Raw genomic sequence first — 127,422 nt, 5'->3', positions numbered from 1 at the left:
TGACCCATGGGCCGCTCAAATGAAAAAAAGAAAGAAAGAAAAACCTTTTAGGCCAGGGTGAGTTCAGACAAGGCTCAAGGGGACAAGTTCAATAGGACCATTCTTCAGAGAGCTTGGAGACTTGTATGTACCTCCTTAAACAGGAAACTAGCAGACTTCTTGTCCTCCCCTTTCAATCCTACTTGGCCCCTCCTTTCAGAAGCCCGATTTACACAGTATCACACATGGTCCCCAAATGTTGTTCTTTAGTTTCCCTGGTAGTATGGGGTGGGGGCTCCCAGCACAGAGATGCCAGTACTCCTGAGCAGGCTAGTTTGCCCCAACACTTCAGGGAGGGCATCTGTCCTTCCCCAAGCACTTGGAGAATACAGCCTTGTTCTGGTTTGAAGCTGTGGTAGGAGCAGGATGAGAAAGTGCCCTCCCAATGGGGAGCCTCCCCTCACTCAGGCCTCTATTTTTAGTGCTTCCCCAGGCTCTAGCAGGAGAAATCCTTTAGTCATCAGGGTGTTTATTTTCCGGCTGCTTCCGACGTCGGGAAAAGCAGAATGTTGAGACTGGAGAGATCCAGGGCTGCTGTAAAAGACTTCTCAGGAACGGGCCTGAGAACACAGCCTTCAGACCACTGGGTCCCAGCTCACGGGAAAACAAAACAGGATGGGCCCGGGACAGCTAAGCCCTCAGGAGTTTCCAACCTGCCTTAACCTTGGAGGCTATCCAAGCTTAGAGAGCCCTCTGGCCCAGCTCTATTTGAAGACTGTTTCTCAAAACAACAACTGTCCAGAAGAAATTCTTTCCTAGAATCCCCCTCCCCACCCTCTCCTAGGTCTGGCTGGTGAGCCTCCCGCCAACCACAACCCTAGCCAATCTCAAACCTGAGGCGGGCCTTCCAGAGCTAGGATTGGTTGGCTGGGCCTCCTAGACCTGGAATGTTGAGTCTTTAACAAAGGAATGAGGAAGGAAGGTGAGTCACCTGGGGAAGACTTTAAAGGACTAGCTAGGAGGAAAAGGAAGAGGGAAGCGCTCCAGGGAGGTGGGGGCCCTGGACGCTGACGGCTGACTGGACAGATCACATGAGACCTGAGTAGGGGGCAGTAACACAAGGGGGAGAAAATTCAGAGTCTGAAAACGTCTTGGAAGAGAAGAGAAAAGGTAACTATCGTGAGGTCTTGATTTCCACAGAGGACTGAAAAGGGCCAAGGTAATGTTGGATGGAGGTTGGATGAAAACTGGATTTCTTGAAAGTGACTCTGAATTCTTTTCTTCTGGCCCCTGGACTTCCCATCCCAGAATCCTCTGGGTGGCAAATGACTGTCTCACGTTTCCTCTCCCATCTCTGACTGTGCACCTATCTCTTATGAATTAATTTGTTGTTTGTTAGCGTGCCATAGTGCATGCTTAGAGGTCAGGGGACAATTCTGTGAAGTTAATCTCTCCTTCCAACTTTCCATGAGTTTTGGGCTGAAACTCAAGTTTGCCAGGCTTGGTTGGCAATCGCTTTACTGGCCAAGCCATCTCGCCGGCTTCTACCCATCTGTTCTAAAGAAAAGTCACCTTCCAGCCCAAAGCTACTGTAAAATCCCCCCCCCCCCCGTGGGCCCTTGGGGCACTTAGATGCCCACAAGTCCTGAAAATAATACCGTGTAAACTCACCTGCTGTGCTGTCTTCCCAAGGCTCTTTGGCAAACAAAACTTAACCCTCCTTTATCCGCTCCTTCTCAGGCTTCTCCAATACACCTGTGCTTGGTGTCTTTTCCCGCAGGTCCCCATCTCTCTCAACACCCCTCTTCCACCTGGCAGTCCTTCCTCAACCTAGGGAAAGTGCTCTTGCCTCCCCTTCTAGTCTGATGAGCGGCTTGCCAGGCCCTCCTCTCACCTTCCTTCCCCTGCGCCATCTGGGTAGCTCTCAATCCCCACCTCCACACGCAGCGCAGCCACCGAACTCATCCTTCTTCCTCCAGTTTTTGAGTGATTCCAGCAAAGAGCCCCCTACCCAACCTCTCCCCGCATCTGTCACCAAGCTTGCAAACCGGACCCTCAGCAGGTGGGCGTATATATTCTCTGCGCGACGCTGGGACTCTGCACTCTGTGCCTGTCTCCTCAGGACGCGCTAGCTTGCTGGTTTGGGTTTCTAAGGTACTTTTCCTTACCAGCTCCTGAGTTCCTGCAGGAATGCAGAGCTTTGCAGAGCTGGCGTGGAGCGCGCTTAGCAAATGTATACAATACACAGCTGTGTGAGTTAGGATTGTGCAAACTCTACTGATCACCTCATTTCTGCATTGATAATAGTGGTAGCCAAACACAGGGTCCAGTCTGGGGTCCTACGACTCCACTTCGGGGCAGAGTTGGGGTGAGGAATAGATACCCGAATCCGCCGGAGTCAAGCCCGTGTGGCACAGTAGCGCCCTACGCTGCCAGGGACCAGACTTGGGGACACGAGCAGAAGCCCCTGGAGCTGAGAGGGAGAGGTGCCAGAGCGGGTCCCAGGTCCGTGTACCCCCACAGGAGCTCCCTGCCCCCCCCCCCCGCCGGCTGGGCAGGATGTGGTGGCAGCTGCAGTTGGGTGGGCAGGATGTGGGGGTGGGGGCAGACGAACGCAGCCCGACAGCAGTTTCCCCCCACCCCACCTCCTGCCTCCACCCCCTCCGGGTCACGTGCTCTCAGCTTGGGCACCGAGGGACTAGTTCCCATTTTTCGCGGAAGGACATCTCAAACCCATCGCCATGGACTTAAGTTGTATCACGCCGTTTTCTGGACCCCCCTCTCCAGCCTAGAACAGAAAGTTTGCCCAGTACACATTTCTGGAAAGCGTGGATTAACTCGGAAGAGGCCCCTTTAAATGCAAATGGTCTCCCTCTTGCTCTGCTCCCCCTCCTCCCCAACCCCCATCCCAACTTCTCTCCTCGTGCCCAAACTCCACCAGCTGCTATTGACGTCAATCGTGCGTCAGCATCTCCAGCCCAACCAGACAGCACGTGGGGGAAAGAAGGCAATCTTAAAGGGCCAGTCGCTCAGGGCCTTTTAGGTTACCGGAGATGGAAAAGCTAAGTGGAATGTTGGAAACTGTTGGAGCGGGAAGAAATGCAGGGGAGACTTTCAGACTTTCAGAAGGACTGCTTAAGGCCGGCGAAGTGGCTCAGCGGATCCGGGTACTTCTTTCTGTGCAAGCCTGAGAATCACCTCCCCAAAGTTATCCTCTGACCTTCACAGCATTTTCTCCCCCGCACACATAATGTAATGTATTAATAAATTTTTTTGTTGTTTTTTTGTTTGTTTGTTTGTTTTTGAGACAGATTTTTTTTTTGTAGCTTTGGAGCCTGTCCTGGAACTAACTCTTGTAGACTAGGCTTACCTCGAACTCACAGAGATCTGCCTACCTCTACCTCCCGAGTACTGCCACCACTGCCCAGCTAATAAATATTTTTTAAAAAGACTTCTCAGAGTAGGAGAGTATATTCTCTTTTTCTGTTTTCCTCTTTTTTAAATTTTACTTCCTATTGTGTGTGTGGTATGCACCAGTGTGGAGGTCAGAGGACAACTCGCAACAGTTGGTTCTTCTACCTTGTGGTTCCTGGAATTCAGTGCTTTGGGACCCCAAGCTGAGCCCACTTTAATTCTCCCTCCCCTCCTCTCCTACCCCTTAGGACTTGAACCTAGGGGTCCCACACATTCTGCTGTTGAGCTACATGCCCCAGCTCAAGAAAGTGAACCCTAAAGCAAGCTTTTTCTTTAGATTCCCCCCAGAGGTTTGGGTTTGTTTATCTGGGAAAGAAACCCAGGAGCTGCAGAGGCAGGCTGAGTCTAAAGGCAAATGAGGCTTGGCTTTTAAGAACCCTGAGTTGCCAGACAGATCTATGAGTTCAAAGCCGCCCTGTTTTACAGAGCAAGTTCCAAGACAGCCAAGGCTACAGACAGAAACCCTGTCTTGAAATACTAGAAAGAGAAAGAGAGGAAAGAAAACGAACAAAACAAAACAAAAGCAAACCAAAGGAAACCCCCAGAAGCCTGAGTTCTAGTTGGGTGGAAGCACTGGGGGTGATGATCTCTGTGAGCTCCAGTTTAGTCTACTGACAGAGCCACGCAGTGCAACCCTGTCCAGTATGGGCCGGGATAAAACAAACAAACAACGACAGTCTTCTCCCTCACCCTGCTCAGTGTATCTGTGTATCTGTTCACAAAGTGCTATGCTCCATCTAAAGCAAAGAACTGAGTAGACACTCAGTTAAGTATTTGTAGAATGGGATAATTGATGCCTTGCGCCCCATGCCGACTCCCCCTTTTCCATAGGCTCTCCTATTTTCCCATGCACACAGAACACATTCAGGTACCAGGTGATCTTGCTTTTGGAATGCATACAGTTTTTATTGAGCTCTTTGGACCTTAGAGTCATTTGCAGAGGAACCTAGGTCCCAGCTCTGGTTCTCCTATTTATTAGTTGGCTGACCTTGGGCAGTGTTACTTGGTGGGAGCATTAAATGGGGCAATTTCATTGGAAGCTTTTTGCTTGTTTGTTTGACAGCATCTCACTGTGGAGCCCTGACTGGCCTGGGACTCACAAGAATTCCCCTGCCTACATGGGAAGTAGAAAAAGACAAGATCTCCTGAGTGGGTTGGGAGCATGGAGACCATGGGAGAGGGTAGAAGGTGAGGGGAGAGGAAGGGAGGGGAGCAGAGAAAAATATATAGCTCAATAAAAACAATTTTGAAAATAAAGTGTATCATTGGTGTGTGCACATGTGCTCCAGTGCAGTCCCCAAGCCCTCGGTGAAGTTCACGGATCACACTTAGCTTGTGGCAAACACTCAGGGGTAGTGCAGAGTATTGTGGGGTGCCTGTCTTTTTTAGGACAGACTCTCACTGGGTGGCACTCTCTGGCCCTAAACTGTTGACCCCCCTGCCTTGAGTACTGGGCTTGAAAGCCTGACTAGACATGGGCTCTGAAATGACCCTCTTCCCAACTAAACTGTGAGCTTCTTGAGAATAAGGTGATAAATTTTATTTCTAGCACCAAATGCAATATGGAGCTTGTAGCTGGTGCTTTAAAAAATGTTTGCTGAGAGCGAGCAAGGTGGCTCACGGGTAAAGGCACCCGCTGTCAAACCTGGGAAAGTTCCCAGGCTCTACAGGATGGAAAGAAAGAATTGGTACCTGAAAATTACCTTCTGGCCTTCACAAGAGTGCTGATGGGGTCTGGAGAGATGGCTCAGCGGTTAAGAGCATCGCCTGCTCTTCCAAAGGTCCTGAGTTCAATTCCTATCAACCTCATGGAGGCTCACGACCATCTGTAATGGGGTCTGGTGCCCTCTTCTGGCCTGCAGGCATACACACAGACAGAATATTGTATACATGATAAATAAATGTTAAAAAAAAAGAGTGCTGATGTGTGAGAACGTACACACACACACAACTGTGATGAATTATTTTAACATTTGTTGAGGGCTGGAGAGATGATGGCTCAATGCTCCTGAAGAAGACTCAAGTCCAGCTTCTAGCACGTACGTCACAACGGCTTGTAGCTCCAGTTCCAGGGGATTGAATGCCAGCTCCTCAGGCACCCATACACATAAATATATAAAAGTAAAAGTAGATCATGGGGCTGGAGAGATGTTAGAAGACACTTGCTGTACCAGGCGGCTGCGCACGCCTTTAACCCTAACACTCAGGAGGCAGAGGCAGCTAGGTCTCTGAGTCTGAGTTCAGCCTGGTCTACAGAGTGAGTCCCCAGGATATTCAGGGCTGCAGGGAGAAACCCTGTCTTGAAAGGAAAGAAAGAAAGAAAGAAAGAAAGAAAAGAAGAAGAAGAAAAACCCTGCTCTTGCAGTGACATTCAGTCACTGTGGTGGTTTGAATAAAAATGGTCCCATGGGTTCATATGTTTGGTCCCCAGTAAGTGGAACTGTTTGGGAAGAATTAGGAAGTGAGACCTTGTTGAAGTAGAGGATGTGTTTCACTGGGGGTAGACTTTGAGGTTTCAAAACCCCAGGCCCATCCCCCCACCACTTCTTTCTGTCTCCACCTTATGGGTCTGGATGTAAACTCTCACCTACCGCTCCTGCACGTGCCTGCTGCCACACTCCCTACCATGATTATGATCGACTCACCCTCTAAAACTGTAAGCAAACCCCAGTTAAGTGCTTTCTTCTAGTAAGTTGCCTTGGCCATTGTGGTTCATCACAACAATGAAGTGACACCACATCCCAGTGACACCACATCCCAGTGACACCACATCCCAGCGACACCACATCCCAGTGACACCACATCCCAGTGACACCACATCCCAGCGACATCACATCCTAGTGACATCAACTCCCAGTGACATCACCTCCCAGTGACACCACATTCCAGTGACATCACATCCCAGTGACATCACTTCTCAATGACATCACCTCCCACTGACACCACGTCCCAGCAACACCACATCCCAGTGACATCACTTCTCAGTGACACCACATCCCAGCAACACCACATCCCAGCAATACCATCTCCCAGTGACATCACATCCCACTGACACCAATCCCAGCAACAGCACATCCCAGTGACATCACATCCCAGCGACACCACATCCCAGTGACATCACCTTCCAGTAACGACACATCCAGTGACCTCACGTGGACAGCATTAAGAGTTCCAAGCTTCCTGTGCTACACAAGACACCATCTAAAACAAAACAACACAATACACGCCTGTTAAATAAGTAAAAATGACAAGGTTAGTGACTTTCATATTTCCCGATTCTGAACTGTGTTCCCACTCTGAAATTACCCAAGAGAGAGCATGGTATAATCATGGCAGGTTTTAACTCTGAGAGCTGAGTTGCCTCAGTTAGCCAAATGCTTTGAAACACGGGAGGCTGTGCCTGCTTCCTGCCGGGAGACCCACAGCCCCCAGTCTCATTCTGTGGCCCAGGATGGCCTGAATCTGCAATCCGACTTCGGCATGAGTGTAATTACAGATACTTAATGCGATGTCTAAGGCAGGAACTTTTTGGTCAGATAGTAACTCAACCTGGGTATTGTCTTCTGTGAAGCCCCACCCCTGCTCGCCCCCATCCCTACCCCAGCTGCTGTCCTTTCCTTATTTCTGCCTCCACTCCTCACCCTGACCTTCATTCCCGTGGTGAGAGAGCAGAGTCTCCTGTCACCTGATTCCAGTGTCTTGTGGTTCAAAACCACCTTGTCCTTATTCAGCCTGTCTTGCAGCTGCTTATTGATCCCCTTGTCAATTTCTGTCACCCTCTTCAAGAATGAAGGCCTGACAGACACCAGAGGGCACTTCCTGCCTGGTAACAACTGAGCCCAGGAGGCAGGGCCACCAACTTATCCTGGAAAAAGAGGCCCAAGTAAAGCTGAGACTCCTCTGGCTCAAAGCAGCCCTGATGACCCATGAAACCCAAAGAGTGAGGTGGGTTTCCCCACAGGAATCTCCAGGCAGCCTTGGTGCTGGCTCCACCCTCTGTAGCGGTTGGGTGACACCAGGAGCGCTGTGTTCCAGAAAACCCCAAAATAACCCATCTTCACTGTCCGGCTGCTATTTCTGTCCACACTGTTTAATTATTCAAACCCAAGTTAGAGAGTGAGCTATATAAAGCCCTTCTACTTGGGAACCCAGGAGAGCTGGGAGACTCTCCAGGTTGCAACAGCATCAGGCAGTGGGGTTTGGTGAGATCACTTGGCCCAGGACTAAAAGTACCTGCTGTCTACTGTCAGCTGGCTTCCTCAGCTATAAGGAAGCGATTTGCCCCAACTTACAGTTCACTCCTCCAGCCTGCTGGCCGCTAGCTGCCCCACCCTGCTGCGCGTCCCTTCAGCCTCCAGTCTTATCTCAGCTGGCTCTGTGCTAAACTCGCTGTCCAGCTTTTTTTGTTGTTTGTTTGTTGAGATGGGGTTTCTTTGTAGCTTTGGAGCCTTTGGAGCCTGTCCTGGAACTAGCTCTTGTAAACCAGGCTGGCCTTGAACTCACAGAGATCCACCTGCCTCCCTAGAGAGTGCTGAGATTAAAGGCGTGAGCCATCACCTCCCAGCAGCTTCTTTACCAGATGTGATGTAAGCAGCCAGACTTGATGCCGGACCTGAATGTGATGCAGCCCAATTCACACCTAGGCCATTTTGGACTAGCGACTTATCCAGCAAGGCTCTCCCTACAGCATCACCACTAGAGTTACTAGGGTGCTGCTGCAGGACAGGAAGGATGTGTGGTTACCAAGCAACAGAAGACACATAGGAGGGGTCCTGACACTGATGGTGAGCAAGGAGACTGGAAAGGGCTGGATGGGCTAAGTATATAGCTCTCTCCTGCCTCCCCATAGCTACAGAGTGAGGATGACCACAGCTCAACAAGCAAGGAGGAAGAAGTGTGTGAGCCTTCCCTTAGCTTGGTGACGTAGGTGCCAGCCTTAGACACTAACAGGACTGAGAGCCTGGGCTGTGCAGAGCTAGAACAGTCCTGGGTTTCAGTATAACTCAGGATGGAGTGCTTGCCTGATGAAGGTAGGGGTGAGGCGTCCTCTTTAAAAGCCAAAGCATGACTCCTCAAGAAAAGGAGGCAGAAGCTGGTGGGAGTCGGAAGCCGCTGGGTGTGGCCCCTTGGTAGTACAGCAGACACTGGTTCCCTACCAAACCTAGTTTCCCTACCACACCACTACCTTCCCTGGTTGATTTATTATTTTTCTAACTTACTTACTTAGGGTCTCTCAAGGCTGGCACTGAACTCAATGTGTCGCTGGGCATGACCTTGAATTTCTGCTTCTCCTACTTCTCAAGAGTGCTGGCTCAGTTTCTCTCCTGATGAGAGCACGCTTATTTAACAGGCCTTTACCAATCAACCTAGAATCCACTGGCCAAACTGTCTCAGTACCCCTTGAGGTACTGGGTACCTATACCTAGCGGGCTGACACCTCAACAAGGTTGCTGTGACAGTGGGCTCCTGTATGTGGCACCTGCTGGCTACTAGTCTTCTGCCGTTCACTGTGGTATGGCCCCACCTGCTGCAGCCCCTCCTGTAAGAGCAGATGGAAGTGGAAGTCCTGGTCTCACATGTCCCAGCCCTAAGCCAGGGCTGGCTGCCGAGGGGACACGAGGCAGTGAGAGAGGAAGAGTTGTGGACTAAAAGGGTCTAGGTGTTTTTTCTTTCCATTCCTGTTCACTCAGGCTTGGAGGCCTCTTGGGCAAGGAAACTTGAAGATCAGAGAGGCCAATGGGTATATTCACGTCCACGTCCACCCAGCACTGTACGGTTAGACAGTCCCTCATGCCTAGAGTCCAGCTTTCCTCAGACGGGAGCAGGAGGACTGCAGAGAGGCCAACACTAGTGAGACTCTGTGTCCCGAACAAAACAGAACTCAGAAAGTCGCAGTGGGCTGGCCATTCACTGCTGCCTGCGCCAGACAAGAGTAAAGCACACAGGGAAAACCAGCTCGGCTCTTACCATAGCCAAGGCAGAGCGCCAGCCTTCCATGGTCACAGTGGCACAGCAGAGATGGTGGAGAAGTGCTGGTGTGGCAAGTCTCTCTGTGCCCATCATGCCCAAATAATGAACTATGTGCCCAAATTGTGAAAGCTTGGCCTTATAGGCTTGTTCCTAACCAGTTCTTATAACGTAAATTAACCCATTTATCTATGTTCTGCCATGAGGTTCATGGCTGTCACCTCTCCTCCTGCACATCCTGCTTGCTCTGGGTCTCCATCTTTCTCTTCCTAGAGTCATTTATTTATTTATTTATTTATTGAGTCAGGGTTTCTCTGTGTAGCTCTTGCTCTCCTGGAACTCACAGAGATCTGCCCGCCTCTGTGATGTGGGATTCCCCTCTGTATGTTGTGAATATGTTTTATTACCAATGGTTAATAAAGAAGTTGCCTCCTGAGTGCTGTGATTAAAGACATGCGCCAACACTGCCCAGCCCCAGAATCCTTTCTGTCCCTAGGATTCCCACCTATACCTCCTGTCTAGGTATTGACCAGTCAGCTTTTTTTTTAAAAAATATTTATTTATTTATTATGCATACAATATTCTGTCTGTGTATATGTCTGCAGGCCAGAAGAGGGCACCAGACCTCATTACAGATGGTTGTGAGCCACCATGTGGTTGCTGGGAATTGAACTCAGGACCTCTGGAAGAGCAGGCAATGCTCTTAACTGATGGAGGAAGGTCATTGGCTAATAAAGGAACTGCCTTGGCCCATTTTATTGGTTAGAGGATAGGTGGGAGGAGTAGACAGGACAGAACGCTGGGAGGAAGAGGAAGTGAGGTCAGAGTCTCGACAGCTCTGCTCTTGGGAGCAGACGCCTGAGAGAGACGCCATGCCCTGCTCCTGGCTCCTGGGCAGACGCACGCTATGAAGCTCCGACCCAGGATGGACTAGGCTAGAATCTCCCCGGTAAGCGCACCTTGGGGTGCTACACACAGATGATTAGAAATGGGCTAAATTAATATGTGAGAATTAGCCTAGAAGAGAATGGGCCAAGCAGTGATTAAAAGGATACAATGTCCGTGCAATTATTTCGGGGCATAAGCTAGCCGGGCAGGCGGCTGGGGTGTTGGGGACGCAGCCCCGCCGCCGCCCTTTATTACTTCACTTAACTACTGAGCCATCTCTCCAGCCCAGCTTTTTTTATTACACCAATCACAGCAACACATCTTCACACAATGTACAAATATCCCTCAACACTGGAGCACACTTAGACCTCACAAGCACCATGGTGAAGGTATCGTCAAGAAAAAAAAAAACAGAGGGTCGGAATGTTTGCTGCTCTTCCAGAGGACTGGAGTAGTTCAGTTCCCAGGTCACATGTGGTGGTTGAATGGGAATGGCCCCCATTGGTTCATAGATTTGAGTGCATTGTCTCCAGTTGGTGGAACTGTTTGGGAAGGAATAGTTGGCCTTGGAGGAGGCATGTCACTGGGGGTGGACACCATTCCCAGTTAGCTCTCCCTGTCTGGTACTTGTGGATCAGATGTGAGCTCTCAGCTGCTGCCCCAGCACCGTGCCTGCCTGCAGCCACACCGCCTACCTGCAGCCATGGACTCACACTCTAAAACTGAAAGCTCAATAAACTTTCTCTTCTGTAAGTTTCCTTGGTCATGGTGTCTTCACAACAATAGAAAAGTAAGACATTAGGTCTGGAGAGATGGCTCAGAGGTTAAGAGCACTGGCTGCTTTTTCAGAGGTCCTGAGTTCAATTTCCAGCAACCACATGGTGGCTCACAGCCATCTGTAATGAGATGACATGTAAGCATATATACAGGCAGAACACTATACATAATAAATAAATAAACCTTAAAAAAAAAGACAAGCAAGACATCAAGTGACTCAAAATCACCTGAGACTCTAGTTCCAAAGGATCCCATGCCTTCTTCCAACTGTGGCTCAGACACACGCACACACACACAGTTTTAACATATTTTATGTCTCTATGTGGATGCTTTCATGAATGCCATGCATGTCGGTGTCCACAGAGGTCAGAGAGCATCTGATCTCCTGCCCCTGGGATTACAGGCAGTTGTCATTTATCATGTGGGTGCTGGGAACCAAACCTAAGTCTCTGCAAGAGGAGCAAGAACTCTTAACTGCTGAGCCATCCCTTGACCTCTAAATAATAAATATAAAAAGGGGGCACGCTGGTAAGGGGGCTAAGAGGTTAAGAGCACTGACTGCTCTACCAGAGGTCCTGAGTTCAAGTCCCAGCAATCACATGGTGGCTCACAACCATCTGTAATGAGATCTGGTGCCCTCTTCTGGCATGCAGCATACATGCAGGCAGAACACTGTATACATAATAAATAAATCTTTTAAAAAAAAAAGAAAGGAAGGAAGGCAGGCAGGCCAGGCTGGACAGTGGCAGTGTATGCCTTTAATACCAGCACTTGGGAGGCAGAGGCAGGCAATCTCTGTGAATTTGAGGCCAGCCTGGTCTACAGAGTGAGTTCCAGGACAGTCAAGGCTATACAGAGAAACCCTAGAAAAAGAAATGCAGAATGCTCGCGCGCGTGTGTACACACACACACACACACACACACACACTCCATTCTGGACACGTGGGGATGTCAGGATTACTCATGATTAGAAATGGACATTTTGGCCACTTTTCATGCTGGCCTTCTTGCTAGGAAGTCCCAATGTGGCACAGGGCAATATCAGGGACTTTGTGTCTTTTGTAAAGTCACTCATGGGGCTCCACTCAAGAGTCCCTATCTAACCCTAATCACTCCCCAAAGGCCCACCCCAAATACCATGGTCATATTAAATTCTGTCCTCTTTTCTGTTTTCTTTTGGGGGCTTTGAATTGAACTCAGAACCTCACATTCTCCCTATCACTGAGCTATGCCCCAAGTTCAGTGTCCACCCTCTTAATACTACACAATGGGGATTAAATTGGGACCTAGAAACCCTAGCAGGATGCAGACCAGGTCTAAACCATAGCAGTGACCAGGCCATACAGTAGCTAAGGCAGTCACGGGGGTACCAGCCTGTCTAGCTTCTAGGGTGAAGGCCAGAGCCGCTGTCTCATGCAGAAGGCATGACTTTGGGACATATAGCTAGCCATGATCTGAGCATGCCCATGAAAGCAAGCGTGTAGAAGGAAGATCTCGAAGGGTTTGCCCCAGACTGCCAGCAGTGCCACCTGTGAGGAAGGTGGTGGGGTAGGTTTTACTCTACTTCTGTATTCCTGGAGATTTCTCTGATGAGATGGTACATGTACTAGCTCATTTGTGTAAGGTGAAACAGAGAAGGGAAAGTACAAACTCTTCCAAGGGTTTGAGGGACTGGGACTGGCAGCTCAACTGGAGACTGCATGCTTAGCAAGCAGGAAGACATGTGTGCAAGCCCCAGCACATCAAAACAGAAGAATAAAAGGGTTTAATGTTTCTGGAACCAGTATTTTTGGGAAATGCTGCATAATGTGTCTGAATTTAATAAAAGCGTTTAAATAGGTTTGACTGTGATATCTTTGTTTTATATTTTTTGAGACAGGGCCTTACTATGTAGCTGGTGAGATGGCTCAGTGGGTAGCCTGGCCACCTGAGTTGCATCCCCAGAATCCACAAAGTGGAATGAAGGAACTGAAAGTCATCTTTAACCTCCAGGCAGCACCAATGGCAATCCTGCTTCTCGAGTGCTGGGGTTACAAGTGTGCGTCGCTACCTGTCTTATCTTGAAAGTGTCCTTCAGAGCACCGCTTCTCAGGCTGGTAAAGCCAGCTTGCCTGCTCTTCTTTCCTTTTTATTTCTTAAAATTTTGTCAAGCCAAAGGAAGGAAAATTCAGGTTTGTGTGTGTGTGCACGCACGTGTGACATGCACACACGTCAGGGTCTTATGCACTCCAGGCTTTGCACTTGACACGCACTCAACACAAACATGGTCTTCTGCCTTCAGAGTGCTGGGGTTACAGGTGCATACCACACCAACTGGTTTCGTGCTGTGCAGGGAATCAAACCTAGAACTTTGTGCTTTCTAGGCAGGCTTGCTACTTACTGAGCCCTAGCTCAGTCTGTTTTCTTCTAAGAGTTCTATAGTTTTTTTGTTTTTCACTTAGATTCCATGAACTACTTTAAGTGAGCTTCCCCACCCCTCAATACTAGGGAGGCTAAGGCAGAAAGATTAAAAATTCAAGGCCAAAAAAACAAGTCTCAAAAAAACCCAGTATCTGCATAGGGCATAAGACAGGGCTTAGAGCCAGGCAGTGGTGGCGCATGCCTTTAAACCCAGCACTCGGGAGGCAGAGACAGGTGAGTTTGAGGCCACGATGGTCTACAGAACAAGCTACAGAGAAACCTTGTCTCAAAAAAGCAAACAAAACAAAACAGACAATACCATTCCTTTCTAAATGTGAGTTTCCAGTTTTTCTCAGAACCACCTACTGAACCACCCACCTTTCCTCCCAGTGTTGAGGACTCAGCTGGGTCCTGGGTGTAGTAGACCACAGCACAGAGCCACTGAGTCACATCCTCAGCCCCTGGGGCTTGAATGTGGGGTATAGTCAAGGCTGGCCTGTCCTAGAATACCTTTTCTGCTTGCTAGCACTTTGTGTTTAAATTTCTGACACTCCCACCCACAGAGGCTCAGCCCCCGTGCCACGAATTGGGCCCTCGCAGTGGGCAAGGACATTGATTACGTTGAGCTTATTAGGGATTGTTACCACGTGAAGAGTGTGGCGGTGATGAGACTGATGTGTCTCCGGGATGGATCCAAGGACTGTACTGATGGAGTCCTGGGCTGACCTTTACAGCATAGCTATTGAGACATTTCTCCATGTGGTGTGTGTGGCTGAGTGCATGACTTGTGTGTGTGTGCGCGCAACAGTGGTGTGTGTGGCTGAGCGTGACTTGTGTGTGTGCGCACAGAGCAGTGGTGTATGTGGCTGAGCGTGACTTGTGTGTGCGCGCACAGAGCAGTGGTGTATGTGGCTGAGCGTGACTTGTGTGTGCGCGCACAGAGCAGTGGTGTATGTGGCTGAGCGTGACTTGTGTGTGTGCGCGCAACAGTGGTGTGTGTGGCTGAGCGTGACCTGGTATGTGTGCGCGCAGGACAACGTCAGAGCTACTTGGTGAGTGTGAGATATTTAATGACTGTGTGTGTCAAAACTAGGATTCTGGTATATGTCACTGTCACCTGAGCAAGGCAGCACTTGAAGTTTTTACTGTGACATGTCAAGGGGGAAGAGGCTTTGAGTGAGACTGAATGTGACAGCAAGACAGACACCAAGTGGAGTAGAGGCAGGAAGGCTGTGCCAGGAAAAGGCGGGGTGCCCAGTTGACGCTGTGGAGTTCAAGTGTCAGGCAGTTGTGGATTGTTCTCTCCCCCACAGGCCCCGGTAGAGTCCTGAAAGCATGGGACGGGGACTTGGATGTAGGCACGGCACAGGTGAGAGCTGTGTAAAGTGGCCATGGAGTCTGGACTGGGCTTTCCTGGCCTGGGCTCTTAGAGTAGGGCGATGGAAACAAAATCACCTGAGCATTTCTTCCCTCTCCCTGTCCCCTGGGTGATGAGAGAGAGCGAGATGCCTCATCCAGCACTGCACAAGCCTGAGCAGGCAGCAGTGGGCATGTGCCCAGGGCAGGTAAAGGCTGCCGAGGGGGGCATCCCCAAGTTCTCTGAAACTGTACCCCAGAACATGAGAGCTGTACTTCAGGAGATAACAGAGGGGTTGACAAATGTGGGCTAACAATTGGTTTTATTGGCAGAAAAATCTAGGGGGCAGAAAGGGCAAGAAGCTGGAAGGAGAGGGGTGGATAGAGAGTGCAAAGGCAGGCCTGCAGATCTATGGAGCCACCTGAAGTCAGCTCTGAGGTGACGAGCCTTGTCCTGCAGACAGCGAACAGCCGAGACAATGAGTTCTTCAGCGGGAGCCAGGAGCCTCCCTGCTCCGACGCCAAGAGAATGGAATATAAGGGAGAAGAAAATGGAATGGGCTTTAGTTTGAAGTGAGGAATGAGAAGGACTTCAGAAGTGAGAAGTGACACCATGACTAAGGGTGCACAAAGACCCCACTGACACAAGAAACAGATCATAACTGATGTGCACCTTGCTGCCATGGAGGACACCAGTAAATGCTGTACCCAAGTCCTGACGGGATGAAAGGCTAGGGGTTGTTGAGGGCACAGCACAGAGGGTCCTGGGCTGTAGCGAGAAGTAATGCCCAGGGCTTACTAAGGGGAGGCCATGGCTTTGGGGTCTGTGGGAAGGAAGGGAGACTGCTGCTAGGCAGGGCTGCAGCACAATATGGCAAGCCTTTCCAGGAAGGAGTGCAGGTTTCTAGTTCACAGGGATGGGGTCGTGTATGTGGGGAAAGCCACACGGCTGGACCTGGAAGAAAGGCCTACTTCAGCCGGGTAGAAACACCAGCATTTGCAGGCAAGGGTCGAGAACTGCGAGTCACAGGCAGTCAATAAGCTAAGAGGCCGGGCTGGGCAGCTCCACAGCCTCCATCACTTCCGAAGGAACTTCTTGTTGAGGAGGAAGATGAGAAGGTTGACATTGACTTTGGCTTTGTTAAAGAGCTTCATGACAGCCACACCCTCGTACTGCAGCTGCAGCAGGTCCTAGGAGGGAAGGAACAGGGAGGGGGTTTACGAGCTTCTGGGAGTGGTGCAGCCTATAAAGCACTTGTCATGAAGCCTTACAGCTGCCAGGAGCACTGGCCACTGAAGCAGGGTGTGGAAAGCCCACTCTATAAATGAGAAAAACAGGCGCAGTGATTTGACCAAATGCTAATCCAAGTGGAGCCAGGGCTTGAACCCAGGTTTCGTATTCACAAATAACAGAGACTTGCACTGAAGGCTGGCACCTGCAGCTCCCGTATGTGGGGGGGGGGGGCAAGAGGGCAGTGGCAGAAGCTAAGCCAGCCTGGGCTATAGAATAGGCCCTTTCTCAAAAACAAACAAAAACCAATAAATAGGTCTGGATAGATGGCTCAGCACTTACGAGCACTTGCTACTCACGCAGAAGACCTGGGTTTGACACCCAGCAGCCACATCAGGTGGCTCACAACCGCCTGTAACCCCAATTCCAGGGGATCCAACACCCAACACCCTCTTTTGGTCCCTCTGGACATCTGAATGAGTGTGCATATACGAATACAAGAATCAAAAATAGGCCGGGCGGTGGTGGCGCACGCCTTTAATCCCAGCACTCGCGAGGCAGAGGCAGAGGCAGAGGCAGGCGGATCTCTGTGAGTTCGAGACCAGCCTGGTCTACAAGAGCTAGTTCCAGGACAGGCTCCAAAACCACAGAGAAACCCTGTCTCAAAAAAAAAAAAAAAAAAAAAAAAAAAAAAAAAAAAAAAAAAAGAATCAAAAACAAGGCTGGGCATGGTAATGCAAGAATTTGTGAGACAGAGAAGGCAAAGCTCTGTATGTCTGAGGCCTGAGCTATAGAATGAAACCCTGTCTTAAAAAAAATAAGGCTAAAAAGCCGGGCAGTGTTGGCACACACCTTCAATCCCAGAGCTCAGGAGGCAAGGGCAGGAGGATCTCTGTGCACTTGAGGTCAGCCTGGTTTACAGAGTGAGTTCCAGGACAGTCAGGGCTACACAGAGAAACCCTGTCTTGAGAAAACAACAATAATAAAAGCAAATAAATAAGATTAAAACCACTGATTCACTGGATGTGGTGGCAAACCCTGTAAAGTTGGGAGGCTGAGACAGGAGGTTGTCTTGAGTTGAAGACCAGCTTGACCTTCAAAGGGAGATTCTACCTCAACAAACAAGCAAACCAACCAAATCCGGACTGGAAAGATGGCTCAGGGATGAAAGCACTTGCTGTCTAGCCGAGAGGAGCAGGCTCAGATCCTGGCACCCGTGTTGAATAAACGTCTATACCTCCTGCCGCAAGGCATCTGATGCCCTTTTCTGGACTCGGCACACACCTAGGTGTAGGCACTCATCCACACACACAGAAATCAAATATACCTTTAAAAAAATAAGGGGGCTAAGGGTGTGGCTCAGCAGAGAAGGTGCATGTGAGTGAGGGCTGAGTGTGGGTCTTCAGCACCCGTGGAGGTGTGTGCTATAACCCCGGTCCAGGGAGGCAGAGAGAGCGCCCGTGGAGGTGTGTGCCATAACCCTGGTCCAGGGAGGCAGAGAGAGCGCCCGTGGAGGTGTGTGCCATAACCCCGGTCCAGGGAGGCAGAGAGAGCGCCCGTGGAGGTGTGTGCCATAACCCCGGTCCCAGGAGCAGAGAGAGCGCTCTGGGGGTGTGTGCTATAACCCCGGTCCTGGGAGGCAGAGATAGGCAGACCCCAGAGGCTCCCTGGCTAGCCGAACCACTGAAAATGGTACAGGAAAACTCGAAATGTCAACATCTGGCCTCCACATGTGTATGTGAGTACACCCCCACATACACACGCCCCCAATGCCCCAACAACAGCAACAGAAAATAGGGCCAGATATGACAGAGTTGGCAAAGTCTTGTCAAGGACCTGAGTTGGATTCTCAGAACCCATGTAAAAGTAACAAGACTTTAAAAATACAGGATTGGGGGTGTAAGTTGGAATAGTACTTGCCTAAAATGTGTGAAGCCCTGGTACCCCATAAGTCAGGTAAGGTAGTGCATACTGTAATCCTAGCATTTGGGAGGGGGCAAAAAAATCATAATTCAAGGTCACCAAACCTTGTTGCAAATAAAAATGAAATCACTGCTTCCCTGAATATTAGCTAGGGCTGAGGTCAGCTTTTTAACCTTTTAGCCTCTGAGCCTATAAAATGGGTAAATGCTACCGAGTGACTAGGGGTTATAAAGCCGGCAGTGTCAGGAGCTGACACCTAGGGCGTCACGTATGCTAAGCGAGTACTTCACCCCGGTGAGCTATATCCCCAGCTCTTTTTAACTTTAATCTTTACTGTGTCTTTACTTTGAGACAGGGTCTCAAGATGCTGTCATGGCTGGCCTGGAGCTCCTCACCTGCCCCTGCCTCCCAGAGCTGGGATGAAAGGTGTGCACCCATCCCAGCTTTACTTTTGCTTTGAAACAAGGTCTCACTAAGTTCCCCAGGCTGGCCTCGAATGCTGTACTTCAAGTTTGGCCTTGAAATGGAAAGAAATGTTTTTTTGTTTTATATTTATTTACTTAATTTTATTTGTGTGTGTGTGTGTGTGTGTGTGTGTGTGTGTGTGTGTGCATATATGTGGTCACACTCCACAGGACATGTACCAAGGCCAAAGGACATCTTGCAGGAGTCTCTTCTCTGCCTCCCTCCACCATGTAGGTAGGCCTTAGGGATCAAGATGCAAGCATAGGAGGCTGGAGAGATGGCTCAGTGGTTAAGAGAACTGACTGCTCTTCCTGAGGACCCGGGTTCAATTCCCAGCACCCACATGGCAGCTCACAACTGTCTGAAGATCCAGTTCCAGAGCATCTGACACCTTCACACCAAAGCATATAAAATAAAGTTAAATAAACAATTAAAAAAAGATGCAAGCATAGGCATAAAAAGGTAAGTGGTATGGTGAGCTGAACCATGCCAGCCCTGGGTCTTGAACTTTTGATCTCAATCTCTTAGGTGTTTGGACTACAGACCACCTCCCACCGATCTGGGTCTACCTGTGGAAGGGTCTCACCTGGTAGTGGAGCTGAAACTGCTCCATGTCCACACCCAAGAACTTGGCGTTTACGGCAAACCTTCCCGCCTCATCTCCAGGAGTGATGTCAAAGATGACGTTCCTGAAGCTGTCAGGAAAAGGAGTCAGCATGGGACTCCTCTTTTCAGAGCCCTATCCCCACTCCCGCAGCCACTCCTTGGGGCAGTGGTGGGTGCCACTGACAGCCCAGGCTTCTTGCGCCCCATTGCTGGCGGCCTGTTCTCTATAGTCTCCCAGTTTGACTTCTGCCTGTTTAATCTTTTTTTTTTTTTTTTTCGAGACAGGGTTTCTCTGTGGTTTTGGAGCCTGTCCTGAAACTAGCTCTTGTAGACCAGGCTGGTCTCGAACTCACAGAGATCCGCCTGCCTCTGCCTTGCGAGTGCTGGGATTAAAGGCGTGCGCCACCACCGCCCGGCCTTTTTTTTTTTTTAATATTTATTTATTTATTATTATGTATACAATATTCTGTTTGTGTGTATGCCTGCAGGCCAGAAGAGGGCACCAGACCTCATTACAGATGGTTGTGAGCCACCATGTGGTTGCCAGGAATTGAACTCAGGACCTTTGTTAGAGCAGGCAATGCTCTTAACCACTGAGCCATCTCTCCAGCCCCTGCCTGTTTAATCTTTATTCACTTTCCTGGCCCTACCAAGCTGGCCTCATCTCCAGGAAGCGTTCCCAGCATCCTTACCAGAGCTATAACATGTCTGCTGCTCTCCTATCTGCCTGAAGATGCTCCATCTCCCCACCTTCTTTCAGCAAGCAACTTCCTCCTCCTTCCAACCCAGTGCCTGCTCAGAGCTTCATCCCAGCCTTGTCCCTCCCACGAGACAGAAAGGGTCTGACATTCTGCCCCCCAAAGACACATACTGAGAGACAGGGAGATCTTCAATTTCCAGCAAGACGCCCTTTTCCAGGAGCTGGGCGGCTGTGTAATGAAGACATGGCTGCTTTTTCCCCTTCCCAGAACTCCTGCTTAAAAGAAGGAGAGTTTGTCTGAAAAACTTTCAAAACTGGCTGCCAGCTCTTGGTAACTGGCAGGAAGATGCCAGGCCCTGAGGAGCCTCCCTGCTGTGGAAGGCAAGGGGGGCACGCAGTGCTGACCGGGGGTGATTCCTAGCCAGGGCTAGGGGATAGCAGGCAGAGGTGCAGGTTCTGGTGAGGGCAGGGTTCACAACACCTACTTGGCTTTGGGGGCCAGGTGGTCAAGGCAGGCCTGGATATACTGGCTGTAGTAGTCACCCTGCTCCTCATAGAAGGTGGTTTTTGCCTCGAGGCCCTTCAGTGTGGCCCGGAGTTTCAGTATCTCTGCCCTCCGCCGCTGCCGCTGCCTACGCAGGTTGCAGATGTCCTGCACGTGGGACAGGAAGCATGTCGGCAGCCTTCCTGAGGCCTAGACCACTTCACTAGCTCACTGTGAAGATGGCTAAGGAAACAGAAAGGGCCTGGGGCAGGAGTGGCTTAGGGTAGAGTGTCGGCCAAGCACGTGTGTTCCATTCCCAGCACCAGGAAAAGGCAACCCTGAGAGCTGTTTTATCTAAGAGACAATCCAAAGAACGTGCCAGGGGACAAACTCAGCGCTCCTTTCCCAGCTACCAGGGAGAAGTCTGCCTTTGGAAAGCCAGTACAGGGGCTCTACATGAGGTCACCTGTAGTCCTGGCCTAGGTTATCACCTTGGCTAGCTCATCCACCAGTCCCTGATAGCAGTCGCTGGCCCTGACCAACCCCAGGCCCTGTAGGCGGCGCAGGTTCCGCAGGACACGTCGCTGCTTATCTGCCAGTGGCAGGAGGGAGTGTGCCATCATTGAGTGATGCCGTCGAAGTGACTCTGGCTTCTGGGTGTCACAAGCCTGGCGCCAACACATCAGCCGATGATGGGCCTCTTCCTGGGAGGGGGCAGAGATGCTGAAGAGGTTCTGGGCCCTGCTCTCCTACCTCAGATCAGGACAAACCCCAGAGCTTGGGACCCTGTGCATCTAGCTTCTGGGGTGGGGCGGGGAGTGGGGAGGTGGAGAACACACAGGCCATCACACACGGTGATTCCAAATGACACATACAGGTCAAGGAGACACTGCTGCTGCCAGCCTCCCACCCCATTGAGGCGCCCTATGGGCATGAGGTTATTGGAGCTTGCCTAGCTGTTTTGGGATATGCCTGTGTGTGGCATTACCACCTTTACTCAGGGAACTCCTGGCATTGTCTTATTCCAACAGGGAGCCCACCTGGCATCTTTTCCTGCCTCCAAACCCTCCTCCACCACTCCCCAGAGCAATTCCTTTATGTGGTTCTCAACAGACCGCCCCTCAGCACTCTGCTAATCCCAGCCCTGTGCAGGGAGGAAGTGGGCTGCCTAGGCTGTCCCCTCAGCCTGTGGCCTCTGGGGGAGGAACAGGCAGTGCAAAGGGAGAGAAGAATTAAAGACTTAGCTGTGTGCTGCTATCCTGGCTACTCACCTGTTCTCTGGGAGCTGACGAGGACAGAATCTCCTTGAGGGAATCCCCAGGGTGGAACTGGATGAGGTCAGCCAGCATCTGTTTGGTACTAAAGGGAAGACAGGGTGAGGTTCAGGAGGGGTCTGACGGGGTGGCCAAAGAGCTAAGGGTAAGTGGACCGTGCCCCAGGTCTGGGCTGCTAGGGATGCCCAGGATGAAGAGTGAGCCGGTCCAGGGGAGGCGCTACCCCCTAGAACACCTTCCCTCAAACTGGCCTCCTTAGCCCAGGTATTCATCTTCTGTAGGTCCCCATGACTGATTCTCCTCTGGGTAGCTTTCTGCTTGTGTTCCCAACTCCAAGACCTTTGCTGACAGAACAGGAGCCGCTCTGGCTGTCTCGCTGACAGTGTGTGAAGGGTAGAGCTGCCTTAGGGAGATGGCGCTGCTAACTGCCCAGGTAACCAGCCCAGTGCTGTGTGGTCCTTCCTGACTGGCTTTTGCAGAAGTGTGAAGACTGAATTCCTGGCCTGGCCTGGTAAGATGGCTTTTGGTAAAGGCACTTGCTGTGCAGACGTGCTGGTCTGAGTTCCATCCCCAGAACCCATGTGAAGATGGAAATCTACAGAGCTGTCCTGATCTCCACACATGTGCCATGACATGTACTTCCCTCAATCATGCACACACACAACAATAAGAAAATCAGAGAAAGAGTCTGAGCTTTTGTCTGACCATCATTAGGGCAGGCATGACAACCTGGTCCCTCCCACCTCCCACAGGCTGTGACTTTGAGTCGTGGACTTTAGAGGAAGCTTCCACCTGAGCCCCTCCTCACCTGAAGCAGTCTGTACCCATGGTGAAATGCAAACCTAAAGAGCATTTGGTCGAGTCAGGCATGGTGACTCATGTTTGCAATCTCAGTTAAGATAGGAAGATTAACTGGAGTTTGAGGCTAGCCTGGGCTACAGAGACAATCTAGGCCACAACGGGAGATTCTGTCTCAAAAAGCAAATAAACCAAAGAGTCTGGGCAGTAGTACAATCTGCAGACACCTTCGGCTCCAGGACCCCAGTCATCCCCACACCTTCAGCTGTGACTCCAAGGAAAAGGCTGAGAGGTCGCCAAAGAAGGGCTGATTCTATTCTGAGCGAGGCAAACGTGAGGCAGGCTTCAGTGAGAGCTTTTAGAACAGGGGGGTGGGAGGGCAATAAGAAGTATGATGGCCGTCTCTGAGTGGAACCACCGTCTAGGCAGCAGGCTACAAAGCCCAGGGAGAGCCCCCACACCTACCTCAGAAGTAGGCTTTGGTTGCTGGTGTGGTCAGCATCTGCCTCCAGCCCTTCAAACTTGTTGGTGAGTGTCAGGGACACTTCGAGCCTGCTCAGATCTACCTGCCCATCTGTGGCTGTGTTCTCACCTGAGATGTGGAGAGATGAGTGGAACAGGCACACGAAGATGGGGTTACAGCACCTTTCGGGGAGCCACCCCACCCCCACCATCCCATGCCCTCAGCATCGACACCTACGGACGGGGTTACAGCACCTTTCAGGGAGCCACCCCCACTGTCCCATGACCTCAGCCTCGACACCTACGAAAGGACTTGAGTCACTACCACTGGGCCTCTGTACGATCTCAACCTGGGTGCCAGCTGGGGCTTGCAGTGTGGAGTTGTGGCATCCCACCAACACTGCCCTTCCGCTGCGTGGCACACTCCTCTTGTTCCTCTCATCCCAGAGCCCTAGAGCTAGACATCTAGACGCAGTAGGACCCAAGAGGCTCTCCCCCACATTTCTTTTTTTTTTTTTTTTTCGAGACAGGGCTTCTCTGTAGCTTTTGGTTCCTGTCCTGGAACTAGCTCTTGTAGACCAGGCTGGCCTCGAACTCACAGAGATCCGCCTGCCTCTGCCTCCCAAGTGCTGGGATTAAAGGCGTGCGCCACCACCGCCCGGCTTCCCCCACATTTCTTATATATGATTTCACTAGTCATCGTTACAGCTTGGCCTCCTGTAGCATCAATATCTGTACTGTCGATACAAGGCTGTGAGTCTGTGTTCCTCAGAGTCATAGGGAAAACAGAGGAGTCCCTATGATGAGCTGCCTGCTGACAGCCATCCAAGAAGGCACACACCCATGAGGTCAGAGATAGAAGGTGGCTCCCCAAGGTCCTCTAGGAGCTGGTGCAGGGGGTCTTGGTGATCTGGGGCCAGTTGGTCTTGGTGTTCCAGCAAGAGCTGTGGATGGTAGAAGGAAAGAGGGTGCAGAGTTGAGCCAGGCCTGGCTCTGGGGTCAGGAATCTTCCCTCCGGGGCTGACCCCTCACCCTGTGCGTGCTGATCAGCTCCCCTACAGTGATGTACACCACAGGTTTGGCCATGGCCACCATATCTGAGTACTCATCTATGGCGAAACGCTCCTCTGCCTCTGGCACCTGGCAGGCTCTGTAGATGAACTTCCTGTCCCAGAGAGAGCATGTGTCAGAGTGGGGTGGGTCTGCTGGCAGTCTCAGCCCCGCCCTGCTTTCATCTGGTTTCCCTCTGTCTCAGGGTGCCATCCAAACTAGTTTGATGGTCTCTTTCCCCTGGGAGGCTCCCATTCCCTGTGTCTCTGGGAGTTTCTTCCTCAGACTCTAGAGAGGAGTAGAATGTGAGCCGTGAGGAGTGGAAGAGGCCGGGGAGGGTGGAGGGAGGGACGGGGTGCCAGGACCCAAGACCTGAATTTGAAATGCATGTCCTCCAGGTAGCCATTCAGAACTCGAAGGTGTTGGCTCTCCCCAGAGAAGGTCTTGCCAGCAGCAGCATGCTGTAGGAGCTGGGCCACAGCACCCAGCGCATGGCGCTGTGGGGTGGCCATTGTGCTTCCCGCTGCCATGGCCACAATGTCGAAGGCATCAGGCGCTACCACAGCTGGGTTCAGGAAGCGGTAGTACAGGAGGTTCCCAACCACCTGAGTGCAGAGGAGAACCTTCTAGAAAGTCCTAGAAGCTACCCTGATAGTCACAGCTCCACATTCCACATGGTGAGCCAGACTCTGTTTATAGCATAGTTTGTCATCCTGCTTGTCTTGGGATCACTGGCCAAACTGGGCAAAGGAGAGTCTTGGAGGTGGCAGAGGAGACACGACACTTGCCTTATAGACTTCACTCTCTGTGGCACTGGGGAACTTCTTCTCCAGGGCTGTCTTCAGGACTTTGGCCATATACCGCATCCCATACCTGAGGAACAAATCAGGTGCGTGTGGCCCTTCGGATTCCGTCTCAGGACTCAGTATGAGCCTGGCTGCCTCTCTCCATCTCAGCTACACCAGGGTCCACACACATTCCCTCTACTTGCTGGTGCTCCCCGCTGGAGTGCGGCCCCTGAGCCTTTGTCCTTCCTCCTGTCTTGTGTCAATACCAGGAACAGGGCCCTGTTGGGCCCTGAATCTCTCCCCGCCTTATGCTCCTTGTTTCTGAGACAGGGTCTTGCAGTACATGCTGGCTTCAACCTCTGCCTTCCAAGTGCCTTCTGCTACAGCTCAAGAACTGTTTCTGGGGCCCTCCCACTTCCCCACAGACCACCTCTGCTTACAGTGTATCTCACCTTCCTACAGAGGCGAGTTATTCTGCCTCTTGGGTACCTGACAGTCCAGGAGGCTCTGAGGCAGTCAACTTTGCCAGCTCCCAGAGGTCCTGAGTAGCGTGTCTGGGCTGGGGCAGGGCCTGCCTGCCTACCTGCCAAAAATCTATTCTCTGCCATGTCCTTCCCGTCGGCATCCTATCCCCTGGCAGGGAAGGCTGGAGTGGTCACTCAGTCTTGCAGGGTTTTTGGGAAAGTAGCAGGGTTACTCCAGCGTGCTGAGCACCTCTGTCACTCCTGTGACGGGTTTGCTACTGCAAAGCTAGACTTGGCGAAAAGCTATTTCAGCTCCCAGCTCCAGCAGATTGATAACTCCTGTGTATTTCTCTTCTAGATGTCAGATGATCTTTCCTTATTCCTGGCTGTGAAGCCTCAGTCCTGCTCTGTAGTCTGGGGCTGCTTCCCCTTTGGCGCTCAACCACCCTCACGCTGAGAACCAAGGCCCATGGCTGGATGCTGGATCTAGATGACACACACCCATTCATAATTTATTAAACAAATTCATTTGTTTTGAGACAGGGTTTCTCTGTGTAGTCTTAGCTGTCCTGGAACTCACTCTATAGACCAGGCTGGCCTCGAACTCAGAGATCCCCCGCCTCACCTCCTGAGGGCAGGGATTAAAAGCTACACCACCACCTGGTTTTACCAAATAGTTTTCAACAAAACTCTTATTGAAGGATTTTTGTTTGCCTGTTTGTTTTGTGACAGGGTTTCATGTAGCTCAGGCTGGACTCAAACTTAGAAGAATAAGGTTTGTTTGTAATTCTGACCACTCTGTCTCTACCTCCAAGTTATTGGCCAGTTTCTAAGAAAGAAGAGAACTGGGGGCTGGAGAGATGGACCAGTAGTTAATAAGTGGCTGCTCTTCCATAGAAATTTCCATCATCCACATGGCAGCTCACAACAACCTAATTCTAGGCTCAGGGGCTCTGTTGCTCTTCTCTGGCCTCTGAGGGCACTGGGCACAAACAGTGCACAGATACACATGCACACAAAACACCATACACACTAAAGAAAAACCTTTAAAATAAAAGGGCCAAGCCAGGAGGTGGAGGCACACGCCTTTAATCCCAGCACTGGGGAAGCTGAAACAGGTGGATCTCTGTGAGTTTGAGGCCAGCTTGGACTACATAGCAAGTTCCAGGACAGCCAGGGCTATGTAGAGACCCTGACTTAAAAAATAAAAGAAGAAAGAGAGAGAGAAAGAAAGAAAGAAAGAAAGAGAGAGAAAGAGAGGAAGAAAAAAAGAAAGAGAGAGAAAAAGAAAGAGAGGAAGAAAGAAGGAAGGAAAGAATGGGAGGAAGGATTATAATCATGAGATACTTTAGCAATTTGGAATATTACCCTTTTGTGACTTTGTGGGCCAAAGAGTCCCATCTTTTCTTTACTTGTTCTCCCTGACAACACACTGGGTTTCTCTTTGACCAGTGACCCAGCTGTAGCCTCCCAGTTTGGCCCCCTGGCTGGGCTTCAACACATCTGAAGCCCTGCAGACACCCCTGCCTCCTCTTTTCCTGCCCCTTTTCTTCAGATGTCACTTGCTCTGTTCTCCCTTCCAGACTGGCCTTCCCCAGGGGAGTGGTTACACATACGGAATGTGATCCACAGATGAACTGATGGCGACGAAGAATTTATCAGTCATGGCGAGGAGATTGCGTAGGGAGATGTCTAATCGCCTCTGGACTTCAGAGTGGCTCAAAGCCTGCTCAGGGGTGACGTCATAGGGAAGACAGCTGTGGGCAGAGAGAGATGGTAAAACTGGAGTCCCTCTGTGGCCTTCCCAGACTTTCCCCACCAACTCTTCTCTAAGATACACTTTTCTACAGTGAGGCTCAAGACAGACCCATGTACCAAGAGCAAGGGCCAGAAAAAGGCAGCACTTGGGGCGGGAGGCAGGGGGTGGCTGGGGGTGACAGGGATGCCGGACCACAGCAGTGAGGATACACAGGGGGGAGGAGGAGGAGGGGGAGGCGGGAGGAGGACTGCAGCAGTGAGGATACACAGGAGAGGAGGGGGAGGAGGAGGAGGAGGACTGCAGCAGTGAGGATACACAGGGGGGAGGAGGACTGCAGCAGTGAGGATTCACAGGGGGGAGGAGGAGGACTGCAGCAGTGAGGATACACACGGGGGAGGAGGAGGACTGTAGCAGTGAGGATACACAGGGGGGAGGAGGAGGAGGACTGCAGCAGTGAGGATACACAGGGGGGAGGAGGACTGCAGCAGTGAGGATACACAGGGGGAGGAGGAGGAGGAGGACTGCAGCAGTGAGGACACACACGGGGGAGGAGGAGGACTGCAGCAGTGAGGATACACAGGGGGGAGGAGGAGGACTGTAGCAGTGAGGATACACAGGGGGGAGGAGGAGGAGGGGGAGGCGGGAGGAGGACTGCAGCAGTGAGGATACACAGGAGAAGAGGGGGAGGAGGAGGAGGACTGCAGTAGTGAGGATACACAGGGGGGAGGAGGAGGACTGCAGCAGTGAGGATACACAGGGGGAGGAGGGGGAGGAGGACTGCAGCAGTGAGGATTCACAGGGGGGAGGAGGAGGACTGCAGCAGTGAGGATACACAGGGGGAGGAGGAGGAGGAGGACTGCAGCAGTGAGGATACACAGGGGGGAGGAGGAGGAGGGGGAGGCGGGAGGAGGACTGCAGCAGTGAGGATACACAGGAGAGGAGGGGGAGGATGAAGAGGAGGATTGCAGCAGTGAGGATACACAGGGGGAGGAGGACTGCAGCAGTGAGGATTCACAGGGGGAGGAGGGGGAGGCGGGAGGAGGACTGCAGCAGTGAGGATACACAGGGGAGGAGGTGGAGGATGAGGAGGAGGATTGCAGCAGTGAGGATACACAGGGGGAGGAGGACTGCAGCAGTGAGGATTCACAGGGGAGAAGGGGGAGGCGGGAGGAGGACTGCAGCAGTGAGGATACACAGGAGAGGAGGGGGAGGAGGAGGAGGACTGCAGTAGTGAGGATACACAGGGGGAGGAGGGGGAGGAGGACTGCAGCAGTGAGGATACACAGGGGGAGGGGAGGACTGCAGCAGTGAGGATACACAGGGGGAGGAGGAGGACTGCAGCAGTGAGGATACACAGGGGGAGGAGGAGGAGGAGGACTGCAGCAGTGAGGATTCACAGGGGGAGGAGGGGGAGGCGGGAGGAGGACTGCAGCAGTGAGGATACACAGGGGAGGAGGGGGAGGATGAGGAGGAGGACTGCAGCAGTGAGGATACACAGGGGGAGGAGGACTGCAGCAGTGAGGATTCACAGGGGGAGAAGGGGGAGGCGGGAGGAGGACTGCAGCAGTGAGGATACACAGGAGAAGAGGGGGAGGAGGAGGAGGACTGCAGCAGTGAGGATACACAGGGGGGGGAGGAGGAGGAGGACTGCAGCAGTGAGGATACACAGGGGGAGGAGGAGGACTGCAGCAGTGAGGATACACAGGGGGAGGAGGAGGACTGCAGCAGTGAGGATACACAGGGGGAGGAGGAGGAGGACTGCAGCAGTGAGGATACACAGGGGGAGGAGGAGGCAGGAGGAGGAGGAGGACTGCAGCAGTGAGGATTCACAGGGGGAGGAGGAGGACTGCAGCAGTGAGGATACACAGGGGGAGGAGGGGGAGGAGGACTGCAGCAGTGAGGATTCACAGGGGGAGGAGGAGGAGGAGGACTGCAGCAGTGAGGATACACAGGGGAGGAGGAGGAGGCAGGAGGAGGAGAAGGACTGCAGCAGTGAGGATTCACAGGGGAGGAAGAGGAGGCGGGAGGAGGAGGACTACAGCAGTGAGGATTCACAGGGGGAGGAGGAGGAGGCGGGAGGAGGAGGACTACAGCAGTGAGGATTCACAGGGGGAGGAGGGGGAGGAGGATTGCAGCAGTGAGGATTCACACAAGAGAGAGGACTCAGGAGTCACAGAGCAGCTGGAAAGAGCAGGGGAAATGTTAGACTCAAAAGCAGATACCAAGGTTCTACTAGCCAATCATCCTCGACAGCTTGGGGAACAGAGAAAGCCAGGGCTTAAATCTCCTGTAGGCCTGTGTCAACTCTGCTTTAAGTCCTTTGTATGTCACCTTCAAACACATGGAGGCTTCCCTACAGATCTGCCTAGGGACCCGATCAAAGCCTGAACCCCCCTCCTGCTGGCTCACCTGCACTGCCCGGTCTGGGCCTCCATCTGGTTGATCCAGTTCTTATAGATGTGGACAGGGTCTGTGTGGATGCTGACTGACCTGTCTTCCAGCACATCCTTGACAACCTTGCCCAGGATCTCCTGCAGAGCGCTCTGTCCCCGCCCATTGCGGTAGAACCTCACCACCAGCCTCACCACTGTTGGGTTGCCTGTTACCACATCCTGAGGCTGCTCCACCTTTGACCTGTGGTACAATAGGTTATTGGCCTCATATGTTGAAGACATAGCTGTGTTTCCCTTTCCAGAGTTTTGCCTGTTCAAGTCTACTCTGTACCCTCTCTAAGGGAGGTCCCGCTGTCTGGTCACCCTGCTAGGTCAGCCCACATCCCCCCACCATCCCGCTCCAGCGCTGTCTCACATTCTTCCTATGAGTTGAAGAGAAGAATGTCTCTGACCCACCGTCTCCATCCCCACCCCTGCCCCTGCATCAGGAGAACGTACCTGACCTCCTCCTGGAGTGCAGTCTTGAACAGCTGGAGCAGAAGGTAGGCCTCCCGGCGGTTGGAAGCATAGCTGTACAGACTGAAAACCACAGCCTCCATGAACTTGGTGGTTCTGTTCTGCGGCATCTGAAAGATCAGCTTGGCCAAATACGTGGGTTGAGTCTGTGAACAACGGGAGGCAGAGGATAGATAGGCTGAGTTTGTGAACAACGGGAGGCAGAGGATAGATAGGCTGAGTCTGTGAACAACGGGAGGCAGAGGAGATGCTCTTGGGGATTTGGCGATCAGATGGGTTACAAAGGTTTGTCCTGATGTGGAGAAAGTATTGCCTTCTCAGAACACTGGCAATATTCCATACAAATGGAGAGAGCTAGGCTCTGTCTCCAGCAACAGGGCAGTAGGCAGGCCATGGAGAAAGCAAAGAAGCTCAGAAGGTGATGGAGACTTTTTGGCTTTTAAATTGTTTTGTTTTTTTCAGTGTTATGCGTGCAAGGGACGTGCCCTACCACTGCGCTGCACCTGCACAAGGCTTCTCCTTGGAGTCCCGCTCACCTGCAGCAAGTAGAAGAGGTGCTGGTAGGCTTCCAGCTTCTGCCGCTTCTCTCTGCTCAACGACTTTAATCCCTTCTGTTTGTCCAGGATCATCATGTCTGACAGCTGCTCCTTATTCTTCTTTGTCAGCTTCTTGCAGTGGGAGACTACGTCCTGGATGTTGGGGTAGGGGCAAACCCAACAGTCTGGACTGGTACCAACCATGAACACATGCGGTACAGACTCAGTGTCTGGAAGAACCAGGACTTGTGGGAGGAGAAAGCCCCACGACTGCTCCTGGCACCTCTGCTTTCACAGGGGAGTCTTCAGAGGGCTCGGGGCTGCCAGGCAGAGGGGCTGCATCTGCTTGTGCTTTTGCTACCATTCTTTCTGACTAATGTATGGGTCTTGGGGTGGAGACACCACAGCAGCAGCATCAACCTGCTACTCCTCATCTGTAATTTATAGAGTTTTCATATCTGTCTCTGCATTCTACCAGGGGACATAGCAACTCCTGATTCCAGAGAGCTAAAGAGGAAACAGACTTCCAGGTTAGCGGATCACCTACAGCCCCTGCACCAGAAGTCAGCAGTCAGCCACTCCCACCGTACCCATGGGGCTCTGCACCACACATGCCCAATGGCAGACCTCAAGGGCAGAGGACACTGGCACCGGCCAGGTGCTAACCTACACACATTCGGAAAGGACTAAATTACTAGTTGAAGAACGGTAAGGATTCCCTCTCAGGAACAGTTGGACTGGGGGAGGAGTGACCCAGGGGCCGCTCACCTGCAGGGTGATCCGGTTCTTGACTAGCAGACCAATCTTGATGTCCATGAGGTTGAGGTCCTGCTCCAGCTGCTGATTAGACCGTATCTTCCTGACCACTTCTTCCTGGAGCTTCAGCAGCTCTGCCTCCGCTGAGAAGTCCTCCTGACTCTGGTTCAAGAGGTGAGCGAACTTGCGTACCACAGAGAGGGGCGGGTGGCGTGTGTGCACTGGCAAGATGGGCGACGTGGGTGAGGCAGGCATCGCAAAGCCTCGTGGGCAGCAGCTGCCCCATATCTACCCTGGGCTCTTGCCCCACACCCATGGGCCTCTCCAGTGACTTCCCCCCAAACCAGGCCTCAGTGTTTTGTGATGCTCCCTGAAGGCACCCTTGTTTGAGGCCTTAGCCAAAGTTGGTTGCTCCAACATTGGAAATGAGACTGCGTGATTGCCCAGGTAGCCAGTGGTCTCTGTCATCTACTGCACATTTTGGAAGCTGCTTGATTGCACTTCCTGCCTAGTCAAGTAATATTGTCTCCCTTCTCAGGCCGTTGATGGAGTTGAAGATTATATGGTTGTAGTTACCTTCATCTTATGATCTAGCCAAGCCATTTCTAATATAAGACTTAGACTCCTTAGGATAAAATGATTATTAAAACATTTAGCAGGGGCTGGAGAGATGGCTCAGTGGTTAAGAGGATTGCCTGCTCTTCCAAAGGTCCTGAGTTCAATTCCCAGCAACCACATGGTGGCTCACAACCATCTGTAATGAGGTCTGGTGCCCTCTTCTGGCCTGCAGACATACACACAGACAGAATATTGTATACATAATAAATAAATAAATATTAAAAAAAAAAAACAAAACATTTAGCTTATGCTCCTTGCTTAATATTGTTTATGCTGGTTGTAATTCTAATTTTATACTTGGTATCTGTTCTTATTGTATATAGTGTTGTATTGGGTTTGGAACTCTCTTATTTAGACAAAAGGGGGAGGTGATAGAGAACCTCCTTCAGACAATGGCCTTTAAGAGGCTGGACCAGGTTGGAGCGTGACTTAGGGGACCAAAAAGCTGCAGTCCTGCCCAGCTCCCTCTCTCTTCTCCTCGCAAGCCACACCTGGATGTCAGACCCCATCTCTAATTCCTTGCTGTGATCCGTGAGTTCCCCCTTAATAAAGAAACCTTAGAATACTCTAAGAATACTCCAAGTTAGTTTGGGATTATTTGACTTGGGTTCTGCGTCATCCACCTGCTCCCCTTCCTGCTGGGCAGACCAGCTTCCTCACGCCCCTGACCTGTCAGCCATCACTTAGCCCTGCCAGCATCATGTAGCACTTGTGTGGAGGGTCTGTAGTTGGACTGGGGTACAGGTAGCTAAGGAGGTCAACTTTATAATGGAGAGGTCAGAAAAAAACAAAAACAGCCGGGAGGTGGTGGTGCAAAGTCTTTAATCCCAGCACTTGGGAAGAAGAGGCAGGCAGATCTCTGTGAGTTTGAGGCCAGCCTGGTCTACAAGAGCTAGTTCCAGGACAGGCTCCAAAGTTACAGAGAAACCCTGTCTCAAAAAAACCCAACAAAACAAACTCACCAAATAAACAAAACCCTCAAAGAAGCCTCTGGGCTAAGCTTCACAGAAACATGAGAATACACAGAATGCTCACTGAGAGAGGCAGGGTGTCTCATGGCCTTTTGCTGGTTTGGCTCTGCTCAGGCAGTATTGCTATGTAGCCCCAGCTAGCCCCGAACTCAGGATTCTCCTCTCTGCTTCTCAAGTGTTGACTTATAGGCAGGGGCCACCAGGCCTGAGTCTTTCGGTTTTCTTTTCTTTTTTTTTTCTTTTTTTTTTTTTGGTTTTTTCGAGACAAGGTTTCTCTGTGGTTTTGGAGCCTGTCCTGGAACTAGCTCTGTAGACCAGGCTGGTCTCGAACTCACAGAGATCCTCCTGCCTCTGCCTCCCGAGTGCTGGGATTACAGGCGTGCGCCACCACCGCCCGGCTCGGTTTTATTTTCATTAAATTTTAGTGTATGGGTGTTTTGCCTGCATGTGTGTCTGTGCACTATACAGAGGCCAGAAGAAGGCATCAGGTCCCTTGGGACAGACAGTTGTGGGTTCTCTTGAAGGGCAGCCAGTTCTCTTAATCATTAAGGCACTTTTCTAGCTCCAAATCTAAATGCTTTTTAAACATCTAACTGCTGTGTCCATCTTATGGCTGAGCCTCCAAAGGCAGGGAGAGGGCAGGTAACTTGCTCTAGGTTACCCAGCTGGTAATGAATGAAACAGTCAGATCTGGAGGCTGAATGAGTCCAGGCCCCGTGGCTAGAGGGAATCTCATAAGGTATCTGGGCAGATGGCCGCTGTTAAGTACTGCATGGCCAATGCTTTGAGGGGGCAATCGGGAGGGTCTTGGGAAACAGACGTGGACCCCACTCCTACAGGAGGGCAAAGAAATGACCACAGGCTGTGTGGGCCACCTGCTTTCTGGTGGGGAAGTGGAAAGGGCAGCAGGAGAGGCCAGGGAAGCCGAAAAGGCAGTGTGCCCGGAGTACCGCACAGATGGCAAGTTTGCTTTATGTAAATCTGACACAAGCCAGAGTCACCTGAGAAGGAGCCTCAACTGAGAAAATGCCTCCATCAGACTGGCCTGTAGGGTCGTCTGAGAAGGAGGCTCAATTGAGAAAATGCCTCCATTAGACTGGCTGTAGGGTCGTCTGTGGGCATTTTCTTGATTAATGACTGATGTGGAAGGGCCCCATCTGCTGTGCTCCGATCCTAGGGTATATAGGAAACCAAGCTGAGCAAGTCAGGAGCAAGCCAATAGCAGCTTTCCTCCATGGCGTCTGCTTCAGTTCCTGCCTCCAGTGGCATGGAAGAGTAAGTTGAGATAAGCCCTTTCCTCCCAAGCTCCTTTGGTTATGGTGTTTATGACAGCCATAGGAATCTAAGACAAGGTGTGGGAGGTACAGGGAAACAAAGGGAGGGGTGCCATGGCTGGACCTCAGGCAATAGGAATCACAGAGGTTAGCGAAAGAGTGACAAGAAGCAGAACTGCTCAGCTCCATGGAGCCATGGTCAGGACAATCTAGTCCAGTCAGCACCGAGGAGCATGAGCCATGGTCAGGACAATCTAGTCCAGTCAGCACCGAGGAGCATGAGCCATGGTCAGGACAATCTAGTCCAGTCAGCACCGAGGAGCATGATTGCAACCTCATGAACACCAAGATCAGCCAATGGAATTGACTTACACTCAGGGTTAGTAGATTAAAACGATTGCAGAAATCACAACGAATGACAGCATCTCTGATAGGAAGGAATCCTCAACACAGAAGCCACCAAGCTAAGTAAGTGACCGATTCTGAGGGCTGAGGAAGGAGGAAGCATTGGGAGAACATTTTCCCCAGAATTGAAGGGAAGGAAGAAAGATAAAAGGCAGGCAGAACAGGGACCTCAGGGTAACAGCAAAGGCTTTAGATGGTGGTGAGGGAGAGCACCCACGCTGATGGCCAGAGGGAGGAGGACTGTGTAATGAGAAGCACAGAAAGGAAATGGCCTCCTGCTCCAGGAATCAAGAGTGAACACGAGATGGACCAATGCGCTAATTCCCAAGCAAGGCTGAGAGTCTGGACTTGCAGGACAAGGACGAGGCTGGAAACAGAACTGTACTGGAAAGTTCTTGCTGCACACACAGAAGGACCTGCATCATGGGAAAAGCCAGGCATGAAGGCACATGCCTGTAATCTCAGTCTGGGAGGTGGAGACAGGAGGACTCTGGGGGCTTTCTGGCCATCAGGTCCAGTCAATCAGTACGCTCCAGGTTCAGTGAGACCCTGTCTCAGAAAATAAAGTAGAGAGCAATAGAGAAAGATACCTGACATTAATCTCTGGTTTCCGTGTGTGTGTGTGTGTGTGTGTGTGTGTGTGCATACATACAATAGAGAAAGATACCTGACATTAATCTCTGGTTTCCGTGTATGTGTGTGTGTGCGCGTGTATACGCATACATACAATAGAGAAAGATACCTGACATTAATCTCTGGTTTCCATGTGTGTGTGTGTATACGCATACATACAATAGAGAAAGATACCTGACATTAATCTCTGGTTTCCATGTGTGTGTGTGTGTATACGCATACATACAATAGAGAAAGATACCTGACATTAATCTCTGGTTTCCGTGTGTGTGTGTGTGTACGCATACATACAAGCATGTGTGCACATACATACACATATGTTTCATGTATGTGCGCACACACACCTCCTTAAGACTTTACATTGTGCCCAACTATGAAAAGCAGAGGGCAGGAAACTAGTGATCCTCTACTTCTTTGTTCTTTCCCTAGCAGAAAAATTACGAGGCCCGTGTGTCTATATTAGAGGCCAGGAGGTGGGAGTTTGGACCAAGGAAATGGCACAGCTGGGAGCTGGGAAGTGCCTACCACAGGGGGATGGATACATTAGGCCTGCTCAGAAAGTACCTGGTAGAGGAGTCTTGCCTGGTACTGGAAGGAGGGAACGCTACACACCTCAGACAACTTGTGATGCCCTTGCCTGCTGTGCATCCCCAAGAGGGACACCTAGGCTTGTCTGGCTCTCAGTCTCTATCTCCCCAGCATACCTAACATCCTGTAGTCATCACGGACCTTCCTGGCTCGGAAAAATGCTTGGATCTTCACGATGGAGTCAACCTACCACGGGCACAAGAGAACAGGTGACTGACCGCCCTTCTGCTCACTGGGCTCCCATCTATGAGTAAAGGCAGGTATGATGGGCAACACTCACGTTCTTCTGGAAGTATTGCAGACGCCTGAGGTACTGCCTCCGGGCTGCCCACATTCGCGCCCAGGCCTGGATCTGAGAGAAAAGACACTGCCTTCAGAGTGGCAGTCTGAGACCCACACTCAGACCCGATCGGCTCCAGGGCCACGAGGAGGCAAGAGAATGAGAAAAGTGCTCCGAGGGTCGCTCAAGAGGAAGGAGCCACCCAGACCACCATAGTTACCTTGATGATAGCATCCATGTTGGCTTTAAAATATTGCAGCCGCTCCTGGTAAGTCTTTCGTTGTCTATAACCCCGCCAATGAGCCTGCCAAGCAGAAGAGGGAACCCTAGCAAACCTCCCTGGGCTCAAGAGGCCAGGGGGACAGCTTTACCCTGGGCTCTCTAAGATGCTGTGGTGGTTTGAATGAGAATGTCTCCCATAGGCTCAAATCTCTGAATGTTTGGTTCCCAGCTGATGGACTGTTTAGAGGTGTGTTCTTGTTGGAGGTGTGCCTTTTGCGGTTTTAAAAACCTCACACCAGGTATGGTCTCACTCTCTCCACCTTGCCTTATGGATCAGATATAAGTTCTCAGTCGCTGCTTCAAAGCCCACCTATCCGCCTGCTCACCTGCCTGCCTGCCGCCATGCAGGCCTGATGATCACAGATTAACCCTCTGAACTGTAAGCAAGCCCCTAGCTTAATGCTTTTCTTTTTTCTTTTTCTTATTTATTTATTTATTTATTTAGCACACACTGTTCTGCTGGCATTCCAGAAGAGGACACCGGATCTCATTACAGATGGTTGTGAGTCACCATGTGGTTGCTGGGAATTGAACTCAGGTCCTCTAGGAAGAGCAGCCAGTGCTCTTAACCTCTGAGCCATCTCTCCAGCCCCTGCCAAATGCTTTTCTAAGTTGCCCTAGTCATGGTATCTCTTCACAGCAATAGAACAGCAACTAAGAGAGAAAGTGTGGAGAAGAGAAATTGGCCCTATTCTCAAAGACCTGCCAGCTTTATGAGAAAGACTAGAACTATGTACCCTGATACTTCCTCATAGAAACTCAAATAAAAGGCATGGACACCAGCTTTACCAGAGAATACACCATGTCCCCCAACCCACGCTTACTAGAGAATACACTATGTCCCCAGCCCCCGCTCACTAGAGAATGCACCATGCCCAACCCCCACTCACCAGAGAATACACCATGTCTCCAGCCCCCCCCCCCCCCGCTCACTAGAGAATGCACCATGTCCCCAGCCCCTGCTCACTAGAGAATGCACCATGTCCCCAGCCCCCCCCACCTGCTCACTAGAGAATGCACCATGCCCCCCAATCCCCGCTCACTAGAGAATGCACCATGTCCCCAATCCCTGCTCACTAGAGGATACACCATGTCCCCAGCCCCTGCTCACTAGAGAATACACCATGTCCCCCAATCCCTGCTCACTAGAGAATACACCATGTCCCCAGCCCCCGCTCACTAGAGAATGAACCATGTTCCCACACTGCCAGCCCTGACAAAATTCTTCTCTAAAAACATGCTTCCCGAACTGGTAAGATGACTTAGTAGGAAAGGTGCTTGTAGTCAGACCTGACATCCAGAGTTCAGTCCCCAGGATCCACATGGTGGAAAGAGAGAACTAACTCCTGTAACTTGTTCTCTGACCTCAGCGTATGTCATGACATGTGCATGTGCATGCGCGAGCGTGCATGCTCACACACACTAAACATATAAATGTAAAATAAAACACAACCAAAACATGACTCCAATCTGGATTAGTCAGCGTTGAGAACTGTGGAGATCCAGTGATGGTCAGAGCTTTCAAGAGCAAGCTGAGTCTCAGGGCATCCAGGCTGCCTCACTTCCCAAAGCCCGAGGCACTGGGCTGCAATCAGAGGAGTCTGTGACCTGGGTACTCCATTACTGAATTATGGGGTCAATGTTGACACCAGCATCTAATGGGGTGTCACCAAGGGACCCCACCATACCTAGTGACGAAAGCAATTTCCTGCTAACTCCTCATATCCAAGGTATTAACCAAGTGTCTCTATGAAGGCAAAGAATGGTGCAAGGGCTTGAGTAGGGTGCCCGGGCCTTAAACAGAGGGCAGTTAACCAGGAGGCCAACTCTAGAGCCTGCACCGTCAGTTACTCCTGCACGCTTAGCCATCTGCCAGCCCCAGCTTCATGATTCTCCCTTTGTGTCCCTCCTGTCACATCTGATGCCAGCCAAACTCCATGGCCATTCACTTGTGGGTTCCACACCCATCTCCCAACCTTGCCCTGCACACTGGGGCGGGCTCTGAAGGTAAAGTCTGCAGAGGGGGTTACACTGCCAGCACCCCTGGCTCTCCACACCACACCTGACAAGGGAAGGCGCCCTTGTTTCTAGCTCATGGAGTGCTAGTGTCCTGCCCTGGTCACTTGCAGGTCAGCCCCAGAGACGCCACAGGCCATGCATAGGACAGAACTGAATGGAATGCCCACTAGAGAGGACAACACAGCGGCTACTATTCCACATGAAGGGGATAGATGGACTCGCCGTCTGTCTAGCCCAGGGCCACCCCTCACAGCTCTGCTCCAGGGAAAGTGTTTGCATCTCACTTCAATCTTCCCCTCTTCCCCAATGCTGACGATGATGCCAATAACCGGTGCTTACTTCCTGCTCCCATTCTGCAAAAACTCTCTAGACATTGTCTTACTAAACCGCCCTTGCTACATTGGAAAGTGGTACTGACATTTGCATTGGTGGTGGGGGGGGTAAACTGAGGCACAGAAAGAAAGAAAGAAAGAAAGAGAGAAAGAAAGAAAGAATAGCGTAATTACAAGGCCACATGGTTAACAGGTTCCAGAGTTGGGCTTCTAACCACACTAGTCTGGCTCCAGAGTCCACACCTTCCTTCACTATTGCTCAGAGGTCCAAGAATCATCCCAACCCCACCCAGGGAAAGGGAAGGGGGTGGACACCCTGTATCTCCAATCTTCTCAGGCACAGGGAAAAGCCAAAGCTGCCACCTGAATCTTAATGATGGCTGGAAGCAAGGTCCTGAGGAAGTGGGAACACTCAGCAAACTTCTGTCGGACAAGGAAGCCGCGGAGGCGAGCCTGAAGTTGGATGACAAAGCCAACATTGGCCTTCCAGAGCAGTTGGCGGTCATGGGCCGCCGAGACCTTGGTGATGACTGACTGTAGAGACAGAAGGCCTTGGGTGGGTAGGAGCCTCTCCCCATGCACAATCCCCCACCAAGGCAGGAACTCTGCCTACCTGAATCTCCTCCCAGGTTAGATGGGAGGTGTTGAGGTGGCAGCTTGGAGGATGCTCCCAGGTCCCCTGGAAGGTCTGAAGATGGAAGTAGTAGGCACTGCCGTCCTTCATGTCATGTCGAACCCAGAAGGCTGTGTCCCCTGAACAGAAACTCAAGTGAGCCAGGAGGGCTCAGAGGAGGAAAAGCAGCAGAGAAGCTTAGGCCAGGGCCACTACCAGGACGTCGCTTCTTTGACACTGCTTCTTCCAGGGCCTGCTGGTAGCTGTCAGCACAGTCAGGAACGATCCCTCGGAGAGCCACATTGGGGTTCCTCAACACTCGCTCCGTCTGGGCTGCCTTGCCCTCCTTGATGGCCTGATTGATGGCAGCCACACCAAGGGCTGCTGATGGGCATCAGGAGAGAAAAGTCAATCCTCTGGAGTCCCTCCCACGAGCCCTGTCCTGTCCAGTGGGGCTGGATTCAGGAGACACACAGCTGCAATGGCTGGTGGAGGGGACGAGGTGGCCGTTAGGGAAGGGCTCCTGTGGGATGGAAGTCCTAAACTCTTGGCATTTCCTATCCAGTTGTGTGCCAGGAAATCCACCCTGTGGTCAAAGCACCCTCCTGCACGAGTTCTGTCCTGCCCTCTCAGCTTGATGGTTTCAGTCTACTTGCCAGGAATCTATATATAGCTCGGATGAAGGGATCTTAACAAAAAATGCCCCTACTGGATTGGCCTGTGGTATATCTTCCTGATTAATGATCTATGTGGAACCCACTGTGGATGTGTTACCTGTGGACAGGTGGTCCTGCGTGTATAAGAAAACAAATTGAATAAGCCACGAGGAGCAGGCCAGCAAGCAGCGCCCCCCATGCCCTCTGCTTTGGTTTCTGCCTCTAGGTTTCTATCTTGAATTCCTGCCCTGACTTCCTCCGATGATGGACTGGGATGTGGAGGACTAAGAATAAACCCCTTCCTCCCCAAGTTGCTTTCGGTCGGTCGAGCTAAGATGCTTCCCATGGCTAACGTGAGATGGGGTGGGGCCCCACTCTGCCTTCCCAGTGCCTGGTTGTTTACTTCTCTGAGCTGTGCTTGTGTCCTCATTGGCTCTGGCCACTCCCTGGCAGATCTCCTCCAGCCACAGTACAGCCCCGGGATCTCCTGTCACCTGGCAGATTGGAAAAAAAAAAAAAAAGATGAAAAAAACACAAAACCCCAAACTGGTATCTTCAGGCTCCCACAAGCCCAGCCAGGAACTAAAGTACACCGGAAGCCGGGCGGTGGTGGCACACGCCTTTAATCCCAGCACTCGGGAGGCAGAGGCAGGCGGATCTCTGTGAGTTCGAGACCAGCCTGGTCTACAGAGCTAGTTCCAGGACAGGCTCCAAAGCCACAGCGAAACCCTGTCTCGAAAAACCAAAAAAAAAAAAAAAAAAGTACACCGGAGCAGCCGGAGCAGGCTCTCTTCTCTCTGCCCTGAGGAGCCATGACTCTGGGGGGCGGGGGGGCTTGGATGGCTATACACCTGATGAAGCGGGGAAGGCTCTCTTGGCTCCCCCTCCCTGTCCTGTGGAATCATGACCCTTTGGCCCCCTAGGATGGCTGCCAGGCTCAGAAGGCTCCGCTTGGCCTCAGGGATCTCCACAGCTTTCATACCCCCAGTGTCCAGCACTTTCTGATAGCCACACCTGGGAACACTTACCCTGCAGCCCTTCCCATCCCCCTCTACCTCAGCTCACTGCCCTTAGCCCCATCCTGGTGCTGGCTGCATCTCCTGGCTGCACATTTCCAGTCACCAAAAGGTGGCAGGAAGACTGCACACCGGGCAAGGAAGCCTGAGCTTGCCATGGTCAGCTCAATGCACTCTTCTCCTCACCAGAAATGGACTCTTACAGAGTTTTTTATTGAGCACTATGTGTCGGGTGCCTACCTGCCTGCCTGTCTTTTTTTTCTTTTCTAAAAGGCCAAGCCAACCTCAGACTTACTGCAGGTGTGAGCTATCTGGTATTGTTCCTAAGACTTATCTTATGAATTAGTTTTTTTCTTTTTCTTTCGATTTTATTTATTTATTTATTTGTTTATTATGTGTACAGTATTCTTCCTGCAGGCCTCATTACAGATGGTTGTGAGCCACCATGTGGTTGCTGGGAATTGAACTCAGAACCTTTGGAAGAGCAGGCAATGCTCTTAACCGCTGAGCCATCTCTCCAGCCCCATCGATTTTATTTATTTATTATTATGTATATATTCTGCTTGCATATCTGCCTGCAGGCCAGAAGAGGGCACCAAATCTCATTATGGATGGTTGTGAGCCCCCATATGGTTGCTGGGAACTGAACTCAGGACCTCAGGATTCTCTGGAAGAACAGTCAGCACTCTTAACCACTGAGCCACCTCTCCAGCCCTTCTTTTCCTTTTCAAGACAGGGTTTCTCTGTAGCTTTGGAGCCTATCCTGGAACTAGCTCTTGTAGACAAGGCTGGCCTCGAACTCACAGAGATCCGCCTGCCTCTGCCTCCCAAGAGCTGCGATTAAAGGCGTGAGCCACCACCGCCCAGCATGAATTAGTTTTTCAAAAGGACATTATTTTTAGTTAGGTGTCTACATATGTATCCGTGTGGAGGTGTGTACATGTGAATGAATGCAAGTGCCCTGAAGAAGGTACTGGATCCCCTGTATCTGGGGTTGTGAGCCCCCTGATGTGGGTGTTGGGAACTGAACTCAGACTCTGTCCAGGCTTCATAGATCAGAACTTGCGAGGCAGACCAAGCAATACTTGGCACAAAGTGATAACTCAATGAATGCTGGCTAGTCCTGCCGTGGTACTCACTCAAGCTCAGCAACTGTGGGATAAGCTTGATGCTGTCACAGGTTTGCAGGGCCACGGCAGCGCAGGGAGGCTGGGTGACGCTGCACAGGAGCTGCAGGACGCAAGCTCATCTGGCTTGGGCCAGGTCTCAGCCTCATTCTGCTACCACAAACCTCAGCGTGTCAGTTCAAATCTCCCTGCTCCACTCTTAGCTCATTGGACCTGCACCACGAGGTGCAAGGGCAGAGGATGTAGCGTTTTACAGACAAGTACACACACCCCAGGGATACTCAGGTGGTCGCTGGGGATCAGAGTGGGGAGTCCAGGCACCTGATTCCCAGGCCTGCTCTTTTCCCACACTTTGTCATAACAATCAAATCCTGCCTGTGCCTCGCCTGTTCAGAGTCTGTATCCACCAGGCTGGTCACCACCCTGGCCAAGGCTGAGCCTCTCGCTCTAGTGTCTAACCCAGCCATCTTTTCCTAACCTTACCTTGGCTTTCTTCCTCTTGGCTGCCACGAGGAGGAGATGATACCGAGGTGCAACGTGAAGGCTGACATCTTCCAAGCCAGCCGCTGGAAGCAGCAGAGCAGACAGAGTCTTCTCAGGGTAGCCCTGATCCAGAGCCTCATTGATGAGGCTGATGGCGAGGACCTCTGAGGAAGACATCTGGATGAGCGGCAGCCCCAAACTCAAGACCACGGGAAAGACTGTCTGAGGGGCACTCACGATCCGTCTCTTCCTGAACCTGCGCATTGACCTCACACACAGCGGCCTGCAGGTCATTCCAACTCAGGAAGGCTCTGTCCGTCCCTCTTAGCTTTCGCACTTTCACCAGGGCATCAAAGTAACTAGCAGCAGAGAGGAGGAGCAGCAGCGTGAGCGTCGGTGCGAGCGGCGTGCGCACACAGCCGCGGCTGGTCTTTCCCAGGCCACCTCTTCTCCCCTTACAGACCGTTCCAAGCCCCCTGTGTGGCGCACAGAGCTCAAGCTTCAGCCCTCTTCCCTCCGGACTCTCACCCCAGACCTCAGACACTCAAGCCTTTCATGACTTATACTAAACAGGGTCTCATCTGAACTCCGCATTCCCTCGGTCTGTCTTTGTGCCTCAGCCAGTCCCTTCTGGATAAACATCTGTTGAGTCATCTCCCACTCGTTCCCTCTGCCACCAAGTCCCGTCAATTTGCTTTCAGAATACATTCGCACGCTGGCACCTTCTTCCCAGCCCTGCCGCCCTGCCCTGGCCCAGGCCCCGTGCCAGAGTCTCGGCACAGCCAGAAGAATCTTGGTAAAGCAGGCCAGAGGATTCCTTCCTTGTTGAACACCCCAGAGCTTCCTTCCACGCTTGAGGACATGGGCTCCTCTGTTAGTCCACTCCATCTGGTCACTCTGGTTTCCTGGTAGTTTTTGTTTTTAGGTTTTTCTTGAACACTGGGATGTTAACCCCAGAGCCTCAGACATGCAAGTGCTCTACCCCTGAGCTCTTTCCAAGCGTGTCCTGACGTCCTGTGAGTGCACCTAGGACACTCTCCTGTCCTGAAGAGTGGCATGGGAAGAACTCAGGCTCCTTAGGTCCTTCTCCGCATGACCCTCCTCGTCACATGACTAGGAAAGCTGCCCCCCCCCCCCCCCCGCCCCTTGGCTTGGCCCCATAGCTCCGTGCCTATCCAGTCATGACTCCTGCTTGTGTGCATGCTTGCCGCGAGCAGTGGCTTGGCCCCATAGCTCCGTGCCTATCCAGTCATGACTCCTGCTTGTGTGCATGCTTGCCGCGAGCAGGGATCTGCTTTAGTCACTGTTTTCAACACCTAGAATGGCAGTGTAGTTTCCCAAGCATTTGCTCAAAGAAATGGAAAGGAAGCGGAATGACCATGTGCTCTCCACTGGGAAGAAACACAGGAGGGGCCAAGAATGGGAATCAGACAGGCTACCGTCCAGTCAGCCACACCCATGCCATCCCCTCACTTCTGGCGTGTGGCTAGAGCCTCCCCACTCACCGCTGAGCATTTTCTTCTTCTACCTGGGCCAGGCCAGTAGCAGGGTTCACCAGACTGGACCAGAAGGCACAGGTATCTCTCGCTTCCAGAGCACGGTTAATGAGAACCACAGCTGAGAGCATCTCCACAGCCACAAAGAGCTCCTCCTGGCCCAGCTCCTAGAGAGGAGAGAGTTGAGAGGAGCTGGGGAACTGTTGGAGCCTGCCTGCCCCAAGCTCTCCAACATCCATCTCCATCCCCAAGTTCCATTCATGCCCAACATCTGGGCCACGGGCCACATTCACCCACTGACCCTGCTCATGCTCAACACCTGGGACACGGGCCACATTCACCCACTGACCCTGCTCATGCTCAACACCTGGGACACATTCATTCACCAACATTCACACTTTATATCTGGGATGTTTGCTGTGAACACAATCATCATGAAGACCATACATGGTGTCATCTTATTCCATAACAAGCCAAATGAGGTAGGTACCATTAATAATCGCATTTCCCAGCCAAACCCATAGCTAGCAATATGGGTTAAATGGAGCCGCCTGATTACAGAGCCCACACTCAACATGTGACTTCTAACTCCCGCAGTTGACATGGTGACTCTATATGAGGCTCAGGCCTTGCTATCAGAAGGGCTGTGTGGACAGGAGTGAGGTGGGGCAGCCTCACGGTTACAGCTGGACAGGCAGGTGTTCTACGTCTGCGACCCTCTCCTTACCTCTAAAGAGAACCAGCACCTACCTGACAGGGCTGCGGTCCGTGTGCACCGCCACTGGCTGCCATGATGCTCCTGGGAAGCAGCCCTGCCCATCCTAATTTCTGGCCATTCTCCTAGCTGCTTAGGACCCCCAGGACTTACCCCCTGCTGCTGCTTCTGGAGCACAGCCAGCTCCTGCTGGTACACAGCAGAGGCAAAGGGGTACACTTGGGGCAGCTGGGCTTCAGGGCACATGAGCTCCTTCACGGTGTCAGAGGCCACTTCCCTCTGGATGGCTCTGTTGATTCTCCACACGGCCTGGAGCACTGCCGGGGAGGACAGCAAGAAATCACACAGGCTGAGAGTCCCTGTTATCTCAGCTGTCCTTACCAACCAGGCTCTGCTGGGAAATGGCTTTGTAACACTTCTAGAAAGTCATTCTACTAGATTCAAAACGCAGTCCTATATGTTCCAGAGGAAAGGCGGATGGGGTGTTTAAAAGAGAGGCTCTGGTCAAACAGTGGTGGCTCACTCCTTTAATCTCAGCACTTGGGAGGCAAAGGCAGGCAGAGCTCTGTGAATTTGAGGCCAGCTGGGTCTACTTAGTTGCCAGACAGCCAGGGCTACAGGGAAATCCTGTCTTAAAAAACAGACGGGGGGTGGGGGGGGGTAGGGGGACTCTCTGAAAGGCAAAGGCAACGTGTTGGGCCCAGGAGTTGCATGGCTTAGAATGCAGCAGAACGTGGCTGTCACAGCAGCAGTGAGCACAAGATTGACAGCTGGCAGTGGTGCATAACTAAGATCAAGTAAGTCAACGGGCTCTGGGGACCAAACCTTAGTGACAGTGCAGAGAAATATAGAGCCAGCTCCGTTTACACTACAGCGGTGGAGGAAGCTAAAGGGGCCATGGCACACCAGTGTGGTTAGTTCACATGCTCTGGGGCCAGTAAGATGTCAAGAAGCACATAGCCTCTGGGGTGGGTTAAGGACACCAGGAGACCGACAGTGCCCAGCTGCGGGGGCCATGCTAGAAGCGGTCCCACCCCAGGGTGACGGCAGTGCTGAGGAGGAGAAAGCAAACGACTTCACAGAGAAGCCTTGGAGACAGCTCTGCAGAGGTTTCTGCTTGGTGGAGAAAATGTCACTCAGAGGCCCAGAGGCCAGGGCCTGGGAAGGAAGCAAGGAGGAGCTCAGCTGCACCGGGTGAAGCGGGAGCTGAAAAGGCCTCAGCTGCCAAGTCAAGTCCAGGGGATGGAACCAAGTGTGAGATAAAGAATGAAAAGAGTCGGGCTGGAGAGATGGCTCAGCAGCTAAGAACACTTGCTGCTCTTGCGAGGGGTGGTTTAGTTCCTAGTGCCCACACAGGGGTGTATACTCATCCAGAACCCAGTTCCAGGCCTCTACTTCTGACCTCCATGGGCAATGCATGCACACGGCACAAACATACATGGCAAATGCATAGACTTAAATATGTAAAAACAAAATTAAATAAATCTTTTTTGTTGTTTGTTTTTCAAGACAGGATTTCTCTGTGTATCCCTGGCTGTTCTGGAACTTACTCTGTAGACCAGGCTGGCCTTCAACTCACAGAGGTCCACATGCCTCTGCCTCCTGAGTGCTGGGATTAGAGGCAGGCACCACTACCACGCATATAAATAAAAAAAGAATGGTGGGGGGGGGGAGGAGACACTGGAGAGATGTCTCAGTGGTTAAGAGCACTGGCTGCTCTTTCAGAGGACCCAGGTCAATTCCCAGCACACATATGGCAGCTCACAACTGTCTCTAACTCCAGTTCTTGACACACTCACCCATACACATACAATAAAATTAAAAAAAAAATGTAAGAGGCATTGGGTGTGGGGCCTCACACCTGTAACAGCAGCACTCGGGGTGAGCACAGGTATGTGCGAGAGAGGCAACAGTGTCACATTGTGCTCCAGGCCAGCTTGAGCCGCACAGTAAGATCCTGTCTTAGAAAACAACAACAAACCAAGAACGGAGAGCTGAAGCTTTTCTGCTGCGAGATCAGCACAAGATCCCAGGAATGAAGTAGGGCCACACGGCAGGCAGCAGCCAGGAGCAGTCTAGGGGAGGACGCAGTTACTCAGAGATAGTGACTAAAGACCTCAAACCTGACATGGAGGCAAAACCACAAACCCGGTAGCTGACCCAGCAACTAACGGTCTTCACTCATACCTTGAATTAGTATTATAATATATATATATATTTTTTTTTTGTTTAAATTTTTTTAGGTTTCCTTTATCATCTATGTAAATTATTGTGCCTGCAGGTTGTGTGTGTACCACGTGTCTCAAGCCTGCAGAGGAGGTCAGAAAAGGCCTCGGATCTAGTTTGGATCCCCTAGAACTGGAGTGACAGATAATTGTGGGACACCATGCGGGTACTAAGAACTGAACCAGATCCTCTGCAAGAGCAACAAGTGCTCTTAACCACTGAGCCTTCTCTCCAGTCCTACATACAATGTTTTTTTAAAGGACGCTGAATTAGAAACTGTTTTCCTTACCTGAGAAATCACATTTCAGAAGCCAAAGAAATATAAACAGGCAGAAACAATATTATAGGCGAACTCCCCAGAAGGAGTCCAGTCCAGGCTGGCAGCAAATATCATTATCTTTCATTTGATGTGTCCCTCCGGGGGGTGCAGAAGGCAGAGGATATGGAGGGTAAAGACAGTAGTTTGCCTCATCCAATCCATATATCAGAAAAGGGGCAAGATACACTACCAAGAGCCAGCAGCGCCCAAGCCCCCTGGAGACAACTTACTGGCTTGCTCTCGATCACCCTTCTCGTTAGCCGTAGCCACCCCGGCCTGGATCTCCTCCTTTTCTAGAAGCCTCACCAGGCCCAGCTCCTGCAAGAGGGCAGAGGTGCAGTGGAAGAGCCCCCAGGCCATGGATGTGCACAAGGGGCTGCCAGGACTCAGTCCTGCCCTCCCTTCAGGTAAAAGGGCCTGGCCTACCCATCTCTAGTACTCTGTCTTTATTACCATTGTTTTCAGTCCAGCATACATCTAACAACAGACTAGGTGCAAGTATAAATAACATCAAACAGAAAGTCAACACATTAAGGGCTGGAGAGATGGTTCCCTGGTTAAAGTGTTTCCTATGTAAGCAAGAGGACTGGAGTTTGGATCTCCAGAACCCACACAAGTCTTGCCTATAATTCCAGCCTTAGATGCAGAGATGGGCTGGTCAAGTTGGTTAGTGAGACTGGCCATATTGGTGAGCTCTGGGCTCAATTAAGAGAGTCTGCCTCAGTGAATAAGGTAGAGGAGGAGTGGTTTTAGATGATTCTCGGCATCAGCTTTGGGCCTCTTATGCACATCCTCACACACTTCGCAAGCTCACACATTGGCCCTCCCCGAAGTGAACACACATACAGACATACACTCATACCAGAGACACATATACATGAAAAATGTGGGAGGGGTCAAAGCACTGCAAAGAAAGTTAAGTCAAGACCCCAAGTCAGCAATGAGAAGCAGGCCTGGTCCTTCCCTCTCAGTCCGAGGGACTCTAAGCAGACCAGACAGCCTGGTCCACTGTGCTTTGCGGGGTGAGTCAACCATTTAAAGGAGTCCGTGATGACATGCACACGAGGCCATTTCCCACAGAGCCTGACCTGTGACTTCTGCTCTCTGTCTGAACTCAGCTGTTCCAGGTACCAGTCAGCCAAATCTCTTCTCACCCTTTGCAGGGCCAGGACAGGGTCTTGAAGGGCCTCGAGCAAGGCCCCGGGGCTCTGTCTCTCTAGAGCATCGTCAACAACTTCCAGAGCCCCTTGGACTGAAAAATAGCACAGGTCCAGGTATGTGAAGCCCTCTTCTTACCACCCCAGCCAGACCTGGGAATCTGCCTCCTTTCTGCCTCCCAAAAGTTACCTCTCTCCTTGACCTGACACAGTGAGCTCATGAGGTCCAGCCTACATCTTCCTCTTGGTCTTCATAGCTCCTCACACCCATCTCACTGTTCCAGACCCCGAGAATACCCTGATCCTAGCAGGCAAATGTCCCCTTGTTGTGAGCCTTCAGGTTGCCCCTCTGTCCACCATCTTCCCTATCCCATCAATCCTCACACTTTCTTCTTTTCTTTCTTCCTGTTTCCTTTTATTCTGAGAAGGCCTCACAGTACGGCCCTGAGAGCCCTTGAGTGTTTCATCTTCCTGACTTAGCTTCCTGACTGCTGGAATCACAGGTGTGTGGTACTCCCAGCTACACTTCCCTCCTGAAGGACCCTAATCCAAATATCCACCCCCAGCATGGGGAGCTGAAAGACCTGTCCATTTGCCTGTCTTTGTAATTTTCCATTCCCACAGGAGCTCCCTGATATGAACCTCTTTGTTGTGGCCAGAGGAGAGGGTGTATATGCCCTGGCCAGTGATCTTTCCCTAGGGCAGGATCTGGCTCACATAAGGCCATGGAGCTTATTAAATCAGCCATCTCCAAGTGTTTTTGTTCTTTTGGTTTTTTTTTTTTTTTGAGACAGGGTTTCTCTGTAGCTTTTGGAGCTTTTCCTAAACTAGCTCTTGTAGACCAGGCTGGCCTCGAACTCACAGAGATCTGCCTGCCTCTCATCTCAAAGTTTTCCAGGTTCTCCCAGTCATCTCTTACCATTGGCAAGGTTGATGTGGCCCTGGATCTCTGCCTGGGTGAGGCAGGACTCATAGATGTCCTGTTCCTGACCATCATCCTGCAAAAGCAAGATGTAGAAAGAGATGTGGAGACAGTTCGATCATCCCCCCATCCTGTCACACGCACTTCTGTAGTAGACCAATGGCCAGGCCCAAGGACCTTAGGGGTTTTGAGGAGAACATGGGTCTTACCCTGGCAATAAGAGCTAAGCCAACCAGCCTGTGGGCTCCCCCGTCTAATCTCAGCTCAGGCTTCATGCCAGAGCCACTTCAGCCATCTAGACTCTTCCCCAGGCTTCTTGTTCAATAGACATCACTTCATTTCCTCTTCTACTTCTCTAAACTCACAGGAAGATCTTTGGAACTCAAGACAGGACAGACTGCAGTCCTAGTTCCACTGGAGACTCCCAGGTCTCTCAACTTGGCAGCTCCTATATCCCAAATGTATATCCTTACATGGTTCCTGGCATTGGCAGCCTTCTCCACCTTGGCTAGGGCCAGCAGCTCTTGGTAGACAGCTGCCAAGGGTTCCCGAATATTCTCCAGAAGAGCATTTGGATTCTTCAAGGCAGCCAGAGTGTCCTCCACCATCCCTCGCTCCACTGCATCATTGATGGCAAGAACAGCTGCATGGACTTGGAGGAAAAGAGAACAAGGTCAAGAAGCCAGAAAGGGCCCAGGGCAGCTAAGGCCCAGCCAGAGCCCAGCCAGAGCCCAGCCAGAGCCCAGCCAGAACACAGCCAGAGCCCAGCCAGAGCCCAGCCAGAGCCCAGCCAGAACACAGCCAGAGCCCAGCCAGAGCCCAGCCAGAGCCCAGCCAGAGCCCAGCCAGAACACAGCCAGAGCCCAGCCAGAGCCCAGCCAGAGCCCAGCCAGAGCCCAGCCAGAGCCCAGCCAGAGCCCAGAGCCCAGCCAGAGCCCAGAGCCCAGCCAGAGCCCAGCCAGAGCCCAGCCAGAGCCCAGCCAGAGCCCAGCCAGAGCCCAGAGCCCAGCCAGAGCCCAGCCAGAGCCCAGAGCCCAGCCAGAGCCCAGCCAGAGCCCAGCCAGAGCCCAGCCAGAGCCCAGCCAGGGCCCAGCCAGAGCCCAGCCAGAGCCCAGAGCCCAGCCAGAGCACAGCCAGAGCCCAGCCAGGGCACAGCCAGAGCCCAGCCAGAGCCCAGCCAGAGCCCAGCCAGAGCCCAGAGCCCAGCCAGAGCCCAGCCAGAGCCCAGCCAGGGCCCAGCCAGAGCCCAGCCAGAGCCCAGCCAGAGCCCAGCCAGAGCCCAGCCAGAGCCCAGCCAGGGCACAGCCAGGGCCCAGCCAGGGCCCAGCCAGGGCCCAGCCAGGGTCCATCCAAGGGCTGTGAGGCTTGTTGTCATCCCACCCCACACCCGTTCCCCACCCCGCCCCCGCCCCATGACCCCAGGTCCTACTTTAGGGCACAGCCCTACCTGCAGCCTCATCGGCTGAAAACTCATTAGCCAGGATGCCCCCGATCTTGCTGAAGGCTGGTAACTGCAGGCCATATTTGGCCAGTTCAGAGGCAATGTTGCTGAGTTCCTCGGCTGCAATAGTATCAGAGGTGTTCTTCTTTAGGCTCAGAACCCCACATCCTTACTTAGTCTATGGCTAAGAGGAAGGAGCTGGCTCACCTGTGAATTCCACTTTCCCATACAGGTCATGGATCTGAGGGGCCAATCCCAGCCGGAAGAGGAAGAGACTGGGAAGAATGGAAGACATTAGAAGATGATGGGATGTACTGATTGCTGCGCCTTGTCCACGACAGGTGTGTGAAATTACAGCGGTGAAGAGCACTTAGCATTTGCCCTCAAGTCACTCAAGCACCCAGGAATGAGCAGCCAAGACAAGAGAAGAAACAAGACGCCATAGGAGTCTGTAACTGTGATGGCTCCACAGAGAACACACTGCATGGGACCCAAGATAGCCGCGGAGGCCAGGAATGGAGGCTTGCACGTGATACTCTTGATGGTCCTGGTTCTGATTCATTCATATCCCAGTTACAAACTAAGGACTTGATCCTGCTGTGCCTTCATTTACAAGGCTCACACACAAACACATGACCATAAACACCCACGCAGACCTGAAATCTCACCCACTCCACTTGGCTGATTTGACTGCCCTCCCTCCTTTCTATGTTTATTGCTATTGACTGATTCATCTATTAATTGATCTCCCCAGAGCACTGGTTCCCAATCCGTGTGTTGTGATCCCTTCTCACGGGGGAGGGGGGGGGGGTGCCACCTAAGATGAACAAAAACCACAGATACACAGTAGCAAAATTACAGTTATAAAGTAGCAACAAAATAATTGTATGGTCAGGGGTCACCAAGACATGAGAAACTGTATTAAAGGGCCACAGCATCAGGAAGACTGAGAAGCACTGCCCTGGAGGAACCTGGCTGACTAGAGTCGGGGTGTCTCACCTGAGAGCATGAATGCAGTAGATCACCCGAGGCATATTCTTTTTGTCATAGATGTCTGTGGTCTCTGGGAGGAAGATCTAGAGGAGAAACCAGACAGTTGCTGCACATCGGGAAGGACAGCACAGAGGAGGGCAGTGCAGTAAGGCTTCCAAGCTGGCATGAGAGGGGAGGCTCAGGCTGAGCAACGCATCTCTCTCCAATCAGAGCTGTGAGCACCAACAGCCCTGGCTTCTAAGTCATTTCTATAACCATTCCCATTCAGTCCAGTGTAAAAAAGGCTTACTAAGCCAAGGCACAGCCAGTCCCACAGTTACAGAGTGTCCAGGGTTAGCTGACCACTAGATGAGCCCTCAGGGGCTACAGAATGCAGGCTGTAGTCTCCAGGAAAAACAGGCCCCAGACACTCAGCCTCCATGAGCCTGGTCCTTGACCCGAGATTTCCAGCACATACATGAAGTGCTCAGGAGTTGACCATGCTCCCAGGGAGGGCCCTGTGTAACAAGGCATGCATTGCCAAGGCCCATAGAGGCCTTTGAACTGTAGAAGCCCCTTTAAGAACTGAACCCTGAGCTCAGAACACCCTACACCACATTCAGCTTAACAAGGGCCCAAAGCCAGAGAGGTCCCAGTCACTACAACACAACATATCCCTCCATTGCTTGTCTCCCACCAAAATGTCTGTCTCTTTTGCTTTTTTTAAATTTAGATTTATTTCCTTTATGTGCACAGGTGTTTTGCCCACATGTATTTATGTGCGCCGCATGCCTGCCTGGCGCCTGCAGAGATCAGGAGGGGAATAGTGGAACTGGGGTGCACATTGAACCTGGATCCTCTGCAAGTACAGTAAGAGCACTTAATCTTTAAGTCACCTCTTTAGTCCCTCTTCTACTCTTTTTGAAATGAGGTCTCACTGTGTAACCCAAGCTACCATCAAATCTGAACAACCCAGGCCCTGACGGGAAACTCCTAATCCCCCTGCCTTACCCTCCCTATTCTGGAAGATGCACCAGGAAGCTCAGCTTTTCGCCTTTTGTTTTTGTGTGTTTGTTTGAGACAGTGTTTCCCTGTATAACAGCTTTTTTTCTGTAGAACTGGGAGGAGTCCAGGGTGTCACATGCTGACCAAGGCTCTACCACTGAGCTATGTCCCAGTCCTAAACTGTCTTTTTCTTTTCCTATTAAGTTCTTTTTTAAACGTGTGTATGGGTGTTTTGCCTGCATGTATGTTTGTGTATCACATGTGTGCCTGGTTCCCACAGAGAGCAGAAGACAGCATGGGATCTCTGACTGGAATTACAGATGTTGTAAACCACTGTGTGAGGACTGGGAATCAAAGCCGAGTTCTGGAAGAGCATCCAGTGCTCTCAACCATGGAGCCATCTCTTTAGCTCCTTTTTCTTTCTTTTAATTATTTTTTATTTTTGTATGTGTGTGTGCTTGTCTGTATGGGCACCATCTGTATGCAGGTGTCCACTGAGACCAAAAGAGGGCACTAGACACCCTGGAACTGGAGTTACAGTCCGCTGTGAGCCACCTGATGCAAGGGCTGGGAATTCAGTCTGAACCCTCTGTAAGAGCAGTTGTACTCGTAACACTTCTTTCCCCCCTCTTTCTTCCTTCCTTTCTTTCCTTTTTTTTTTTGGAGACTTGGTCTCTATATGTAGCCCTGGCTGGACTAGAGCTCACTAGGTAGATCAGACTGGCTTTGAGTTCACAAAGATCTCCCTGTTTCTGCCTCCCAAGTGCTAGGATTAAAGGCCTGTGCCACTAGGACAAGCCTTTCTCCTTTTGTTGAAAAGGGTTCACTATATAATGCAGGCTGGCCTCAATCTCACCACCTCAGCTTCTACCTAGGTGCTGGGATTACAGATCTGCACCACCACAAACACCAAAATGTCTTTGCTGCTCTTTCCACTCACATGTGTGCATGCATGCATGTGTGTGTGCGCGCGCGCGTGTGTGTGTGTGTGTGTGTGTGTGTGTAGGTGGGTGTCAAAACCCATCATGTGGCATGTGGGGATTGAACTCAGGCTGCTGGGTTTAGCAGCAAGCCTCCTCTACCTGCTGAGCTCTCTCACCTCATCTTTTGTCAAGACAGGGTCTCTCTGTGTAGCCCTGGCTGTCCTGGAACTCACTCTGTGCTGCAGGAGCGCCTTCCGCTCCTTTAGCCAATAGCTGTTGAAATACCAGCCCACTGCAGTGTGGTCTATTTATCTTTAAAAAAGAGCAGTAAGCCTTGGCCTACTCTCTTGGTTCTGGCGTTGGTCCTGCTCAGGTGACTAGGCTCCTTTCCTGATGGTTGGTGTTTCGTGAGTTTTATCCCCCTAAATAAATAACCCTTTAAATCATAACTGGTGTGGGATTGATTTGCACATAAACTCTGTAGACCAGGCTGGACTCAAACTCACAGAGATCTGCCTGCCTCTGCTTCCTGAGTGCTGGAATTAAAGGCGTGTGCCACCACTGCCCAATTCACCTAATTTTTATAGTTACCTTCACCAGGGAAGGAACACAGAGAAGAAGGGCTGATACACTGCAGAATCCTGCCTAGTCTCAATTTGTATGTTTTACAAAGAGAATTTATACAGGCCCTGCAATTCTCTTACCAACATTACAGGTGGGAATTACCACACCTACTTTATAGGTGAGAGACAAATTGGGGTTCACGGCGGGAAAGGACATGGAGCATAAATACCGTAGGGTCTTGGGCCTAAGGCTCTAGTCTGAGGTCTCCCACCTGGGATGTGGCAGGTTCTTGCTTCACTCTGAAATCCTGGTGGGAAAACGTCTGGCTAACATGAGCCCATCCATGGGGGCTGGAGAGATGGCTCAGAGGTTAAGAGCACTGATTGCTCTTCCAGAGGTCCTGAGTTCAATTCCCAGCAACCACATGGTGGCTCACAACCATCTATAATGAGATCTGGTGCCCTCTTCTGGAATACAAACATATATTGCAGGAATGTTGTATACATAATAAATAAATAAATCTTTAAAAAAAAAAAAACATGAGCCCATCCACACTACCCAGACGTTCACTCCATGACAGAAGTGACGCTCCTCAGCCCAGGAGCCACAGGGAGGGAAGGCATAGAGTCCAAGAACTGTTCTCTTAGAGCAGACAGATAAGCATCTTGGCACCCCGTTTTACCGAAGGCAGACCAATGTGGGCTACTGCAGAAAGCCAAAAGTTGATGTTGTCTGTGTGGCGGAAATGCAAGCCAGTTGCCTGAAAGGGAGAAAAGAGAGAATGGTTCTACAGTTCTCAGGGTTCCCTATGGGTGGAGCCCAGATGCCATCTTAAAGATTAATGGGTGAAGGGTAGACAGAGCTAAAGGACCCCACCCTGTGTATCCCCTGCCCCATGGAACAGAGAAACAGCTGAAAGCACCAGGACTGGGTGAGCCAGCTGAATAACGGGAAGGCTGGCACAGGGAGGGCAGTGCCGTAAGGCTTCCAAGCTGGCACAGGACACACGCATCTTAAGGCCCATGCAGCAGTACCCTCCCTGTCAGCAGAGCACCCGCCTGGCAGAGACATTAGGGAATTCCTACAACTGTACTGCTTTCTAGCCGCGAAAGTGATCACGTATGGAATTTTAAGTTACGTGGTCACCATGCCCTCGCGGCTGTGAGAAGGGGCATCTTAGGAGGGAGATGGCAGGGGATTCGTTGCGCTGTGCTCACCTGGTACCGCAGCTGTTCCACGTCATAGATCTTCTTCAGGGGGACCACAGAGGGGGCAAAGCAGTGGCCTAGCTTGGCCAGCAGCACTCCATTGCGGAGGCTTTCCTCCAGCTCCACCGGGGAAGGAAGCTCCTCTTTCAAGCACACCTCCATCCATCTGGGAGCAGAGAGCCTGCTTAGGACCCGCCCAGCCCTCAAGTGACTCCACTATTCCTACCTACCTAAAATTCCCCTCTCTTCCTATGGCCTCACAGTTCCCAACTTTCCCCAAGCTGCTAGATGCCTAACCAAGTCAACCCTTTCCTTATTCACCCTGGAAAGACTCCCCGAGTCTCCATACCTGCCTGCCTTGAGGGAGGTTCAACCAGACTGTAATGTAAGGTAAACCCTCACTCTGTCTGGCTACATACCTGACTCAAACCAAATGGAATCTGTCACTTCTCTCATTCTGCATGATTCTGAAAACTTAAACACAGAAAGCTTGTGTCTGATGGAATGATCTGCATGGTTCACGATTCGGTTCTGATGATAAAAGGGGTATTGGGGGCTCTGTGGGTTGATGGAAGAGGAACAACGCAAGGGACAGAAAATCTGCACCTCTTAGGACTGGATGCCACTTTCCAACCCATCTCCCTCACTTCGGCTCTGAAACCCAATCACATTCTGCAAAACGAGGCCAACATCAGTGGTACCGCTGGCTTCAGCGGACAGCTGCCAGATTCGGCGAGCTGGTGATTCTGAGCAAGCATGGAGACTCCTTGGGGAGACTCTCCAGATACTGAGGTCTACAGATATGTTCCCAAAGAGAGTCAAGTATACCTTGCTCCACACTCTCCCTGCTGGACACCTGATTTCTTTCTTTCTTTCTTTCTTTCTTTCTTTCTTTCTTTCTTTTTCAAGACAGCATTTTTCTGTGTAGCCCTAGCTGTCCTGGAACTCCCTCAGTAGGCCAGACTGACCTTGAGCTCAGAGACCCACCTGCTCCTGCAGCTGAAGTGTTGGGATTAAAGGTGTGACCATCCATCACACCCAGACTGCTTTCTCATCTGCTCTACCTCACCCTCTTTTTGGAAAACAGTAAAATAGACTGTTTTAGAAAGAAAAGAATAGGAAGAAAAGAGGGACGGCTCAGTGGTTAAGAGCACTGACTGCTCTTCCAGAGGACCTGGGTCTGATTCTAGCAACCATATGGTGGCTCACAACCATCTGTAACTCTAGTTCCAGGGGATCTGATACCCTCTTCTGGTCTCCAAGGGCACCAGGCATGCATATGGTACACAGACCTACATTCAGATAAAACACCCATACACATTCATTTAAATTAAATTTTTAAAAAATTTAATGGGTGGTGGTGGTGCACGCCTTCAATCTCAGCACTTGGGAGGCAAGGGCAGGAGGATCTCTGTGAGTTCAAGGCCAGCCTAATCTACAAAGCAAATTTCAGGACAGCCAGGACTCTTACTCAGAGAAATCTTGTCTCAAAAGAACAAGACAAAAAAAAAAAAAAAATAATAATAATAAATAAAAATAAATTTAAAAATTTTGAAAGGAAAGAAAAGGGGCCTAGGGAAATGACTCAGCAGAGCTGAGTGTTTGCTGCACAGGCATAGAGGCCTGAGCTCAAATCCTCTGCACCTACATAAAACCCTCGGCATGGATGCCAGGACTTGTAAGCCCAGTACTATACTATATGGGGAAGCAGGAAGATGGCTGGGGTATGCTGGCCACTAGCCTAGCTCCAGCTTGTCTTAAGGACTGACACACCAGGACACTTGATCCCCTCTTCTGCTGTCCATACAAACGGAGACAACACCAAACACAGAAACACACTCACTATGTATTTGCCAGGCCTCTCTTGGGTAAACTGAATCATAAAGTAACCCAACAACCCTCAGATGATGGAGGAAGTCCTGTCTGTGCTCTGTGTGGTCTCTAAGTGTGTGCAGGGACGAACAGTGCACATCTCACACTCAGGCTGCAGCATCCTGCCCTTCTCCGCCCTGCTGCCTGGAGACAGGGTCTCTCACTGAGCCTGGAGCTGCCAGGCCAGTGAGCTCCTGGGATCCACCCACCTCCAATCCTTCATTTCTGAGGCCAAGACATGCATAGCTATGCCTGGTTTTTTACATGAGTGCCGGGCCCTCAAGCTTGCATAGCAAGTACCTACTGAGCCGTCTCCCCAGCTTGGGAAATCCTTTAAGAAAGAATTTCAGCAACTAATTAATGAAGAAGACATGATAGCATTGGAAAAAAGTCATTTTTTCCATAAAGTCCTGGGTTCTCTCTAGCACTGGGGGACAAAACAAACAAACAAGCAAAGAACCAGCAGTCACCCAGCATACCCAATAGTGGGTTCCAGTGAGGACCAGCAAGTCATACGGTGAAAGCTAATGGGAAATCGTGGGCTTGAGATCAGCATCACGTGGACTCCCACGTCAGACGTGGTACTGCTAGAGGCCCTGGTACCGTGTGATGCACATGCCCCCACCAAGTCTGCCATCGAACCCGAAACCAGTCAGGTCTTTGAGAGCCAACATCCATTTATAGGAAATATGGGCTTTAGAGCTGAACGACGTAAGAAGCAAATGAAGCCAGAAGGTCAGAAAAAGAGATCCAGTTTCTTGAAAAGGTCAGGGACATAAGAAATAAACAAGGAGAGGTGCTCTTGCTGGTGCAGGCCGAAGAGGCAGTGTATTTTAGAGTCTTCTTTTTGGGAGGGGGTGGTGGTTTTGAGACAGGGTTTCTCTGTGTAGCCCAGGTTATCATGGAACTCACTTGGCAGACCAGGCTGGCCTCCAACTCAGAGATCCACCTGCCTCTGCTTCCCAAGTGCTGAGATTAAAGGTGTGTGCCGCCACTGCCTGGCTAGAATCTTTTTAATTTAATAGATTTACTTCTTTTTAATTTAAAATGTTCACTGTACGTACTCATTGTACATGGTACTCTGTTATATAAAAACAGATTTTTTAATTAATTAATTAATTTTGTTTTTTTCGAGACAGGGTTTCTCTGTAGCTTTGGTGCCTGTCCTGGAACCAGGCTGGTCTCGAACTCACAGAGATCCACCTGCCTCTGCCTCGGAGTGCTGGGATTAAAGGCGTGCGCCACCACCGCCCAGCTTAGATTTTTTTCCTTTTAGACAATGCGTAAAACTGGAAAATGGCCTGGTTTTTGATTTCCCAAGGACTCACAGGTAATTTGGTTGGGCATTGACAGCGTGGTAGGCAAAGACTGCAGAGTTATATATTGTTGAAGGATATGGGGGAAGAATGTAATGGCTGGGGTTGGCCTTAAGACAGAAAATGCTATTTTTCATTTCTGTCTTGTATTGAGACAGGGTTTCATGAAGTCCAGACTGGCCTTGGACTTGCTATACAGTAGAGGCTGACTTTGAACTCTGTGTGTGAACATACGCATGCAGAGGCCAGAGGTTGACATAAGGTGCCGTCCTTGATTACTTCCCATCCTGTGTTTTGGAGGCAGGGTCTCTCACTTTCCCCGCAAAACCTAGAGCTCACTAATTGGCGAGGGTGGCCGGTCAGCTAACTGCACGGATCTGCCTGCCTGTGTCTCCCTAGCACTGGTTACAGGCACATGCTGCCATGTATGACTTTTTAACGTGTCTGAATTCAGGTCTTCATGCTCGCACTAAGTGAGCCTTGAACTTCTTGTTCTCTTCCACCCTAAGCACTGAGATTATAGGTATGCATGCTTGGCATGACAAAACTATTTTAACTTGCCCCTTCCCACACCACAGCCCCTTGTCTGTCTGCATTTGCTCTGGAGATAATGCCTGGACTATGAGAGGTAGGAAAGGTGGACCAATAGGAGCCCATCTTCCCGGACCCTGCTTACCGCTTGGCTTCCTCCAGTCGGCACAGGTACTGATAAGCAACATTCTGCCGCCTCTGCTCATCCATCTCCTCAGCTGTGAGGCGTTCATCTGAAGCATGAGGAGACATGGTCAGGGGATGCAGCCTTAGAGAAGGATCTCAGCACCCACACTGGGCAGCTCACAACTACCTGTAACCAGCCAGCTTCAGAGGAACCGATGCCCTCCTCTGCCGTCTGTGGATGCCCATATGCACAAGATACACACATACATACATGCACATAAATGAAAATACAATAAATCTTAAGAAACAAGAACAAAAAAAGACAGGAAGCTCAACTCTGAAGCTGCTTTTGAACATACTCCCTAGGCAGCCCCTTCTGGGCACAGAAGCACTCTCCATACCCAGTTCTTTTTCCCAGAGCACCCATCAACAGGGAGCATCCTTTTCTACCAGACATTTCCTTCCTTCCTCTACAGTCATCTTCCCGTCTTTCTCTTCTTTCCCGAGTCTGCCTCAAGAAGGCCCTTCAGTGCCACCAGCGATTATCCAGAGCGCATCCAGGTTAGCTTCATCTTCCCCTTCATTGCGGACTGACTTCTCCATTGCTGCCGCAGTTGCACCCTGGACGCATGGCTGACGCTGACTAAGCAGTCATTCATCCACTCAATAACTCAATACTTTCTGCTGGGCCCTGGGCTAATGAATCCCTAATCTTAAAAAAATGCAAACCCAGTGTGGTGCACACCTTTAATTCCAGCTCTGGGGAGACAGAAGTAGAAGGATCTCTGAGTTCAAGGCCAGCCTAGTCTACAGAGTCAGTTACAGGATGGTTAGGGCTACACAGTGAGACCCTGTCTTAAAAAAGAAAAGAACAGGAATATAAAGATGGGTGCTGGAGAGAAGCTCTGCAGTGAAGACCACTGACAGCTCTTGCAAAGGATCTGGGCTCAATTCTCAACACCTATGTAGTAGCTCACAACTGTCTGTATCTCCAGTTCCAGGGGTCTGATGCCCTCGTCTGGCCTTCACTGGCCCTAGGCATCCAGCAATGTAAAAGACAGTGAATAAGATCTCAGGTTAGCAGAGGAAGCCAACTATTCTATCTGAGCGTCGTAGAATAAATAGCAAGCAGGTTAAAGCAGGACAGATGGCCCAACAGAGGGATCCACTCTATATGCTTAAGATTAAATGAAAGGACAAAGAGAATTTTAAAAGATCACAAGGTAACATTACTATCTTTTTTTTTGGGGGGGGGGGGGACAGGGTTTCTCTGTGTAACAGTCCTAGCTGTCCTGGAACTAGCTCTTGTAGACCAGGCTGGCCTCGAACTCCCAGAGATCCACCTGCCCCTGCCTCCCGAGTGCTGGGATTAAAGGCGTGCGCCAACACCACCCAGCACTATTCTTTTTTTTCTATACCCCCTTTGAGGAGGAAGGTGATCATTAAGTTAAACAAAATGTAGATAACACTCTGACCTCCAAACTCAAGAACAGGGAATGTCTTAAATGGGATAGCATTCCTATTCTGCCTTAGCCATGGTCTCTATTGCTCTGTTCTTCATGGGGAACACAATACACAGGGTGAGGAAAAGTTGCCTGCACACACAGCAAATGAGCTCAGAGAACATCCAAGAGACAGCTTGGTCGATTTGTCTTCTACTCTTCACCCGATTGCCTCATCTTGGATATCCTGCTCTATGATTTCAGGAAGGGCTGGGCTTATTTGAATTGGCAGTTATAAAAGTTCAAACCCATAGACACACACTTCCAAATACAGCTTTGAAAGTACTGGCCAACGGCAGAAAACTCATGAGTTCCTCTGAGGGAGTTTACAAGGAACAAGAGTTGGCTGTTTAAGAATGGAAAATAAACCAGTAAGTGAGTGACTTCACCTCAGAGCTATGAGTTAGGGTAAGATGGAATGGGCGGGGCCTGGAGCGCGCGCGCGTGTACACACACACACACACACACACACACTGTCTCAAAAAATAAAAAACCGCACAACAAAACAACCACCACAAAATGGTTTATCTAGAAGCTGCATTCCCTAATGAGATGGGTGGACACCGATTTTGGAGAAGGGTAAAGAAAGCAGGTTTTGTTTTTCATTCCACTGATCCTTTCAACCCTTCCGAGGAACCCGGGTTTCTCTGAGAAAGCAAGTGTTTCAGGCAGCCCAGGTCAGAATGACCATGAACTCTTGACCTCCTGCCGGAATTCCAACTGCCGGAATTGCCGGAGTGCGCCACCAAGCCGGTCCTCCAGGTTCTGCATCTTAAAACAAGCGGCCAGGTGATTAGGAATCAAGTAGTTTGAGAGGTATTGTCTCAATGCGGAGCCCAACCTCTGACACCTTTTGACAAAAACGGGAATTGCAGAATGTTAAGGGGCCATGGAAATCGTCTCCATTCCCCGACCCTGGGGCCCCAGAACCTGGGAAAAAGGGAGCACTCCCTTCGAAGGTTACTCTGCGCACACCAGCCCACTCCCCAGCAGCCCATAGCCTCTCCCGCGAAAGCCAAGCCCCACCAGCAGCACCCCCACTCCACCCTCCTGAGATCCTTGCCGCACTCACAGGCTGTCCGAGCCCGGCCTGCAGCGCACGGTTCCATGTTCCTTCTCCTGCCAGTTTTGAATCTCCCGCCTCTAGGACACCAGCCCTCACCGCGGTCACACCGAGAGAGGGCGCTTCCGGTCATACCGCACAGAATCCTGGGTTTCGTAGTTTCTCAGGTGGGACGACTAGGGCTAGCTTTGGGGCAGTTCCTTGATTTGCAATTTCTGCCTGGCTCCTTCTATGCTCAACTGGCTTTTTCAAATAGTCCCTGCCGCTGCCCTTTCTTTCATTAACGCGTCCCACTTCCTATAGAATTCCTGGGACTCCCTATACGCTATGTGGTGTTATACACAGGGGTATACATGCTCTCTAGAGAGTGCTGTTGTAACAAGTGGATAAACACAAAATCAAAAAGCTTGGAGGTGAGTACAGCACTGAGGGAGAGGACCATTGAGAGCCTTCCTAATGAAGGCTTTAGCTGATCTCGAGGCAAGACAGAAAACAGATCTAAACAGAAGGGCATGGGTTGGGAATGGTGTTGTGGAATATTGGTTGAAAATGTGTTACATTGTTCATGCTAAGGAACATTTGTTTAATGACACAAAGATGTGTTGCATCCTTTTATATTGCACTTGTTTAATCCTGTGAAGCTGTGTTACTTTGCCTAAAACACCTGATTGGTGTAATAAAAAGCTGAAAGGCCAATAGCTAGTCAGGAGAAAGATAGACGGGGCTGGCAGGCAGAGAGAATAAATAGGAGAAATCTAGGAAGAGATCTGGGAGCAAGAGAAGTAAGTAGGAGAGACCACAGCAAATCACAGAGTAAGAAGTCAAGAATAGTATATAGAGCCGGGCGGTGTTGGCGCACGCCTTTAATCCCAGCACTCGGGAGGCAGAGGCAGGTGGATCTCTGGGAGTTCGAGGCCAGCCTGGTCTACAAGAGCTAGTTCCACGACAGGCACCAAAGCTACAGAGAAACCCTGTCTTGAAAAAAACAAACAAACAAACAAACAAACAAAAAAGAATAGTATATAGAAAAGAGAAGGGGGAGCTGGGGAGATGGCTCTTAACCTCTTCCAAAGGTCCAGAGTTCATTCCCAGCAACCACTGTAATGAGATCTGGTACCCTCCTCTGGCCTGCAGACATACATGCAGGCAGAACACTGCATAAACAAATAAATAAATCTTAAAAAAAAAAAGGAAGAAAAGAAAAAGGGAAAAGCCCACAGGAAAAAGGTAGACAGGATAATTTAAGCTGGCTAAAAACAAGCCAGGCTTAAACATAAGCCTCTGTGGGAGCCAAAAAGAGTAAAGGGCCCCTGGAATCTGGGTGAGATCTCTCACCAGCTGAGAGTTAAGACGGTGTTAAGACCACTACCTGCTCTTCCAGAGGATCTGGATTCAACCCCGAGCATCCACACGGCAGCTCACAACCATCTGTAATTCCAGCACCAGGGGATCTGATACCCTCACACAGACACACTCGCAGGCAAAACTCCAATGCACATAAAATAAAAATATATAATGCTATGCCCAGATCACAGAGTCTCCCCCAAAACCAACCAGAAGGCCAAGTCCTGTATGTAAAAGCAAAGAGCCTATATTCTTACCCAAGTTTGCAAACTTCAGTTAGGGTTGGGCTTTTATAGTAGCAGGTGGGGGTGAGGGATTTCTAAGGTTCAGGACCCCTGATTGGCTGACTTTTGTCTAGGGGTGTCCTGGTGAAAAGCTTTGGGTGTGTGCTGGCAGGTGATCCTATCTACAACAGGTGGAACGTTAGGAATTTCCTTTGGATGATCTGTTCCTGGGTGGTGCCTGGGTGGTCTCCAGGCCTCTATTGAGCCTGTCAAGGCTGGGTCCTACACATAACCCGTAGGAAAAGACTGTCCACACTCCTTACAGAACTGACGAGACGACTACCTGGAGAGATAATATTCTTTTTTTTTTTTTTTTTTTGGTGGTTTTTCAAGACAGGGTTTCTCTGTGGTTTTGGAGCCTGTCCTGGAACTAGCTCTTGTAGACCAGGCTGGTCTCGAACTCACAGAGATCCGCCTGCCTCTGCCTCCCGAGTGCTGGGATTAAAGGCGTGCGCCACCACTGCCCGGCGATAATATTCTTTTTATACAGAAATATTTCACGTAAGAATGATACAATATGAAGAGTGAACATGATTACAACACATATGAAATTGCCAAAAGGAAAACGTCAAAATCACAGTGAAAGACAACTAAGACTTAAGCACATGTACGTCTTCCCGTGGGCCTTACTCTTCCTTTTCCAGAGATTCCCTGCAGTGTGGAATGAAAGCCCAAGGGTTCCCCAGGTCCCTTAAGGATCCCATCCTGTGGCACCTTTGGTAACTGCTGAATTTTAAGGGGCATCTAAGTCAGCTACATTGTCTTGACTTGGAGCCCAGAACCTGGGAATAAAGAGTGTGCCCTTTGAAGGTTCTGCTGCGCAAGACAACAGGCATATTTGCCTGCTGGCAGGCTTACTTCTGCAGGCTCCCATAGAGCAAGTGCTCTGGGCAGCCCCTCCCACAAATGCCAAGCCCCTTTCCTGGGAATCTCGCAAATAAGAATATGATCATTGTTTACAGTAAAAAACATGGTTCAACTGTCTTGTGCAATCTTCATGTCTGCCTACGGCTTTCCCTTCCCTATGTGACTTTGTCCTGTTACACCTTGACAACCAGCCTATTTAAGCTCCTTGGCAACCTTCTCAGATGTAACTTGAGACAACACCGAAATCTGATCTATGGTTATTACAAAGACACAAAAAGCATGACTCACGCAGAAGCCTACCCCCATGTTTGGGTGGGTGCTCTCTTTTTCCCTATTATCAGATGTGCTTACATCTGTGTTCAGAACTCTTATTAATAAAACTCCAGCTGGGCGGTGGTGGCGCACGCCTTTAATCCCAGCACTTGGGAGGCAGAGGCAGGCGGATCTCTGTGAGTTCGAGGCCAGCCTGGTCTACAAGAGCTAGTTCCAGGACAGGCTCCAAAACCACAGAGAAACGCTGTCTCGAAAAACCAAAAAAAAAAATAAAAAATAAAATAAAATAAAACTCCAATTCTGTTTCATTCTGACTTGTCCTGCAATTTCCTTTCTGTAGCAAGATCAGAACCCTGGCTTTACCTGTAGCAGACTCTGAAAAGAACTCAGGCAGCTCCAGGTGGCAGCGTAGAGCTGAGCCTCTGGCGCCTGATAATCCAAGTTGAAAATGGAAGACTTTACAGATTAAAGGAGAGGGGCATTCCACACAGTGGCAGTAGAATGTGCAAGAATATTAGGGACACTGAACTTATCTTAGTGATGGAGAGGAAAGGTCACAGGGAGAAGGATACGTCCCACACACCTCAGGTACCTTGCCACAGCACTGAAACCAGGGCTGGTGAGCAACTCCCCGCCCTTTAGATGCAGGTCAGAGAGGTTTTAGGCTTTAGAGAAGATGACAGCCAGGGCTTGGAGACAGTGAGACTGGGTACAGACTAACTGGGAAGCTACTTCAGTGTTGCAGGGGACAGATAAGATGGCTTCACTAATGAAGACAAAGATAACATCTATAGTGAGAAAGGGGGTGGGCACGGTGTGTGCTTGCTTCTCTGACCTGCATTTCTCCCTTCTCCCTTCCCCTCAGGCCACACAAGCTGCGTGGACAGGCAGGACTCAAGCCTCACAGCAGATATTTGAAAAGGCTTTATGATGGTTGTTACTAATTGTCAACTTGGCAGAATCACCTGGAAGCTAGGCCTCAAGGCACACCTGTGTGTGTGTGTGGGGGGGGTATTTTATTATGGTCATTTATGTGGGAGACCTTCTTAAATTGTGGGAAGTACCATTCCCTGGACAGGAGATCCCAGACTGTTTAAAGTGAAGTTGAGCAGAAAGCATTGCATCTGTCCCTCACTGTTTCCTGACTGGAGATGCAGCTACTTTAAGCTCCTGTTGCTCTGGCTTCATACCATGATGAACTATGAGCTAATATAAATCCTTTCTCTCTTCAGTTTATATATATATATATATATATATATATATATATATATAGAGAGAGAGAGAGAGAGAGAGAGAGAGAGAGAGAGAGAGAGGCCGTCTCTTGCTCTCAGCCCTCCTCGGTTGCCTACGGTTCTTTGTACAAGGGCGAGCCCTCAGGGGCTTTCCCCTATTCATTCTGGCATGCCTGTTGGAGTCCTCCTTGCTCAGCTCATGTTTGCTTAGTTATATAGGTGAGCTTTTTATGGGTGTAGCTTCTGGCATTCCTAGAAGACACAATCTGCCAGAAAACTCTCTGAACTTCTGGTTCTTACAACATTTCTACCCCTTCTTCCACAGTATCCCCTGGGCCTCTTCCCAAACCTTCTTGTGTATTTAAAGCCCCATCCCTAAAGAGCCCCTGGCCAGGTCACTTGTACCCTGCTGTTCCCCTCTCTGTTTTTCCTCAACCCCTGTATCCCCACCCCCATCCTGGCAATGGTCCTGTTTCCTTTTCAGGTGTCTGCGGTCATTTCAGACTGTGTTCTCACATCTGAAGGTTTGGAGCCGGGAACCTCTGGTGAGAGAGAACATGCTGTGTTTGTCCTTCTGGTCACAGCTACCTCCCTCAATAAGATCTTTTCTTGTTCTATCCATTTATGTGAAAAATTCATGATTTTATGTTTCTTCACTGCTGAGTAGTGGTGTGTGTTCCACAGTGTGTGTGTACCACATTGTTATTGTGAGGTTGTCCCATTTCCCAGCTATTGTAAACAGAGCAGTATACATGGCTGTGGAGTGTGATGTCGAGTCGTGTGGGCACATGCCAAGGAGTTGTATGGCCCAGTCATACAGTAAACTTAATTTTAGCTTTTTGAGAACTCCCATGCTGATTTCCAGAGTGACCAGTTTCCAATCCCAACAGTGAATGAGAATTCCCTTTTCCCTCACCCTCTCCAGCACTGGTTTGTCGGTTGTGTTGTTGATGTTATGCCCAAATCCGTGGGTCCCCACAAAAGCCACAAGGAAACCGAGCCCCATATGCAAAAGCAAAGAGCCTTTATTTTAATCAAGTTTGCAAACTCGGTCTCTCCGCATGTGCAACGTATTGGAATAACTGGAGAGCCCCGAGCTCAGTTAGAGTTGGGTTTTTATAGTAGTAAAGGTGGGGGTGAGAGGTCTCTGAGGTTCAGGACCCCTGATGGGCCGACATTTGTCTAGGGGTGTCCTGGTGAGGTGTGCTGGCAGGTGATCCTATCTACAGCAGTTGGAATGTCAGGCATTTCCTTTGAAAGATCTGCTCCTGTGTAGTGGTCTGGTTATCTCAGTTTATGGTTCTTCCTGCAACCCTGTTTCAGGGTAAACTACTGAGACTCTGGCCTCTTATTAAACTTATGAGGGCTGAGTTCTACTCTGGCAGGTGATAATGGTTGGACATAAAGAACTTCCTCTGGCTGACCTGTCAGTACTTAGCTTTTCATGGCTAGCCCCCACAGTTGATATTAGCCATTGTGACTGGGGTAAGATTAAATCTCAAAGTTGATTTGATTTGCATTTCCTTGATTACTAGGGAGAAAGAACAATTTTGGGAATATTTCCTAGCCAATTATTTTTTTTTTTCTTTTTAGAACTCTCTATTCAAGTTCCAGGTCCATTTCTTGAAAGGGTCATTTGGTTTTTTTGACTCTTGTTTTTTGAGTTCTTTGTATATTATGGATATTAGCCCTATGTCTTAGCTGGAAAGATTCTTGCCAATTCTGTGAGCTTCCCAGAGCTGATTGTTTCCTTAGTTGTGAGATGTTTCTTTACTGTAGGGAGACCCCTTGTCTACTGTTGACTTTATTTTTTTTTATTGTGATACATTTTTTATTAACTTTTTTTTCCCATGATATTTATTGAGCTCTATATTTTTCTCTGCTCCCCTTCCTGGCTCACCCCTCCCCTCTTCAACACCCCCTCCCCAAGGTCCCCATGGACCTCCCAATTTACTCAAGAGATCTTGTCTTTTTCTACTTTCTACTTCCCATGTAGATTAGATCTATGTAAGTCTCTCTTAGTCTCCGCATTGTTGTCTAAGTTCTCTGGGATTGTGGTTTGTAGGCTGGCTTTCTTTGCTTTATGTTTAAAAACCACCTATGAGTGACTACATTTAATAATTGTCTTTCTGTGTCTGAGTTACCTCACTCAAAATAATGTTTTCTAGCTCCATCCATTTTCCTGCAAAATTCAAGCTGTTATTATTTTTTTCTGCTGTGTAGTACTCCATTGTGTAAATGTACCACATTTTCCTTATCCATTCTTCGGTGGAGGGGCATTTAGGTTGTTTCCAGGTTCTGGCTATGACAAACAAAGCTGCTATGAACATAGTTGAGCACATGTCCTTGTAGCATGATTGAGCATCCTTTGGATATATACCCAAAAGTGGTATTAGTGGGTCTTGAGGAAGGTTGTTTCTTACTTGTCTGAGAAATCGCCACACTGACATCCAAAGGGGTTGTACCAGCTTGCATTCCCACCAGCAATGCAGAAGTGTTCCCTTTTCCCCACAACCTCTCCAGCGTAAGTTGTCATCCGTGTTTTTGATCTTGGCCATTCTTACAGGTGTAAGATGGAATCTCAGAGTTGTTTTGATTTGCATTTCTCTGATGACTAAGGATGTTGAACATTTCCTTAAGTGTCTTTCAGCCATTTTAGAATCCTCTGTTGAGAGTTCTCTGTTTAGGTCTGTACTCCATTTTTTTTATTGGATTATGTGATCTTTTGGTGTCCAATTTCTTGAGTTCTTTGTATATTTTGGAGATAAGACTCTGATGTGGGGTTAGTGAAGATTTTTTCCCATTCTGTGGGCTGTTGTTTTGTCTTGTTGTCCATGTCCTTTGCTTTACAGAAGCTTTTCAGTTTCAGGAGGTCCCATTTATTAATTGTTTCTCTCAGTGTCTGTGCTGCTGGGGTTCTATTTAGGAAGTGGTCTCCTGTGTCAATGTGTTCAAGTGTACTTCCCACTTTCTCTTCTATGAGGTTCAGTGTGGCTGGCTTTATGTTAGTTCTTTGATCCATTTGGACTTGAGTTTTGTGCATGGTGATAGATATGCGTCTATTTTCATTTTTCTACATGTTGATATCCAGTTATGACAGCATCATTTGCTAAAAAAATTTTCCATTTGATATTTTTTTGTCAAAAATCAGGTGTTTAAAGGGGTGTGGATTAATATCCGAGTCTTCTACTCAGTTCCATTGGTCCTCCTGTCTGTTCTTATGCCAATACCAGGCTGTTTTCAGTACTGTAGCTCTGTAGTAGAGTGTGAAGTCAGGGATTGTAATGCCTCCAGAAGTTCTTTTATTGCCCAGGATTGTTTTGGCTATCCTTGGTTTTTTGCTTTTCAAAATGAACTTGAGTACCGTTCTTTCAAGGTCTGTGAAGAATTTTGCTGGGGTTTTGATGGGCATTGCGTTGAATCTGTAGATTGCTTTAGGTAAGATTGCCATTTTTACTATATTAATTCTGCCTACCCAAGAGCATGGGAGGTCTTTCCACTTTCTGGTGTCTTCTTCAATTTCTTTCTTCAAAGATTTAAAGTTCTTTTCATCAAACCCTTGTTTGGTTAAAGTTACTCCAAGATATTTTATGCTATTTGTGTCTATTGTGAAGGGTGTTCTTTCTCTGATTTCTTCCTCAGCCCTTTTATTATCTGTGTACAGCAGGGCTACTGATTTTTTTGAGTTAATGTTGTGCCCTGCTACATTGTTGAAAGTGTTTATGAGTTGTAGAAGTTCCTTGGTAGAATTTTTAGGATCACTTATGTAAACTATCATACCATCAGCAAACAGTGAGAGTTTGACTTCTTTTCCAATTTGTATCCCTTTGATATCCTTTTGGTGTCTTATTGCTCTATGTAGAACCTCAAAAACTATATTGAATAGATATGGAGAGTGGACAACCTTGTCTTGTTCCTGATTTCAGTGGAATTGCTGGGAGTTTCTCTCCATTTAGTTTGATGCTGGCTGTTGGTTGCTGTATATTGCCTTCATTATGTTTAGGTATGTTCCTTGTATCACTGCTCTCTTCAAGACCTTTATCATGAAGGGATGTTGTATTTTGTCAAATGCTTTTTTGGCATCTAATGAGATGATCATGTGGTTTTTATTTTTCAGCTTGTTTATACGGTGGATTACATTGACAGATTTTTGTATGTTGAACCATCCCTGCATCTGTGGGATGAAGCCAACTTGATCATGGTGATGGTTCTCATGTGTTTTTGGATTTGATTTGCCAGTATTTTATTGAGTATTTTTGCATCAATATTTATTTATTTATTTATTTATTTATTTATTTATATATTTATTTATTTATTATGTATACAATGTTCTGTCTGTGTGTATGCCTGCAGGCCAGAAGAGGGCACCAGACCTCATTACAGATGGTTGTGAGCCACCATGTGGTTGCTGGGAATTGAACTCAGAACCTTTGGAAGAGCAGGCAATGCTCTTAACCGCTGAGCCATCTCTCCAGCCCTTTTGCATCAATTTTTATGAATGATATTGGTCTGTAATTCTCTTTCTTAGTAATGTCTTTCTGTGGTTTGGATATCAGGATAATTGTAGCCTCATAAAAAGAGTTTGGCAATGTTCCTTCTGTTTCTATTGTGTGGAATAATTTGAGGAGTATTGGTATTAGTTCTTCTTTGAAAGTCTTGTAGAATTCTGAGCTGAAACCATCTGGTCCTGGGCTTTTTTTTGGTTGGGAGACTTTTGATGACTGTTTCTATTTCTTTCTCTTTTTTTAAAAAAAAGATTTATTTATTATGTATACAACATTCTGCCTCCATGTATGCCCGAACGCCAGAGGAGGGCGCCAGATCTCAGTACAGATGGTTGTGAGCCACCGTGTGGTTGCTGAAAATTGAACTCGGGACCTCTGGAAGAGCAGTCAGTGCTCTTAACCTCTGAGCCATCTCTCCAGCCCCCCTGTTTCTATTTCTTCAGCAGTTATAGGTCTGTTTAATTTGTTTATCTGGTCTTGATTTAATTTTGGTAAGTGATATTTATCTAGAAAGTTGTCCATTTCCTTTAAGTTTTCCAATTTTGTGGAGTACAGGTTTTCAAACTATGACCTGGTGATTCTCTGTTTTTCCTCCATGTCTGTTGTTATGTCCCCCTTTTCATTTATGATTTTGTTAATTTGAATATTCTCTCTCTGCCTTTTGGTTAGTTTGGATAAAGGTTTATTTTGTTGATTTTCTCGAAGAACCAACTCTTTGTCTCATTGTGTCTTTGTTTTGTTCCTATAAGCAGTTGTTAGTCATCATGTGGGTGCTGAGAACCAAACTCGAGCCCTCTGCTAGAGCAGCAAGTGCTTTTCACTGCTGGGCCATTGCTCCAGCCCCCTTTAGTAAACTTTCGTTGAAATCTAGTTGTTCCATGTGTTCCCAGGCTAGAAGAATACAAGAGAGTCACCTTTGCTAACCCTATGTGATAAATGGGGCCAGTGGTGCAGCTCAGCGGCAGAGTGCTTGTCCTGAATTCTGGGGGTCGGGGTTGGTGGAAGACTGGGGAGAAAAGGCCTATGAAATTACAGAAGTTTGCCGGGACCTTTGTTTGTTTGGTGTTTGGTTTGTGTAGCAAGGGGGATTAATTCACGGAAGGGGTCTGAGCACTGAAGCTCTGACAAAAGACAGAGGAAGAGTTCTGTGAAAAATGGGAGACAGAATGCTGCCCAGTGTGACACAGGAGGCAAGGTAAGAGTCTGGGGAACTTCTTAGTCCCCTGAGGTCAGAGGTAGACCCAAATTTCCTTTAAGGGATCCTACTGGAGGGGTAGAGGGGAAGCAGAGGTTGACACGCTGACCCCTCTGTTCTCTGGTGTCAACCCTAGGGAACCCATGTTCCCAAGGACAGCCACCCAAAGCTTGAGCCTGTGCCCAAATCGTCAAACTGTGGGAAGAAAAAGGAGAAAAGAAAGTGGCTGCAGCAAGAAACCAATGTCCAGACCCTCACCAGGGCTGGCCTCATGGCTCTGCAGGCTGGTCAGGTTCAGGAGGCCTTGGGCAGCTTCCACAAGACCTTCCTGCTAGCCTCCAAGGTCCCATCTTCCAGAGACAGCTCTGTTCTTCAAGCCTGCGCCTTCAATCTGAGTGCTGCCTCCGGTCATAGGACTTGAGCTACTTCTGAGAGCCCATCCTGAAGAGAAGTCCAAAGGCTGGTGTCGTGCTGACCAGTGCTTCAATGTGGCTTTGGCTTATCGGCGCTTGGTGAACTGACCCAAGCTTTGGACTGGTACCATAGGGCTCTGGGCAATTACCAGACCCAGGGTGACCATGGGGAAACACAGGCAAAAATGGGAGCGTGCTGTCAGGCCCTGGGATGGCCTAAACAAGCAGCCTGCAATTTACAGGAAACAAGCCGGGCCTATGCTCATGCAGGCCAGCACTGGGATGCAGCCCTGGCTCAGGTGGCTGCCGTAAGATGCATGCTGAGCAGTGGGCAACGTAGGTTGAGTGAAGCGCTGCAGGTGCTGCACGCTCTGGAGGAGCACTGTGAGCTGATGCTGATGCTGACCAGAGCACTGATGGAGGAGCACTGTGAGCTGATGCTGATGCTGACCAGAGCACTGATGGAGGAGCACTGTGAGCTGATGCTGATGCTGACCAGAGCACTGATGGAGGAGCACTGTGAGCTAATGCTGATGCTGACCAGAGCACTGATGGGGGAACACTGTGAGCTGATGCTGATGCTGACCAGAGCACTGATGGGGGAGCACTGTGAGCTAATGCTGACCAGAGCACTGATGGGGGAGCACTGTGAGCTGATGCTGATGCTGACCAGAGCACTGATGGAGGAGGCTGTGAGCTGATGCTGACCAGAACACTGATGGGTGAGCACTGTGAGCTGATGCTGACCAGAGCACTGACGGGGGAGCACTGTGAGCTGATGCTGACCAGAGCACTGATGGAGGAGCACTGTGAGCTGATGCTAATGCTGACCCGAGCACTGATGGAGGAACACTGTGAGCTGATGCTGATGCTGACCAGAGCACTGATGGAGGAGGCTGTGAGCTGATGCTGACCAGAACACTGATGGGTGAGCACTGTGAGCTGATGCTGACCAGAGCACTGATGGGGGAGCACTGTGAGCTGATGCTGACCAGAGCACTGATGGAGGAGGCTGTGAGCTGATGCTGACCAGAGCACTGATGGGGGAGGCTGTGAGCTGATGCTGACCAGAGCACTGATGGAGGAGCAATGTGAGCTGATGCTGACCAGAGCACTGCTCAGGGCCTGCTAGGTGAGCCTTAGTAAGGAAGGTGTGGGGTCTGAGGAGGTGCCCTGAGTGCTGGGAGGGGACCAGAGGCTGGAGGAGCAGGTCAGGAGCTGAACCTCTGCAGCCTTCGTCATGGCTCATTTGACTGTCAGTGACTGTGCTTTCCAGGGCTGCTCTACAATGACCTAGGCATGGCTCACTTCCAACTTCAACTGTTTCCTCTGGCAGTAGAGGCCTTCCTGCAGGCCCTACCCTGGTGTCAACAGCCAGCAGACCAGGCAACAGTGTTTCAGAACCTTGGAGTGACCTGCCATGTCCTGGCCACTATCAAGAAGGCAAGGAGGGGCTGGAGAGATGGCTCAGTGGTTAAGAGCATTGCCTGCTCTTCCAAAGGTCATGAGTTCAATTCCCAGCAACCACATGGTGGCTCACAACCATCTGTAATGAGATTTAGTGCCCTCTTCTGGCCTGCGGACACACACACACAGAATATTGTATACATAATAAATAAATAAATATTAAAAAAAAAAGAAGGCAAGGAGTTTCACCAGAAGGCGGCCAAACTGTATGGTGGGTTTCTAGGACCGGAGAGTGGGGCCAAGACTAAAGGGTTCAGAAGAGGGTTCAGGACTGGGAATACGTACAGCCGGAGCGCTTGCCTGGCATGCACAAAGCCCTGAACTGATTCCCAGAACTCCATACACCGAGTGTGGTGGTGTCTGTCTGTAATATTGGCACTCAGTAGGTGGAGGCAAGAGAGGCAGAAGCCTAAAATTGTCCTTGGCTACACATCAGACCCAAGGCCAGCTTGGGGTACATGGTATCTGTCGACAAAGAAAAAGAGTAAGTTTCTAATGGGCCTGGTGGTGCCCTAGGGTTTGGAGGGGACTGGCAACCTGGAGGAGTGGATTGGGTGCCATATCTGTACAACTGCACACCCAGTAGCCTTGGGTAGATTGATCTTTGGGACCTTCTGGGACTACCTGAGATGGGAGAAAGGACAGAGCAGAAGGTTGTGTGCTCAGCGGCCTGGAGGTTAAGAGACCAGAAGTGCCGCCCTGAATCTCCTCCACTGAGTGTGACTTCCTATCTCTGAGTTTCAGATTCCACACATAAACATGGAACTATGAGGGCTGGAGAGATGGCTCAGAGGTTAAGAGCACTGGCTGCTCTTCCAGAGGTCCCAAGTTCAATTCCCAGCAACCACATGGTGGCTCACAACCATCTGTAATGAGATCTGGTGCCCTCTTCTGCCCTGCAAGCACACATGCAGACAGAACATTGTATGTATAATAAATAAGTAAATCTTAAAAAAACAAAACATGGGACTATGAGGGGCTGGTGAGGTGGCTCAGCAGGGAAGCAGCAGCCTGAGTGCACTCCCTAGGGCCCACCCTGAGGAAGGGGAGCAGCAGCCTGTATGTACTCCCCAGAGCCCATGCTGAGGAAGGGGAGCAGCCAGCCTGTGTGCACTCCCCAAGGCCCACGCTGAGGAAGGGAGCACCTATGGGAGCACCTATTCCCGGAAGTTGTTCTCAGACTTCCACCCGTGCACACATACCTACAAAATAAATGTGGAGAAATTAAAACAATAGATAGCGGGGGTGTAGCCTGGTGGTAATGTGCTTGCTTGGCATACACAGGGCCCTGGATTCCATTCCAGGCACTACAAAAACAAACAAATAAAAAAATTAAACCCAGACTCCACACCACGTAAGTGGGACTGTAAATATGACCTGGGTGCCTCCCTAAATAGATTTTTTTTTTCCTGCAGGATATGGTGGAAAATCGCTGCTTCAACCCTAACACTCTAGAAGTAGAGACAGATTTCTGTGAATTACACCAGTCAGGTCCTACATAGTAAGAAGTGGTTTTATGTTGGTTTTGTTATTGTTGTTGTTTGGTTTGTTTCAAATATCAATCTAACCTTGACTGACTCACTGGCTCCCACTGGCCAGGGAGGCATTTGGGGTAAATGCTTGAGGTGAGAGAAGCTAAACCCGGACAGCCTAGGCCTTTGTGGGTCACCTAGGGGTACTGAGCATGGGTCACCTAGCGGTACTGAGGCTGGGCTCTAGGAACCTGGGACCTCCCTTGTGGGCAGGGTATCGATGCCCCAGCAGCCAAGCCCCTATACAAATGGATGCGTTCTGGTTTCAGGCTCGTCGGAGCTTGGCGGCCTGGCATTCTCACTGAGCCAACTGGAAGACCACAGGGCTGCTTGGGACAGCTATTTCCATGCCCTGCGGCTGCCCAAGAGACTGGTAAGAATGGGGGGGGGTTAGTTTGGAACTGGGGTGGGGGGCGGCAAAGACAGGGTGCACATGCTGGAAGGGTTTGTGGAACAGGGAACACGAAACGATCTTTCAACCTCTCCTCGTTAGGGGACATGAAGGGACAGGGCAGGCCTGTGACGGCCTTGGGGCAGCTTCTGCCAGACTCGGACAACTTGACCAGGCCGTGAAATACTGTAAGAGAGCGCTGGCCCAGTGTCAGGTGAGACCCTCCATGATGGCCCCGGCTCTTCCTGCTCTCCCACCTCCAGAAACTGTCTCTGGCTGCCCCTGCGGCCTTTGTTCCTTGCCCTACTTCACTAGAAACACCATCCATTCCAGGTCCTGGGCTGTTACTTGGAGGAAGAGGCAGTCTGTCCACAGTTCAGGGCTCGGGACTCAAGGGCATGGGGTCAGGGCGCAAAAAAAAAAAAAAAAAAAGGCAACTGGAGTCCTTGCACTCTCTTTCTGTCCCCTTCCTCCTCCTGCAGATTGCACAGCCTAGTCCATTCTCACTCCCCCACTTTCCCCTTTCCCCAGCATGAACCAGGTTCTGTGCGGGAGCGGCTTGTGGCCAGGCTGGTGGGTGCCAGAAGGGCCTTTTTGGCTCAGGAGAGGCTAGCCCAGGCTCATATCCTGGTAATATGACACCTGAGACCAGGAAGTGGGAACAAGTTGCCCAGAAAGAATGCTGGGATGCTACATTTAACTGCTCCTGTGTTCATCTGCCTCTGGGTTTGCAGGAAGGATGTATGTATATCAGGTTGTGGGGGTGGGGCAGGGAGGTGGGAGGAGATTGTGTCTGCACAAGGGCTGTACCACAACAGCTTACACTGCCTGAGTGATAAATCCATTGGGTGCAAAGACTTGGGAATCGGTCATTGGGTGCAGTTCCCGAAATGGCCACAGGAGGGGGTGGTGCTTCAAGAAAGCCCCAGGAGCTGACTTGTTGATGGATGCTCCAGGTTCTGCCTCCAGCTCATTTTGCTTCCTAGTTTCCCTCCACAGGTCCTCCAAATGCTTTTCTCCGTAGGAAACTTACCCCCCACCCCAAGAACTGACCTCTCTGCCTGGAGCATCCTTCTGCTCACCAAAGCAGAAGTCCCTCCCTACTACTTCCTGTGCACCTCTCTATTGTCTCACAGATACCCTATGACTCTCTGATTGATTTCTGTCAACTAGTTGATAACTCAGCCTCCTGACCCAAGGTTGATTTTATTTAATTAATGCAAATGCAAGCTTGGAGTTTACAGTGTGATCAGATTTCCCACAACAGAGGCCCTAAATTCAGTTACCCCACTGGGGGGCAGAGGTAGTCATCCTGGAACAGGCAGGGGCTTGGATTAAAAGTCAAAAGACTTGGGCTCCAGTTAAGGTCTTTCACCAACTCTGACAGTACCAGAGGGCTTCAGGCATGACGGGGTAGTGGTCAGGTTATGGTTCAGTCAGTGAGCCTGGTTTGTCTCATAAGATTTAGTAGGTGGGCCTTTATAGATCAAAGGACTTATGTGAGAATTTGATCTCAGAACCCCCCTGGGCTGTCTCCAGCAAGTAGGTCTGTGGCTGGGATGTTGTGGCTCCCTGAAGGCAGCTGGAAGGACAGTGTGACAGCCACGTAGTGATTTTTTTACATGCCAAAGTCTGTACTTCCCCTAGCCCTCGGCTCCAGGAAGGCTCAGGCCAAGTGCAAGGGTTTTCTGGCCAGAGGTGGAGAGCTGACCACTGGGCTGTCCCACAGCTGGGCCACATTCAGTTCTCTGTCCCTGAAAACCTTTCGGTCGATCTATGTGCTGCCTGAGGCTCATTTACCTCATCTGCATACTGTCTGTCCTGCTTTCTACTTCCACCACGTCGGGCTGTCTGCCCACCAGCCCCGCCTATCCCTCTACTTGCTAGCTCTGACAATTCAGCTTTTTATTAGACCAATCAGGTGCCTTGGGTAGACAAGGTCAAACAGCAACACATCTTTACTAGTTAAACAAATGTTTTATTCCACAACACTAGGGAGGGCAAGACCAGCAGATGTCTGTGAGTTTGAGGCTAGCCTGGTTTACATAGCAAGTTCCAGGCCAGCCAGGGCTATATAGTGAGATTTTGTCTCAAAAAAAAAAAAATGCAGAACAAAACAAAAATCTAACAACAAAACAAAGATAAGGGAAAGGAGGCTCAAAGGCCAAGGGTTAAACTTCCAGTCACATGAACAGTCCCTGAGATGATTCAGTGGTGCAACCAGCCGAGCAGCCCCACCCCCACCTGAGCTGACCCGCAGGCTGCTAGGAGTTAGTGTAAAGTGTGAATCCAGGGCCTCCGTGTGGAAGGAATCTGTGTCCTACAAAGACTACAAAGACGCATTCAAACTAAGTCACTTTCCTTATTGTAGTCAGGGACTGAGGGCCTAACAGGGCACATGCTAAGTGAGCAAGCAATTACTCCAGCACTGCTGCAGGCCAAGGTTAGACACTTCAAAACAGCTGCTGCTGAATCACATGCAAAGTGATTCAGACCCTAAGCACCTAGAGTAATCTGGCTCTCCACTTGCAAACTGGGGGTACTGGGGTGCGGAGGGGTGTGAGGGGGGACAGTTAAGAGCATTCATTGTTCTTCTAGAGGACCCACATGGTGGATCACAACTATCCAGAACTCTAGGGAACCAAGGCCATCTTCTGACCTGAGGGCACCAGGCACACATGGAAGTCACAGACATACAATAAAATAAATAAATCTAAAAATAAAGAGAAACAAACTGGAAATTGCGGGTGAAAGGTAACCATTAAGGTTTGTATAAAACCATGAAGAATATGGCTGGGTGGCTGGGTGGAGGTGGTGTAGCCTTTAATCCCAGCACTCTGGAAGCAGAGGCAGGCAGAACTCTGAGTTTGATGCTTCTGGTCTACAGAAGTGAATGAAATGATAAAAAGGTGCAGGGGAGACAAAAGCAAGTCTTACTCTCATCCGTTCTCACTGTGCCTGAGATTTAAACAGACGTGAGTCCAGCTAACATGGCTGGGTTTGAGACTCTGTGGTCCTGAACTTGTCTAGCAAACAAAATGCTTGGAATTCCATCCCCAGCATTGTGCAAAGAAGACAGGGAGGGATCAGGGAGGTGGCCCACAGTTTCATAGAGAAAAAGCACAATTTTTTTTTCTCTCTGAGACAGGGTCTCTCTATGTAGCCCTGGCTGTCCTGGAACTCACAATGTAGACCAGGCTGACCTCAGACTCACAGAGATCCGCCTGCCTCTGCCTCCTGAGTGCTGGGATTAAAGGTGTGCGCCACCATAACCAGCCTTTTTTTTTTTTGTTTTAATTCATAGTATATATTCTGATCATGGTTTCCTGTTCCCCATCTTCTTCCAGATCTTCTCCATCCATTCAACTCTTTGCACCTTCTTTCTCTCTCTCAAATGGTCAAATTAAAAAACAAAACACAAACAAACAAACAAACAAAAAAGCACACATACACACAAACCCCATAAAACACAAAATTGGAAAAAGACCAGTAAGATGAAACATGCCCAAACAAAGCAACATAAGACGAAAAGTGTATAAAACACCGTTGAGCATTTGGGTTGGCCATCTACTGCCACGCGTGGGGCCTACCACTAACCGTGGTTAATGCACCCAGTGAGACTTCTTTGGCAAAAACAAGTTTTCCTTGCCAGTAGTTGTCAATTGGAAGATTATGTCCACTCCCCCTCTCAGCACTGGGGCCCTTGGACCTGTGCAGGCCCTGGGCATGCTGCCACAGCCTCTATGAATTCACACGTGCATGGGTCCTGCGTCTGGAAGACACTGTTTCCTGAGTCATCCATCAACTCTGGCTCTTACTATCTTTCTGCCTTTTCTGCATAGCTCCCTGAGCCCTGAGAAGAGGGTTTAGGAGGGGTGTTCTAACGTCTCTCACTCTCTGTATGTTGTCTATTTGTGAAGCTCTGTGTAGTTCCCATCTGTTACAGGGGTAGCTTCTCTGATGATGACTGAGCAAGACACTGATCTATGGCTCCAACATAATGTCATCAGGAATCATCTTAATTCTGTGTTCCTTAAGCATTGTCATAGTATTTGGTTTTCCCCTAAGGCTATGGCCTCTCCAGTCTCAGGTTCTCAGCCTGAACAGGGTTAGACCTGGGTTCCAGCTCATGGATTGGGCCTTAAATCCAATCAGAGGGGTTGGTTATTCCCATAGTGTTCGTGCCACTATTACACCAGATGCAGATCAATGGTTTTGTAACTGTGTTGGTGGTCAGGAGGGGCGAATGCTCTAGCTGGGCCCTCACATCCAGTTCAGTTTCTTTGTGTTCAGGGAGATATGTAAATGTTGTGTTCTGCTGGAATAGGTCCTTACCATCAATTTGTGCAGAACAACTAAAAGACTTAACAAAAGCCCAAGTTATTTGGGGATTTCCTTTGGCCAACAAGTCAGTCACATGTAACCCACTCTTGGTGCTAAAGGTTTCATTTGGAAGTCAAAGGTGTCTGTTGGGGCTCTGTCTTCCATATTATCTGGGGATTCCATTTGGATTTCTTTCATATATGTTTATATTGAAGAAGTTTCTGCTGTAGTTGGGTTCTATGTGACTACTCAGGTGACCCCTGGTGTCATTTGTCCCTCCCTACTGTCTCTCCCTTATTCTCTCCTACTCTGTTTGATCTTCCTGTTCCTGTCTCCCCGAAGTCTCTCTTACTATATATTCTATTTCCCCTTCCTTGGGAGATTCTTCCCAGAAGATCCTCCCCCCACCTCGTTCCTTACTCTATACCTAACCTCTGTGGTTATACTGATATACCTATTGAAGGCTTAAAAGCTAACACCCACATATAAGAGAACACATATATGGTGGTTTGAAAGAAAGTGGCCCCAAAGAGAGTGGCACTATTAGGAGGTGTGGTCTCGTTAGAGAAAGTACATCACTGTGGTGGTGGGTTTTTCCTGTTGCCTGGAAGATGTGGCACTCTCAGCTCCAGCACCACGCTGCCATGCTCCCTTCATGATCATAACAAACTGAACCTCTGAAACTGTAAGCAATGCACCCTCAGCTAAGTGTTTTCTTTATAAGAGTTGCTGTGGTCATGGTGTCTCTTCATAGCAATAGTAAACTGATGGAGGAAGGTCATTGGTTAAATAAAGAAACTGCTTGGCTGGCCCTCATAGGTTAAAACATAGGTGGGAGGAGTAAACAGAACAGAATGCTGGGAGGAAGAGGAAGTGAGCTCAGACTGACAGCTCTGCTCTCTGGAGCAGAGACGCCATGCTCCCGGCTCCTGGGCAGACACATGCAATGAAGATCCGACCCAGGATGGATGTAGGCTAGAATCTTCCCGGTAAGACCGGTGCTCACAGATTATTAGAGATGGGTCGATCGGGATATCAGAATTAGCCAGTAAGGGCTAGAGCTAGAGGGCCAAGCAGTGTTTAAAATAATACAGTTTCCGTGTAATTATTTCCGGTAAAGCTAGCCGTGGGGGCAGCTGGGTGCCGGGGACGCAGCCCCACCGCTCTTATTACAACAGTAAACCCTAACTAAGACGACTTACCATGTTTGACTTTTTGGGTCTGGGTCACCTCACTCAACATGATTTTCTTCTAGCTCTGTTCATTTACCTGCAAATTTCATATTTTAACAGCTGAATAATATTCCATTGTGTAAATCTACCACCTTTTCATTATCTGTTCATCTGTTAATGGACATCTAGGCTGTTTCCATTTTTTGGCTATTGTGAGTAGAGCAGCAGTGAACACGGATGAGCAAGTGTCCGTGCGGTAGGATGCAGAGTCCTTTGGGTGTGTATCTGAGAGTGGCATAGCTGATTTCTATGTTCATACTAGCGTCACACTGGCTTTTATAGTTACAAGTTTGCACTCCCAGCAGTGACGGATGAACATCAGGATGGTCAAGGCGATGCTAGATGTTAATGCCCATCTGTTGCGGGAGGTCCTTCCACTCCTCCAGCCAATAGCCGCTGAGATACCAGCCCACTGGGGTGTGGTCTCTCTCTTTAAAAAAGCGGAGTCTTCCCTCCTCGCTCTTCTCTTCTGCTTTCCTGGTCTCCGCAGGAACGGTGGTTCTGTAAGTCTATTTCTCCATTAAAGCTGTATATATTTTTACAATCTGTCTGCATTCATTTACGCCATTACACCCATCTTTGCTGGGTGGGTGTTCCAGTCCTTGGTTTCTTTTTTTTTTCTTTTGATATTGTTTGTTTGATTGATTATATGTTTTTGAGACAGTAGTCTGACTGTCCTGGAACTAGCTCTTGTAGACCAGGCTGGCCTCGAACTCACAGAGATCTGCTGGCCTCTGCCTCCTGAGTTCTGTGATTAAAAACGTGCACCACTGCCAGGCAACAGCAGCAAGGGTTCTTAACTATGGACACATTTGTATGCCCCAACTCTTACATTAGCATGGGGTTTCTGCCTCATCACTGTTTCAGGGATTGGGGAAGTAACTCAGTGATGAAGCACATGCACGAGGCCATAGGGAGAGAACAAAGAAGCTGCCCCACCCATGACAGCACTGTGCTGGATAGGTTCTGTCAGCTGCTCCACCTCTCGCCCCGTGCTGGAGAGGTTTTGTCAGCTGCTCCACCGATGATAGCACTGTGTTGGAGAGATTTATGTCAACTTAACACAAACTAGACTTATTTGAAAGGAAGGAACCTCAACTGAGAAAATGCCTTCACTAGGTCCAGGTGCAGGCCATTTTCTTAATTCATGGGGGGAGGGCCCAGTCTGTTGTAGGTGGTGCCATCCCTGGGCTGGTGGTCCTGAGTTCTATAGGAAAGCAGGAAGAACAAGTCCTGATGAGCAAGCCAGTAAGCAGCAGTCCTCCATGGCCTCTGCATCAGCTCCTGTCTCCAGGTTCCTGCCCCTTTGGGTTCCTGACCTGACTTCCTTTGATGATGGGGATGGACTGTGGCGTGGAGGTATGAGCCAAATGAACCCTTTCCTCCTCAACTTAATTTTCGGTCATGTTTCATCATAGCAGTAGTAACCCTAAGACAAGCCTCATATCTTTATCCCAGCCAGTATAAGAAAAGAAGTGGGGCTGGAGAAATGTCTCGTAGTTAAGAGCACTGGCCACTCTTCTAGAGGACCAGGGTTCAATTTCCAGCACCCACATGCAGCTCACAACTGTCTGTGACTCCAGTTCCAGCGGATCTGACATACGTGCAGGTGAGACACCAATACACATAAAATCAAAATAAATCTAAAAAAAAGTACACTATGAAGTCAGGCATAGTGGTGCACACTCTTAATCTCAGCACATGGGAGGCAGAGACAGGCAGATCTCTGTGATCTTTTGATTTGAGGCCAGCCTGGTCTACAGAGTGAACTCCAGAATTAGTCAGGGCTCATGGTCAGACTCTGTCTCCAAAACAAACAAAATAACAGCCTCCCCCTTTGGGAGTACTTTATGGAAGTTGGATAGACATCATTTCTGTTCATAAGTGGTCAAGATTTAATTATGGCCATTCTTACCAGTTGGAGGGAAACAAGAGAATGTAGGGTTTTGCTGTACAAAGAGATGAAAATCAGGAAATCTGCTAGCAAAGGAGGAGAGGAAAATGGGTTTTAAGGGGTAAATGACAGTGTCTGCCACACAAGAGTGCGTTATTGGGTCAGGTAACCAACCATGATTGTGTTACCTGATTGAATATGCTTATCTATGATAGACTAAAACTCCACTGTGAGTTTGGCAGGATTAAAAAGGATTATAGATGCAAAACCTCTGGGGCTCAGCAGGGACTCAATCCATGTGAGTCTTGATTTGGATTTGAAAAGGAAAACCCAAAGGCTCCAGGGCAGGAACAGAAAGGACTGGACTCAGGGACTGCCTTCATGGAAACAGCCCTCATTGGCTGTCTCATGTCTGTGGGTGGGAAACTTTGTCTCATTCTATAGTCACAGCTCATCGGGATGAAATCAGAAGGGATAAGCCCTCATTTACATGTTTCTGCAACTGGGTGATAGAGGATAAGTCTTCCATTCAGACTGTAGGTCTGCCTGTCTTCCATTTAGACTGTAGGTCTGCCTGTCTTCCATTTAGACTGTAGGTCTGCCTGCTCAGATCCCAGCACCCACCTTCACTGCCGCTGGGCAGGTCATATTTCTTTTCTTTTTTCTGTCTTTTTTTTTAGTTTTTTTTTTTAATTTATTTATTTATTAAAGATTTTTGTCTCTTCCCCACCACCGCCTCCCATATCCTTCTCCCTCCCCCAATCAACTCCCCTTCTCTCATCAGCCCAAAGAGCAGACCTGGTTCCCTGCCCTGTGGGGAGTCCAAGGACCTCCCACCTCCTTCCAGGTCTAGTAAGGTGAACATCCAAACAGCCTAGGCTCCCACAAAGCCAGTACGTGCAGTAGGATCAAAACCCAGTGCCATTGTTCTTGAGTTCTCAGTATTCCTCATTGTCCGCTATGTTCAGCGAGTCCGGTTTTATCCCATGCTTTTTCAGACCCAGTCCAGCTGGCCTTGGTGAGTTCCTGAAAGAATATCCCCATTGTCTCAGTGTGTGGGTGCACCCCTCATGGCCCTGAGTTCCTTGCTCGTGCTCTCTCTCCTTCTGCTCCTGATTTGGACCTTGGGGTTGTAGTCCGGTGCTCCAACATGGGTCTCTGTCTCTGTCTTCTTTCATCGCCTGATGAAGGTTAATATTCAGGAGGATGCCTATATGTTTTTCTTTGGGTTCACCTTCTTATTTAGCTTCTCTAGGATCACGAATTATAGGCTCAGTGTCCTTTATTTATGGCTAGAAACCAAATATGAGTGAGTACATCCCATGTTCATCTTTTTGGGTCTGGCTTACCTCACTCAGGATAGTGTTTCCTATTTCCATCCATTTGTACTCAAAATTCAAGAAGTCATTGTTTTTTACTGCTGAGTAGTACTCTAATATGTATATATTCCATACTTTCTTCATCCATTCTTCCATTGAAGGGCATCTAGGTTGTTTCCAGGTTCTGGCTATTACAAACAATGCTGCTATGAACATAGCTGAGCATATACTTTTGTTGTATGATAGGGCATCTCTTGGGTATATTCCCAAGAGTGGTATTGCTGGGTCCAGGGGTAGGTTGATCCCGAATTTCCTGAGAAACCGCCACACTGCTTTCCAAAGTGGTTGCACAAGTTTGCATTCCCACCAGCAATGGATGAGTGTACCCCTTTCTCCACAACCTCTCCAGCAAAGGCCAGGTTGTATTTCTTGCCTTTGAAATGGGAATAATAGACTTGCTGTGAAGTTGAGGTAGTTCATGTCAGCACCTGGCACGTGTCAACATACTATCTACATCAAAGAAACAAGTTTCAGGTTGTGTTTTGGTCTTCAGAATACCAAGCTTTGAGCCAGCCATTGTGGCCCAGACCTGGTATCTCAGCAAGTGGGAGGTGAAGTTAGGAGGATCAGACATTTTTGGCAGCAAAAGTTCAAGAGCAGCCTAGGCCGCCTGAGATCCTGTGGGTCCCTGAGTTCATGTGCACCTGCCCACACCAGAAACACTCAAAAACAAAACCAGCCTACTTGGTTGCAAGTGTCACCCAGCCCCCTGGCATCCATTCTAACATATTTAGGGTGGAACATTCCACTCCAAGTCCCCTCCTCTGGGAGTTGCCGCAGTCCAGACTCCACCTCCAAGAAAGCCCGCCAAATGGTGACTGTTTGGTCAGAAACATCACCTCAGCTCCCTGGCACCTTTATACGAAGAGTAGGGGGCTTCATCCCAGCCCCCTGGCATCCATTTTTGGAATACTGGGCAAAGAACTCCACCCCAAGTCCCCTCCTCTGGGAGTTGCCTCAGTCCAAACTCCACCTCCGAGAAAACTAGCCAAATGGTGACCTCTCCCCAGGGAGGGTCAAGCCACTCCCACAGGCTATTTAAACTGCCCCCAGAGAATGAACAGTGGTCTCTACTGCTTTTCCTCTCAGGTGGTCATTTTGGTTTTCCTATCCCCCTCCCGGTGTTTTCCCCGGGGCCACCTGGGAGTGCTGGCACCCTTTAAACCTGGGTAATTTTAATTTGATCTGATTTGATCTTATTGAGATTATTTGCCTTGGCAGAGGTTTGTAGGGCTAGAAAATACGTAACATTTGGAGGTCCCATGGTGTGTGTGTGGGTGTTTTCCCTCTGGCCCAGGCCCACGTGTTGCGCTCTTCACCAGGCTAAGATCAGCTTTGTCTTGGTGAGTTCTCCTTTGTGAGTACATGCTTCTAGGGTCCAGGGACCATTTATGTTTGTCGATTTTCCAGCTGTTCTGTGCCAGGTGCCAGCGCAAGCAGCGAGGCGGTTCTTGCTGAGGTGGACTACGTGGATAGAGTCATTTGCCACACATCTCTCATGAACCCCCTCAACTTCCCACCTTTTGACTCAAGAACCTTGTCATAGTGGACGCATTGCGACAGGCTTGAGTCCCAAGATTTGGCATAGACTTCTAAAATGGGCTCTTGCAATTCGAAGTTGGATTCTCTATCGCCCCAGGCTGCCTTTTACAAAATCTTTATGAATTGGGACGTCCGTACAGTCTGTCCCAAATGGCTTTCTCTATGCTCTGAGTTGGCCTCAGTATGACCTTGACAGTGGGACACAGTGGCCACCAGAGGGAACTCTTGACTTTTCCATCCTCCTAAATGACCATTTGGCACGATATTGCCCTGGGCCTCTGCCACCTACGAGGCCATGCCCTATCTTCCAGCAACCTGAACACTGGAAATCACAATGCCCCCGTGTGGGCTCATCCTCTATGCCACGCCATGGAGGTCCAGCCTCACCAACATCGGCAAGGGAGAGTGTGCCAGCCTTCGAACTACTCACCTTGCAGAGGATTGACGCGGCCCAGACGTGGTGACTCCCATCACCCTCTCCAAGCCTAGGGTAACGCTGCAGGTATCCCGAGGGCCACCCGGGACCTGGCATCCATTAAACCTAGGTTTTTTCTAATTCAGTTTGATTAGGTCTGATTTGGATTATTGTGTCGGTAGAGAGGCTTATTGGGCCGGAAAAACTTTACACAGAAGCCAACTAAAAACAAACAAACAAACAGTTTAAGACTAAATTTTATTTTCTCCAGCAATTCTGTAAGGAGTCTTGAGTAACATGTAAAAGTGAAGCCACTCACAGACTAGTGAAATCAGAAAATAAAGCTAGTGAGGTTCTGAATAAGACCTTGGACTTGTAGTTAGACGAGTAATCTAAATTTCCAGCCAATAGCGCCTCCTCACTCCCGCCCCCATAACTTTTAATTAATAAAAAAAAAAAGAGCTGGGCACGATGGTACATGCGTGTAATGCCAACCTCCCACGAAGGAAGCTGCAGGCAGAAGAGTTCGAGGAGAGTGCTAGGTAATAAACAAAGCCTATCTGTACCTAGGCTTGAACTCTTGTAGCGACGGGGAAAGGCGAGAATGCCAGGCGGAACGAAGGTGCGCGGTACGCCTGGGACACGGAACCTACGGCTAGACGCAAACGGTGCTGGGGGCCGGGCAGGCCGTGCGCATGCGCCGGCCGGGCGGAGTGCAGCGTGCCGAATGTCCGGGCTGCGGGCGCTGCTGGGCGTCGGGCTGCTGGTAGCGGGCTCGCGCCTGCCCCGGGTCGCAGGTCAGCAGAGTGTGTGCCTTGCAGGGCCTGCCTGGTGGGGGACGCCGCGCCGGGGTTCGGAGACCATGGCGAGCGCCGCGGTGAAGTACCTGAGGTACGGCCACCTTCTCCCACGGGGGCGGGGCGGGACAGGCCGCGCCCCCAGCGCCCCGACGGCGGACTCAGGCCAGGACTTTCCTCAGCCAGGAGGAGGCGCGGGCCGTGGACGAGGAGCTATTTAACAAATACCAATTCAGCGTGGATCAACTCATGGAGCTGGCCGGGCTGAGCTGTGCCACGGCCATTGCCAAGGTAGGTGGCATGGTGCAAAGTCTTTGGGAGGCATGGGTGGGGAGGCCTCCCGCGGTGGAGCAGAGGGCCGTGACTGCCAGACCCTTTGCGCCTCTGCCTTCAGGCTTATCCCCCCACGTCCATGTCCAAGAGTCACCCTACCGTCTTGGTCATCTGTGGTCCTGGGAATAATGGAGGGGACGGCCTGGTCTGCGCGCGACACCTCAAACTTTTTGTGAGTATATGAGCTAGCCTTTGTGAAAAGGTATAAGCAGTCTGGAATCAGAGATTGAATTGCTACATTCCTTTCCAACCAGGGTTACCAGCCAACTATCTATTACCCCAAAAGACCTAACAAGCCGCTCTTCACTGGGCTAGTGACCCAGTGTCAGAAAATGGACATTCCTTTCCTTAGTGAGATGCCCCCAGAGGTAGGTGGCTTATACCTCATCTCCCCAGTAAGTACTGCCTCTGCCCTTCCCTTCATGTTTTCAGACCGAGCTGGCCTGCCTAATGTCTGCCCGCCATAAAAGTTGCTCTCCGAGTAGCAGCTGTGCAGGAGCCCCTCTATAGTGTGTGCTCCAGCACTTCCCAACACTAACAGCTCCGGGCACCCCTGTTCTGCAGTCAGTGTCTTCCCCCAGCGTGCAGTTATCACAGACCTGACTCTCAGGGCCTCATCCTACGCCTTTTCTGTAGACGCATGGATTTAGGGGTGGGAAATCTGAAACTTAAAGAATTAACTTACTCTATGTAGATGGGGATACTGACATGCAGAGAAATGGTTTGCCCAGAATCACAGAATCAGAGCAAGGCAAAGCTAAGGCAGAATTGGTCCCTTCTGGCTTCCAGGCTCAGGCTCCCTACACCGTCAGCCCCTTCCTCCCAGAGGAAGCAGGCAGGCAGGCACTCAGAATAGAACATATGCCTGAATTCAGAATGGCTGCAGTCTGCACCTTAGGAAGCAATTATCTCCATACCTCTGTAGTCTGTGGGTGCAGGGACAGCCCTTCCTATATGACAATACATTCTTCCTGACATTCTTCTGCTCCCCTACAGCCCATGATGGTTGATGAGCTGTATGAACTGGTGGTGGACGCCATCTTTGGTTTCAGCTTCAAGGGTGATGTTCGGGAGCCATTCCACAGCATCTTGAGTGTCCTGAGTGGACTTACTGTGCCCATCGCTAGCATCGACATTCCCTCAGGTGCTGGGACCCAGATGGTGTGGGGGTCTGGTGTTCCACCTGTCTTCAGGCTGGTACCCAGAGGACTGGATTCTTGACCCACAGTAGAGACCAGATCTAAAATAATCTGAATGTACCTTTCCATGCCCCACATTAGGGCTGGGGAGCAGAGTTCATGCTGACCCTGTGGGAAAACCCAAACCTGATAGTACTTCCTCACCACCTTCTCTCTTCAGGATGGGATGTAGAGAAAGGAAACCCTGGAGGAATCCAACCAGACTTACTCATCTCACTGACAGCTCCCAAGAAGTCTGCAGCCCATTTTACTGGCCGGTATCATTACCTGGGGGGACGTTTTGTACCACCTGCTCTAGAAAAGAAGTACCAGCTAAACCTCCCATCCTACCCTGACACAGAGTGTGTCTACCGTCTACAGTAAGGGAGGTGGGCGGGCAGGTTTCTAATAAAGGCTTGGTGCCATCTCTCTTCAAACCGGAGTCTTCTGGCATTAATAATTATCAGCAGGCTACGCTTCGTTTGCGAAAACAGACCAGGCGTCTGTAAGCAATGGAAAATAACTCCATACCCAGGAATGAAAGATTCTTGTTTGTGATACGCAGGGAGGTAGATGATACCTCTAAACAAACTCAGCTTAGCATTGTAGCGAGACCCCAAGAAGGTAACAGAGCTTCTTCAAAAGTCTCCAAGGGCTGTCTAATTTGTTTTCAGAACGTCACATGCCGGAAATGATGATATTAACTGGGAATGACCTCATTTAATCATGATTAGAAACAGGCAGTCTGGAAGGCTAACCCAGCTCATACATCCAAATGTATGTTTTTCTTAATCTTCACAGTATTTACAAATGAAGACATTCTGCAGGGTATATTGGTACAGGCCGAGGTAGAGGCAGGTGGATCTCTGAGTGCTAGGAAAGCATGAGCTATATTAAAGAAATCCTGTTTCAAAAAAACAAAACAGTCTTTTCACATACGTCTACATTTTTAGACTTTTACCAGAGACACTTCTTCAAATAGAAACTCCTATCCTAATTTTTCTTCCATCATCCTTTAGCTGGGCACCAGGGTCTGTACTTTTTGGACAGGACATTGTTCAGGGAATGTCTCCCCCTCAGCGGACTAGTGCTCCTTAGCTGCTTGCAGAGGGGCAAACCCAGGCTACCCCTGAAGAGGAATCAGCAGGGCTGCACTGGAGACCGCCAGTCCCTCTTCGGCTTCTTCTTCTTCTTGGCTCTCTGGTCAGTGTTGATGCCAGCTCTCTCCTTTGGATGTGCCTGACTTCTCTCACCTTCATTCTCTACTTCCCAAGTCCTGCCATCATCATCTTTATCGCTTACATCCAAGACCACCTCCTCAAGACACTTCTGTCTTTTCTTCTTGCCTCTTCTGACCTTTCTCTCTCTCTTTGTTAGGCCATCCTTCCCTTCTTCATCTTGGGTGTCCAAGTCCTCCCCACAGTGCTGCAGCTTCTTGCTGCTTCTCCATGGGTCTATGCCTGCTCCACTGTCCCCTGCCTTTGGCCTGCCTGTCACATTTCTGCCTCCTTTATCACAGACTTCCATCTCCCCCTCTTCTTCATGGTGCTGCCTCCTCTTTTTCTTCTTTTTCCTAGATGACTGATCAGACTGCACTGTGCTCAGCTCTCTAGGCCCACTTTCTCCTTCAGCCTCTTCCTCCTCACTTCCTACAGCCATTCCCTCTTTCTCTTCTTTCTGCCTCCGTTTCTTCTTCCTGCTTTTCTTAACACTCTGGTCAGTGTATTCTAGAAGTGCCTCACCTACGTTCTTTTCAGGTGTTACAGCCTCTTCCTCCTCTCTCTGTTTCCTCTTTTTTTTCTTCTTTCGGGAGGGCTCCCTGTCAGTCTGTGGTTGAGAGGTGCCCACATCCTCTGAGCCTTTGAACCGAGCCAGGAAGGCCTGCTCTTGGGCCTCCAGGCGAGCAAGTTTGGCCTTCATTGTGATCCCAATCCGGGCAGCCCTAAGAGATGGGTCCAAGTCAGCATAAGAAGTTAGGAATAGAGGGGAGGGCAGCTGCCTAACTTCAAACACAAATGCATCAACAACAGCAATTATTTCCCTGGAATGGAAATAATTGAGAGGTGGCACCGGCTATTGTAAAGCATAGGCAGAAAAGATGGGAAACCCAGAAGGCGACCACAACTTACTTGTGTGCTGTTCGCCCCTTACAGGCTTTGAGTAGCATCTCATCAGTCAGACTGTAGGGGCAGATGACAAATCACAAACAGATGGTGAAAAGGCTTGATTTTTTTCTGTCTAAAAAATATACATTTTCACTATTTCTTATTCAAAACCTGGTACTTTTTTGAAGTACTAAGAATACAAAGAATATCCTGTCTAATTAATTTGACAACCTCCCTTCGAAGAGCCCAGTCAAGTATTAGGCTTACTTGTTCATCCTCTTAAGATGCCAAGGTCTCTCCTCCCACATGCCCTCAATACCAAATACAGTCTCACATCTTTGGAGGCAGAGGCTTGTGGCTGTCATCACTGCTGCTCGCTCTGTCAGGCTTCTCCTCACCTGAGGTCAGTGTGGCTGTCTGGAGGGAAAGGACCATGGAGATGGATGAAGCCAACGACACCGTTACCAACTCTCCTCCCTTTAAGAAGCCCTACAACTCACCACTGTGCCCTTGCAGAGCTGTGCAGCCTGTGTATTTCAATTTGGGCAGGAGATGGGCCACAGTTATTGGGAAGTGGAGCAGTGTAGGACCGTATTATACGGGCTGATAGTTTTACTTTGTATGGCGGCCAGAAAAAAACCCATCAGAAAAAAACTTTTCTTGTCTTTTGATTAATATGGATTTAAAAAGGCTGTGATATGTTAAATTGTGGATTATTTATTGTTAAGCCTCTGCCTCCCGAGTGCTGGGATTAAAGGTGTGCGCCACCACCGCCTGGCAACATTTTAGATTTTGATACAATGTAAAACATTCAGAGATGCTCTAAACCAGCTGAAAAACCATTTTCAACTCAGGTGATCCTCCTCTCCTTTAAATAGGAGACTATAGTCTTTAGGAGCATGATTATTCATAAAACATTATGATTTCTCCTGACAAGAAAGTATGGCTCCAAGACACAGAACCCAAAAGTTCTCTCTCTCCCCTAATCTCTTTTGTTCAGAGATGGGTTTGAAGCTTCTCCCCAGATGCCTCAAACAGGAGCTCACATAATTAAGATGCCTGTTTTCCAAAGGCAGATGCCATCATCTGTCCTGTGGCAGAAGCACGGGTTTTATTAAAATTAATAAGAAGGAGTGGATTGTAGGCACATGTTATACAGGCCCACATTTCTACACTGTATGGCGGTCAGAATTTCAGGCCACAGTTTGCACCTGCCACACAGGAGGTGGTTACCCGGCCTTTCCAGACAAACTGAGGCCATCCTAAACAAAGGTCAGGATATGCTAATCTCGCTCTGCTCCTTCTTTGTAGTTTAGGAGGTGGTCTGGGAAAGGAGGTGTTAACAGTCTGCGTGACAGAGCAGGCGTACAGAGCAGCCAGAGATAGGAAGACGTGACACAATGACATAGAGAGGTGTGGAGTGACCTGAATCATTCTCCCCGCTACCTAGGAAACAGACTGCTAATGAATTTCCCCTCAGTTTACGTTTTGGTATAAAAGCTGTTTGGAGAATAAACGTGGGTGAATTTCCAGGATTTCATGAGGGATCCCTGAAAACTCCCTCCCGATACAGCCATGTGAGTTGTTCCTCAATTATTCCCACGCCTCCCCTATGGTTCGAGAAACAATTAGGTCTTGGCTGGCCAGACCATGACATAGCAGCCAGGGCTTCTCTGGCTCATAGACGGCTGACTGTAGCACACGCAGGGAAAGGTGTTTCCAGTTAAGTTTTCATAGTGGAGTAGGTGCCAGGAGCTGACAAAAAAGTCAGCACTCCTATTCCCAGTAGTTTTGTTTAGTAGATGAACAGAACCTTTATGGGCCATGTAGCTCAGGACCGAGTTGAAGGACAGTGAATGGGTCCAGACGGGGAGACAGCTCAGCTGGTAATAGCACTTGATGTGCAAGCGTGAGGACCTAAGTGCGGATCTCCAGCACCCACACAATGCTGGTCAGGCATGGCTACCCACCTGTAATCTCAGCACGCAAGAGGTGGATTCAAGTGAGAGACCCTAGTTTAGTCAAGGAAGATACCCAGTGTCAGCCTCTGGCCTCTATATGCATATACATGCATGAGCACTTGCACACACGTACCCATACATGTGTGGACATGTATACATGCACAAAAAATAAACAGAAAAAAGAATGAGACGAATCTAGTCCAGATGTAATTACATTAGCAGTTGGGATAAATGTTGCCCTTCCCACAGATAGCTCAGGCCAGGGTTTGAGTAGTTTCTAGAAGGTGCTTATGTATAATCTCAGTCTGAAAGTCAAGAAACGGTTAGCAGGCAGAGAAAGGGCAGGAGGGAGAACATAGCTTCTTGAAGGAGAAGCAATAGACCTGCTTCTGTCCCAGAGAGACAGGTGGGAGTGAGCCAAGAGGGATAAATCACAGCCATTCAAGCCGATCTCGTCAAAAAGGGTGGAACCAGATGGTGGCGATGCATGCCTTTAACCCCAGCACTAGGGAGGCAGAGGCAAGTGTATCTCTTGAGTTTGAGACCAGCCTGGTCTACAGAGTAAGTTTCAGGATAGCCAGGGCTACACAGAGAATCATTTTGAAAAACAAAAAGGATCATGATCCGATTTGGGTTTCAGAAAGAACCCTGCGGATGTTTTGTAGAAAGTCAGCTAACTGTACTGGAAACTGAGACCAGAGGCAAAGAGTTTAGATGCCAACAGATGTAGAAGCTTGGGAAGGAAGCCCCGAGCACAGGTTTGTGCTCCTAACTGCTGGCTTTCTACAGCTGCAGTAAAGAAGTTGGAAAGCCCGGGTTAGGTTTTTTCCTTTCGAAGCCGTCTACGGGTTCCTCAGCACTCTGTGTTTCACCCTTTTGGTCACGTATGTAAGATAAGGATCAGGCCCCATGGGAGATAGGGACCCAGTAAAGAACTGCACCTCTCATTCTGGTACCTTCACAAACTTCTGGTACAGCAGATTGGGCTTGGGGTGATTACGCTGGGTGGTCTCCGTGGAAAGACGCCTGATCTGCACTCCGTCCTGTCAGGAAGCATCGGTTGAGAAAGCAGCATGCTGTACCTCCCTGTGGCACCCCAGACACATTCATTCTTCAGTGTACCTGACAAGATCATACCTTCCCTGTGTCCACTACCAGGCTGGCTGCAGTCTTGTTGAAGAGATCACTCCACCAGTGGTTTGTAAACTCCTTGGCAGGGTCATGTCCCACCTCCAGGTAAATAATAAATGAAAGTCACAGTCTGAGCACCGCCCCAGCCCTCATGGGTGCCCTCTCACACTCATGCTGGTCATTTTCCAGGCTTACCCCATGGGTGTCTTGCTTCAGCGTCACCTTGAGGGCCTGGGTGATGCCATTCTCGTTCCGGCCCAGGCCCTTGCCTGCAGAGGACAGCGAGTGGTTTATTTTGCAGCTTGCCTTGAGCCCGCAGCAAGTCCTCCTGGGCCAACTGCCGTGCCTTTCACTAATCACTGGGTTACTATGAACCTTTCCGAATCTCCTCACTCTGTTCTTTCTAACACTGCGCCACAAGTGCCTCTATCTGAGCCAGGATGATCTTTTTCTGTCGTATTTCTACTGCCTCCTCCAATCTGCCCAACTATTTGTACCTCATTATCCCCCATTATTGAAGAATGAGAATTTCATCCATTCTTCCTTTTTCCAATAGGTCAGAAAATTTATGCTTCTAAAATTTTTAAACTAGTTTCTCCTCTGGTTGAACCGACATGGGGCAGAAGAAAGGGAGTTGGGAGGATATGGAAGGGGCCCTAAAACACCTTCAGTCCATCCATGTTTTAGCAGCTGCTCTTCAGCAAACTTCATCCCGCGACTCTTGACCTTTGGGGTGACACTCATGGTGGGCAGAGTCTTTGTCCTCAGATTCTCACCAGGAAGACGTGGTACCATCCTTTGAATAGGGAAAGAAAGCCCTGGAGACGCAGCCTGGACAACAGAGCACCTGTCTAATGCACATAAAGTCCCAGGTTTCAACCCACAGCATCCTACAGCACACGTATAATCCTAGCACTTGGAATACAGACGCAAGGGGACCAGAAGTTTGTATCATCCAGAGCCATATAGAAAGGTTGAAGCCAGCCTGTGTTATCTGAGACCCTAAGTGAGTGAAAAAGAAAAGGGCACCGTGTGGTCAGTAGGCAGAATGCTTGTCTAGCCTGAGTGAGGCCTGGGTTCAATCCCCAGTACCATTCACTGGCCTTGGCTCCTAGACAATAGCAAGTGATGGCCAGAGAGATGGTTCAGTGGGTAAAGGTTATTCCTGCCAAACCCATGACCTGAGTTTGATCCTAGCGACTTACTTAGTGGAAGGAGAGAACTGACGTCCACGGACTGTCTTCAGACCTCCATACACATGCACATGCACACACATACATGCACACACGCACATGCACACACACATGCACACACATGCATGCACACATACAATGCACACACGCACACATACATGCACACACATATGCACACAGCACATACATGCATGCACACACGCACATGCACACACATACATGTACACACGAACATGCACACGCGCACATGCACACACTCATGCACACACATACATGCACACACGCACATGCACACACATACATGCACACACGCACATGCACACACATACATGCACACATTAAAATGTAAGCTATCATGAGTAGCTCGCTAGAAGTCACACAACTAACATATGGAGAATTTAAACCAGTAAGCCTGTCTGCAGAGTCTGTAAGATCTCCCTAAATTATTACCCTGTAAAAACAAAGCAATGAGGTGTTTGGTATCTTGAGCTAGAGACTGGTCCTTAAGAGAGCCTACCATCTATAGCAATTACTGGTTCAGGTTTCAGAAGCCTCCTTTTAAACTGTTCCGCTTAGGAAGGGGATGCTAGCAACACTGAATAAACAAAGACGGCTGTCACACACAATCACCTCATGTTTCAACTTCATAGATAGTTCTGTCCAATAGGTGTTAACCTCATCCTACAAGTGAGGAAAAAAGGACCTGGGTTTCTTGCCTGAAGACCCATTCAAGCAGTTTGAACACCAGCCCAAATTGCATGATTCTGAGAAACTGCATTTCTTTACAGTTACACATACTCCTTTTGGACCTACCTTGTACACTAAATTTGCCTCCAAAACGGTTAAGCAGGCACACAACACTGAACAGACTACCAGTGTCAATTTGTGCTAAGATCATCTGTTATGGGTATAGGAGACAACTGATTTCTGTTTTGAGACTATGTACCCCCATTAGCCTGAAACTCTCTGTAGACCAGGCTGGCCTTGCCTGCCAAGTACTAGGATCAATACTATGTGCTACCGCCCTGGCTGCAGAAAACTGTCAAAGCTGACTAATGGGGCTACTTGAGTTAATCTGGAGTGTCTCAAAGAGACAGCTCTAAAAGGCAAAACTTTCATCAGATTTAAAGTCTACTAAATACCCTTTATTGAGTCCAAAAAACTTTTTTAAAATATTTATTTATATTTATTTATTATGTATACAATATTCTGTCTATGTGTATGTCTGCAGGCCAGAAGAGGGCACCAGACCTCATTACAGATGGTTGTGAGCCACCATGTGGTTGCTGGGAATTGAACTCAGAACCTTTGGAAGAGCAGGCAATGCTCTTAACCACTGAGCCATCTCTCCAGCCCCGAGTCCAAAAAACTTTAAGAAATGCTCTTAAACATTATATATTGGTCTAAGAATGATGAGCAGAAGGTGACAGGTGACATCCAGGCATGGGCTGTCCAAGTCTCCCAAGGAATTAACAGGAAAAGGGTATTTAATAAATGTAAGATGTAAGGGACACCTGAATGTTTCTAGCTGGAACAGCAAACTGAGAACTTTACAAAGCAGGAGACAGAAATCCAGAGAGTGATCTGGGCGCTCCCTGCTCCTAGCGAGTAGGGGCTCTGCATCAGTAGGAGATGCGGGGAGGTGGGGGGCTTGGAAAACCTGCAGTGTACCATAGTAATTCCTTAATAGTCACTTCAAAGGGCAGAGTGAGACAGAATCCACAAGGGAGTGCTTCAGTGGGGGCAGAGATAGAACAGCTGTAAACACCATTTCAAAAGGGTCCTTCCTGTGAACTGCACTCTTGGGAAACAGCAACACAGTGACACAGGAGCCTCTAGACTTCAGGGAAGTCATTGGTGTGGAAACCTAGTGGGACGAGAGTTTGCAGGGAACTTAAACACACGTGTCGAGCAGTGTGCCAGGGATGCAAGAATAACATAGGCAGGCCCAGCACTTGCAACCAGGAACCTGAAGGAGGTGTAACTCATACCTGAGACTCCACCTGTGAAACAATGCTCAGACCATGACTGTAACACTAGCTCCCGAAGGCTGACTTCTGGGAGTCTGGGAAGGAACCTAAAGAGCCAACCAAAGGCCAGATGGCTTTCACACTCTCCCTACATACCCTCCCTCCAGCACATTCCCCTCTAATACCCAAAGAACACACCGACCAGGTCTCCAGGGCCCCCTCCTGGGAGCTGGAACTATTCTTGGTTATTCAGTCAGCCGTTAGCTTTATCCCAGAGGCAGGGCCTACCCAGCCTTACCATTCCTTCTTTGATATATTTCCTCCCTTAATTTCTCTGCCCACCCAGGACTAAATCACCTGTTTTCCCCCGAGTTCCCCCCCCCCCCCCCGTGCACAACGTTCCATTACTTCCTTAAATGATTGGTACTTACTTGGCTATTGCTGTACTTCATAGCAGGCCTACTCTTTGATACTTTTTGTGCAGACAGTATTCTAATTTCAGGGGAGCAATGGGGATCAAGATGGATGTCGTGACAGCAGTCTAGCAGAGGAAAACAACACCTCAACCCTAGAACAGCCTAGGCCCTCCAGAACATTGCAAACACTTCTGAAGAAACAAAGATGCTTTTAGAAACAAGACCTCTTTGAATTCAGTTGTATGGGTATTCGCCTGCATGTATGTGTGCCAAGTGTACACAGTGCCCTCAGAGACTGGAAGAGGCTGCTAGATGCTCTGGAACTTGTATTATAAATGGTTGCAAGCTACCATGTGGTGCTGGAAAGTAACTCAGGTCCTTTGGAAGAGCAGTAAGTACTCTTAACCCCTGACCACCTTTCCAGCCCACTTAATAAATTCCACCAATGACCCACTTCCCAAGTCACAAATCTCAAGGAACACAAAACTCCAAAGCAACATAAGATACCAAGAGTAAAAGGTGGCCAGGAGTGTAAGACAGGACTTTAAAAAGCAACAGTACCATAAGAAAAGCCAGGCACAGGTGTGCACCAGTGTGGGAGATGGAGACGGGGAAACTCTCCAGGGCTTTATTTTAGGCCAGCCTAGTGTAACCAAACAGTTAGAAACTCTGTCTCAAAAAACAGGCAGTTAATTCCTGAGACATTACACCTAAGGCTGACCTCTGGCCTCCATATGCATGCACGCCCATACACACATTCAATAAATAAATAAGTAAACAAACAAACAGCCCCCGAGTTAGAGAGACGGCTCAGTGTTAGGAGAACTGGGTGCTCTTCCAGAGGAGCAGGGTTTGATTCCCAGCACCCACATGGCAGCTCACAAACTTCAGTTTCAGGGGATCTGACATCTTCTGATCTCCGGGAACCAGGCACACATGTGGCACAGACATACAAGCAGACAAAACACCCACACATATAAATTCTTTTTAGAGTTATTATTTATTTATTGAATTAAGCCACTAAATCTGTGGCAGTTCTTTCCGTAGCAGTGACACTAACGCACAGGATAAGGACCAAATGTTAGAGACAATGAAGTTATATGATGTATAGAATGACAGTTTTGGGGCCTGGAGAGATGGCTCAGTGGTTAGGGCACTTGCTGCTCTTGAAGAGAAAAGGGTTTGGTTCCCAGTAAGCACAAGGCAGCTCACAACTCCCCAAACCCTTCTATTGACAGCAGGCACGCATCAGACGTACATACATACGAGCAGGCAAAACACTTGTATACATAAGAAATAAACTTTAAAAAAAATAAGCAAAGCAGTCCTGGCAGCCCTGTGTGGTGGTGCACAGGAAACAGACCAGCAGATCTCAGACAGAGGCCAACCCATCTACATACTGAGTTTCAGGCCAGTAAGGGGACATAGTGAGACCCTACTTCACACAAACAGTAAGTTCGGCTCTCAAAACCAGACCCCTTTGGGTTGAGGCCCACGAGGTAAAACTCTTCTCATAAATCCTCTTTCTTATGACTGCACAGACCGTGTGATTTCCCAGGTACCATACAAGTGATACCATTGCTCTGTGGGGAGAACATACCCTATGTACTCCAGTGGCTAGGAACGTTCTCCAACTTCTGCACAGCTAAAAGCCAGCAAAGTTCACAAAACCTTTTAATGGGGGGCTGGGGCTACCAGGCATCTCACGTATAAAGAGGAGGCACATTTAGGACAAACCACATTTCTATCCGCCTTTCCACCAGAAAGGATGTTATATAAAGCCCAAGTGATACCTGAACCTTGAGCACAGCGACAGAAAGAGTGAGGTGGCCCTACCCCTTCGCTCCCTTGTTTGTTTTTTTTTTTTTTGTTTTGTTTTTAGATAGGGTCTGCTGGCCAGGGTTAGAGACCGGCCAGTTTCTCTCTTCCAATTGCTACCTTGCTTCTTGATATAGAAACACAAGTAAAATTTAGATACTGAGGTCACCTTAAAACCTCTCAGAAATCATTTTATTATTTTAACAACAACAATCATACTCCACACTTGTAGTGCACTGACTCAACACCAGCCTGCTCTTAACTGCTTCACATGGATTCTCTATGCCTGCCAACAATCGTAGGAGAAGGTACTCTTTATCCGTAATTTATGAAGAAGAAATCGGGCACTGATAACTTTAGTTACTCGCTGAAACCAAATTGGCTGATAGTGAGGAATTTCAGAAGCTGCTATTTTTGGGTTCTTAGTTTGTTATGCTCTCTCTCTGTAAGACTTCCCACATCCTATTCTTCGACACAGTAATTCAAAATCATACTCCCCGGAGTCGGAGACGTTTTTATTTCCCAGCCCTTGACAGCAAGAACGCGTTTAGTGTTTTTGGACAGAACTGAGTAACGCAAGTAGGAATAGCCAGGCGTAGGCAGACGCAGCTAGATCTGTGAAGGCTGCAAGCACACTCTGAGGCACTGTCCCCTCTCCAGTCAGTTTGCAGGGATGACCAGAGCCACCCGATTGCAGCAGCCTAAAAGGCTGGCCGCTGTCTTTTTCTCCACAGCAGCAGTCCGCAGGGTGGAACTACTGGCGGATCTCTGCCTTTGCTCCTGCCCCTGAGGAAGCAAACCCCTTACCTTCAGTGCGCGATCCTCTCCGTGGAAGCACGTGTCACGCCCGGCGTGGGCGTCGCCATCTTCCCGGAAGTGCACTTCGGTCCTTCTAGGACACAGAAACCATAGAGATGCCCGGGCTGTCAGAGGCCAAGCTTCCAGCTGGTTGCCACGGAAACTGAGTTCCTGGCTAAAGTGCAAGCGTCCTCCTCTCAGTCCGATTTCAGGTCCCTCGTTAGGCCACAGAGGCTCAGGGAAGGACCGATCTATATCATCTTGAGACTTGCGGGGTCGATGCTTCTGGGAGCTTCCCACACACAAAGCTTGCTCAATCGAGAATCCCAGGAATTCTCCCCAGCGCCTGCAAGACTTACTTAGGTGAAAGTTATGAGAGTTTTCCACAGCCTGGGAGAACCTGACTCCTTAAAAGTATCCTCGTCTGGGGACGCCCCTCCTACCTTCCATGCACCTTTGGTCTATCAGAAACCCGAGGAATGCCTCCAGATGTCTGGTTCCGCACCGACCCTGGGTTCCAAATTACACATCCTTAGTGTCTATATGGGCTAATCTAAAAAAATCTCCATTTAGGAGACCTGAGATTAGCCATACTTGTTCAGCTCCCAGTCCAAATCTGGCCTCAATTGGACAATGGCCACCACTGGCCCAGTTTGAAAGAATCTATTTTAATATCTAAATTGATTTAGATAAATTCATAAGACAGAAGGGAGAAGGATCTGAGACTCCTCCCACCACATAATTCCCAACACATCCTAATACGTCTGATCCCTGCAACTCGGTTTTGCAACTTCTCCCAGAGCACGGACTAAATAACTTCTATTCCCTTCCCCCAAAAGCCTCCCCGAGTCCTTGGGAAATGAGTCATAAAGTCAAGATTATGCCGGGTGGTGGCGCACGCCTTTAATCCCAGCACTTGGGAGGCAGAGGCAGGCGGATCTCTGTGAGTTCGAGGCCACCCTGGTCTATAGAGCTAGTTCCAGGACAGCCAGGACTGTTACACAGAGAAACCCTGTCTCGAAAAACAAAACAGACAAAAAGATTATGTCTCAACTGTGACAGCTTATAACACAGGGGGAATAGTGACTCTGGGAACCATGGATCCAGAACTTCAAAATGGAAACAGGACAGCCATCTTCCTGCCTCCCCCCCCCCCCCCCCCCCCCCCGTGCGCCCTCCATTTCTCTGCCCCAACGAAGAGCCAGGCATTGCAGCAATATTGACAGCCAACGAGTCCAGGACCCCCGCTTCAGAATGGCGGCGGCATGCACAGCAAGTTTCTTTATGCAAGGCATGTTTTTCTGTCTGGGAAAAGTCCCTGATGTATGACCTGAAGCTGCTCTTGGAACTCCTTTTTACCTTGTGTTAGTTGATTCTAACCACAAGACTAGATAGTCTTGCTTGAGTTTTTATGGTTTCTGTTTGACGGTCTGTAGGTTATTATTGGCAATTTAATGTTCTCATAAGAGAAAAAAATACTTGTTGTGTTTTTCAGGTTGTCTGCCTCCATCTGCAGACACACACCAACTGGTTATGGATGAAAAAGACCCTGGGTCTTAAAAAAAAATCACTCAATAATTTCAACTGTGCCTGATTAAAATAATCACAACTTGGGACTGGAGAGATGGCTCAGAGGTTAAGAGCTATGGCTGCTCTTCCAGAGGTCCTGAGTTCAATTCCCAGAAACCACATGGTGGCTCACGGCTGTCTGTATGAGATCTTCTAGCCTTCAGGCAGAACGCTGTATGTACACACACACACACACACACACACACACACTTTAAAATATAGATAATAAAATATATATTACATTTACCTATACATACATTTTTTCTTATATATTACATAATATATATTACATTAAAAAAATCACAACTGGGCTTCAAGGCTGACAAGGTCATCAGCTCTTCACCTGAGTAGCCAGTCTTTCCTCCTATCCTCCTAGCTGTTGTATGTGATTAGGCTTATGAGAGAGCTCAGCCCTGCAGCAGTGGTGATGCTGTTATATGGACTGGCTGAAGCCTAACACTTTCCCTTTGGCAAATTTTCTTACAACAAATGGAAAATAATCAAGAAAATTTTATATATAAAAATTAAAACAACTAAATATAATTACAAATATCTAACTTTATAAATTTTCCCCTTCTTTTTTTTTTTTTTTTTTTTTGGATTTTTTGAGACAGGGTTTCTCCGTAGCTTTTTGGTTCCTGTCCTGGAACTAGCTCTTGTAGACCTGGCTGGCCTCGAACTCACAGAGATCCGCCTGCCTCTGCCTCCCGAGTGCTGGGATTAAAGGTGCGCGCCACCACCGCCCGGCTTCCCCTTCTTCTTGATTCTTTTTTTTTTTTTTAAACAAAAATGTTCTCCCATTCAAGCCCATGGTTATCTTTGGAACTCTTGCTGAAAAATAAACTTCCTTCCTCTCAGGATCTGTGTGTCCATGGGTGATGGTTTAAATAAACTGAAAAAAATTTCCAACCAGGGAAAAAGTTAACCTAAAACTTGTAACAAAAAGGTTAATAATTAAAAGTCTATGTATAGGTGATCTTAATTTGCTCCAACATGCTATATGTGTAATTTGGATTCAACTCTGGTTTAAGAAAATAAAAAGAAAAAATAAATAGGTTTAAGAAAAATGTTAACAAATATAAAATTATAAGATTGTATTTTTGGAAAAAAGGCTTAAAATCTTTTGAATAAGAGTGAATTTTTTTACGATGAGATGAAACTTTGTCCTAAAAATGAAAAAAAAATAGCAAATAAAGACAAAGCCAGGAAAGCTGAAAAAAGTTATTATTACAGACTATTTAGGATAATATAGGAAGACAAGTTAGTGTTAGTCACTGATTACATTTGAACTTGTAGTTACGTAAAGTATGTTTTCAAGGTCAAACAGAGATATATTTTAGATAGGCAGGAGGTCTTTAAACACAAAATACGGCATTTAAGATGTTATAGTTATATAAGGTTCTTTTATTTTAATGACAATGAGGCTTGTCTGCTCCTGCACCAATCTACTGCAGAGAAGATAATGCGCATCAAAGAAGAAACTCCACAGGAGTTTACTTTATCTATGGCTAAAGTACTGGGCAAGAAAGTATCTCACCTAAACTTCTGGCAGTATGCTGTCCTAATTGGGCAAGCAGGACGCAAAAGAAAGTGAGTACCAAACTTTGCCAAGACAAGGTAGGATAGCCTTTCAGAACATCTGCTTCACAGAAAGTCTGTCAGACAGCCTAGGCCTGTAGGCCAAAGATGGATGGCCCAGTGTTGCAGAGGAACCCTGGGTGACTGCCCAGGCAGTCAGCTCTTTGTCATTTCTGACAGTTTTTGGAAGTCACTTGTTTGTACTTCCTGTTTACACAGGTAATATTATTTCCTTCTCAGGTCTCTGATGGAGTTAAAGACTAGATAGTTATAGTTTTTCTTGTTAATAGATTCAGAAAAGAAACTCATTAAAGAGATGTAAAGTGTATAAGATTGAGAGACCTCAAAAGATAGTTTTGAATTGGTACTGTAAGGATAAAAAATAAATTATGTAAAACACTTTGGACTCCCCAACACTTAGGATAGATCATGGAGTATTTTCTATAAACTTGTCAAATATTAATGAACTGGACATTGTTAATGTAATTCTTGACTGTATATATGATATATAGTTATTATACTTATTGTATATAGTTTTTCTGTATTAGTTATAACCTTTGCTTTTTTATTTTAGACAAAAAGTGGGAAATGTTGTGATATTTGTTTGTGTTCGGACAAATAAAACTTGCCTGGAGATCAGAGGATGAGCTAGCCACTAGTTAACCGTAGAGGTTTAAAGGTCTGTACAGACAGACAGGAAGTGATAAAGCAGGCCAGAGACTGGCACTTGGCCCTTTTCGGTCTAAGGAGTTGGAGAGGTAAAAGGTGATCATGGTTGCTTCTTCTTTGAGCTTTCAGCTCTTACCCCAATATCTGACTCCGGGAGATTTTATGATTAAAACTAATTAGGATTACGCTTCAATATATATTTTAAAATGCTATAATATTTTATAAAACACACCGTAAGAGGACTAGGAAATGAGGTTCAAAATTTACTTGATACTAAAAGAACGTCAATTCAAAAATTGTAACTTTAGGCAGGCAGTGGTGGTGGTGCACGCCTTGAATCTTAGCACTTAGGAGGCAGAGGCAGGTGGATTTTTGTGAGTTTGAGGCCAGCCTGGTAAACAGTCAGTTCCAGGACAGCCGGGGCTACACAAAGAAACCCTGTCTTGAAAAAAAAATGAAATTTTTTTAGTAATTAAATTTTTTCATTTATTTTACATACCAACCACAGTATCCCTCCCTCCTCTTCTCCTGTTTCCTCCCCACTCAACTCCTATCTATCCCCTGCCCATCCACTTATAGGTCAAAAATTGTAACAGATTATAAAATTCTAATTTCATGAGAGTTACTATAGATAACTGAGATGAAAGCTAATGGTCAGCTGCCTTATAAGTGATAAATTCTCTCATGATCAGAGCTATGTTTGTAGTCATGCTAAGTACAAACATAATTCATTTACAGAGACAAGCTTGAAGGGTGGGGTGGCTGTTCTTGGCTGTCAACTTGACCATCTAGAATTAACTAAAACCCAAGGTTCTGGGTACACCTGTGAGGGATTTTCCTTGAATGGATCATTTGAGGTGGGATTTAAGGTAGAAAGACCCTCCTTAAGTCTGAACCAACTTTCTGGTGCCGGTCCACATAAGGGACGTGGAAGAAGGAAGCTCTTGCTTTTCTCCTGTTTGCTCCTGCTCTTACTGGCAAGTTCATTCCTTCACTGGCATTAGCACCCACTTCTTCGGCCTATGCTGAAGAACAGCTGGGATATCCAGCTTCATGGACCAAAGAACTGGATTCTTGGACTTCCCATCAGGAGACAACCATTGTTGGAATAGTAGGACTGCAACCTGTGAGCAACTTTAATAAACACACACATTTATATATTCATTATATCAGTCTGTTTCTCTAGAGAACCCTGACTAGTATACGTTATTTTGTCTCACAGTTCCATTCCCAAAGGATAAAATATGTCGTGGTGGGCAAGCAGGAGCCTGAAGCAGCTGATCATATGGCAACCACAATTGGAAAGCGAGGCTGATGAAATCTGCTTCTCAGTCCCCTTTCCCTGTACACAGATCTCTCAGATTAAGACAGCCCCCACAGTCACACCCAGAGGTCCATCTTCCAGATAATTTAGTCTGGAGCTCACCAAGTTGGCAACTAAGAGTAGTCAGTCGTAGGCGCCCTCACCTCAGTCTGCTAGGTTGAACCCATTCTTTTTTTTTTTTTATAATTTTTTTTTATTAAGAAAAGAAGAAAAAAAAACATAAACAAAAAACAAGTTTCCACCTCCTCCCAGCCTCCCATTTCCCTCCCCCTCCTCCCACCCTTCTCCCCCTCCTCCCACCCTTCTCCCCCTCCCCCCACTCCTCTTCCCCTCCCTCTCCAGTCCACAGAGCAGTCCGGGTTCCCTGCCCTGTGGTAAGTCCTAGGTCCTCCCCCCTCCGTCCATATCTAGGAAGGTGAACATCCAAACTGGCTAGGCTTCCACAAAGCCAGCACATTAAGTAGGATCAAAACCCCGTGCCATTGTCCTTGGCGTCTCATCAGCCCTCATTGTTCGCCATGTTCAGAGAGTCCGGTTTTATCCCATGCTTTTTCGGTCACAGTCCAGCTGAACATGAGCAAAGAAGTCGGGACCACGAGGCGTGCACCCACCCACTGAGACAGTGGAGCTGATCTACTGGGGGTTGAACCCATTCTTCAATGCCAAATAAATTCCATGACCCTATTCTCCCCAGACCTCTGAAAGCAAAATGTAAACAAGTGCTTCTCTGAAGAGGTCTACGGGATGAGAGCAGGGATCCAGGCTCACTGGAGGTCTGGTTTCTTCCCCTGCATTAGGAATTCTCTAGAAAAGGCGGGGCAGCACAGCATGGCCATGCCTTAGGAACACCCATCCCGCTCCTTGCTATCTGGATGGAGCAAGTTGCATGCTCACCTCATTACAGGACAAGGATGCACGGGGGAAGAACCATATAAATCTCTTCATCTATACAGAAGCTGAATTGCTCGTGTCTCTTACAGCCCAGTGGAGGATCTCAGAGTCTGCACCCACACCCTAAGTGTCTCCAACAACAGAGAAGCAAAATTACTTATCCTCAGTGTCTCCTAGACTGACACACGTGGGTCTACATACAAAGGAACCTTGTTCATAAGCTTACCACCCGACTGGTGTGATTGTTTAGTAGAGAAAATGCATTCGTACAACTGGCTGGACCATGCACCAGAGTTCCGTCGTTCAGTCTTCCTAACACCTTTGACAAAGCCTGCCAAAGATTCCTGGGATGGTTTTCTTGCCTGATCTTTTCTTCCACTAAAGGTACAACTGTCCTGCTTTCTTAACTATATACTCAGTAAAAATGAAATTAGTACTAACAGTCTATCTTATTTTTTTAATGAAGTGTTTTTAATGAGGACTTGAGTTGTCTCCAGTCTACAGAGAGAAATGCCAGCTTCTTTTTTTTAAAGATGTATTTACTATGTATAGTGTTCTGTCTGCATGTATTCCTGCAGGCCAAAAGAGGGCAACAGATTTCATTACAGATGGTTCTGAGTCACCATGTGGTTGCTGGGAATTGAACTCAGGACCTCTGGAAAACAATCAGTTCTCTTAACCTCTGAGCCATCTCTCCAGCCCAGTGGTTGTTTTTTTTTTTTTTGGTTTGTTTGTTTGTTTTTGTTTTAAGATAGGGTTTCTCTGTAGCTTTGGAGCCTGTCCTGGAACTAGCTCTTGTAGACCAGGTTGGCCTCGAACTCACAAAGATCCACCTGCCTCTGCCTCCCAAGTGCTGGGATTAAAGGCGTGCGCCACCACTGCCCGGCTTATATTTTATATATTACAGAGATTGCCTCCCTTGCATAGTGTACCACAAGAATCCACACTGTTGTCAAATGGCTGTCTTATGTTCTGGACCTTTGCTATCTGTATGCTTTATTCTAACCCTCCTGTAAACACTCTAACTTCTGTCCCTGCTACAACACACTTTTTTTTTTTTCGAGACAGGGTTTCTCTGTGGTTTTGGAGCCTGTCCTGGAACTAGCTCTAGTAGACCAGGCTGGTCTCAAACTCACAGAGATTCGCCTGCCTCTGCCTCCCAAGTGCTGGGATTAAAGGCGTGCACCACCACCGCCCGGCTACAACACACTTTTTGTTAAGTAAGATTGGTACCCCCAAATCCCTGATGCAGCTCAGGTGACCCCTGAGAAGGGGACTAACTGGACCAAAGACACAGGATCAGACAAAAATTTCAGCATTAGTCTCTTCCTACATATGGGCTTTCGTTTCCTATCTCTCTAGCCCTCTGCTGGGTTACTCCTCTCTCCTTATCTCCATACTCATGTTTTCTCTTTGTCTGTTAAGTGTTTTACTTTCTAAACCTCCTCTAGACCCAAACAGGATATTCCACAAAGCCCTCAGAATGACCCTCACCTACAACAGCTCCATTTGTTCCTGACACAGCTATAAAAAGACCTTTCAGATGCCATGGAGAAGCCCTGGCTGCAGTGGCCCTTTCTGTCTTTCACCCTAGGCTGGATCCAGTTCTGTATGTCAGTCCTCTCTTCTCTCCATCACCTTCCTTTGATGTCCTATAACATTCTGCTAGATCACAATGGTGTTGCATTCCTGGCAGTGGAACTAGTCAATGTCACCCTGTGTCTTAGTCACTATGCTATAGATCTGCATAAAAATGGTTACTAACAACCTCACGATAGAGTCAGTACTAAGCTATCTTGAAGTCTCCTCTGCCAACGCCAGTAGTCCAAAACTCAAGCAGCCCAAAGCCTCAGGCAGATTTTTTTGGACAAGGGAAAAAGCAGTCACATTCTTCACCAAACACAAGAATATTCTAGGTCACTTACTAATATTATTCTCCTCTGAAACCTCTTGAGCTGAGCCGCCATATTCAACATTGTTTTCAGCCCCACTATCTTCCTTGCTCCTACTAGTATGACCCATTAAATCCCGCTTGAAGTGTTCAGCTGCTTTCCTAATCCAAAATCTCAGTCTGCATTCCACCAACAAACAGCGTGGTCAGGCCTGTCACAGCAATCACCCAGTCCCTGCTACCAGCAGGGTTTCTGTTGCTGTGAGGAGACATCATGACCATGACAACTCCTATAAAAGAAAGCATTTAACTGGGGCTGCTTACAGTTTTAGAGGTTCAGTCCATTTAGAGAGTACAGTAGTACATGGGCATAGATCTGCAGGAAGACAGATCCATTGAGCTTCTGAAACCTCAAATCCCATCAAATGAGAGTAAAGGCCATTGACTCTAATTTTTGGTTAAGTTAAGCAAGCTTTATTTTCTGACGGGTTATCTTCCCAAGATGGGGTTTGAGAGAATAACCCCAAACACAGGACAATAGGGTTTTTATAGTCCCCAAATTGTAAGGCCAGGGATTTCCAAGAGTTTCTGGTTTATGTGGGAACTTGGCAGAACATCTGATCTTATCAGGGTGGAGCTCAGGATATTGGATGTGGAACATGTCAAATTCCAAAAAAAAAAAAAAAACCAAAAAAACCCCAACAGATCAAGACATGATCAAATTTAAGTTTTTACAGAAAACAGTAATGAACTTCTTTTGATCTTGTAACAAGATGGGTTCTCATCCTAAAATAGAGTCTGGTCTGTCAACTTCCTCCAACAGGGCCACCTATTCCAACAAGGTCACACCTCCCAATCCTTCTCAAGTAGTGCCACTCCCTGATGACTAAGCATTCAAATATATGAGCCTGTGGGGAGCATTCTTATTCAAACCAAATACATCCGGAATCAACTCTATCCCCACTTCCACAGGCTCGCTCTTTCTCTCCCACCTTGTCTCCTCACTCTTCCTGGGTGATATCTCTTCTTTCCCACAGAGACCCTGATGATATGAGCGCTCATTGTCCAATCTGAGATAAAGCGCTCACCATTATATAAGTAGCTGCTCACATGCAGTGAAGCAGATGCTGTTCCCTGAAACTGTCTCCAGAGTGGCTCATCTCTGTGCCCCTTTAGGACTCATGGGCACTGCAGACTTGTCAGGGAACACCCCAGGAATGACAGCAGATCTTCTCACTTTAGATGATCCAATCAAGAAAAATCTCACAGGTGTACTCCACTGTTTGGGTTTTAGTTAATTCCACATGTAATCAAGTGACAACCAAGAATAGCCATCACACCTACTATGTCTGCCACTCACGGTTCTGAAATAAACAAACCCCTTCGCTGAGGTGGATTTGCCTCTTCAACAGAGTGCAGAGAAAGAAGAAACAAAATGGAGAGTCCTTGTTTCTTCCAGCCATTCCATCTGGCCTGGGTTTAAGACTGACCCATGTGAATTTGGGAGTGTGCACCAACAGACAGGTAAGATAGCGAGGTCCTGGATGGCAAATCCGGGTGTCGTGTCTCAAGTCTACAGCTGGGTTACTCGGGAGACTGCACCAGGAGGGTTTGTAGGTTAAGGCTGAGGAGCAACAGAAACAGCAAGTTTTAAGGCCCAGGAGAACAGGGTGGTCTAACAGAATGAAGGATCAAGAAATTCAATTGTCCTGTAGGGGCAGCTGGAGAAAAGATTGGTTCAATGGCTCACTTAACACAGCAGTGGACTGAGTGTTGCAAGCAGATTGTGCCTGACGTGATTCTTCATAAGCAAAATTCAGTCATTAAACCTTCAATGACCCTGAGAAGAGCTTCTGGATCTCTTGGGCCTTTGGTAGGTTGGGTAGGAAGGAGCCCCATGTCAGGGAGTTCTAGGTTCTGAGCAGGTATTTGGGGGACTCCTGTTCAAGGGAGCAGAGTGAAGAGGTTGCTGCACCCCTGCCAGGCCTTCTGGCTGGCAGGGCAATGAGAGGAGGTGCAGTCTCCTGCCAGGGCAGTAGCCGCTACCTAGGAAATGGAGGCTGAGGTCTGGTTGTGCCATCTTTTGCCCTCCTCTCTCTCTTTCCCTCCCTCATTCCTTTCCTCTGAAAAGGTGTTGCTGGTGCAGACCAGTGGTTTCAAATCTCTCCAACGTAGTGTGCCCCCACTCCTCTCTTTCTTATTTGAGCCCTCACTCTAACTGTTGGACTCTGGCGTCCAAATACCGAGTAGGAGTTGCCCCAGAGACTATCTCACACACCACAGCCGATGCAAAAGCATGAGGATTTTATTAATTCTGTCATGACAGGGTCCCCCAGCATTCGGGAAGCCGAGGGACCTCGAATAGCTGGTACAGTCTACTTTTAAAGGGGCCATAGAAGCAAGTGGGGTTGTGTTTTGATTGGCTTATTCGAAAGGGCTATTACCAATAATTGACTGGAGAGCTGTTACCAGATCAGATGAGGTAAGAGGTCATTTTGACCCCGTTTCCCAGGGGACTGAACCAAAACATACGTATATGGGTAATTGTTCAGGAACTGAGTACGTGCGAGTGTAGCTGTTAGGTCCTTGGTTCCCGGGGGAGGAGGGGAAGCACTATGGCACGGAGGCTGAGAGGATTCAGAATTGTCAAAAATGGCTTTAGGATTGTTTTAAAGTCTTATATTTTTTTCTCTTATTTGGTCAAATATCTCAATCTTGAGATATTAGTAAATTTGGAGGACCAATTGGATCTGTACACAGAGATTAACAAACCAGTGTTGTAGGCCCATCATAGATCAATAGAAGGCATCAGGTCTGTTGTCCTGGTACTTGGGAGAGTTAGGTTTGTCCCCAATTACAGAACGTATGAGAGGTGATATTGTTGAAACTGCCAGATGAGTCTATTCCCTCATATTAGGGAGGTCCTGCTTACAAGCATAGCCAGCAAGATTGTGTCAAGCTGGGGTCAGTACTATTTAGCAAAGAAAAGGCTCCCACTACCAGATTAAACAGTTGCTGGCCTGTATTAGAGCTTGCCAGCAGTGAAGCAGGGGTTGCAGAAGGGTTCTTAGCACTAGGAGTGGAGCCTAAGGCCCTGGCAAGGGGGGCTACCTCGGCAGGGGCTAGCTGGCCCTGGTCAGGCAATACCGGGTTGGGCCCTAGTACTATGGTCGTTGGAGGTGTTACAACAACTTACAGGGTGAACAGAATCCCTATGTCTTTCTTTTTTTTCTTTTTTCTTTTTTTTTTTTTTGTGAAAGTGATTGTGATTTTAGACTTTTTTTTGGTGTGGTACGGGTGAAAGAGACTAAGTCCTTTTTGTTAACCCTCAACCAGGAGATATTAACATTGATTTTACATCCTCAGGCAGCACAATAAAATATTTTAGGCCCTCCATACTGCAGAGTTTGCTTCCAAATATATCATTTAGAATATTTGCATACAGGATAACAGTTTCCAGGGGTTTGCTCAGTATAAAACACACAGGTCAAAAGTTATCTGGAGGAACCAGGTATCCAGGGGATGAACTCCAGTGGCTAGCCTTAAGGCTTGCCCAGTCTCAAAGTTAGTCAGGGTCCAGGTTAAGTCCTGAGGTATAAACATCAGGGCAAAGATCAGCAAGCCTGGCAGAATCAGGCCTCCTTGAGAGGATTTTGGGTATGCTAAAGCTTTTATTTGGATGTTCCTGGGTCGTCCTGTGGAGGTGCAGGCTTGATGTGAGATGTAGGCAGGCTGTAATACCGTCCACTTTGAGGGCAGTAGGTGTAGGGTCCCTTTTAGCGAGGTTTAAAGTTTTGGGACTGGTGTCTCCGAACGTACACAGAATCGCCAACCTGGAACGGGTGTGAGATTTCCGGGTGCCCGGGCTGGTGTTGGGAGGTACCAGCAAAGAAGCAGGGAGAGTAGCTTAGTCCAGCGGGCAGCAGCAGGGATAGCTAGAGCCCCTTTAGGGAGGGTCTAGTCTGGCCGGCAGCAGCAGGCTCTGGTCAGATAGTACTTGGTTTTAAATACCATCTCATGTTCCAAGTCCTTCCCGACACCCATGGAGACAGTCCCGCCGCTCGCCCCTGGGAGACAAGTGGGGGAGATGTCACAGGTCCCTGTGTTCCATATCCAGGGGCAGCTGTGGGGGATATGCATCTCGGATATCCCAGAAGGCTAGCTCTGCCACTAGTTGACAGAAATCAGGGGTGAGGGCAGGGGTATCAAAGCAAGGGCTTGAGGAGGCGTGGATTGCAGGTATGAGCGGGCAGCTGCTGTTTTGGCTGTGGGGTGCTGTAGCTTTTTTTATGTCCCTCCGGATATACCCCAGGTGTCAATTCTGGAACGAATGTGAGATTTTTAGGTGTCAGGGTGGCCAGGGGTCTCTATGCCTGGGCTCGGAGATCTGGAGAGCCTTTAACAGCCCCTGCAGATCGGGTTTGTGAGCAAATGGGTCATGAGGGGCCTTAGGAAACTAAGAGGGGGGTCCCCCATATTGGATCTCATAGGGGGTTAGTCCAAGCTGAGATGGGGTGTTTCGCACACAGAACAGGGCTAGGGGAAGGAGCTGTAGCCAGTCTCTAGTGCCAGATTTTAAAGGCTAATTTGGTAAGGGCTTTTATTTATTCTTTTTACCTGTCCTGAATTTTGGGGTCTGTATGTACAATGTAATTTTTTCCAGTCTTACCTATGCCTTGACTTTTCTGGTTAACAAGGCAGTTTTACCATTAATTTCGATTACCTTGGGCAGGCCAAACCTCGAGAAGATTTCTTCTTTGATCTTCTTAGTCCTGGTAAGAAAAAGCTTCTCTGCCTTTCGGCCGATGTCCCTTTAAGTAGGCTGCTCAGGTCATTCACCATTGCTGCCCTGCCTTCTTCAGCAAATCTTACCAGCACGCGCCACCAAAACCGGCTCTGCTTGGGCATTGCTGAACCCCAAGCTTTCCACAGTTGCGGTCTGGGAGCTGGGGGCAGTTGTTCTCTGTGAAACTTGCAAGCAGCTCGGGAAGGCTGTTTGGAATTGGGCTCTGGCATCTCCTGGGCCCCTCCTCGCTTCAGTCAGTCGCTGCCTGCGCTGCCTGACGGGGCAGGTGGCTGTAAGCAGAGTTCCCAGGCTTGGGCTGTGACCAAGGCAGCTGGGAGGATTCAGCCGGCAGTGGCTGCAGAGCCTTCCTCAGCGAGGCGGGCGTGGCGAAGGCAGAGAGCAGCCTGCTTTGTTTTGTTTTTACAGCCCTGGAGAACAGTAGGGGAAGTCAAAGTCTCCAACAGGTCTTTTTCTAATAAAAGCGTGGGACACTCAGGAATAATCAGCAGTCCTTGTGTCCATGGTCAAATGTTTTAGACACAGTGAGGGGGAATTCTTCCCCCCCTTTTTTTACCCCATACACCCCAGAATTGGACACCTGGGTGCACAGCGTAAGCAGGGGGGGGGGGGATTTCAGTATTGTCACTGTGGCTGCTGCGTAGGCCTCTCAGGTGGGCAGAGCATCGCTTCAGTAGCCGGCTGTGCTCGGCGCCGTTCTCCGACCGCTTCTGCTCAGCTGCTGCCCAAAGTCCTGTAGGGCCACTCCTCCTCACTGAAGTCCGCATTCGGCCACTCAGGGGCTGCTCTGTCTGAGGTGTGCAGTCTCTGCAGCTGTCATCTTCTGTTGCCTCCCTATCTGTCTAATTTTTTTCCTTTTTAGTAAAGTCCTGGAGGGAACATCTCTGCAGTTCCTCCATTCTCTGCAACTTGCTACGAATATCTGATGCTGACTGGCCTATAAAAGACTTCACTACATTGGCTTGGCGATCTGCTGCCATGGGATCAAAATGGGTTTACATCCTGTAGCCCTCCAATAGTCTTTCTAAAAATCCTGTAGGAGTACTATCAGACCTTTGTACTATTGCTCTTACCTTAGCCAAATTAGCAAATTAGTGGGGTGCTTTGCAGCCCCCCCCTTTTTTTTAGACCCGCCAATTGGACTTTGGCAATAAAGACAGAGCTGCTCCCTACCAGCTGGAGTATTGAAGTCCCATCCTCTATCTCGTCCGGTGATTGGGTTGGCCTGCTGTCAGCTCCTGGGACATTCTTTTTTCCTCTGTGGTTAGGAGCACCTGTAAGAGCTGCTGGCAATCATCCCAAGTGGGCTGATGAATAACCAGAACAGATTCTATAAGCCTGGTCACGGCCTGAGGGTCCCAAGGATAGGAAGGGTTATAAGTAAAGATTAGAGGCATAAAAAGGCAGTATTGCAATTGGTCTGCTACTGAGTGAAGGGGAAATGTTTGGGAAGTCATTCTCATCCTTTTCCTGTCCCAGCGTGGATGCTGAGTACCGAAGTTTTTAGGGCTAGGGCCCGACCAGCAGGGCTCTTCAGGAACGAAGTGCTTTCTCTGGGGGAGGAGGAGGGAGAAGTCTGTCATGCTTGGCTGGATATCACGAAGAACCAGAGGTGCCTGGATTCTGTTTTTTTTTTTTTTGTTCCTGTAACAGGAAAGAGAGAAGACAAAAGACTCGGGGATGGGCAGCCATCACTTTTTTTCAGCAGCGGGGCTACTTTTGGAATCAGGGAAACTGATGATGGTCAGGGGGCGGGTGCCAGGTTCTGAATTCCTGCAGGTGGATTTTAACAAAGACAAATCGACATACAAAAACAAAAATAGAAAGAGACAGACATAAACTCAAAACCAGAAGCTGGTGCTCTCATCACCATTCTGGTGTAGAACTGAAAATACATAAGAACAAAAAGACAGACATAGACTCAAAATCAGAAGCCACGCGGCAACAGATCCAAAAATACAGATGGAGGATTATATCTCCCCTGGAGATTAGGGCGACCTGGTCGCCCCTCCCTCCCATAAATGCCCATGAAACGTCTTTTAGGGCTAGGGCAAGGGATCGCAGGACATGTCTGCCTCTTTCCTTAGCCCCGTTTTAATACAGACAGACCCTGCGCAAGTACAATTCTCAAGTTACTGATTCACAATTACACAGAAACAGAAACACAATACATAAACAGACAGACATAAAAATGAGCTTTTTTTTTTATACCTCCAACTGGGTCCAGAGTGTGTCTGGGAGTGACTCAATTCCCGGTCAGGGAACCAAATGTTGGACTCTGGCGTCCAAATACCAAGAAGGAGTCGCCCCCAGAGACCATCTCACACACCACAGCCGATGCAAAAGCATGAGGATTTTATTAATTTTGTCATGACAGGGCTCTTTCTCAGGCTCACCCCTTAATGTGGCAAGATCTAGCCACCTAGAGAAGTGGAGGGGACCCTGCCAGTCACACACACCCCTGGTGGTAAACTGGGACCAAGTTTGACTTGACCAAGGCCACTAAGTTGGAAGCTGTGGACAGAAATATAAGCTAAGTCGGAGCACTTACCTGCTTCCTCTTCCCGGGGCCCAGGGCACTGAACTGGAAGTAGCCTTGAACACACAACCGGGCGGTTCAGCAGGTGCTCTTTCCTCAGTCTTCCTTAGAGGCCTCCTTCTGCAGTAGTAGTTCCAGAGGCCACGCTCAGCCCTTTCATGCTGGAGAATCTCCGTGCACAACTAGAGAAGAGCCAGCGCCAGCGGCTCCCTCCGGGAGGAGAAGCCCCTCCTGGGTGGCGCTAGACTGGCTTCTCTCCTCTGTTTGCCTTGGGAGGAAGCCAATCAGATGCACAGGATCGGGCTGTCCTGAACCCTGAGACAGCGGGCTAGTTGTTTCCTCACTAGGGAGGGATGTCTAGGTCCCAGTAGGGCTTAGCAGTAGGACTGGGGGTAGGAGGTGTGGCGGCTTAGAAAAGGGTGGTCAGCTTGGTCCTGAGGAGTGTGTAACCGGCTAGGCCTCTTGTCAGGTTTTCCCAAACGATATTCTGGGAACTCATCAGGCTTAGGGAGACCAGGAGAGAAGTGTTAGCAGAGAAACTGGAGGGCCGGAGGGATGGCTCAGTGGTCCAGAGCACTGGCTGCTCTTCCAGAGGACCCGGGTTCGAGTACCAAAACCCAGTTCCAGGGGGTCTGACGCCCTCTTCTGACCTGTGCAGGCAGCAGACACGTATGTGGAGCACAGAAACATGCGAGTAAAACACCCACATACATGTAAGGTGACGACGTGGGGGGAGGCTGGGTGTGCTGTCGAACGCCCTTAAACCCAGCGCTTGGGAGGCAGAGAGGCAGGCGGATCTCTGTGAGTTCAAGGCTAACCTGCTCTACACATCAAGTTCCAGGCCAGCCAAATGTACACAGTGAGATCCTCTCTCAAACACCAGACAACAAAAAGGTGAAAAGTTTAATTTGTAAATCAGCTTTGGTGGGCAGTATAGTCTTTCTCATCTCTACCCGTCTGGGCTCTGTTCTAAAAGTAGACAACACTAAGACCTTGAAGCTACCAGGTGTGGTTGGCTAAGAAGCCATCTGAAGGGGCTAGAGGGGTGGCGCAGTGGCTGGGAGCCTGAACTGTTTATGCAGAGAGCCTGAGTTCAGTTCCCAGTACCCACATCGGGGAGCTCACACTGCTTGTCTCTTGTCCTGTAGGACCTGACACTTCCGGCCTCCTCAGCTGCTCACCTGTCCTTACCTGTACACAGATATATGCATGACTAAATAATAAATAATCTTTTATTTTATTCTGAGACAGGGTCTCTATATGTAACCTTACCTGTTCTGGAACTTTCTACGTAAAGATTGGCTTCAAACTCCGGAGAACCACCTGCTTCTGCCTTGAGTGCTGGGATTAAAGGTGTGCACCACCACTCCCAGCTAAAAATAATAAAATCTGAGAAAAAAGAAGGAGAAGCAATTTGAAAAAGACTTTTAAATAATTGTCGTGGGGGGGGGGGGCAGGTCCTTTGTGTTGGTAGAAGCCAGGAGTCTTGGTCTTAATCTGAATTCAACGGGAACCTGTCTGTACACAGGTGAGAACCACTCCAGGTATACATCTTAGCTCTGTATGACTGTACATGAACTGTAACTCTGTGGGAGTAGACTTCACCAGGAGGGCAGACCAGGAAAACTGGAGAGGAAGTAAATTTCTGCCTCTACACATCAAGTTCCAGGCCAGCCAAATTTCCCTCTTAGGAAATTATATATAATATTTCATATGTGTGGGTGTCTTCCTGTATGTGTGTTCATGCATCATATGTGTGCCTGGTGCTTATAGTGGCCAGAAGAGGGTGTCAGATCCCTTGGGCCTGGAGTTACAGTTGTGAGCCGTGTGTGTGCTGGGAATAGAACCCAGGTCCTCTGGAAGGACAGCCAGTGCTCTCAACCTCTCTAGGCCTCTCTCTGACCCTGCTTTTATTTGTTTTCAAGGAAGATTTCACTCTATGACCCAGGCTGGTCTCAAACTCATGGCAATCCTTCTGCCTCAGCATTTCAAGTGCTGGCGTTAAAGATGTGAACCACCATACTTGGCCTCTTCAGAATTTTAAGTTTTTGTTGTTTTTATTGTGTACGAGGGACTGCAGGTTGAGTTTGGGCATGGAGGCCAGAGGACAGCTTTTGAGAGTCAGTTTTGCCTTCCCACTGTGCATCCTGCTGATTGAGCTCAGGCTGCTGGGTTTGTGCAGCAAGTGCCTTTACCTCCTGAGCATCTCACCAGTTCTCTTGAAAATGTAAACAAAGACTATGCTGTGCGGAGGAAGGAGAAGCTGCCTATTCACATGCCATCAGTTTTAGGAGCTTCCCAAGGAGCTGGAGAGATGGCTCAGTGGTTAAGAGCACTTGTTGCTCTTGCAGAGGACCAAGGTTCCATTCTCAGCACCCAAGTTGTGGTTCACACAGTGATGCCCTCTCCTGGCCTTTTAGGGCACTGTGGGCACTGTGGGCAAACAGACGGGCATTGCCACACATCCAAAGAGACACTCGTACCTCTACAGTAATAAGAAAAACACCAGGGAGCTTCCACAGTTCCACCTTGCTAAGAGTCGCGCGTGCCTTCCCAGGAGCAGATGAGGTGGTCCCCCATCACGTATACTCTCCTGACAATGTTGGAGGTGGTCCCCCATCACGTATACTCACCTGACAATGTCGGAGGTGGTCCCCCATCACGTATACTCTCCTGACAATGTCGGAGGTGGTCCCCCATCACGTATACTCACCTGACAATGTCGGATGTGGTCCCCATCACGTATACTCTCCTGACAATGTCGGAGGTGGTCCCCATCACGTATACTCTCCTGACAATGTCGGATGTGGTCCCCATCACGTATACTCTCCTGACAATGTCGGAGGTGGTCCCCATCACGTATACTTTCCTGACAATGCCGGAGTTTGGAGTTCTGAGGGTGCCTCATTTCAGCCATCCCCTATATCCTCCTTGGATGTTAGTCTCTGCTCAGAGCTAACCACCCACCCTGGCCTTTTTCCGGTGCTTTGTGCCAGCCTGTCCTGCATCCCACATCCCGTATCCCCAGCTGGTGACATTTCCATGCCATTACCCAAGGGGTGAATAAAAGAGCCCTGTTACCCAACAATAGGGGAAAGACAGAGACAATGGGAAATTGTGTTCTCCTTGGGGTGGGAACAGAAAACGAAAGGACAGACAGAAAGGCTCAGGGCCCTGAAGCAGCTGGACGTTCTGAAAGTCTGATTCCCACTTTGACAGTCTCTTCCAAAAGGCCATATGTAGCCTGGCACGGAGGGCACAGGTGAGGGCTTTGGTGGAGGGAGGAGCAGTTTTTTTGTTCGGATGAGGCCCATATGGAAATGCAGAGCTGGATTCACACTTAGGGCTCGTTCGCTCCCCGCCTGGACCAACACTCGTGCACTTGCGGGGTCTGTCCCACCCCTGGTCCCAGAACAGGAGGAGTTGCAGGCCTGTTCTCTGTTTTCTTCTAGGAGATCGGCTCTGTCCTCCATCATCCTGACCTGGCCAAGATAGCAAGAGCCACTGATCCTGTCACCACTGCTTAGTGTGAGCTGGGGAACAGGTCTAGCATCCAGCTTCTGTGAGCACAGGAAACAAGCCCTGGAAAAGCGTCAAAGGAGTCAGAGACCAGATGCCCAAGTCCTGAGGCCGTTGGGGTGCTTCGAACCCCTGCATCCTCAACAGCATCTCCACTGCACCCTCTTCAGCAGGATAGGAAGCTGATAAGCACCTCTCCCTTCCTCTGAGGAGAGGTCATCTTTTCAGGTAGGCACTGTGTTGGCTTCTTTCTACAAGGGGTGTGGAAATGGTATATGTGGGCTTCTCTTAACTACAGAACTCTAGACCAGTGGCCAAGAGCTCAAGCCCCAACAAACTCTCCCTTCGCAGCTCTGGGACTGCCCCTGTGGCTTTATTTTTGCCTCCCTGAACCTCCAGAGAATAAACACACAGTATATAGTAAGGTGCCTAGATCAGATTGCACTTCAAGTATGCTGATGGTGGGCTAACCTACATCACACTTGGTCCATTATTTTAGAAACATTTTATTGTATTTTATTATTTTGTGTTCAGGTGTGGTGTGCTTGTGCCAGGGTGTGCAAATGGAATCAGAGGACAACTGTGGGAGCTAGTTCTCTCTTTTAAATACATGGGTTGCTAGGAATTGAACTCAGGTCATCAGGCTTGGTGGTAATCGCCTATACACATGGAACCATCTCACCAGCTTCCAAAAGTAAAGGTCACTTTTACTTACCAGGTTGTCCTATATGAACTCCTGTCCCACACAGTGTTTTGTCTTAATTGAGAAAAGTCTCTCTTAAGTAGGCCTGGCTGTCCTAGAACTCTCTGTGTATACCAGGCTAGACTCGAACTCACAGAGATCCACCTGTCTCTGCCTCCTGAGTGCTGGGATTAAAGGTGTGCTACTATGGCACTTCATTTTTATTATTAGAAAGTTCTTGTTTTTTCCTTAATTATTAGTGTGTATGTATGTGGTAGGGTGTGTGTGTGCTCATGAAAGTAGGTACTCCTAGAGTCCAGAAGAGGGCGCCAGATCGCCTGGAACTGGAGTTACAGGCAGTCGTGAATAGCCTGGCATGGGTGCTGGGAACCAAACTCAGGTATCTCCAGTTCCTATTGGAAAGTTTTTTTTCTTTTTTGACTGTGAGGGTGTTGAAATGGGGTTTCTCTGGGTAGCCCTGGCCATCTTACCACTTGCTCTGTAGACTAGGTTGGCCTCAAACTCAGAGATTCATCTGCCTCTACCTCCCTAGTGCAAGGTGTACACTACTACCACCTGATGGAAAGTTCCTTTTTAAGATTTATTATGTACAGTGTTCTGTCTGCATGCGTGCCAGAAGAGGGCGCCAGATCTCATTACAGATGGTTGTGAGCCACCATGTGGTTGCTGGAAATTGAACTCAGGACCTCTGGAAGTGCTCCCAACCTCTGAGCCAACCTCTTAATGTAACAAATCTGTTTCTCCAGCTACAAACTGGTCTTTGGAGCCCAGTGCTTTAGATACTCTTGGAGGCCTTCTTTGTTCCCATCTCTCCTCTCAATTATTTAAGGCTCCTTCATAACAATGCACACACAGCGGGGCGCCACTCTGCACTCTCTAGAGCTCTTTCCCACCAGGCACGGTTTTAATTTTTACAAATCCTTGATTAATTCACTGCTGAGTGCACTGTGTTAGTTATGCTTATTGTTGCTGTGAACGAAATATGCAGCAGAAACAGCTTTAGGAAAGACTGATTTAGGCTCACAGGTTTTTCCTTTTATTCTGTCTGGTGCTCCTGCCCCTGGGGTGGTGCTACCCACACTAAGGGTGGGCCTCACCCTCAATTTGCCCTCACAGTCAAGCCCAGAGGCAATTCTAATCCATTCAGGTTGCCGTGAGGACTAGCCACCACAGGTAGCACACTACAATTACCACTTTATTCAGGACACTGAGGCTGGCATTGTTTCTCAGTTAAGGTTATGCAATAAGCATATGGAAGAGGGCTGAAGAGATGGCTCTGTGGTTAAGAGTGCTGACTGCTCTTCCAGAGGACCCAGGTTCAATTCCTACCACCCACATGGAAGTCAACAGCTGTCTGTAACTCCAAGATCTGACACCCTCAGATAGACATACATGCAGGCAAAACACCAATGCAAATAAAATAAAAATAAATAAATTATTAGGAAAATAAATATATGAAAAAAAAGCATATGGAAGAGCCCAAATTGTGACTGAATAAAAACAAGTCAAGGGGTCATCAATCCACCTTTTTTTGTAAAGTTCACTGTGGTAAGCATAGAAACTACAGAAGGAGGCAGGGACCCACAGCACAGGCAGACTGACTGCCGCACTTGAACTGTTTCATAATTCTACAGTCTTATGTTCTGCAACGGGAAACCCTTGGGACACGGCCCACCAGTGTGAGTCCCCTGCTGTCCAACCCAGTTAGTTTAGCCAGTGATAAGGGCATAAGGAAAAAGTTCTGTGTCTGGTCCAATAGACTTCATGCTCACAGCGAGACAGACTGGAGAATGAAGGGAGGTTTTCCAGAGATAAGGCCCAGTTTTGATGCCTCTTACGTCCATTGTGCCTGGACTCCAGTGCAGAGTCAGACTGGGGAATAGACATTAGCAGCACCGGGCAGGCTGGAGCCAGAGTCCGGGAAACTGTGTGAAGAAGATAGCAGAAGCACGAGGAGAACCACTCTTCCAAGCAGGAGAAATCATACTGACTTTGACTCTGGGGTAGAAAGCGACGCTGTCAAATGAATTCAGAGAGCCAAATCCCAAAGGCAGGCTTGGGAAGCAGATGGGATGAGGGAACCCGGGAGGAGATGCTAAGGCAGGGTTTCCTAGCTGAGGTAACCCGCCACCAGCCTCTTACCTCCCCTGGACAAACGCAGGAAGCTGATCCTCATCTCTGCCCCTCTCCCCATTTTTCCTTCAGTACTGTGGAGTGTCTGTCGTTTGTGCCCCGCAGACGGCGCTTGCTGACACCGCCATGTCAAGTCGGATCCCTCTCCATGCACTCTGCTGCGTCCTTCTCCCCTGGGCATTCACCACCTTTCACCAAGCCCTGGGGAACCCGGGTAAGAGCCTAGCCCAGCCCAGCCCCCAACCAGGACACTGGGAAAGGGTTCAGGGGATGGAGGGCTAAAGAGAGCAGCTATTGAAAGCACCTAGGGAGTGAGAATCCGTGAGGAAAGGTGAGGGTGGTGCCAATGAGCCCCCAGGAAAGCTTCTGGGGACTAGGTCTGAGTGGGCACTTGGGGCAGGGAGGATAAGAGGCCTGCCACTGTGGCCCCTCTGCTCAGCCCCCCATCCGGGTCCCCACTACCTTCTGCTCCCCATCCACGAGGTCATTCACTCTCGTCGTGGGGCCACGGCCACACTGCCCTGCGTCCTGGGCACCTCGCCTCCCAGCTACAAGATACGCTGGAGCAAAGTGGAGCCCGGGGAGCTCCGAGAAACGATAATCCTCATCACCAACGGACTGCACGCCCGAGGCTACGGGCACCTGGGAGGGCGGGCCAGCATGCGGAGGGGGCATCGACTGGACGCCTCCCTGGTCATCAAGAACGTGCGCCTGGAGGACGAGGGCCGGTATCGCTGCGAGCTCATCAATGGCATCGAGGACGAGAGCGTGGCACTGACCCTGCGCCTGGAGGGTGAGTTTTCTGTTCCAGCACTGTTGTTCCTTAGCTGTGCGGACCACCTCAGCTATGCCAGCCTCCCCTGCCGGCGCTCCTCTGCGCACCCAACTGCCCTACCCGAGCTCTCCACCCACCAGGTGTGGTATTTCCGTACCAACCCAGCCGGGGCCGCTACCAGTTCAATTACTTCGAGGCGAAGCAGGCGTGCGAGGAGCAGGACGGACGCCTGGCCACTTATAGTCAACTGTACCAGGGTGAGCACCGGAGCCCCGACTGACCGCCCCGGGCTGCACACCGGTCCCAGCAAGCTTGCTTGAGTCTGGCTTGCGCCGGTGACTTCCCTTCTCCCCGCCCCCTCCTCCGCCAGCGTGGACCGAGGGGCTGGACTGGTGCAACGCCGGCTGGCTGCTGGAGGGCTCGGTGCGCTACCCTGTGCTCAACGCGCGCGCCCCGTGTGGCGGTCATGGGCGGCCAGGCATCCGCAGCTACGGGCCCCGCGATCGCAGCCGTGACCGCTACGACGCCTTCTGCTTCACTTCGGCGCTGGCAGGTGAGCCTGCTGTGTGCAAGCGGTGCCCGGTCTGGGGACTCCATCCTGGAGCAAGGGCGTGGTCAGGCCTGGGCCAGGAGGCAGGACTCTGCCCGGTCGAGTGAAAGCAGGATCTGTAAGCCAGGCGGGGGCTGGCCAGCGTCCAATGTCGTGCACGGGCGGGGCCTGGAGGGCGGGTGGGGGGGGGGCGGGTCTAGGGCCGGAGCCCAGCGCGGAGAACCTAGCGGAGTAGGAGAATTTGGGCGGGGAGAGTTGGAGTGTCCCAGACCGCGTTCCTCTGGGCTCCCGCAAGCACCGCTTTGCCAGAGTTCTCCTGCTGCCATTTCCCGAGCTTCGCTGTCCCGTCCCCCTCCAGACCCGCTGCTTGGGGCAATCGGTCACCCGCTCTCGTTCCCAGGCCAGGTGTTCTTCGTGCCCGGGCGACTGACGCTCTCTGAAGCCCACGCGGCGTGCCGGCGGCGGGGAGCTGTAGTAGCCAAGGTCGGGCACCTCTACGCTGCCTGGAAGTTCTCGGGGCTGGATCGGTGCGATGGAGGCTGGCTGGCGGACGGCAGCGTTCGCTTCCCCATCACCACGCCGCGGCCGCGCTGCGGGGGCCTCCCCGACCCCGGGGTGCGCAGCTTCGGTTTCCCCCGGCCCCAGCAGGCGGCCTACGGAACCTACTGTTACGCCGAGAAGTGAGAGCACTGCCCCTGCCACGTGCGACAGAAAGAGCCAGCGCGGCGCTCCAGGCTCCCGGGCGGAGGGGCGTCCCAGGCATTAACTTACCAATAAAATAACATTGCGTCTTCTTTGTTCGATAAGCTGTAGGGCTTGGAGGCTTGGAGTATGTGAGAGGATCTGGCCCTGGACACAAAGCCCCTACAGCACATCTACAATCTAGAGGAGAGGTTTAATTGCTTCTGTGACCCAGCAAAATTAAGGGTTTGTGACGAGATGCCATCAAGAGCTAGGAGAGGAAAGCTCGCAGGCCTGGCCATCCTCGCAGGAGAAGCGGGGCTTGTCGTTAGATTTAGCCAGCCACCCAAAGATTTCTCATTCAAATTTGCCAGAAGCACTCCAAACTCCCCAAACTGCTGAGGCCTTACAGAACAGACATTCGGTGGGTCTAAGCACACCTTTAAGTGTACCTAGAAGTGTTTCCAAGGCCTGTCTTAATTGATTAGTAAATTAGTTAATTAATTTGAGACAAGGTCTCTCATTATAGCCCCGGTTGTCCTCTGTCACCATGTAGACCAGTCTAGCCTTGAATTCACACAGATCGGTCTACCTCTGTTCCCCGAGTGCTAAAGTGTACAATTAAAGATAGTAAAGTCCTGGGGCTGGAGAGATGGCTCAGTGGTTAAGAGCATTGCCTGCTCTTCCAAAGGTCCAGAGTTCAATTCCCAGCAACCACATGGTGGCTCACAACTATCTGTAAAGAGGTCTGGCACCCTCTTCTGGCCTTCAGGCATACAGACAGAATGTTGCATACATAATAAATAAATAAATATTTTTAAAAAAAGCAATTCTATTTAAAAAAAATAGTAAAGTCCCGTGGATAGCTCAGCAGTTAAGAGAACTTGCTGCTCTCCTAGGACCAGAATCCACAACATCTGTAACTCCAGCTCCAGGGAAGCCAACACCCTCTTCTGACCTCCCCCCGGCACTAGGCAAACGCATGGTTCACATACATTCTATAATAAATCCATTCGAGAAAGATACAGGCAACCATGCAGATTAAGACAAACGAGTCCTTTCTTTCTGGCCTGTGATCCAGAGTGGGTTCGAGTTCCGGTGCATGTCCCTTGGGGCCGGAGGGGGGACGTCGATGTGAGGTGACAGGGAGAACGGCCTTGCAACATCTGCTTTTGGCAGAGCATAGTATTCCGTGCATAACTCAGCCATTATTTTTTTACTTATACCTTCTTCATTTATTATAAACACTAATTATTTTGGTTAAAATACATCGGGACTGTGGCCAGAGTCAGGGAAATCCCGTGTGTTAGACAAGACTGTTGGAGGTGGTGGGTGGGGGCTGACAAGTGTTTGAGCAAACACAAGAGGGAGCCAGGGCAGGGTAGTCTTTTTTTGTTTTGTTTTGTTTTTTGAGACAGGGTTTCTCTGTGGTTTTGGAGCCTGTCCTGGAACTAGCTCTTGTAGACCAGGGCAGGGTAGTCTTAAGTCCCACATTCGTCTACTTAGGTTACATTTCAGTCGTTGACTTTGATGGAGGAGTGGGTACTGGGACAGCCAGTGAATTACGCAGTTCCCAATCGTTAGACCTCAGAGGACAAGGACAAGCAGATCCATGGAGCCAGGAGTGAGGTGGTTGATCATAGATTCCAATGAAGCCAGCTATGGGACCAGGGATTATTGTTCTGTTTTATTTATTATTTTTAAGGGCCAAGGCATGAATTATTAAAGAAATCAGATAAAAACTATCTAAACCTATTATTTCTAGACACAGCGGAGGTAATAAAATTTTGTCAGAGTCCAGGCCTGGGGATCTGTCAGGATTGGCCCTACAGGAAGCACTATGGCTAATATTACTGTGAGTTCAAAGAGAGAAAGGGGCATCATAGTCCCTGAAGGAATACACCTTGAACAACCGCTGTGTAATGCCTGATATCCCAGCGGGGCCTCCAATGGTAACACCTGAGTCTGTGTTACTCTCGGTACAGTTTGCGCACCACTGTACCGTACGCTAGCCAGGCAAGGGCCTGGAGATTGAAAGAACACACAAGAGACCTGGGTCATTCAAAAGGAGATCAGCAGAATGCCATTTACTCAAATTTAGGGAAAACCTTAAATACCTAGCTGCTGCACAAGGAATGTCCCTCAGGCAGGTGGGAAATTACCACACCCAAGGTCGAGTAAACAATGCCCTGTAGCTAATCACCGGGAGGGGGGCAGAGGAAGCGCAGGAACAAACAGGATGGTTTAGCTGGCTGACCTGAAACTGTCCTCAAGATGAAACCTGGGAGCAGGGGTATACCCATGGGCCCTACACCGCTGCTATTAGGGTTAGGATTGGGGTTAGGGTTGGGGTTAGGGGTAGGATTGGGGTCAGGGGTAGGATTGGGGTTAGGGGTAGGGTTGGGGTTAGGGTTAGGATTGGGGTTGGTGTTGGGTTATGGTTAGGGTTGAAAAACCCTCGTTTTCAAGGGTGGTGGGAAAAATCCCCCAGTCTCAATAATTCAGGCCAACAGATGCAGTCAGCAAGAGGTGTCTGTATTGATTACACAGGCGCCTGAGGATGCTGCAGCAACTAAGTTACAATTAAGTTACTGAGCAAGTCAGGCTGAGGGCACATCATGTATTTATAAGGATTTAGGAGTTACATAAGAGGCTCGTCTAGTAATAGCATTTCATTGGTTCTCAAATTGGCGGGCTTAGCTCACCCTGGGAATGGCCCCGTGTTTATTCTCGAATTTCCCCGAAAAACCATAAAGCCAGATAAAACACCCTGTAGCAGGTTGACAATTTAGATAGGATGTCTTGGGTGAGGGGTGGAATAGTCCAAAAAACCACAAAGCTAGATAGAGCACTCTACAGCAAGTTTGACAGTTTAGATAGACTGCCTTGGGGGTGGAGGATTCCCTCTTCTTAGCCTAGTCAGTGAGTCTGCAACCCATAGATATCCAGTTTTAGCATCGGCTGAGCTGCGGGGCCCAGCTGAATTTCAGCAAAGTTTAACATAGTACATGGGCATGGGGGTCTTTCAGGGTTGGGGTTGCTGTTGGGGTTAGGGGAAGGGTTGGGATTGAAAGACCCCCACTCACTAAGCAGCAGTAATGCCATTTTGCAAGGCTTAAACTTTGGAGCAACGCAAGTAATTAGAGCAGGGAAGTTCGACTTGAAAGCAAGGGTGGAGAAGCCAGGCAAGATATCCGCGGTCAGCCGGTCAGCCATCTGGCCCCAAGCGATAAGGAACCCGCAGCTGGCCTGCTCTAATGAGAACATCCCGGTTGCTTAGGGAAACAGGATGCCTATAGTCAGTATACGTGCCCAATTTAGAATATCAGTAATTCACAGAAGAGACAACTCCCCCTATGAAAGATCCTAGCTTATCTGCTGTAACGTCATTTCACAAAGCTTTTGACGTACGACTATAAGTGCAGAGTAAGGTCAGGGTCCCTGGCTGCAAAACAGGATCTTTATATCCATAGATTAGGACAGGACATCAATTAACAGGATGTCTGTTCCCATACATCTGTGCTGGGAAAGGAAAAACCCCCTGTGCCCCTGGCCCCATTCCAACTGACCACTAACGATGCATTTGCTTCTGTAATCTGCTTCTGCTGCCCTCTTTCCTATAAAAAGACCTTCCCCCAGTCTGCAGGCGCGCTTGTCTTCCGAGAGACTAAGCCGCCCCAGGTACCTGTGTATTAAATAAAGCCTCTTGCTATTTGCATCCGAAGAGTGACTCGCTGCTCCTTGGGAGGGTCTCCTCAGCCTGAAAGACTGCCCAGCACTGGGGTCTTTCATTTGGAGGTTCCACCGAGATCTGGAGACCCCTGCCCAGGGATCACCGACCCACCACCGGGAGGTAAGCTGGCCAGCGATTGTTTTCCGTGAATGTCTGTGCTTCGGTGTTTCTGTGTTTGCGCTTGCGACTGACTCTGTACTAGTTGGCTGACTAGATCTGTATCGGGCGGATCGCGGAGGAGCCGACGGGCTCTCACTCCCGACCGCAGCCCTGGGAGACGTCTCAGAGGCATCTGGGGGCCGGATGTGGTGCCTGGCCCATCGGTAACTCTGTGAATCCTTACCGAATAGGATTGTTCGGGGCACCCCCACAGT

At 49.3% G+C, this 127,422-nt stretch overlaps 5 protein-coding genes across 14 annotated transcripts; 3 read left to right on the top strand and 2 right to left on the bottom strand.

Annotated features, from left to right (window-relative positions):
* Positions 1-15,152: 15,152 nt before the first annotated feature.
* Positions 15,153-61,787, bottom strand: Iqgap3 (IQ motif containing GTPase activating protein 3). 3 transcript variants are annotated; one of them, XM_041656479.1, is made up of 39 exons: positions 61,711-61,787; positions 59,156-59,243; positions 55,301-55,457; positions 54,766-54,843; positions 51,619-51,695; positions 50,827-50,894; positions 50,626-50,739; positions 49,652-49,830; positions 49,176-49,254; positions 48,188-48,351; positions 47,330-47,417; positions 44,708-44,871; positions 43,849-44,006; positions 42,581-42,702; positions 42,344-42,507; positions 40,121-40,211; positions 39,278-39,445; positions 39,062-39,201; positions 38,921-38,982; positions 38,812-38,884; positions 36,036-36,119; positions 35,816-35,887; positions 35,652-35,721; positions 31,059-31,267; positions 30,291-30,443; positions 29,737-29,900; positions 29,255-29,479; positions 26,703-26,843; positions 24,623-24,707; positions 24,207-24,439; positions 23,817-23,949; positions 23,626-23,728; positions 22,788-22,914; positions 21,522-21,609; positions 20,742-20,954; positions 20,252-20,418; positions 19,938-20,039; positions 19,047-19,155; positions 15,153-16,032 (listed from the first exon to the last, which is right to left on the bottom strand). In XM_041656479.1, exons 1-39 carry the CDS (start codon positions 61,745-61,747, stop codon positions 15,919-15,921), a joined length of 4,863 nt encoding a protein of 1,620 aa, XP_041512413.1. In that variant the 5' UTR covers positions 61,748-61,787; the 3' UTR covers positions 15,153-15,918. The 3 variants fall into 3 exon arrangements, with proteins under 3 accessions (XP_041512413.1, XP_041512411.1, XP_041512412.1); XM_041656477.1 differs by having other exon boundaries at positions 38,812-38,982; XM_041656478.1 differs by having other exon boundaries at positions 38,812-38,982; positions 39,278-39,442.
* A 9,573-nt stretch (positions 61,788-71,360) lies between these two features.
* Ttc24 (tetratricopeptide repeat domain 24) lies at positions 71,361-76,914 on the top strand. Its single transcript, XM_041655142.1, is given in 11 exon segments — positions 71,361-71,396; positions 71,538-71,803; positions 71,805-71,902; positions 71,905-72,198; positions 72,911-72,946; positions 73,091-73,257; positions 74,697-74,772; positions 75,083-75,170; positions 75,307-75,418; positions 75,736-75,834; positions 76,852-76,914. Coding segments are annotated over 11 exon segments (1,335 nt in total).
* A 9,761-nt stretch (positions 76,915-86,675) lies between these two features.
* On the top strand, positions 86,676-88,729 carry Naxe (NAD(P)HX epimerase). 2 transcript variants are annotated; one of them, XM_041656316.1, is made up of 6 exons: positions 86,676-86,880; positions 86,969-87,077; positions 87,181-87,291; positions 87,374-87,487; positions 88,116-88,263; positions 88,479-88,729. In XM_041656316.1, exons 1-6 carry the CDS (start codon positions 86,717-86,719, stop codon positions 88,679-88,681), a joined length of 849 nt encoding a protein of 282 aa, XP_041512250.1. In that variant the 5' UTR covers positions 86,676-86,716; the 3' UTR covers positions 88,682-88,729. The 2 variants fall into 2 exon arrangements, with proteins under 2 accessions (XP_041512250.1, XP_041512251.1); XM_041656317.1 differs by lacking the exon at positions 87,374-87,487.
* A 2-nt stretch (positions 88,730-88,731) lies between these two features.
* Gpatch4 (G-patch domain containing 4) lies at positions 88,732-99,996 on the bottom strand. Its single transcript, XM_041656315.1, has 8 exons — positions 99,699-99,996; positions 94,160-94,290; positions 93,690-93,763; positions 93,501-93,593; positions 93,320-93,406; positions 90,737-90,819; positions 90,427-90,477; positions 88,732-90,239 (listed from the first exon to the last, which is right to left on the bottom strand). The coding sequence occupies exons 2-8, from the start codon at positions 94,287-94,289 to the stop codon at positions 89,438-89,440; spliced, it is 1,320 nt and encodes a 439-aa protein (XP_041512249.1). The 5' UTR covers position 94,290; positions 99,699-99,996; the 3' UTR covers positions 88,732-89,437.
* An 18,074-nt stretch (positions 99,997-118,070) lies between these two features.
* On the top strand, positions 118,071-123,977 carry Hapln2 (hyaluronan and proteoglycan link protein 2). Of its 7 annotated transcripts, none has more exons than XM_041656053.1 (8): positions 118,071-118,216; positions 118,407-118,482; positions 118,647-118,701; positions 121,415-121,523; positions 121,858-122,102; positions 122,250-122,341; positions 122,455-122,637; positions 123,035-123,977. In XM_041656053.1, the coding sequence occupies exons 4-8, from the start codon at positions 121,458-121,460 to the stop codon at positions 123,316-123,318; spliced, it is 870 nt and encodes a 289-aa protein (XP_041511987.1). In that variant the 5' UTR covers positions 118,071-118,216; positions 118,407-118,482; positions 118,647-118,701; positions 121,415-121,457; the 3' UTR covers positions 123,319-123,977. The 7 variants fall into 7 exon arrangements, with proteins under 7 accessions (XP_041511987.1, XP_041511983.1, XP_041511982.1 ...); XM_041656049.1 differs by having other exon boundaries at positions 121,382-121,523; positions 121,710-122,102; positions 122,225-122,341; positions 123,035-123,973; XM_041656048.1 differs by having other exon boundaries at positions 118,407-118,516; positions 118,644-118,701; positions 121,382-121,523; ... (1 more) ...; positions 122,225-122,341; positions 123,035-123,973.
* The last annotated feature ends 3,445 nt before the right edge of the window (positions 123,978-127,422 follow it).

This window comes from Microtus oregoni, unplaced genomic scaffold, assembly GCF_018167655.1.
Source record: "Microtus oregoni isolate MIOR12 unplaced genomic scaffold, Mior012 000007F_ref0000211, whole genome shotgun sequence".
Taxonomy (NCBI): Eukaryota; Metazoa; Chordata; class Mammalia; order Rodentia; family Cricetidae; genus Microtus; species Microtus oregoni.
Note: the sequence above shows the minus strand (reverse complement) of the source record. Positions and strands in the feature narration are given on the sequence as shown.

Coding starts and splice junctions, on each gene's coding strand:
- Naxe (XM_041656316.1), top strand. CDS start 86,717: ATGTCCGGGCTGCGGGCGCTGCTGGGCGTCGGGCTGCTGGTAGCGGGC. Junction 87,078..87,180: donor GTGCCACGGCCATTGCCAAG/GTAGGTGGCATG, acceptor CTCTGCCTTCAG/GCTTATCCCCCCACGTCCAT. Junction 87,488..88,115: donor TTAGTGAGATGCCCCCAGAG/GTAGGTGGCTTA, acceptor GCTCCCCTACAG/CCCATGATGGTTGATGAGCT.
- Gpatch4 (XM_041656315.1), bottom strand. CDS start 94,289: ATGGTACCACGTCTTCCTGGTGAGAATCTGAGGACAAAGACTCTGCCC. Junction 90,820..93,319: donor TGTACCAGAAGTTTGTGAAG/GTACCAGAATGA, acceptor CTTTCCCTCCAG/ACAGCCACACTGACCTCAGG. Junction 90,478..90,736: donor AAGCCTCTGCCTCCAAAGAT/GTGAGACTGTAT, acceptor CTGCCCCTACAG/TCTGACTGATGAGATGCTAC.
- Hapln2 (XM_041656049.1), top strand. CDS start 121,436: ATGTCAAGTCGGATCCCTCTCCATGCACTCTGCTGCGTCCTTCTCCCC. Junction 122,103..122,224: donor ACTGACCCTGCGCCTGGAGG/GTGAGTTTTCTG, acceptor TCCACCCACCAG/GTGTGGTATTTCCGTACCAA. Junction 122,342..122,454: donor TTATAGTCAACTGTACCAGG/GTGAGCACCGGA, acceptor CTCCTCCGCCAG/CGTGGACCGAGGGGCTGGAC.
- Iqgap3 (XM_041656477.1), bottom strand. CDS start 61,747: ATGGAACCGTGCGCTGCAGGCCGGGCTCGGACAGCCT. Junction 42,703..43,848: donor GAAGAAGAAAATGCTCAGCG/GTGAGTGGGGAG, acceptor CTCTGCTGCTAG/TTACTTTGATGCCCTGGTGA. Junction 29,901..30,290: donor ACCTCTTCTACTTGCTGCAG/GTGAGCGGGACT, acceptor CGTTGTTCACAG/ACTCAACCCACGTATTTGGC.